Source organism: Nelumbo lutea, chromosome 3 (genome assembly GCF_056320005.1).
Source record: "Nelumbo lutea isolate HS-2025 chromosome 3, American lotus-T2T, whole genome shotgun sequence".
Lineage (NCBI taxonomy): Eukaryota > Viridiplantae > Streptophyta > Magnoliopsida > Proteales > Nelumbonaceae > Nelumbo > Nelumbo lutea.
Genome location: NC_142686.1, coordinates 61049234 through 61186991, shown reverse-complemented (window position 1 = coordinate 61186991; position 137758 = coordinate 61049234). Strand labels below are relative to the sequence as shown.

Here is a 137758-nt window from a genome sequence, read left to right as displayed (position 1 = left end):
GATAAAACTAATCTAATCTTCAGATAAGATAAGGGTTTATCCTTATCACTAGAAGAGAAGGCTGATCCAAATATGATTTGGATAAGCACCTCCTAATGGGATTAGGAGCTGATCTTTTAAGTTAACAAAAAGAAGGAGGGGGCGGCAGCCTTGAGAGAGACCAACAAGAAACACATCAGATCCTCTTTAGTGTTGAAATCAAGAAGAGAGAATTCTGCAGCCTGCGAATACTCTCTTGCCGCCTCCCTGCTCTTGTCGCCCTGTTTGCCAGTTCGATCTCCAGTTGTGGGAGAAGTCAAGATTGGATCTTGACATCAGTTCTTTGAGAAAGGATTGAAAAGGAAGCTGTGCTCACGTACCATTCTACTGATTCTTGCGAAGGACAGAGTTCTTGGGGAAGAACACTGTTGATTCTGCTCCATCCTGCACTGCGCCATCTTCAGTGGGAGCAGTCTTTGGATCCTTCCTTGGGCGTGAATACCTTCGTTGGGAGATATTACTTCTCCGTATCAGGTATTATTCTCTCCCATACCTTTTGGTTCAAATCTGGTTCAGTTTAAGGTTCAAGATTTATCCTTGAAAATATGATTTTCTAAATAGGGAATGTGATTCCCAGTTGAAGGAAGAGGAAAAATTTTTGAAATTCGCCCCTTATTCCGCAATCTTTGGGCGTCCATGTGATGGATCTCTCATCCTTTCAAGTGGAGCATTAATAGTTCGACATCTTTCTTTTGCAGATCAGTTGGCTGACATCCTCACCAAAGGGCTCCCTCAAACTCGGTTTTTGGAATTACGTAGCAAACTCAATGTCGTTCCCTTGCCACTGAGTTTGAGGGGATGTGTTAGTGCACTAGTCCAAGAGGACTCTTGTTGTTGTGAAGATAAGACTTAAGCTATGAAGAGAGATAGTGAGCTATGGTGCGGCATCTAGAGATCCAAGAGAAGAGAAAGAGAGAGATGATGCAAAGGGGTGGTGCGATGTCTACCTTGGATCTGGATACCTGAGTTAAGAGAGAGAGACAGTGAGCGGTGGTGCGGCATTTGGAAATTGGAAACTCGAGTCAACGGAAAGAGAGAGAGACAATTGAGGGATCGAAGTTCTGACTGATAGAGAGGAAGAGTGAAGATCACAAAATGAGAGAGAGAGAGAGAGAGACCCTAAATGAGCCTTTTTTTCTCTAATTCACAATGAGGGGCAATTTGGTCATGAGAATTGTATTTGTTCTGATGTGGACAACTTCTATTATTGAATATTAATAGTGCTTTAATGGAAGGTGTGTTTTGGAAATTAAAAACTCACTGACATGGTGAGTTTTAGACATTTTGAAAAGTTATGGTGAGTTTAAGAGAAATACTGAAAAATCATGGTGAGTTTTAAACAATTTCCCAAAATTTTAAAAAGGATTACTAAAGGATAAGCCCAATACAAAATGGAGAGTTCAATGGCTCTATCCATACGATATTACAAGCATCCCAATATAAGATTATCCTAACAAAATGAACCTCTAACTTCAACCACAAAACCAGTCATCTTCCCCAACCAAAACCTGGGAACATTAGAAGACAGAACTAAGGATCGGTTTGGAAGGAGTACAAATATAAAAATGTACAGTATAAATACATACAAAATACAAGGTTTTATGCTCTACATATTTGTATTTGTATTCCTTCCAAATGGATCCTAAGGCTGTGTTTGATTCTAGTGCAAAACGATGGTAGAGTAAATGATCTAGGCGCAAATTCTGATTTATTTTTGTTTCAAATTTTACCTTATTTTATTTGATTGCAATACAAATGAAATAAAATAAGACTTAAAACATAATGAAGTAAATCCCAAAACAAAATTAAACCAAAATCTTCATTATTTTCATTTGCACTTCAATGCATTTGTACTAGTGCAAATAAAAATGCATTGTAACCAAACACAATCTAACCCACAAACCCAAAAAGCACTATACACTCAGGCTAAGTTGAACTCTTTCCTCTTCTACCTCAGACACTTATAGCCCATATAAGGGCCTGTTCGGACCATTTTTTATGCATAGAAGCAATGTTTTAAAACCTGATCCAAAGCTGACCGTTATGGCCTTCCGAAGTTTGCACATGCATTGAGTGTGCAACCCGTGACCCAGTGACTAAGTTGAATAGGTCAATGGTTCAATCACCCAGGTCAAATGGGTCAATGGTTCAACTGCCCAGGTTGGGTGATTTTTTATCAAGTCAATAGGTTTTGAGCATATCCTAAGTTTTAGCCAAACTAAACCCGAAATCATGGCCGAATGAATGTTCAAACGGTTTGACTATCCATGTCAACAATGGGTTGAAAACACTCTTATCCTAGCTTTATGGGGTTGGCTACATGGATCTTATTTTCACCAATTTGTTCTATTTAAAACCATATCCACTATTACATTATTAGTGCTTAAATCATTTCTTACTACTTTTACCCATGTTCTTTTGGTCTACCCCAAGCTCTTCTAGCTGAAGGAATGGTTAGGATCCATCATATGGATGGCTGAACCATGCTAGATGGCTGAGTGAAATTTCAAAAACTTTCTAATCTTTCCAGGAATTGAATTCCCTGTGTTTCGAAAAATTACATTTTTTAGGATCAATCTTGCACTGAACCGGACTAGATTTGAAACCAACCAAAGAGAGAGATGTATACTTGATATGGATGCCACAAATGCAGATTTCAAGGTAGAAGTTCACACCCAAATTATTCTTAAAACCAGACTCCACTAAAACTAGCATAGTGTACTCCTGAAGCCAGTTCATCAACGCAATTCTCAGGAAAACTGTAACCCAACTACTTGGATCGAACTAGGGAGGTGATCATGAAATTTCTCTAAATTTTTCTTGCAAAAATCAGAAGAAAACTGATCTATATCAATTCCAAAATAGTTGTGGTCGAACTAGGGTTTCTTGGGAGAAAAAAAGAAAAAGATATAGCAAAATTGAGAGGTGTTCTTGGTCAGTTCACCCCCTTCTTTTATCTCTTTATGGAGCACTTCTCCTAACCAAATTAGGAGATTATCCAAATCTAATTTGGATTTGAACTCTATTAAGAGATAAGCCTTAGCCTCTTAAAATGATAGGTGCCCCATACCCTTTTCCAAAGCCAGATTTGTCCCATGTCACATGGCAACTTAACTAATCATATTAATTATGGGCCTTAGGCCCATCAGCTATAAGGCTCGTGATCCAAGAGTGTTGCATGGCCAACTTAGGCCTGATTTGTATGGCATGGGACCCCACAATGACCTCACATAAGTCCACATGGGTTTTGGACCATTCTCAATGAAAAGGCTTGGCCAAATTCACTATTAAACACAATGAACCCCTGAGCACATCACTATGGATTCAAAATGGACAAACATTTGCACTTAAATGATCATTGAATTCAGCCATCCTATGAAGGCCCAAGGATAATGAGCTTAAGTAAGATAAAGTCCATCAGGTAATCAGCCCTGCAATGTTCTCTTACAGGGAAGGACCTCTCCCCTGGCTACAAGGTGCAGTGCGACACTCTATGCTCTGATGGATCCTGGGAATTAAAACATTTTGCAAACATTTTTCATAAAACATAATACAATATATATATATATATATATATATATATATATATGTCATATAAATATATTTTGGAAAACCAAATCTCAAACACAACTGAAATCCATTGTCGATAGTTTAGGTTTCCATCAGAGAGAGTGTAAATCTTATCATTCACATTGTTTGAAAAAGGGGTTGATTCTATCACTATGATCACCCACTCAGATGAATTCTTAGACTGCCCCAACATACCTAGGTTTTAACCCTCAATGGATCTCACTGATTGGCATATCAAAAACAACCCAATCCAACACCCAGTGCAGTACCATAATCAAGTCTATGGATTATGTGTAACTTTCCAGTTTTGCCCATCAATCTCTAAGGTCTAGGGCATAACTGAAAAATGGTTCGGGTTTAGTGTTTCAACCAAACACACACTGCATGTGCTTTGGGTCTAACCCTACCAGATAAGACAAGTTGCCCCAACTTCTTTGGCAGCACATCAGGGTCAGCCTTGGCAGGATAAACTCTCAAAGTCTATCCAATGACAAAGAACATTCTAAACTAACACGAGTCTCATAAGTGTTCAATTTAAGGGGTAATTTCATAGAAACATACTAATATAAATATGGAACAATAATATACTTTTATTCATTTACAATAAATGTATCTATACAATAATCTAATTGGAACGAAGGGCATACACTGTCTAACAACTCCCACTTGCAACGTATTTCTCAAACACTTTCCGTGTTAGTGGCTTAGTAAATGGGTATGCCACATTCTCTGCTAATGCGATCTTCTGAATTTGGATGTCCCCTCTACCAACAATCTTCCGTAGATCTAGTGTTGTCAGACAACAATGGAATGGATGATATGGTAGGACCCCAAATTCTAGGATGAATTTCTTCATCCATACTACTTATTAGGCAGCCTCACTTACGATAATGTGCTTGACATCGATTGTGAACTATATTTCTTTCTACATAAGGTCCCAAAGTATCTAGACATAGACTTTCTAGTATTTGGGTTAGGTTGGATGTTGACATCAGTATGCCCGACCATCTGTAGTGAACTACCATCAAAGACAATGCAATAGTCTTTAGTCGTTCGTAGGTACTTTAGTATGTTTTTCACACCAGTCCCATGCACTTATCCTAGATAAGATTGGCATCTACATACCACACTAACAGCCTAAGCAATGTCTGACCGAGCATACAACATAGCATACATGATGTTCCCTACGGTTGAGGCATAGGGAACCTCTTTCATGTCCTCTATCTCCTTAGGAGTCTTATGTGACTTTCCTTCAAAAAGAGTGATGCCGTGCCTGAAAGGAACGAATCCCTTCTTGGAGTTCTACATTTTGTATCTGATGACAATCTTGTCAGCATAAGTAGATTGAGATAATCCAATTATCCTCTTGAATCTATCTTTGTAGAGTCGAAGTCCCAAGATATAAGAGGTTTCTACAAGATCTTTTATGGAGAGTTGCTACAAAAGCCATACCATCATTATATTCAACATTCCTACATCATTCCCAATGAGCAGAATGTTGTTTACGTATAGAATCATGAATGTAACCTTATCTTCCACTATCTTTCTGTAAACACAGGGTTCATTTGAATTCTACTAAAAATCAAATTGTTTGATTGTTGAGTCAAATCGGATGTTCCAACTTCTAGAAGCATGGCCACAAGCGAGAAGGTCTCCTCATAATTGATGTACCCTTTCACTACAAGATGAGCTTTATAGGTCTCAACCTTTCCATTAGGGCTCTTTTCCTCTTGCAAATCCACTAATAACAGATTACTTTCACCCTAGGGGTGGGTCTATGAGAGTCCAAACTCCGTCGGTTTCATCAAGTCCATCTCAACTTTCATGGCATATACCCACTTCAAAGAGTCTATGTCCAACATAACTTCTGTATAAGTTACAGGATCTTCCTCACTACTCGTAGCTTCCATCAAGTAACTTTCTTGATCATGGCCGTAACAAATTGAAGGTCTATAAACTCGGGTAGATCTTTTAAACTAGGTATTATTATATAGAATCAATTGGCCGTAACAACTTCCTGATGATGATTGTTCAGGATATAGTCATCTTCCAAAAAGTAGGCATTTTGACTAACAAACATTTTTTGTTCTCGTAGGTCATAGAAAAGATACCCTACAGAGTCCTTGAAGTAGCCTACAAATAGGCAACGACTGGTTTTGGATTACAATTTGTCCCACTTGTCCTTTTGATGTGTATTGGATAACCCCATATTTTCAAGTGTCTTACACTTGGTTTATTGCCAATCCATAGCTCATAAGGAGTTTAAGGAACCGACTTGGTTGGAACCCAGTTTAGCATGTAAATTGCGATCTCCAATGCATGTCCCCCAAAAGGATATGGATAACTCTAAATGGACGATGAGTGATCAGACCATATCTAATAGAGTTTGATTTTTACTCTCTAACACACCATTTAATTAAGATGTAGCAAGAGGAGATAGTTGTTATATAATCCCATTATCCTTTAAGTAGTCCATGAATTCATTGGAGAGATATTCACCTCCCCGATCTGATCAAAGAGTTTTGATCTTTCTCCCCAATTGTTTCTCGATTTCTGATCTAAATTCCATAAACTTTTCAACAAATTCAAACTTATGTCTCATTAAATACACGTAACCATACCAAGAATAATCATTAGTGAAAGTTATGAAATAACAATGTTGGTTTCATGTCGTAACATTCATAGGACCATATACATCTGTATGTATAAAGTCAAGTGTGCCTATAGATCTTTTATGCTTACCTGTAAATGGCCTTTTTGTCATCTTGCCTTGGAGGCAAGGCTCACAAGTTGGTAAATGTTCCACAATGAGAAAATCTAGAGGACCATCATTTACCAATCTTGTGATACATTCTATATTTATATGGCCAAGTTGATAATGCCACAGGCACGTGGGATTAACTGTATCACATGTTCTTTTCTTAGGGATGTGCTCCGACACAATTTCGGTTATATTTGTATCTAGAGAATGATGGAGGACATAAAGACCATTCTCAAGTTCTCCATGGGCAAGGAATTTGTTATTCAATTTAATTGTAAACTTATTACTAAAAAAAATAGAATAACCATCCTTGCATAACTTAGAAACTGAAATCAAATTTCTTCTAAGTAATGGTACATAAAGACAATCTTTCAATGTAACAACTCATTCTCTAAAATCCAAATTTACTATTCCTATAGTAGTAGCCACAACATTTGTAGTTGTCCCAAAGTAAACATCATCATCATTTAGCCTTCCGCTTTCCTTCAGCCCCTACAATGTGTTACATGCATGAATGGAAGCCCTAGAGTCAATACATATAGATGTAGAAGTGACCAACATATTGTTCTATGTGACAAGAGATTCGAAATTACCTTCTTTGTTCTTGTGGAATTCCAGATACTGAGGACAATTCCTCTTCTAGTGCCCAATCTACTTGCAGAAATGACATTCATCTGATGACTTGTCTCTCTTTTGCTTTTTCAGGTTGCCTCCCTTTCTCTAAGGCCTCTTCTTACCCTTCTTTTTCTTCTTGCCAGATTTGCCACATTCAACAAGCATGGCTACCAGCTTGTTCTTCTTAATCAATTCTTTAGCTCTTTTCAACATATTGTTAAGCTCCTACAAGCTAACTTTTAGCTTCTTCATGTTGTAACTCATGACAAACTGATTGAATGACGAGAATAGAGAGTTCAGGACGACACTAGTCTTGGTGTCATCGTCAAGTTGGGAGCCAAGAGCCTCCGATTTATTTATGTAACCTATCATCTGCATGACATGGTCATGAACTGGTTAGCTTTCGGAATTCATGTGGTCATCAACAGCTTAAGGGCATTCAGTCTAGTAGAATGATTTTACTCCTCATACATGGTCTTCGGACTATCCAGGATATCTTTGCAGATATCAATTTTGTCAAATTATCTCTGGATAGAATTGTCTAAAGAGGCTATGACATAACATCGAACAAGAGAATTTTTCTCTTCCCATTCTTGATATTCCTTCCTTCTTGCTTCAAAAACCCTATCACCCAGACGTTTCGGTGTTGGGTTTTTGGCAACCTTGTCCATTTTCTCGAACATGAGCACTATATTTAGGTTATGATACCAATCTAAATAGTTGGGTCCATTTAGTTTGTTGTCGTTTAACAATTTAGTGAATTGTCTATGTGTCATTTCTGATAAAAGGCATGAATAATTAGTCCACGACCATAATATTGTTTCATGTTATCTTTCATAGAATGGACTTTTATTTATGCTACATTTCCATTTGTTCATCATTGAGATTTCCCTCCTATCTCAATGACGAAGACATAACTCATATCCCTAGAAATGTGGGATATCACATAGGTGCATGGGGCCAACTATTTCAGCTGCATAACCTCACCACTTTTTGTGAATGATCACATATCCACCCACCCAATAAGCTTTCCCTTTGGCCTCCATTAGACAAGGTTCCTTTCCATTTTAGTTTAAACCTTTCTATCTGATAAGTGCAGACCTGTCATATCGTGTGCCCCAAGTTACCGTGGAAGACTCTTCCACATACACAAAATTGATCCAAATCAATTTAAAACTTGTAAAACCCATATCCATTTAGATTAGCACATAATCAGTCCATCAATGAACTAAATTATCTAGTAATTTTATCTTAGTATATGGGCCGAAATGGGCTAGCCTTTCTTTAATCTAACATAAAAGGGGTTTTCAAGTATGGGCCAAATTGGTCCATGCAATGGGCCATCAAACCCCTGGCCTAAAACTAATTTTGGGTCACTTAAACCGTGATCCAAGGGGCTGTGATCAATACCCAAAGAACCATAGGTTTGGTCCAAGAAGATTGGAACAAAACTAAGTAAAATCGGCCTAGGGTTTGGTGTCCAAAACATGCTTCAATTCACATAGGTAATGATGTGAAATTCTCAATTATGATTCACAATTGAAATATAAAATAAGCAACAAATAAACTAAAATAAATAGCTAAGGCTGATAGTGTGATGGTCCGAATCCAATCTGGACAAAACTACAACCCTACAAAAACTGCAATCTGCATATCGATCTCCATCTACAAGCTCTATCTTCTTTGCATGCTCCAGCGATTTCTCTGATGTAAAAAAAAAATAGAAAAATCCTAATTTCTATTAATTATATCAGAAAGAAAAACCTACTACATTCTTTCTAGAAAAGAAAATAATTAATTACAGACCACATAATCAAACTAATGAACTCGATGTACACAAAACTTGTCGTTAACAAGATTTTGATCTCCATCACACTTTCAGCCCAAGATTTCAAGAATCCATAATAGAACAACCCTACATTATATCAGAATATATTCACCAAAATTTCATATCATTCACCCACTCTGAGAACCGATTTCTTAGACTTTTCTGCTAACTGCTCAAACTAGCTAGACTAGTTCTTGTCGATTTGAGTTTTGGTTCAAATCTGATTTGGTTTAGTCCAAGGGCTGAACCTAGTGCTCTGATACCACTGAAGGAAGGGTTAGGATCCATCATATGGATGGTCGAACCATGTTAGGTGGCTGGGCAAAATTTCAAAAATTTTCTAATCCTTCCAAGAATCAAATTCTTTATGTTTCAAAAAACTGCATCTTTTAGAATCGATCTTACACTAAACCAAACCAAATTTGAAACCAACCAAAGAGGGGTGTATAACTAATACGGATGCCACAAACATAGACTCCAAGGTGGAAATTCATGCCCAAACCAGTCCTAAAATCAGCCCCCATTAAATATGGCGCAGTGTACTCCTAAAGCCGGTTCAGCAACACAATTTTTAGCAAAATTGCAATCCAACTGCTTGGATCAAATTGGGGAGGTGAGCACAAAATTCCTCTGAATTTTTATTACAAAAATCAGAAGAAAACTTATCTATATCAGTCCCAAAATAGCTATGGTCGAACTAGGGTTTCTTGGGAGACAAAAAGAAGAAGAGAGAGCAGAATTGAGAGGTGTTCTTGATCAGTTCACCCTCTTCTTTTATCTCTTTACGGAGCACTTCTCTTAATCAAATTAGGAGATTATCCAAATCTAATTTGGATTTGGACTCTATTAAGAGATAAGCCTTATCCTCTTAAGAGGATAGGTGCTCCATACTCATTTCCAAACCTAGATTTGTCCCATGTCACATAATAACTTATGATGTCATGTGACAACTTAATTAATCATATCAATTATGGGCCTTAGGCCCACCAGCTGTAAGGCTCACAACCCAGGAGTGTTGCATGGCCAACTTAGGCTTGATTTGTATGGCATAGGATCCCACAATAACCTTACATAACTCCACATCATTTCGGCTCAGTCTTTGTGAAAAAGCCTGGCCGAATTCATTGTTAAACGCAAAGAACCCCTAAGCACATCATTATGTGCTCAAAACGGGCCCAACATTTACACTTAAATGATCCTTGAATTCAGCCATCCTATAAAAGCCCAAATATAATGGACTTAAATAAGACAAAGCCCATTAGATAATCAGCCATGTAATGGCCTCTTACACTTAACCTCTTGGCCATAATGATTAAACACTGCTCAATAGGGAGTGACCTCTCCCCTGCTTGCAAGGTGCAGTGTCATACTCTCTGATCGGATGGATCCTGTGAATTAAAACATTTTGCAAATATTTTTCGTAAAACATAATATATATATATATAGATATATATAGATATATATATCATATAAATATGTTTTGCAAAACCAAATCTCAAATACAATTGAAATCCATTGCAGACAGTTTAGGTTTCCATCAAAGAGAATGTAAATCCTATCATTGACTTTGTCTGACAAAGGAGCCAGTTCTCTCACTATGATCACCCACTCAGATGAATTCTTAGACTGCTCCAACATACCTAAGTTTTGACCCTCAATGGATCTCACTGATTGGCATATTAAAGATAGTCCAATCCGACACCTAGTGCAGTATCATAATCAAGTCTAGGGGTTATGTGTAACTTTTCAATTTTGCCCATCAATCTGATTGGAGCTAAGGGCATACACTATCTAACACTAGCCCCTTCCCCTTGTAATAATCATTTCTTCTAATTAGAATTGTTGGTGGTCTTCTATGCATGTGACTAAATCATTTTAGTCTACCTCTCTCTCTCTCTCTCTCTCTCTCTCTCTCTCTCTCTCTCTCTCTCATTTTATCACTTATTAGAGATACTCCTAGGTTTCTACAGATGGCTTCATTCATGACCATATCCTTTTTAGTTTTTCCACTCATCCATTTTAGCATTCGCATTTTTGCCACACTCATTTTTGAACATGTTGTTTCTTGATTACCCAACACTCTGTTCTATACAATATGGCTAGCCTTACAATTGTTTTATAGATTTTTCCTTATACACCCCTCAATTTTGTCCAACCAACTCTAAATCTCTAGGTTACTTAATCAATATCTCTCTAGTTATGAATTATTGAACCAAGGTACTAAAAATGGTCACATTGAGTTATCTCTTGTTTCCCATATTAAGTGTATCCTAATTTACATTCTTATTATTATTATTAAATTTGCATGTCACATACTAATTTAGCCTTTCTTTTGAAGTCTCTTGTTTCTAAGGCATTTGTCGATAAACTTAATTTTGCATTTAATGCTTCATTAGCTTTATCAATTAAAACAATGCCATTCGCAAACAACATGCACCATGGAACTTCTTCCTGAATATGTTTAGTTAATTCATCTATGATCAGTGCAAATAAAGATAAGAGAACCATGGTAAAGATCCATCATAACTATAAAATTTGAGGCCTCTCCCACTGGTGTCCTAATATTGGTTGTTTCCCCCTCATACATATCCTTAATTAGGTCTATATACCTACTTTTAACCCCTTTCGTTTCCAAGATCCATCATATGATCTCTCTAGGAACTTTGCCATAGGCCTTTTTTAGATCAATGAACACCATATGAAGATCTTTCTTCTTCTCTTTGTACTTTTCTATTAGTCGTTTCAAAAGAAATATAATTTCCATGTTTGATCTCCTTAGAATAAAGTCAATTTGGTTCTTTGATACATTTGTTTCATGTCGTAATTTTAATTTGTTCAATTATCGACTTCCAGCAGTTCATGAGTTTATCTCTATATAATTATTATAACCTTGTATATCACCTTTGCTTTTAAATATATGCACCATACTACTATTTCTCCAATCATCAAGCATCCTCTTTTCTTTTACTATCTTATTAAATAAATAGCTTAGTTATCCACATCAAGCTTGGAATCCCATCAGGTCTTAACACCTCTTTCACTTTAGTAGGTCTAACTCTATTAGACCTTTCCCTTTCTCACCTTCTTTAGCACCTCTTTCACTTTAGTAGGTCTAACTCTATTAGAATCCCAGTGGGTCCTTGTCTCCAATTTGTCCCACAAAAGTGTCTTCACCTTCCCCACCATACGAGACCAAGCATCTACCCTGGGATGTGGATGAAACTCCATGTGAACTGATTAAGATTCAAAGTTGAAATCATTGTTCTTACATTTTTCTTTTGTGAAAATTCTAAAACTTTTAAATTTGTTACCAAAGTTATTTAGGCCTGGACCTTCTTAAGCACCACTACCAGTCTAGCACCTTGAGTGGTAGAAATTGGAACCAGTTCTTGAGTCTGCTCCTTGGGCCCCAGCCCAAAGGACACCACTAAGGATGTTACATTAAACAAAATATTTAAACTTGTTGAGCTACCTGGGTCCAGGCCCGATCCAAGTTCTAGAACCAAAAACACAGAGCCCCTCCACTTAAACAAATTGGTCCTAGAGAAGATTCCTCCGGTTCAAACTAATAGGCTCTTTCTGTGAAGAGTCAGGTGCACAGTTATCCTCTCTGAAGTCGTGCATATAGCTCAGAAAAAGCTAAATAAGTCACAGAGTTGTGAAAATCGTGGGGCTTTCAGTGTTTTAATTACAGGCGAAACTGAAATCTTCTCTACTTGCTTTCACTGGATTTAGCAGTCCACTGCTACCGACTGCATTCTGATTCTGAGCGACAATAATAGAAAAGATGTAGCAAAAATACAGTATAGTGATGAAACATGAACGATGTCAGATAGCCCCTGAAAACTCGAGTCCCAAGATTATATTTTCCCTATTGAATAACAGATTTTGTAAACTACAAATATGAATAACAGACTGCTTATTCTGTCCTCTCGTACTTTGAACAATAATAATTGTGAACTACTAATTTGAAATATTCCAGTCATGGAAGTCATTGTTGGAAATAAATTCAAGATGACTCCATCTTTAGAATAGAATTTGAAGGGGGTCTTCAGTTTTTAGTATGGAATATCTATTCCTGCAACTGATTTGGGAAAAAAGATGTAGCTTGCTTGTGAACTGCGGTGTGTGATGGTCAGCAGCAACTTTTTCATTGAATGGAATTAATAAGGGCTGAGACAGTCCAAGAGGTAGCAACAAGGAGTCTGACTGGGCAATAATCTTCTTCAATAGACCAAACAAAGGCTCAAGGATAGAACTTGTTCAAAGTTCAGAGGATGAATAGTATACATGAGTGGAAACTAAGTACCATAGTTCAATGATTGGCCTAAAGTCGACAATGGAATATTGTTTGTTTGGTCATTTCTATTTGCTTCTTCCTATGTCATGATGATACCGGTTTGCTTATTCCTGCCCAATATTTTAAGGCCCCCATTTAATTTATTTTATAAAATTCAAGGTAATTTTCCACAATGTTTTAAAAAATGATCTGGAACCGGAACCGTCCTGGCCACCGGTTTCCAGGTCAACGGTCCGGTTCGAATGGATGGATCATTCTGACAAAATAATTAAACTAAAAAATGGTCAAAAAATGTTGAACGGGTTGACAATTTGACCGCTTGGGTCAATGGGTAATTGACCGATTTAACGGTTTCTGGTCAAGGATCGAGTTTGAGATAAAATGGAACCAATTGCCTGAGCGGTTCCTGGGTCGACCAGCCCAACCGTTCAGTTCAACGATGATTCGAAAACCATGGATGAAATGGTAAAATCTTGGACTATCAAACGTGAGAATGTGGATTCGAGTCTAAGAGCTGCCATTTTGTGAAGAAAAAAAATATCGATTAGAACCATATCCAATCCACCCCTCCCAAGACCCAATATAGCTGAGACCAACATTGGGTAATAGCCTTTTCCACGATATACCTCTCATAATAATGTTATATATGATTAGTAAATGTTATTTTTCTAACTTATTATTTTGATCATTAATTCTCTTACTTCATTCTTATTTTATATCTTTCTATGTCAAAAGATTTGAATGGTATTGCATGATTAGAAAACTAATTAAGCAAGAAGATATATGATTAGTAAATGTTATTATTTTAGCTTATTTGATCACTAATTCTTTTATTTCATTCTTATTTTATACTTTTCTATGTCAAAACATTGTCATGATTGGAAAACTAATCATTAATTCGTTTGTAGCTTATTTGATCATTAATTGTCTTCGTTCTTTTTTATACCTTAATTTCTATGTCAAATGCTTTGCCATGATTGGCAAACTAATTAAGCATGAAGATATCATCTAATAATCTGAAACAAATTGGTGATGAACTAGAGAACAAATCCTGTGTCAAGTAGTGAGGTGCATTATGGAGGCTATGTTTTCTAGCGGGAAGAAAATTAGCTAATAGGCTGCTTTTATCTAGATTTTCCAAAGAAGAAAGACTATAATGAATTAATGATATATCTATTCCTATTTGATGGGAGATTATTTTTTGAGCATATCCAAATCCATGTTTGTATCAATAATTGAGCATCTTACATTTCAAGACATACAGTAAAAGTTAAGTTATACTTGTAGTACAACATAATGTAAGTGGTGGGGATCAAAAGATTCCATACAAATTTGTGTGTTAGAGAGAGAGAGTATAGATAAGGGTGAGCATGGTTCAGTTGAATTTGGTTCCAAGACAACCTAGAAGTGACCCCCTACAAGGTCGGTTCTAGCTTTGGTAGTTCTAGAGCCAGGCCCAGGGTCTACCCATGAAACTTGTTCATTCTTCAACTCCCCCACCTAAAAAAAATGGAGCATGTTCTTTAAAAAATTGATTTTCAATAATAATAATAATAATAATAATAATAATAGTTTAATAGTAGTAATAGTAATATAGTTCAAAACTTATCATTTTGATTTGAATTTTATAAATAATACCTTTTACATTACCTATTCACATTCAAATATTAAATTGAAGAAAAAGGTTCGACTATGATATGGAAAAGATACGATATGTAAAACAACTGACCAATAAACTGAAATCACAAGGTGTTATTTATCAAAATTCATGGACGGGTTTTGATTGGTCAAAACTCTTTCCATATCATAGATTTTCCCAAAGAAAAATTATCAAATCACTTGAGTGACTCAATTATCAAGTGAAACCATGGTCTTTGTAACTATGAGTGCTTGGATACAAAACTTCACAATCCACAAAATATTTTGGGATTTATTTCAAGGCAAGTTTGATTCTAAGGCCTAATACACTAAGGTCAATCAAGGCCAATTCTCTTGGTCAATGTGGGTAATAGTTTATTCCAAGAATTTAGAACTAGACGCTACTCAATAACAGATTTGAGTAGGGTTGGTTCAAGGCCAGTTCAAGATCAATTCCATTTGGTTCTAGTTATACCCGTCCACCCTTAGTATAGAAGTTTTGGTAAACATGTTCACATAGTAATACTTGTTAGGTTCATAACCAAATTAATTTTAGTGGCTTATCTCAAGAGATACCTAGGCATATTGAAACAATCCCCTAACCATGCATATTAGGCCTACATGACCAATTAAGTGAAAGATATTATAGCAGAACGATCAGAGAGTTTGAAAACCATGAAATTTATCAATGCTATACAATATCAACGCTGATAAGGGTTGTAGACAATATTGAACTTAGCACACAAGGACTTTTAAACCTTATTTGCAAGGTTATTGCTAGCAAGAAGATGATCACCTGATTGAGAGTCCTGTTTGAACTCGTCTTTACAGAAAATCCATCTAGGTACCATTAATGGAATACCACATCCCTGTATGTTTCTGCCCACTGGATTTCATGGTTGGTTCGTCTATTTGTTTTTGCTATTGTTTTTGTTTTTTCAGTTATTTCCTAAGCAAGTTCGAGCAAATTTGAAATTTGAAAGGAAATGTTTCTGTCAATCATAGACCCCTAGAGCTCTGAGCATTCGTTTGTATCTGGAATGGTTCTCCGTGCAGATTCCACCAAAAAATAGACCCATTATTAGAATGCATCCAAACTTGCCCCATCTTTCCCATGAGAATATTTTAGAGAATATTGGTGATATAGTCACATTTGGAGATAGGTTGCCAATTGAGGAAGGCCCCTTCAGTTAGAGTAACTGACTGTTATCAGGACAATTATTTGACTTATCTTAGGTTGCAAATGGGGCGGATTAAGCTCAATCTGCTCAACCCCATGAACAATCGAAGGGAAGGCTACTTGAATCCTAGAGCTGTCAATGGTTCGATTCTACCTGACCAACTGTTTCAAATCGATTCAGACCCGAATAAATTTTTTAATAAAATAGAAGGTTTCCTAATTTTCTTATAATTTTTTATATTTTATGTCTAATAAGTCACATTTGATAGATAATATATAAGATAATTTTAGCTAAAAAAACTCGACATGTTAACCTATAAATAATTGGCTATTTTAACTGTCATTTCTGTTAAGTTTATATAAAAAATATCAAATTTTAATGTATTATTTGCATATATAATTATATATACATATATTAGTATAATCGGGCCTATTGGGTCAGACCCGATTATCCCAATTAATAATCTATTTGGATCTAGAACACTCTGTCCCGATCCAGACCCAACCCATTGATAGCCCTATTCAACTGGTTATACTATAACTAGACCCAAGCTATGCCTCAACCCAAAAAGCCCAACCCAACATTAAAATATGTTTATCCTAGCCCCAACCTAGGTAACCCAATTTTCAGAATTTTGGTTTAGATTGGGCCGGGTTCGCCCAATAAATGCAGGACAAAAGCTCCAATATGATTTTTGTAAAGTAACATTTTTAGATCCAATCAAAACTGAAGTACTTGCTGTAAAAAACAAATAGCTCTTCGTTAGAACTTTTAGAACGTTGTAATAATCAAGTGTTTTAAAAGGGGCTGTGACGTTCTCAGAGTTTTTTTTTTTTTTTTTTCGGTAATAGACATTCTCAGAGATGAAATCAAAGAAGGTGCAAATAAAGATGCTAACTGCTGATAGTTCAGAGAATGAATTACACAGTAAGCTATCCAAATATTTGAAAGGTTGGCCCAAAAAGACAAAGGAATATTGTTTGTTTGATCTTTCGACAGGCTTCTTTCCGAACAAAAGTTTGGTTCCTTTGTTTTGCTCCCTTCAAGATGGTGACAGAACCCTACCCATTTATGCACTCTATAGTCTATAGACCGAGGGAACCCTAATTATCAAAAAACAAAACTAGGTTGATTCACGGGTTTCCAACTTGTCTGCTGTTTTTTTACTCTCTCCCCACCCCCTAGCCTATTCTCTCTAGAGAAACATGCACACATTATAAGGTAGCCAAAAAATTAAAAATAAAGTAAAAATAAAAAAAACAAACAAACAAGGATTTACAGACTGTTTTCTCATTCGTAGAAGTATAGACTTTCTTCTCTCTGAAATCTGTAATATTTTAGCTACATTTAACTAAAAGTTTTTCACCACCACTGTATCGAAGTAAATGCAATTGTGGTCTTGATCCACTATAAATGGGAATTACTAGCTGCTTGGGGCACTCATGGTTATGATGATGGTAGGATGTTGAATTGGGATACCCAATTCATTTAGGCTATGTTTGGTTTGAAGGAAAAAAAGTAGGGAAAGGAAAGAATAGGTAAGGAAATCTTTACAAACCTTGTATAGGTTATTTTACATTTTCCTTCAAACCAAACATAGCCTTAAGATTTGGATGGGCTACACATTTGTTGCTCTTTTGGAGAAACATGTAAAAGTAACGGGAAGTGGGATAATATTCCCGTTACTCCTTTTTTCCTTTTTTCAAACAAAAAAAAAATTGAAAAAAGCATTTTCAGCAGGTCCTCACTATTCTTTATCTGTGTTTCAAGTAGAAAGACTTTGAACAATGAAGAGAGCATCTCAATGGGTAGAAAAATAAATGAATGGAGAGACAAAAACCGATGCAGTGGAAGAAGACTCGAAGAATAGTGGTAGATAAGTTTTTCAGCAAGTCCTATATCCTCTATTCGTCAAAAGGAAGACACATTGATTGTCCTCTCTCTCTCTTTCTCTCTCAATACTAATATTTTGAATGGGTTTTAGACTTTGGCAGAAGGTTTTGAATAGGGTAAAACTTCATAAATAGTTGCTTGACCAACTGTTATAATCCCCTTTAATGCTACGGGCAACAATGTTGAACCCCTGAACCTCTTCCTCTCCCCTTCCCTTTTTTGCCCAGTGTCTCATTCTTTTAAAGACTCTTAGTGTATCATATTGCACAACTAGTTGAAATCTCTCCATTGTGCAACATTCTTACTAAAGCATAAAGATTTTTCAATAAAAGCTAATAGGTTTGATTAATACCATATAAAAAATCTTTGAGATTTCAGAAATCTTCAAAGACATCCAAAGTCTTCGTGATTAATTGTTATAGGCTAGGTTTAAAATATCGATACACCTGATATGCCGGTAGGGGTGTATCGGGCAAATCGATACTATTCTTTTTTTACTTTTTTTTTCTTCTAAAACCAGTTCGGGGGAGGGGGGGCAGTTTAGGACTCCTCCACCCCCTGAACCAGTCAGACGATTCAGACCCCCGACACACCCATTATAAGGGCATACCGGAGGGGTCCCAGAACGATAAGTATAGGGGCTTGTTTTGAGCAAGAGGGACAATAAACTATCAAGGATTACGGAATTGGTGTAATATTGTTTAATATGATTTGATTAATACCATATAAAAAATTTAAAGCCTTATGTGATTTTAGAGACATCAAAGGCATCCAAAGCCTCCATGCTCAATTACTAAGGTACATGGGTTTATTTTGAACAAGAGACATAATAACGATGGGAAGGCATACTCTCCGTTTGCCATTTTTTGTTCATGTTGCTGGGATCATCGGATGAAGATTTTGAACAATAGAGAGGGACTGACCTCTCAATGGATAGAAAAATAATTAGAGACACAAATACCTTAACAGTAGAGAACTTGAAGAATGTTGAAAGAGAAACGTTTCAATAGGTTCTATGTTCTCTCTATTCATCGGATGGAAGACATGACCAATTGTTTTCTCTCTTTGAACTTTGGGGTGTGAAAAGAAGGTTTTGAGCAGGGTAAAATTTCATTGACCTTTCGGGTAGGCTAGGATTAAAAGATAAATGTTTTTTTCATTTTTTGTTTGAAAAAGAAAAAGGAAAAAAGGGAGTAACGGGAGTCAAGGTTCAAACTTCAAAGTACTGACACATATCATCGGCCAATACATATCATCCCAGGACCCCTCCAATACACTCCTATAGTGGGTGTATCGGGGGTCTGACCGGTTCAGGGTGTGGGGGAGAACTAAACCACCCCCCTTGAATCTGTTTCAAAAAAAAAATAAAAACCAAACGTAAAAAAAGGATATCGATTCACCGATACACCCATACCGACGTATCGGGCATATCAATATTTTGAACCTTAACGGGAGTGTTAACCCACCTCCCGTTACTTTAACATTTCTCCCTAAAAGCGTAACGGGAGTATAACCGGCATTGTAAGTTGTAACAACAAATGTGTAGCCCATCCGAACTCATGTAACATGGGCATCTTTTTAGCACCAGCCCATGCATCCCATGAGTCTCTTCCTAGGTTTTTCTATAATGTTTTTTGAAGCCCTTTTATGATGGTTAGAGATGAATGAACTTAAAATTCCACTCTGTTATGTTGATGACTACAAGGATAAAATTCCACTCTTTGTTATTTCACAGGTTACGGGAAAGGAAAAAAAAAGACAAAACAAATGGCACGCATACAACCATAGGGATGGTTTGGTCATTACATTATGTATGACACTAAATGGGAAATCACTTACTTTATTATTGAAGAAAAAGAGTTTCTACAATATATGGACAACTCACAGACCTTAGAGATTGATCCAAACAAATTAGGACACAAAATTTTCAGATAATTATATTACCTGGCCAAGGATGCCCGAATGAATTCTGGATATGCTACAAAACTCACCTTACCTACGTTAGTTGATATGAACATTTCTAGGCGCAGTGTCCAATATAAAATTTACATTAAAATTTGAAGTATACAACATGATAACACACTTTTGGATAAATCAACATGATGACACCCTTGTATAGGAATGCGGGTATCATAACTCGCCAAGACCATAACTCAAATAGCCACTGGTCTTCGTTGTATTGTAACGACCAATCATTCCCCGTTGGCAAAATTCTAAAAATGTTGATTTACAATATTGAGAGAAACTAAAAATAGAAAGCGAGCTGGCTGAGAAGGAACATGAAGAGCGAATGAATAATCATGAAGCTTAATGTCTCGTTTTCCCAAAATAGTAAAAAATGGATCCATCAGCTACCCTAACTTCATCCCTACCACAAGACATGCCCACTGTGCAAGATGTGACTTTCACATGATAAGTAGTGAATTTTAAAATCCAATTAGGTTTCGAGAACCCAAAGAAATCAGCTGGTAAAATCACTAAATCACTTATGAGAAAACATGCTTCTCTCCAACAATCAATCTTGGATTTGAATTATGTCATATCACACTCAAACTCTCAGAAAGAAAAATACCTCGTAGTAAATCTTCACAAAATACAAAGAACAGTAGTGGTGCTCCTGCCCAATAGACCAAACCTCTCTTTCTCCTTTACAATCGAGATGAAGATGGCACAACCCTTGGTATTGCCTAATTCGATCCATTGAGTTGCAGTAGTGATTTGATGCCTCAATCATGGCTGGTAATGGAGGTTTCCTTCAGAAAGTAAAACCCCAAAAGGCTCCTCCAGGACTGATTTGAAAGGTGAAAAATGGTTGCACAAGTTGCAAGTTCGATCCTATGTAAAAGCTCTAGGTTTTGGACTGGTTAATGCTAGAAAAATGGTTGGACTCTAGTGCTTATTCCCATCTCCTATTGGGTTTAAATAGACTTCCCTTAAATCTTCTTTAATCCATAGAAATATCCTAAACAGATTAGGAAAGGTTAGGTTAAAGCAAGTTTCCTAGTACAATCTTATCTTGACTAATTAAACCAGTCAAGTTCCCAGCCATACTAGGAGACTAGTAATCTTGTGCAAATCAGTCCAAGAAAGTTTCTAATTTCTCAAGGAATAGAGAGAGAGAGAGAGAGAGAGAGAGAGAGAGAGAGAGAGAGAGTGTATTCTTGTATGGCATGGGACTCATTAGCCATCAGATTGAACCATTATAGGTCAACCTCCTATCTTGAAGAGATGTGAGAGTGAGCCCACCATGGCCGAATTCGATCTAATAAAGAGTGGAACGTCCATAATTAAATGGGCTTAAACAATTCGGTGGCCTATTAGTACTTAATACTAACTACTTGGATCTCAACCACCCTATGAGCCCATAACTAATATATGTCTATTAGGGAATTGAGCTTAACTAAACATTTGCGACATGATCTCTCAACCATAAATATCAATCATTGGAAAACAGTAAGACTAATTTCCTTGCCATATACAAATGTTCTCTTTGTCTAACAAAGTGGTTGATCCTATCATAATAGTCACTTGCCCAGATAACTCACATATCTACTCTAGCATACCAATGTGTTGACCCTCGAAGTATCATTAATTGGCATATTAAAAGTAGGTAAGTTTGATACTAACAAAACACCATTATCAAATCTTAGATCACATGCAGCGTTTTAGTTGTTCCACCTATCTCAAAGTCCAAGAACAATTTGAAACTGGTCTAGTTTAGTGTTTTAGGCCCATTCCAACACCTTGGGTCTCAACCCTAGTAGCTGATTACAACAAGCTGAACAGAAGAGAGCCTAATACCAGGTCTCAGGGGTATCAAAGAATGAATTCAACCCCTACCCCCAAATAACCTTTATTATATTATGTATACTTACAAGTAAGCCCTTATGAGCCTAAAAGATTTAAAAGTAAGCCCTTATGGGCCTAAAGGATAACAAGAAAGCCCATATAGGGCTGAAAAAGAAAAAACAAAAGAATAAAAGATACAATACAACAGGGGCTATATTAACAGAATACATCAATGCTCTCCACACTCCCCCTCAAACTGATGGGAAGTCATAAGCATTAATTTGGTCACAAGAAAGAGATGTCTTGCTTTTGTCATAGCCTTAGGTGTCGTTTGATAAGACTGAGTCTGGAATCTGAAAAGTATAAAAGCTATTATTTAGCTCTGAAGTCTGAAAAGAGGTATACATGCTTTTCTGTTTTTTAGATGCTCTAAACAAGTAAAGTTGTTTGAGATAGATCAATCCTTCAACATCTGAAAATGGTGGATTTTACCATTCATCTAGCCATTTAACGTATTGAGGTTGAACAAGTCAAAATAGCAAATGGCTGGTGGATGCAACTTCCACAAGGAACCACTGTCGGTAACATCAGTAGATGTCACCAGTTCTACAAAAATGAAGTGAGAGTTCCCAAAGGTATCAACACTGAGATGCATACTTTGCCCATGCTTCTTCAGCCCTAGGAAAATTCATGCCTTGGAAAAGCGACTGGTTGGAGGTAGAAGGTCTGAACAATTGCTCTCTAACATTTACAACTGGCCAGGATCTTGGTAGGAGAAAGTGTTCCTTGAGTTCTGCTATTAATGGAGAGTTTACGAAGTGAGAAATGGAAATCGTCGCTGGTAAAATTCATTGTTTTTTTACATTGTGAGAAATGGAAACCATCGCTGGTAGAGTTTCCAGCATGGAGAAGGAAGACAAAAATAAATAAAAAGTATGTTGTGTTTACCTGGAAACTATCCCTAGTAGACTTGTCAACATTGGAGGAGACTTGAAGCTTTAACTCGGGAAGTGAATTGGGGCTTGTATTTAGGTTAAAAGAAGCAACTTTTGTCATTTGAGAAATGATAGGAGGCATTTAGGATATTTTATCAGCTCTGAATTGCCTCTGACCGCATTAAGTAGCTAGGTGACCTCTTACGGTTTCAGATCTGAAAGTGACATTCAGATCCACTTTCAGACATGACCCCCAACGCCCATTACCTTTCAAAAGCAAGTGTTTTAGAGATAAGAAGCGGATTCAGCGCTATCAAACGCCACCTTAGTAAAAATGTCAGTAATCTGCGTATCCAAGGCCACATGAGGAAGAGAAATAGAATTAGCAAGGACCATGTCTTTGATAAAGTAACAATCCACCTCAATATATTTAGTCTTCCTGTGAAAAATTGGATTCAAGCCAATCTTGATAGCACTGGTGTTGTAACATAAATAGGAATACGGGTAGGAAGATGAACACCGAGATTATCAAAAAGGGATTGTAGCCAGGCAATCTCACTGCAAACAAATGACACATAGCTTTATACTCTGCTTTTGTAGATGACTTAGAAATTGTTTGTTATTCCTTACACTTCCAATAAATGAGGGAATCACCCATGAAGACACACCACCCCGTAATAAAGCGTCTGGTGTCAGGACAAGCTACCCAATCAAAATCAGCATATGCCCTCAATTGAACAAGAGAGGAGGAAGAACAGGCCTGGGGATAATGTTCCACAAACATACCTAAAAATCTAATGAACAACAGTCAGATGAGGTTGACGAGGGGCTGAAACAAACTAACCACCTAAACCGCATGGGAATTGTCGGCATTAGTCATAGCAACGTAAATAAGAGAACCCACAAGTTGTCGATAGAGACAGATTGGCCCATGGGATTTCCTAATAAGCCCTAGGGGTGCACACAAAAATCTGAGAAACCAACAAATCGACTGAAACCAAACCGAAAAAATGCAGTTAACCAAACCAACTGGTGTGTGTATTATATTTATAATTATCTATTTATACATATAAAAAACCGAACTGAAACAATCAACCGATTAACCAATTGATTTCGTTCATTGCAAAAAATAAAGGGACCAGTTCAGTTTCAAAGCCACCTTCAACTAAATGTGGTCCCAAGCCTCCTTTAAACTAATTTAGGGCCTGCTTCCCATTTAAATTGGCTCTATTTACGACCATTTCTCTTAAAAGATCTCACTCTACTTGAGATATACAATGAGCAGAAGGATGACACGATTTCCTTTGTGGCTTCCATGACTGTCATAGACAAATTTCTAACGAAAGAAAAATTGTCAGCTAAAGGAAATTCCCCAAATCCGGATTTGTGTCAAGTAATTGCAGAGACAACTCGTTCTAACAGACAAGGAGATTCAAAGGTAGTAGTGGGAATGGCTGAGAACTAAGAGCCATGGTTTATGGCAGTATAGAGGAAATGAAAGTTCTGTCAATAAAATTGGAGGCGTATCATTAGGTAAATAAATCAGCATACTGCTTGGCTGATTCACTTGCCAAGCAAGGAGCAACTGTGTACATTAAACTTTTCTTATATCTAACAAAATTTACAGTTACTCATTAAGAAAAGCAGCCCAAAGGATATATCAAGAGGACTGCATCCATCTACAGTTCTCTAAGTACTAGATAGGCGACTTTAGCCATGCAACTGACTCAAATGTAGATATAACGTTTTTGTTTTTCTTAATTTTTATTAAAATAAAAAAAAAAAAGAGGGGACAGATAAACTACCAAACAATCATTTTCCCCTTTCTTAAAATATCTGTATAAACTAGGTTTTTTCAGTCTCCAATTGTTTTTGAATTTTGATGATGTTCACATAAATAGTTCCACAATGCACATCACACACTCATCAGAGTTTTTGAAGCTTACTATCACATGGCAGAATTGGTGCCTTCTGGTATTAGAGATGAAGGTGGGAGACCCAGAACCAGCTTCCTGATCATCTAGATTCACCCATAGGAACAGGTGTAGCATCTTCCCTACCCTCTGCAGCATCATCAGTGGGAACATGTGAAGCATCTTGTTGATTCTCTAAAGCATCATAGGAGACAAATTGAACAGTAGAACCGTCATCTGACTGTTCATCAATGGGAACATGTGAAACATCTTGTTGATCCTCCGAAGCATCATATGAGACAAGTTGAACAGAAGTATCACCATCTCGTTCAACTACGAACCTAAACACTTACTTGACAAGCGCAAACTTGTGATCTGGTGTATGCCGCTGATTGAATCGACCTGGATGCTTGGAGCTTGTATTGTAACAGTCTCCACACAAGTCAAAACCTATTCGTTCCACACAATCTTTGCATCTATACCTCTCCCCAACTATAGGAATTACCTGCAATAAAAAAGTACAAAATTAAAGCACTAAATTCATTCTCACAAAAGAGATCCGCAGGAAGGCTTAGATTAGATTGCAAGTTTTCATCAAAGAGAAAGGTAAAAAAAAATAAAACACAAACATGTGTTTCCTTGAACTCCAAGGCAAAAAGACACAATGGAATGGATGAAGACTATGTCTTCTTGAATTCCAAGGAAAACAGTTGACCTAGCCTACGCCCTTTCCCGCTCACTAACCCAATGTGTTAATCCTGAATCAAATAGCCATCATGAGAGAAAGAAACAATGTTACCATGTCTGACCAATAGAAATTAAATGGATTTTCGGCTCTGACAACCCATGACAACAATGTTACCATGTTCCCTCTCACTAACCCAAGAATTTTAAGATCCATTTTCTCGCTCAGATTATTCTGGAAAGACCACCATAAGGCAAAAACAGACGACGTTAGAGATGTCATTGACAGATCCATTAGACAATGAATAAGATAATAAAAGCACATTTATGTGGCATTGCCCAAGTTTGGAAAGGCCACCTTAGACCCTAAAGTTTGGAACTACCTCTTTCGATGTTAAAAAGTCTATTAGTTAAAAATAAATCTTATTAACCTTGAAGTAAATTACTTCAAGGATTTTATCAAATTAGAGTCATTAAATTAACAATAATTAATTTAACAGTAAATAATTAACAATAATTGAGATCAAGTTGTTACTTAAACACTAACTTAATTAGCTTAACTAGTAGCAAACTAACAATACTTAATTTACTTAATTAACTTAGTAACTCAATTTGCTTAATTACATTAATTTATTGAATTTCTTTAATTATTTAATTTACTTGATTAATAGTAACTTAATTTACTTGTTTACTTTAATTAACCTTGATTATTTAATTACTCTATTTACTTAGCTTAATTTACTTAATCAATTAGTTAATTCACTTAATTACGTGGTTTTAAAATTGTCATTGACTCGAGCTATCAGACTGTTCAACCTAGAAACCAATCAATAAAAAACAAAAAGCCCGTGATGTTTTAAAAATTTTTTAAATAAAAGAATAACTAAAAACTCCTCAAAAATCATCAATTGGGACTTCAGTGGTTCAACCATTCAGGTCAGCAGTTTGCTAACCAAGTCAACATTTTTTGGAAAACTCCAAGCCAAGTAAAAAATAGAACCTAACAATTAATCGGTTTCTAGGTCGAATGGTTCAATTGCCCAAGTGACGACGATTTTAAAACCATGTAATTAAGTGAATTAACTAATTGATTAAGTAAATTAAGCTAAGGAAACAAAGAATTTAAATAATCAAAGCTAATTATGGTAAAAAAGTAAAGTTATTGTTAATTAAGTAAATTAAGTGATTGTTAGTTTACTACTAGTTTAGCTAATTAAGTTAGTGCTTAAGTAAAAATTTACTCTTAATTATTGTTAATTATTTACTATTAAATTAATTATTGCTAATTTACTAACTCTAATTTTATAAAATCCTTGAAGTAATTTACTTCAAGGTTAATAGAATTTATTTTTTAACTAATAAACCTTTTAACATCTAAAGTGGCATTTCAAACTTTAGTGTCTAAGTGACCTTTTCAAACTTGAGTAATGCCACGTAAGTATGCTTTTATTATTTTATTCATTGTCTAACAGATCTGTCAATGACGTCTCTAACGTCGCCTGTTTTTAGCCTTATGGTGCCCTTTCCAAAATAGACTGAGGGCAAAAATGGCCCTTAAAATCCTTTAGGGTCTAAAGTGTTTATTCAACAAAGATCCAGGTTGTCAAAGTCGAAAATACAAAATTAAATTAGTAGTAAGTTTAGGAACAAGAAGAGTTTTAGGAAGGTGAAACTATGACATAGCAAACGTAGATATAGATAAGTCATTAAACCAATGATTTCAAGTTTTTCATCCTTAGCAATAATGATAATTTTTTATTGGAGGCACCAAAATCGATTATTCAAAGATGATTGGGAGAGGAACAACAATATGATAATTCCCAGGAGACCAATGGCTAAAAACACAAGGGAAATGGTTGTAGAGACTAATTATTGTGTCTTTTCGTCAGAACACCTAAAGACTTGCCCTTAACTAATGTGGAGGTGGGGGTGGAAAAAACTACAGAACCTTTTAAGCCCTCCACATCAGTTAAGGGTGAGTCCTTAGGTGTTATGACGAAAAGACACAGTAATTAGTCCAGCGGGAGCCTAGGCATCACCTAGGCAATGGATTTTTTTTAAGTAAAAACATGTATCCTAGGGTAGTTCCCTAGGTTCCATAATCATATTTCCTTAATAAATATCCATAATTTTCATAAGAAAAGTATAAACTTCATGATAAAGTATAGAAAATCAACATATTCATGAAAATAAAAAGAAGAAAGAAAAGAAAATTCAAAAAATATAGGGGCTGAACCCCTATTTCTGTTATAGGAAAAGAAGAAAAGAAAAGGTGGAAGAAGAAGAAGAAGAAATGAGTATATAAACACACAAAATTAGTAAAGAAAAAGAAGAAATGTGTTGATTGGACAACATTTTATGTTCTTTCTTACTTATTGGTTCAGGTTTTAAAGTCTTTGAGTGTTCCATACAGCATTTAGCAATGTTTGTGTTGATTAAACCCTAACAAATAAGAAAATAATAAAAAGAAATTAGTATATAAACACACAAAAAGAATATTTTAGTTTGAAAATGTCTATTTTATAATTATAACCTAAAAAAATTAAGAATATAAAAGTTTTTTATAACACGCTATAGAAAACTGCTTGGCAATTAGGCGAGGCGAGCCTCCAAGGGCGCCTTGCCGCCTAGGCATCGCCTCGACAACCATGCACAAGAACATAGTCCTTACATTCATAGCATTGCACCAAGGACAAGTCCTACTTTGACTTATTTGCAAGGAATGCAACTTCAACTCTAGAATCATGTTTTCCATTACAGTAGACTAACTGATCAACCTTGTTTCTCCCCTTAGGAGTTCTCCTAAGGTTGCATCCAAGATAGGAACTACTAAAAATATTTGATCTAATCACTACATATTTAGGTCCCAAATGCATATTCTCTCCTCCCATCAAAGTGTACTTTCATAAATTTAATGCAACAATCAGATAAAAATTCTTCCAAGTGTAATAACTCGTATTCAGTACACAAGTTCACAACAACAGCATGATATTCTTGGATCCTTTTCTCCCCTTGACCATAGGAGAAGATCTCAATTTCAATTCGGTATTGACAAGATATATTAAATTGCTGTAGACTTTCACAAATAGTCAAACATCTCCCTGGCAGTCCAGAGACTTCTTATAGGAATAGCCACATCAGTATCAACTGAGCTAAGAATCCAAGAAGTAATTTTTGCACCATCTATCCTTCACTAAGGCAAATTCTTAGCATCTGAATCACCCAGTTTAGAAATTGACCCATCAATATACCCCACAGCCCCTTTCCTTAAACAAAAACTCCCATAGAGCATAGTTGCTCCCACAAGAGCTGAGCTGCTGCCCTATTAAGACTGATCTGATCTCTGAAACAACAACAGAAAGTGATAAACCACAAAAACTACCACAGAGCATAGTTGCTCCCATCAAATCTGATAGACAAAACATCCACTTTCTCTAATGCCATTGAAGCAATATAACACCTAGAAGAAGTAACCTAGAGTAAAGGGTTTCTTCAATATAAAAGTGGAAAGAACTGAGCTTCCGCCCTATTAAGACTGATCTGATCTCTGAAACAACAACAGAAAGTGATAAACCATCACTACACAAGGAAAAGTCCCTTCAAAAATATAGCTGAAAAGAGAGACATACTGATGACAGTAATAAATGAAAACTGATCTGCCAACAAGAAAAGAGGGAACAAAATCCATCAAACAAATCCAATCTCCAATCAAATTGCAGGGTAAATAGAGCTAACATGGGCAGCCTCAAATCTAAAGTTCCATGCAGATCTGATTATCCAACAGAGAGAAAAACAGAGAATCAGTTCTGTACCACGATTCTCCAGAACAATGATGAGAAACTATACTGATTGATAGACTTTAATCACAAACCCTTGATCAATTACTTTAATCCAAGGTTCCAACTGAAAGCAGAAATATAAGCCTGAAACCCTTGATCAATTACTTTAATCCAAGGTCCAAAACATCACATGAGAACAGGTAAGAGAGACCTGTTGTGATACCATGTTATAAGCAGTTTGAACAAGAGACAAATGTTTGAATGTGTGTGTGTGTGTCTAATTGATGCGCATGCCACAAAGAATAACTTATATATCATTAGGTAAACATATGAGAAAGGATCATTATGTCCTCTTACAAAGGTTAAAAAAAGAGTTGCACAAATACAATACAATGTATATGATACATAGTACAATTATACTCTCAAACCCCATAAATATGAAAAATAAAAAGATAAAATGAGAATCAGTCCTTGGCATCTCTAAAAAAAAATAAAAAATTAAAATATTCAGAAATTTCAGAAAATCAGATATCTGACCACTCATCTCTTACATCAAGTTGCATTTCTGGCTGGGCATTGCATATATTCAACTTCTGATAGTATTTGTTTTAACAATAACAGTAAATAATTTAGGCCTAGTATGTGCCAGATTAAGTGAATATATATCCAATCCATCAAAACCTAGTTTTGTAAAAAAAAAGGAACAAATCGATTTAGCAGTATTCCAAACATATCCTGTACATGTGGTCCTACACCAATGTTAGTTGTTTCTGACATGGGTACTTGGGCAAAATGAAGTGCATGTATCAAAGCCTAAAAATGCATACTTTCATTATGTAATATGAATTAAAGCAATGAACAAAATGAATTACCCCACACGAATCACAACCAACACCAGTGTGAACCTTTGGTTCATGCTCAGTGAACCAAGATAAGCTGTCTCTGATAGTTGACAAGAGCATTCTCGAACCCTGTTTCCCATCTTGCATTGTCCCTAAAAGCATAGATTTAGAAAATGCCACATAAGCATCATATAAGGATATGGAACTCTTAATAGAAGCAAACTCAAGAGGCAATGTGAAAAAGAACTAAGCAGCCTGAAGCTGACATTAAGAATAGTTCCTATCAACTTTTGTTATTGTTGATACATTCCAGATCAGAGCATAGCTGTCAAGGAAACACCTAGGTTCCATTTTCGATCCAAACTGACTGAATGAACACCCCCTAGAGATGAGATAAAAGAGAGAAGACAGAAGGGAGAAAACTTAATGGTGATCCCCACAGTATTTTTATTGTCTCTGTTTATGTTATTGCTTTATTACTTTCTGTTATGCAGCTTTTTTTTTTTATTTCTTGTTATAGGCGGCAGGGCATTACTCATTGTACCTCGTTTTATTACTTTTCTCTGTGTCCACTCTTCTCTCTCTATTCTGCACTCTTTCTCCCCTTTTTTTTCTCTTTTCCTGTGGTGAAATCTAACTGAACTAGGTCCGGTCATCAATCTTTACTGTCAACTTGGTATCAGAGCAAAGTTACTTCTGATTAGGGTTCTTCAAGGTTGCTGGAACTTCAGCACTTGTCTGGTTCTTCAAGGTTGCTGGAGATTTCTATTGCTACCCAGGGTGTTGTGTACTTGGAGACTGCCCAGTGACCAGGAGGAATCAGAGAAACCAGGCACAAAGTTTAGGCTTAAACTTAAGATTGGAAGTGGAGCTAAGGGTTTTCTGGGCTGATTTCCAGGTTTTGTTGAGAAGAACAGTGATTAGAGGTTGTTTAGACAGTTCTGAAAGGAGTGGCTGCTGTTTTTATTTTTCTCCAGACCTATTCTAGGATTTTCTATAAATCCTTGATCAGTTTTATGCTTTGATTCAATTTCTGTGATTGAATATTCTCTTGGAGAGCTGTTAGAGGATTGTTTTCTGTTTTCTGGAAGCTGTTCAGGCCTGCCTAGCATTCTTTAAGGACTATTATGAACCCTAGGAGCTGTGTTTGACATGGAGACAGCAGGGAATGAGATGAGATCACATGGAGAAGGTTTTATTGGGGCTGGAAGTGTGTCAGATAACTCATTTCAAATCATAACAATTAAATTTGATGGCATAAATTAATTGGAATAGGCTCTGTCACCCATGATGGCTATTGGAGGAAGAAGAAAGCTAGGTTATGTGACTGGAGACACCAAGAAAACCAGTCTCATGCCAAATGGGTTCAAGAAAACTATTTGGAATGACTTGGCTGTATAATTCTATGCAGCCACATATTAGTAGGAACTATTTATGGGTGAAGACAGCCAAGGCAATTTGGGAGAACATGAAGGAGACCTATTCTCAGCCTCTTAATGTTTTTAGGGCATATGAGTTGAAGAATGAAGTGAATTCTTTAAATAGGGGGAGAAACCAGTTTTTGTTTACTTCTATACCTTGAAATCATTGTGGTATGAAATTGATCACTTGGAACTGATTGAGTGGGAAAGTCAAAAGGATGCAACAACATAGAGGAAATTGGTTGAGACTAATAGGAAATTTGAGTTTCATGCTGGGTTGAATTCAGAATATGACATTGTAAGATATCAACTACATACTAGAGATAGTGCCACTCTATCTAGAGCCTACTCCTTGGAACACAGTAAGGAAAGTAGGAGGAAGGTGATATTACAGATTTTACATATAGAATCAGCCTTAGCAACTGTAAAGCCAAAGCGTGGTAGGGATAGGGAGAAAGACATGAAGGAGGAAAAAGAGGGATGTTGTTATGGACGCCTTCCTCGGGAAGACGTACCATCGCCGCCGGCAGCAACAGGCCCCGGGCCCACCGCCAGCAGCAGCAATGATTCAGTGATGCTCATCCTACCCAGTTCGGCAACAGCAGCCTTATCTAGATTAGATTAGCTCATTTTGCTTGTTCTTATCTTATTGTTCTTATCTCTTATCTTATCTTGTTAATAGCTTATCAGATTAGGATTAGCTCAGCTTATCTTATCTTGTTAGTAGCTTATCAGATTAGGATTAGCTTATCTTATCCTTAGCAAGATAAAACTGGAAGTCTCCCTATTCAGCAAGGAGACTCCCTTTGATTAGGACTCTTGTAATCTCCTATTTAAGGAGACCCCATTATTGAATGAGATATCAAATTATTCAGTCAAGAGTGAGTTAGGAGAGTTGGTGATCTCTTGGACAAATCACTGAAGGTGCCAAGATAGGCTCATCACGAGCAGGAAGGAACAAGGGAAAACAAGAGGTTTTCCCCGTGGGCCGACCCGTGACGAGATCCTATTCCCAGGCCCTCAACAACTTGGTATCAGAGCAAGGCGTCATGGGAGATCTGGAACAGCTACCTTCCAGGGTCCACGACCTCGAGCACCAACTCGTGGAGACCAGCTCCGAAGTTCGTGAGATCAAAGGTGAAGTGCGAGAACTGCGACGACTAATGGAGATGTTTCTTTCCAGCAGGGAAAGGAACTCTGACGGAGGGACAGCAGCTAACGACTGCCGGCCAGATCTGCCAGAGTCTTCCGGCGAACAGCAGTCCGTCGGCCATGGAGCAACCATCATCCCCAAGTACAGCAGGCTGGAGTTCCCATCGTACAACGGCAACGGAGACCCCCTAGGCTGGCTGTATCGCTGCGAGTAGTTCTTCCGGAATCAACGGACAAATGACCAGGACAAGGTAAGCCTAGCCGCCTTTCATTTAACAGAAGAAGCACAACTTTGGTTTTATCAGTTAGAGCAAGAAGAACCCGGGCTCAGTTGGCCCCAGTTTAAATCCTATTGCCTTCTTCGGTTCGGACCCCCATTGACCAGCAACCCACTGGGCGAGCTAAATAACCTTAAACAGACCGGAACAGTTGCTGAATACCAGCGACAGTTCCAAACCCTCCTCGCGAGGGCATCCTCCGTGCAACCAGACCAGCAAGTCGATATGTTCACAGCAGGGTTAGCAGAACCCCTGCGAGTGGATGTCGAGATGCAGAATCCCCCAAATTTGGTCACAGCCATGAACTTAGCCCGCGCATTTGAGCGCAAGCTGCAGCTCAGCCGCGGAATCTTTAATGTGGGTCGTCCACCGAACTCGTGGGTACCCCCAAGACCAGCAGCAACGACCCCCTCTTCTACTACCAGCCGGGAAATGAAGCCTCCCACGACCACCACCTCTAGAGCAGTGACAAGTACAGGCAGTAACATGGTCACTCCTCCCATCAAACGCTTGACCAGGGCAGAAATGGCAAAGCGCCGAGCAAGAGGTCAATGTTTCAACTGTGATGACCTCTACTCGGCAGGACATAGATGCAAGAGGCTTTTTTGCCTTCTCATAGATGAGCAAGAGGAGGAGGAAGAGGAACCCGTCACATTCGAACCAGAGATCTCTCTCCATGCGATCACCGGCATTAAAACCTCTCAGACCATGCAGTTACAGGCACAGATCGCAGGTCAGCCGGTGCGCATTCTCGTCGATTCAGGGAGCACACACAACTTCATAAGTGAACATGCAGCCCTGCAGTTAAAACTACCAATGGAACTCCGGCCGCGACTACAGGTAGCCGTTGCAAATGGTGAAAAAGTTCACAGTCCAGGGATTTGTAAGGACGTCCCAGTACAGGTCAATTCTGAACTAATTCTTGTTGATTTATTTGTACTCTCATTGGATGGGTTCGTTATTTTTCTTGGGGTCAAATGGTTAATTACCCTAGGCCCGATTTTGTGGGACTTCAGCGCACTCACCATGACCTTCCATCTGAATGGCAAGCAAGTTTCATGGCACAGTTGCAGGGTTAAAGAAAAGACACCGCAGGTTCATGCACTCCAGACAGAACCAGCAGCCATGGAAATACTTCTCGCCGAGTTTTCAGATCTGTTCCAGGAACCAAAGGGCCTTCCCCCTTCCCGAGCTTGCAACCATCGTATTCCTTTGGTGGCGGGTTCAGCACCAGTCGTTGTCAGGCCTTATCGCTACCCTCACTTACAGAAGGATGAGATAGAAAAACAATGTACAGCGATGCTGAACCAAGGGATCATACGCAAAAGTCACTCCCCCTTCTCTTCGCCGGTTCTGTTGGTGGCGAAGCAAGATGGAACGTGGAGGTTCTGTGTTGACTATAGAGAACTCAATGACCGGACGATCAAAGATAAGTTCCCTATTCCCGTTGTTGACGAACTGCTGGACGAGTTGCATGGTGCCCAGTATTTCTCTAAGTTGGACCTCAGGTCCGGATATTTCCAAGTTCACATGGCTCCCGGTGACGTGAAGAAAACTACTTTTCACACCCACCATGGCCACTTCGAATTTTTAGTCATGCCATTCGGACTCTCCAATGCACCATCTACATTTCAGTCACTAATGAACGAGGTATTCCAGCCCCATCTGCGCAAATTTGTTTTAGTTTTCTTTGATGATATCCTCGTTTACAGCAAATCATGGGTAGAGCATGTCCACCATCTGAGGACCGTTTTCGTACTCCTACGCCAACACAGCTTATTCCTGAAACGGTCCAAGTGCTCCTTCGGGGAGCGACAGGTTCTTTACCTCGGCCACATCATCCATGGGCAGGGTGTAACAGTTGATAGTTCCAAGATTCAGGCTATAACAAAATGGCCCAAACCTCAATCCGCCAAGGCCTTACACAGGTTCCTCGGTTTAACGGGTTACTACTGCAAATTTGTACAGAACTATGTAGTGTTGGCAGCCCGGTTAACCAACCTGTTGAAGAGAAACTCCTTCCGGTGGGACGACGCAGCTGATGAAGCTTTTCTGTCACTGTGAAATGCATTGTCTTCAACCCCTGTCCTGCAATTACCTAATTTCACCCTCGAATTTACAGTCGAGTGCGATGCTTCCGGAGTGGGTATCGGGGCCGTACTACAGCAGCAAGGGCACCTGATCTCCTTCTTCATCCGCAGATTGGCTGACCGGCATTTGAAGCTTCCAGCCTATGAGCGCAAACTAATCGGCCTTGCCCGAGCCATCCAGCACTGGAGGCCGTATTTGTGGGGGCGGTTGTTCATCGTCAAAACTGATCATTACAACCTCAAATACCTGTTAGAGCAACGTCTCACCACTTCCCCTCAGCAGCATTGGGTTAGCAAACTGATCGGGTTTGACTTTCGGGTGGAATATAAAGCGGGATCCTCTAATCGCGCAGCTGATGCCTTGTCTAGGCGAGAAGAAGACGTGATGGTTCTATGTAGCATTTCCCAACCTCGGATCTCTCTGTTTGACGACATTAAGAAGGCAGCACCACAGTCCCCAGAATGGTCGCTCTTACTGCAGAAGATCCAGACCGGCACGGCCGACCCCGATTGGTCACTTCACGACGGGTTGGTACTGTATAAGGGACGAGTCCATCTTCCAGCAGACTGCCCGTTGATTCCCACCATCATCACCAGCATCCATAACTCCACCCACGAGGGCATTCAAAAAACACTATACCACGTCCGGACTGATTTCCATTGGCGAGGTATGAAGACTTTTATTCGAGATTTTGTCCAGAATTGCTCCACATGGCAACAGCACAAATGGGAAAACCTACACCCGGCAGGCCTCCTTCAGCCCCTTTCCATCCCATCGCAGATCTGGGCCGACATCTCCATGGACTTCATTGAGGGACTTCCCAAGGTAGGGGCAAATCAGTTCTCTTTGTGGTAGTCGACCGCTTCTCTAAATACGCGCACTTCATTCCTCTATCACACCCGTACAGTGCCACTTCGGTTTCCCTCGCCTTCTTTACACATATCTTTCGCTTACATGGGTTGCCGGAATCCATCGTCAGCGATAGAGACCCGGTCTTCACTAGTGCCTTCTGGAAAGAGTTATTTCGACTACACGACACCACCCTGGCCTACTCATCAGCTTACCGGCCACAAACCGACGGTCAGACAGAAGTGGTTAACCGCACTATCGAGATGTATCTCCGTTGTCGTAGGCGATCAACCTCGACGGTGGTTGGAATGGCCTCCTTGGGCCGAGTACTGCTACAACACAGCCTACCATTCCTCCCTCGGCATGACTCCCTTTCGCATCATTTACGGCAGGGATCCTCCCCGCTTGCTGTCCTACGAGCCTGGATCTACTCGCTTGGACGCAATCGATCACTCCTTACAGGACCGCGACGCCCTCCTCGCCGACGTCCGCATTCGCTTACAGCAGGCCCAACTCCGCATGAAGCTCCACTATGATAAGCACCACTGGGAACTGTCGTTCGATCCAGGACAATTTGTTTGGTTGAAGCTCCAGCCCTACCGGCAGCGCTCCTTGCGCCACAAGGCTGCCCCGAAGCTGGCCCCTAAGTACTATGGGCCCTACAAGGTTCTGCGACGGATTGGCAGTGTGGCCTACCAGTTGGAATTGCCAGAGACTAGTCAAATTCATGATGTCTTCCACATCTCCTTGCTGAAACCATTTACGGGTGTTCCCCCGAACCAAGTTCCTTCCCTGCCACCCTTAAAAGATGGCAAACTGGTCCCCCAGCCTAAAACTGTCACCCGCTCTCGTTTTAATCGTGGAATCCTTGAAGTCTTGGTGGAATGGTGTGATCTACCACCAACAGAAGCCACATGGATCCCATTGGCAGAGTTCCAAGATACATATCCAGCTTTCGAGCTTGAGGACAAGCTCGTAGTCCAGGAGGGGAGTAATGTTATGGACGCCTTCCTCAGGAAGACGTACCATCACCGCCGGCAGCAATAGGCCCCGGGCCCACCGCCAGCAGCAGCAAGGATTCAATGATGCTCCTACCCAGTTCGGCAACAACAGCCTTATCTAGATTAGATTAGCTCATTTTGGAAAAGTGCATAAATCTGAGCACCCTAGGGACACTTGTAAGAAGTCGAAGCACACTAGGGACACTTGTTGGAAAAGTGCATCAATCTCTCCAGGAGGCTCAGAAACAGCCAGAAACTAAACCGCCCCCATAAAAAACCTAAAGGAATCCAAAAACAATCTGAGCGCCCAATACTAGGTCAAAAATAAAGAGTCCAACTTGACTAGTACTCTTCCCCGCACTCTAGTTCTTCCTAATTTTGATTCCAAAACACAAATCACCTTCTTGATGACTAAAACCCACCAAAAAAGTCCAAGAACTGGGCAATCTGAAGTAGATCGATCAACCCTTTATTTACTCATGAAATCAGCTGATCTAGGACTGCATGGATGAACTCCATGAAACCCTAACCTTGCTCTGATATGAAGTAGAAACCTGTTGAATCAAAAAATCTGTAGAGAAGAAAATAAAATAAGTGTTTCTTGTGGAAGAAAAAAAAAAAGAGAAGAGAAGAGGTTGGGAAAGAAAGAGAGAGCAATACCAGTTTTGGCCACTCTCTTCATTGGTACTTATACTTTAAGTAAAAAAAGAGTACAATGACTAATATGCCCTTATAGGGCAGTTAACACAAACAACTGAATAAAAAACTTAAAAGCATCACTCCAAAGGAAACCAACAAGTGTGTTGTGGCCCCCACTCATTGTATCCCTTGGATTATGGATTCTGGTAAATCAAATCACATTGGCTAAATCTTTGAATTGTTATATAACCTTCTTTACCACACATTGTATTTTCTAGACCTAAAGCCTCAAAAGGTGATTGGGAATGGCCATTAGGTGAATGGGATATACCTGCTTGAAGTGCTTGAGAAGAACTAGTTATCGTCACAAAGGTTGGCTTTGGAGTCAACTGTGTCATAGTCTTTTCATAAAATTAGGTTATGTCATTTTGGTTCATTTGGGTAATTTGTCCTTTTCTTCCATGCATCTTTTATTTCCTAACTTTTTTAAAAGTGTCTTTCTAGTCTATAATGTGAGGCATGTCAATTATCAAAGCATTATAGAAATACTAATCCTTCAAGTAATAAAAGATCCAAATTTCCTTTTGATATTTTGCACTCTATTGTATGGGGGTCGTACCATATACCTTCTATGGGAGGTTATAGATTCTTCCTTTTGTTTTTCGATGATTTTTCAAGATATACATGGATTTACTTGATGCATTCCCGTGATGAGGTCTAAAAGTTAATAAGACAATTTCATGAACTTGTTCTCACTTAGTTTAAAACTCGTTTAAAGGTATTCCGATCTGATAATGCTAAGGAGTACTTTCAGAAGGGTCTCTCTATCTACCTTGCTAGCTTTGGAGTTATCCATCAAAGCTCTGGCCCTTACACCCCTCAACAAAACAAGGTAACTGAAAGGAAAAATCAACATTGTTGAAATTGCCAGATGCATTTTGTTTGCCCCCTTTGCTCCTATAAAATACAAGGGAGATGTTGTTTCTATAGCAACTTATTTGGTTAATTGTTTACCTTCACGGGTCCTTGGATTCAAATATCCTTTTACTCTTCTTTTTTTATGAGGACGTATTCTATATTCCTCTCAAAGTGTTTGTTTGTACTTGCTATGTGCATATTCCCAATTCACAAACGCAAAAATTTGAACCTAGAAGGGTTATTTCTATTATGATCCTCTTAGTGGTACCCAATTTGTTTCCCTAGATGTCACATTTGTTGAGTCGTCTCCTTTTTATCTAGTTCCTTCACAGAGGAAGAAGTCTCCTCTTTTTGATATTCATCTTCGAGTTCCTATCCCTAGTGACATCTCTAATAAGTAACCAATTATACACAACTCTCTAGTTCCCTTTTCTCTAGTTCCTATTCCTTCCTCCTCTAATGTTACCTCTCCCCCCCCCCTACTATTTCTCCTTTGTTTACCACCTAGTTCATGAGGGTTTATCTTTGGCACACACATGTGTAAGTTGTTTCTCCACCATCACAAGGGCCTCGAGAACCCCCTATTTGCTAATGTTGTTCATTCATTCATCCTAATAAAATATTTTCTTAAAAAACAATTAAAATTATAAATTCATTATTTTTTGTGTGAGAACTATGAATTTAACACCTAACATGGCCTTCTTTGGGCTTGCTTCAAGGGGTGTGGCACAAAGGTGGCTTGTAGAATCAGGAATGTAATATGTTTTACATTACATTAGCTACTTGAAGTAATGCAATTGAGTGAAAATAGAGATTAGAGGTTTTACATGCTTGAAAATGCTTGATATGTTGGATTTTATTTTTAAATTCTCATTTGAATATGCTTTACATCTTATTTTTATGTATTTTAATATTTTTTTGATTTTTTGGCATTTTTCATGAATTTTCTGACTTTTTTTTTATTTGTTAGCTTTTTTTTTGTATTTTTGCACCTTTCTTCAAAAAGGTGTGCGCTTCGCCTTGCGCCTTGCGCTTTTGAAACACTGACTATACCAGATCTCGACCTTCCCATTGCCATATGAAAAGGTAAATGTAAATGTATTGCGCATTGTATCTCTAAGCACCTCTCTTATGGCTTGTTATCTCCCTCTTATTATTCCTTTTTAGCCTTTTTTCTCCTCTCATCTCATACCCAAAAATGTGTTAGAAGCAGTATGTAAACCAGAATGGAGGGATGCAATGAGAGTCAAAATGGAAGCACTTTAGAAGAGTAACACGTGGGAATTTGTTGATTTACCTAAAGGGAAAGAGCTAGAGGTTGTAAGTGCACATACAGTATTAGATACCACACTAATGGATCTATTGAGAGGTGTAAAGAAAGGCTGGTTTCTAAGGGTTATATTCGAGAGTATGGGATTGATTACCTGGAAACTTTTCCTCCCATTGCCAAAATGAATTCTGTTTGAGTTCTCTTATCCTTGGCAGCTTCTTTGTCTTTGCCTTCATATCAGTTTCATGTGAAAAAAGCGTTTTTGAATGGTGACCGTCATGAAGAAGTATATATGTCTCTCCCTCCTAGCATGTATGTTAAAGAGCTAGGAGGATTAAGGCATATAAAAATGCAGATTGAGTAGGTAGCATTGATGACAAGAGCCCTACATCTAAATATTGTACTCTCATTGCCGATAATTTAATTTCCTAGAGAAGTAAGAAGTGAAGTGTTGTGGCAAGATTTCCAGCATAAGCAAAATATAAAGCAATGCCTCATCGGATTTCAGAATTGCTATGTCCTAGATCATTGCTAGAAGAGATGGGAATCAGTTATGACAAACCAATGGTGTTGTATTGTGATAACGAAGTTTCTACCAATATAGCTCACAACCCCATTCAGCGTGACAAAACCAAACATATTGAAGTAGATAGACATTTTATACGGGAGAGAGTAGCATCTAGAGAAGTCTCTCTACCATTTGTTGCTTCAAAAGAACAATTGGTAGATGTTCTCGTTGAGTACCTAAAGCTAAGTTGCAACACTATATATGCAAGTTGGGCATGATCAATATCTATGCTTTAGCTACCAGGGGGGTGTTGAAATATTGAGCCAAACAGCTCCCTAGTTGTCGGTGTCCCTTTCTTTATTTTTTTATTTGTATTATTGTGAGCTTTAGTTGTTATGGACTAAGGCCCCTTTTACTGCTTTTATTTCTTTTGTTTATTTTATTATTGTTGGCAACCACCCTACTAGGAGAAAGTTACAATCTCTTCTTCCAAAATTCTCTTTGTCTATGTTTGGTTTTGAGGAAAAAGTAGGGAAAGGTAGGGAAACCTTTACAAACCTTGTATAGGGCTCCCTGACTTTCCCTTCCTTTTCCTACCTTTTCCTTCAAACCAAACATATCCTTTCTGTCTTCTCCCTCTTCTCTCTTCTTCTTCCTTGCTGTTTCAGATCTATTTTCTACTGTTTTCTTATGATTAAACATACTGTTTTACAGAATTGATTGTCAACTCCGCTCTACTAAGGGCATACATGTAATTCTCACTGTTTCTAAACCAAATGCAGCATGGACACCAACAGTGAGAAGCTACTGCCACTTCTTCTTGGAACTCTTTTCTTCTTATTTCTTCTCTCTTCAAGCTCTAGATACAAACACAAACAAACAAATAAAGCTTTAAAATGACTGTGGTTGATTAGTCATTAATCAACTAGTAAATCTAGTCTATGCTTAGTCATAATAGGCAACTACATCACAAGTATCAACTGACTGGTCAGTAAATGTAGTTGGTCTAGACCATAATTGACTAGTTGGTGCTTTGATAACATTGTTGTGAAGCATAGAAATCCGGGGCAGATTGATTCTACCCAGATTTTCATGGTATAAGAGCCAAATTAGTTCGAAAAATCAACTTTCATCTTCAAAAATAATTGCCAAGAAGTTAACAATTTAAAAGAAAAAAGAATGAGATTATTGCCAAGAAGTTTCTTGATTAATTTTAAGGCAATTCGGGGTCTGGTCCCTGGAATATCCTTTTCTCCAATAGTCAATCAAGGTACATTTAGATATTGGACTATATCGACAGCATATGAGGTAAGGTCTATAAAGGAATGGTTGATGAGGGATAAATGTGTACTTTTACGATTCTTTTATACAGAGGGAGTACTGTTGTATCATACCCTATATACATTAATCATTCTTGTACATATATTTATAACACTTTTGTATGGACGGAATTGTCCATTCACCATCATTATATATATGGATCATTCTCTAGGTGAGGTCACCACTTAGACACACCTAGTGTTTTAAAAGTGAAAGCCACAAAAAAAGCGCAAGGGCCATTTTGTGCCCAAGGCGCAAGGCAAGGCACGTGCCTTTTTGAAGCAGGGTGAAAATGCAAAAAAAAAAAAATCTAAAAAATGAAAAAATGCTAAAATTTTCAAAAATGCCAAAAAAATCAAAAATGCAAATTATTAAAATATTAAACACTATTAATTAAAAATAAGCATAAGTTTTAAAATAACCTATTATCTCAAATTAAAATTCAAAAACATAACATGTAAAACTCCTTAAAATGAAAACCTTATATATATATATATATATATATATATATAGCAAGAAGGTCCACATCACCTTGTTTCTCCATGCTCCATTACTCCCAACCCCGCATTCTCCTTGACTATCTCTCCTCTCCCCCTTCCAGCCACTCCCAATTTGCCATCTCAACACCCTCTCTCTTCATTCCTCTCCCTTCCCATTGGATTCTCTCTCTCCCCCCACAACTCACGTCTCTCACTTTCTATAACAACCTAACTTCTCTCTTTAATTAGCTCAACATATTTTTATCCTCTCCTTCACTTCTATCTCTAATTCCCCTCCATTCTCTCCACTATCCCATAAAAATAGGGCCATAATTTTTTAAAATTTGGTTTTCCAAATCAAACAATATTTATACCTATAGACGTGATTTCAAGCAAAGAGAGGGGAATAAGTGGAATTTAACATATCCTATATATTCATAGCATCTTCCATTGTTGTTAAATTATCTATTCCTAAATAATAATCTATTGTGAAATAATCCATTCGTTATGAAAATTATTACAAATTTCTGGAATTCTACCAAAAATTATGAAATAATTATTTCAGAAATACATCCATTACTTAACGAATATTAAATAATTAAATAATCTACCAAAATTTCTGGAATTCTACCAAATGTTGAATATTTAATTATTTAATATTCGTTAAGTAATGGATGTATTTCTGAAATAATTATTTCATAATTTTTGGTAGAATTCCAGAAATTTTGGTAGATTATTAAATTATTTAATATTTATTAAGTAATGGATTATTTCTGAAATAATTATTTCATAATTTTTGGTAGAATATTTTCCAGAAATTTTTAATAATTTTTATAACTAATGGATTATTCAACAATAATGGAAGATGCCATGAATATATAGCAAACATTGAATCCCCCTTATCCCCCTCTCTTTGCTTGAAATCACTTCTATAGATATAAATATTGTTTGATTTGGAAAACCAAATCTGCATATTAGGGTCATAAATTCTAAATCCCTATAAAAGAGAAAGGTTTCAAAACTATAAGTGTCTTCTAAAAATATCTCTTATTAGGATGAATGAATGAGCAACATTAGCAAATATGGGGTTATTATTTCTCTACAACTTTAAGTGTCTTTTTTGGTGGATGAATGGATATTTGGTGATTATTTCTCTATCTATATATTGCCACTATTTCAGTTGTTTGTCTTTTAGGGACTGTTTTGACTTATTTCTTGGCTTCGTCTTTTGGACCTGATTTCCTTGATGTGAACTGGTTGGAAGTTGATTGCAGATGGCTCAAGAGTTCTCTTCTTCATAATCTATCAACACTTCATCTGCCATGCAATCTATCACTAATCTTGGGGAGCACTCAAACTTACAGATGATAACTATTAAACTTGATAGAACTAATTTTCTCGAATGGTCCCAATCTGTGAAGGTCTATATTGGCAGTAGAGGTAAGCTCGGGTACTTGACTAGGAAGATGAAGAGGCCGACTGAAGATGATCCATTGTTGGATGTGTAGGAACAGGAGAATATGATTATTATATCATGGTTATGGAACTCAACACCCCAAATCAGTAGGGGTCTCATGATTCTCAAAACAGTTGCTTAAATCTGGGAGAAGATGAATTAAACTTATTCTCAGAGGAGAAACAGAGATAAGATTTTTCAACTTAGTCAGGATATAGCTAATCTTAAGCAAGGGGAGGCGAGCATACCTACATACTATGCTGCCTTACAAGCCCTAGGGGAAGAACTCGATTACCAAAGGACAATCCACTGGAAATTGATGAGGATGCCACACAATATGATATTCTTAAATGTTTTGATGGTTCAGACAAGTTCTGTTCAGAGATAGAGAGAAGAGAGGAGGAGAAAGGAGAAATCTGTCGAACTAGAGAGTCTTAACCCTCCTAGTCGACCATAACCTTCTATTATATTCATTAAGGGTACAAAGTCAAATATGCCCCTACTTAAGTATGGGACAAGAAATTAAAAATAAAACAGTATTGCCAAGTCACCATTTAAAGTAGAAAGAAAAAGACTAAGTTACCCCTACTCGGCCAACTCTAACATTAAAAAATAAAATTTGAGTGTTTAAATTCCTGTTAGGGATGAATCCAACTTTGAGATTGTTACAATGCAGTTGTTGGGATGCAGTGATATTCCTCCTATTGATGAAGTATACCCTATTATTCAACAGGAGGCTTCTAGAGATGAAGACTGAATTAGAACATCCTGCTCTCATTTCTACAAGTGGAAACAAATCCTCTACTAAAAAGCATGTGATGAGTAAGAAGGTGAAAGACCATTTTGTGTGGTATATTCCAAGTTGCATGGTCATCCTCTTGGTTCAAGAAGGGAAAACAACCCCAGAAACGGAGTACTCATAATGCAGTGACATCTTAGAAATCCCTTTCAATTGCTTCTTCTAAATAGCCAACTACTACTACTAGGAATTCTCCTCAGGTAAATCTCTACTCTGCTAGTGAAGAGTTAACTTTACTGAGTTGTCTCTTTGTCCATCTTGAAGCCAATAGCAATGTAGCCTCTCCTTTGGGAGGTATTTCTACCTCTTCATTTGTTCACTCAAGTAACCTTTCTTCCAGACATGCCCCAAATGCTTCCTAGGTCATTGATTAAGGAGCTTCAGACCATATGATTGGTACTTCCAACCTCTTTTCATCCCATCAACCCCTTTCAGGGAAAAGGTTAGCGTTGCAGATGGACCTCTCTCTTCTATCTTTGGGAAGAGAGAGATTCATTTGGATTCTAATCTTTACTTTTCCATCAGTCATATTACAAAAAATTCCAATTGTAGAGTAACTTAGTACCCTAATTCATGTCTTTAGGGAGAATGATCGGACATGGTCTTGAAGCTGTAAGTCTCTATTTTCTGGATTCTTTATTACATCTACCTACTTTGCAGTCATCTAGTTAAGAGTACTAATAGGTCTAGAATCTATTTGTTGCATTCTAGACTAGAACATCTTAATTTTCAACCATTGAAAGTCTTATTTCCTGAGTTTTTTGTGTTTGTGTATATGTCTAGTCTGTAGTGTGAAATTTGTCAATACTCTAAGCATTTTAGAACATCTTCTTATCCAAGTAATAAAAGAAGTTTATTTCCTTTTGATATTGTTCATTCTGATGTGTGTAGAACCTTCCCTATTTCTGATATGGGTAGCATTCAGTAATTTATCACTTTTGTAGATGTTTGTACAAGACATGTGTTGTATATTTTTAATCAAGACTTCAAGAGATGAGGTTCCTATTCTTGTTAAGAGCTTTGAGATGATTCTTACACAATAATATAAGGTCAATCAAGATTTTTAGATCAGATAATGGAAAGAGAATATTTAAAAAATTGAATGCTTTCTTAGAAGCAAGAGGAGTGTTTTCTAGAGAAGTTGGGCATAATCAATATATATAATAAGCTTAGTTCCCCTCAACAAGGTAGTATAGTCATTTCTTGTGTAAATCATAGTAATATTCTCCTCTCTCTAATTCTCTAATCTTTTTCTCTACTCTTCTCTATATTTATATTTTAGTCCTAAAATATTATTCAATATAATCAAACAAGTACGAGAAACACTTCTTAGCAAATTGAAGCATACCAATTGATGGATTCCCACTTCGACAAAGGACTTGCTTGTGCTGGACTGCCTCTCTTCTCAATGCATATTCTACAGAGAATTGTTTCTCCAAAATATTATGAAGCTCCAAACATACTTTTGGACATCCCTTTGGATGCAGACTTTGACAAATTTGGCATTTAAGTGTGCCATCCACATTAGTGGCTATACAAGATTCACAATAAACTGCAGAAATTTAAACATCACAACAAGAATATTTAAATTCAAAATAGTCAATCAAAATTTGATATTAGATATTAGAAGATTTGATAAGAAGTAATGTTATGCCATGGAGACACTTTGCAACTGGAAACATACCACTCATGTGCCTTATCAAACAGAAAGCAGCTGCACTTGAAAGAAACTTCAGTATGGAAGAGATTAATAGGCAGTAAAATTGATGAATGAAGATAAAGCACCGGGGCCAGATGAATTTAATAATGCTTTTTAAGCTAATGTCGCAAACTGTTAAAAAGGACATCTGAGGATGTTTAGCAGATTTTTTACTTGGGTTTGCTGGATAGAGGTTCTAATGCTACTTTTATTACATTAATCTTGAGAAAGAGAAAGGAAGGTAATCTGAAAGGCATTTGTCCTATCAGTCTTATCTCTAACCCCTATAAGATAACTGTCAATGTGTTCCCTAGAAAGGCTCAAAATTGTTATGCAAGAAGTGGTAGGCATTACTCAAATGGTGCTTATGAAAGGGAGACAATTTCTTGATATGTGTTCATTGGAAGTGAGTATGTTGAAGGAACACTTAAAAGTGGTGAATTGGGATTGATATGTAAAACATATGATCAAGTACAGTTGGAAAACTTCTATTAATTGTGGTAAAAGAAAGATAAAATGTACAAAGCTGTTTTTATAGGCATTACCCACACCCCTTTTAGTCCTTAAAATTCTCATTTGCTTCCCATTTATCCTTTCTTTACATTACAAACACCATTCTGGCTCTCTAGCATTGTTGACCCAAAACAATTGATTTCTGCTAGTTCCTTGTCTGGTGAGGGGGATAGTCATGCCAATGGCTGTTCTTTGAATCCAATTGAAGGTAGAACTTAGGTCCCTTGCAATGTTTTCTTCCTCTCTTACAAGTGGTCTATGCTTCCATGGCACTAAACCTGTTTGACTCATCTGCCCTATTGTAGTCAAGTCCCCCTCCACCATCAAGTTTTTGCATCCCCAAGTGTCCTAACCGGCTTTAGTCCTTGAAGTACATCCATTAGTTCATCTTCTATGGAGTTCTTTTGTCCAATCGGTCCTTGAGTAAATGACCAATACCTCCCCCTTATGATTGTGTACAGATGGATTGAGTTTCTTGAGAAAATGTTACAAGAATAATTAGTTTTGATGACAATGGAGAGGATGGTGTTTTCATGTTTAGCTTCATCATCCTTTTCTATTTTGGTGAACAATTCATCTATGGAATTCTTCCAAGCTTCCCAGGGAATTAGACAAGGGGATTTCCTATCACCATTATTGTATACGTTGGTAATGGAGGTTCAAGTGTGATGATGAAATAAGGATAACAACAAAACTTCATTGAAGGCTTTAAAGATTGGGGAAAATGGACTTCCTAAAGAACTTTGAAGTATTGCTGGGTTTGAAGATAAACTTTCAAAAAAGTGTTATGACTTGGAGCAGGAGACTTAGATGGAGCTTAACTTTAAGATTTGGCTGGTGCATTAGGCTGCCAAGTTGGAAATTCTGCTTTTACTTATTTAGATGTTCCAGGAACATTAGCCTGCTATGTGGCAACTAATATTGGGAAAGTTGGAGAAAACACAAGCCACATGGAAATCCAGGTACTTATCTTTGGATGGCAGGAGTCTTTCTGCCTATTTTCTTTTGTTGAGGGGAATAGATTTCTTGTATTTGGGGCAGTAGGATAGCTTAGTATTTCCTTTCTTTTATTAAGGGCATTCCTGTCCAGAATTTATCATAAACAGGGGTATTTTTGCAAACACCTTTTATTTACACTAATATAAGTAGTGGGCCGACTGGTTTAGAGGATTAGTGACTTCTAAACTATTCTCTAATCAGTTTTGACCTAGTTCTCTTCTCTGAGTCTTCTCCTTTCTCTTTCTCTTCCTCTTCGTTCTCTACTTTCTCCTTGTTTCTTTATTTTATTTCTGGTTGCTGCCTCATTATTGATTGACAGTGATTACCATGTTTTTCATGGTACCAGAGCAGGTGAAGTGATTAGGGATGCTTTTCTTCTTTCCTCCCTAATTGGTTGATTTCTTTTTCTCTTCTAAGTGTGCTGCAACTACTGTTGGTGATTGAAGTCAAACCCAGATAGATTTCTAGGTGATTTGTGATGGTTTATACCATCACAGCTGCTATGAAAAGTGACTGGTGATGTGTGCGACCCTCATTATTGATTGACAGTGATTACCATGTTTTTCATGGTACCAGAGCAGGTGAAGTGATTAGGGATGCTTTTCTTCTTTCCTCCCTAATTGGTTGATTTCTTTTTCTCTTCTAAGTGTGCTGCAACTACTGTTGGTGATTGAAGTCAAACCCAGATAGATTTCTAGGTGATTTGTGATGGTTTATACCATCACAGCTGCTATGAAAAGTGACTGGTGATGTGTGTGACCCTCTAGTGGACTCAAACCAAGAGGGAATCCATTGTTTCTAATGAAAAGCACAAAATCTGGACTGTGTACAAGTTGTGTTACCCTCTAGTGGACTCAAACCAAGAGGGAATCCATCATTTCTATGAAAAACACTGAATCTGGACTGTGTACAAGTTGTGAGGTGATTGAATAGTGATGCCAAGACAAGTATTTCAAATCATGAAGTGAAAGGTGCTGTTTTTTTATAATCGTGAGAGTGACAAGGTTGGTATTTTCATCCCCTATTTGCTTTCACAAGTTTTGTTAGGTCGAGATAACATTTGGAAGTGTGTGTAACTTTGATTGAGGTTAAGTGAGACACAATGGAATCCAAGGAAACTGTTATGATACCTACAAACTGTATGTTAACCACCATTAAGTTGAATGGAAGTGGAGACTATGCTATTTGGGCTAAATCTGTAGAAGTTCCTCTCACAGCCAATGGAAAACTCAAGTATCTTACTGATAAGAAGCCAGGGACTGAAAGCTCAAAACACTCAGAGTGGATACAAGAAGATGCACAAATTAAGACTTGGTTGTGGAATTCCATGGAGACCAAAATCATCAGCACAGTAGCACACTTATTTTTCTGGATACATCTAAACAGATTTGGGATCAAGTGAAGAGGATGTATTCAGGTAGCAATAATATCACCCGAATATATCAGTTGTTTCAATCATTTTTTAGTTTACAGAGAGGAGATAAGTCTCTTGAAGACTATTATTCTGACATGGTGAATCTTTGTGAAGAATTAAATATTTACCATCCTGTCACTGGTAATATTAAAGTTATGGAAAAGCAGAGGAAAGAGTAATATGCTGCTAAATTTCTCAGGCATCAAACCTGAATATGAATCGGTACGAGCCCAAATACTTGGGAGTCCAGAATTACCTGATTTAGAGGATGTGTTCTCTAGACTTAGGGCTAGGTTATCTGAATCTACTCCTTTATATGATCGTGCTGCCCTTGTTACTTCTGGAAGTGGTGGTCGAGGTGTACATGGTGGAGGACGTGGAAATGATGGACGTGGTGAAAGGATGAGAGATCCAACCCATGGACGCCCAAAGATTGCGGAATAAGGGGCGAATTTCAAAAATTTTCTCTCCCTTCAACTGAGAATCACATTCCCTATTTAGAAAATCATATTTTCAATGATAAATCTTGAACCTTAAACTAAACCAGATCTGAACCAAAAGGAATGGGAGAGAATAATACCTGATACGGAGAAGTAATATCTCCCAACGAAGGTATTCACGCCCAAAGAAGGATCCAAAGACTGCTCCCACTGAAGATGGCGCAGTGCAGGATGGAGCAGAATCAGCAGTGTTCTTCCCCAAGAACTCTGTCCTTCACAAGAATCAGTAGAATGGTACGTGAGCACAGCTTCCTTTTCAATCCTTTCTCAAAGAACTGATGTCAAGATCCAATCTTGACTTCTCCCACAGCTGGAGATCGAACTGGCAAACAGGGCGACAAGAGCAAGGAGGCGGCAAGAGAGTATTCGCAGGCTGCAGAATTCTCTCTTCTTGATTTCAGCACTAAAGAGGATCTGATGTGTTTCTTGGTCTCTCTTCTTCTCTAGGCTGTCGCCCCCTCCTTTTTTGTTAAATTAAAAGATCAGCTCCTAATCCCATTAGGAGGTGCTTATCCAAATCATATTTGAATCAGCCTTCTCTTCTAGTGATAAGGATAAACCCTTATCTTATTTGCAGATTAGATTAGCTTTATCCTAATCCCATTAGGAGGTTTCTAGATCTGAATCACATTCAAATCTGGACTCTCTGAGTGGATAGGATTAAGACCCTATCCTATCTGCTAATCCATCTCAAAATTCGCCCTTTTAATTAACTAAATAAATAGCCCAATTCAAAATGGGCTTTAGGCCCATCAAGCTTATGTGCTCACTTAACCTTCCTAACTGCTGCCCAGTTGGGCTTCCTTGTATGGCGTGGGACCCAAGCATTGATCTACACATCAGCCACATGGGTTCGACCCAACCTTTGTTACAAGGCCTGGTCAAATACACTGTTAAAGACAATGCACCCCCTGAAACCCTTCGAATGGGCTCTATGGGCCCAACACTTACCCTAAGTGGTCCCTGGGCCAAGCCACCTTGTAACACCCAGGGACTGTGGGCAGATGCAAGATTAGCCCATCAGGTATTATCCTCAATGGTCTTACACTTAATCTCTCTGCCCATAATGATCATACACTGTCCGACAAGAGAAGACCTCTCCCTCGGCTGCAAGGAACAGTGTTGCACTCTCCACTTATATGGATCCCGGGAATTAAAACATTTTGCAAACATTTTAAAAACCATAATATATATACTTTTATATCTCATATAAAATATACTTTGCAAAACAAATCTCAACGGTTGAAATTGGCTGTCGGTAGCCTTGGTTTCCAACAGTGAGAGTGCATCCCCGATCATTACCTTTGTCCAACAAAGGGGCTGATCCTGTCACTATGATCACCCACTCAGATGAATTCTCGGATTGTCCCAACATACCCAGGTTTTGACCCCCGCTAAGGATTTCACTGACTGGTACATCAAAGACAAACCGATCTGACACCTAGTGCAGTATCATAATCGAGTCTAGGGGTCAGGTGTAACTTTCCAGTTTTGCCCATCAATCTCCAAGGTCCAGGGCAATACTGGAAATCTGGTCCAGTTCAAAGATTCAATTAATCCCACACTGTATGTGCCTAGGGTCTCACCCTGGTAGCTGAGACAAGCCACCCCAACCGACTTGATGGCACCACAGTGTCAGCCTTGTCAGGATAGGTCTCCCCAGACCGACCCACTGGCTGTGAACATTCTAAACTGACACAAGTCTCAATAAGTGTCTAATTTAAGGGTATTACACAGAAACATACCAAGGGAACATGAATCAAATATGCACTTTTATTCATTTACAATAAACTCATAAAGTACATCAATTTTGATTGAAGCTAAGGGCATACAAAACTGTCTAACACGTGGCCCATTTGGACCATATGGTGGGAGAGATGATATTGGAGGTAGAGGTGGTTGTGGTTGTGGAAGGAATACAACTACTAGATTTTGCACTCATTATGGGTTAGAAGGTCACACCATTGGATATTGTAGACTTATATGGAGTTCGATGTTGTTCACACTACCATCGTGAGGGCCATAGAGTTGAGTATTGTCATTTGTTAAAGAAAATGGGGAGTTATGCAAATCAAACCACTTATCATGATGGAATGACTAATGCATCTTTACAGATTATCGCTATAGATAATCAACCAGAAGGAGAAACTATGACTATCTCAAAGGAAGAATATAATAGATTGGTTGCAACTACATCTTCATCCACTACTACTCTTGCTCAGTCATCAGGTATTGGCTCCATTTTCCTTCTTTCTACCACATCTGCATGGGTCATTGACTCAGGAGCTACCGACCACATAACAAGTACTCCATCTACTTTTACCTAGTTTCGTTCTTTACCTTGTTCTACACAACATGTTACCCTTGCCGATGGATGCACTAAATTGACCAAGGCACTAAATTGCTCTGTCACCTTATTTCCTTCCTATTGTGTGTTTCAGGACTTCAAGAGGAAGAAGCAGATTGGTGGAGGACATGAGTCTGGTGGTCTCTACTATCTAGAGGGTGGCTTAGAGAATACTGCTCTTCAATCATCATCTTATGATGTGTCACCTTTGCAGCTACACTGCTAACTGGGCCATCCTTCCTTGCTGAGTCTTTGCCTTTTGTTTCCTTCAATACCAGCCAACATTAGCTTCGAGTGTGATGCATGTCATCTTAGCAAGCATCACCGGGATACTTTTCCTTCTCATGCCATCAGTCATGTGTCTAGACCTTTTCAGTTAGTTCATTCAGATGTTTGGGATCCATGTCCTATTGTGTCATATTTGGGGTTTAAGTACTTTGTTACTTTTGTTGATGATTTCTCTCGAGTTACTTGGTTATTTTTGTTAAAGGAAAGGTCAGATTTTTGTATTCAAATCTTTCTTTATGGAAATAAAAACTCAGTTTGGCCTCAATATTTGTGTTGTTCAATCTGATAATGCAAAGGAATACATGTCTTCTCCCTTCACTAATTTCTATAATAAACATGGCATTCGACATCAAACTTCTTGTGTTAGTACACCTCAACAAAATGGTGTTGCTGAACGCAAGAACTGCCATTTCTTAGAAGTGACTCGAGCACTTCTCATTCAGATGAATGTTCACAAAACTTATTGGAGTGATATTGTGCTTAGTGCTTGTCTTATTAATCGGATGCCTTCATCAATTTCACATAATCAGGCCCCTCATTCTATTTTATTCCCTAATGTTCCTTTGTTTCCATTACCTACACGACTATTTGGATGTGTTTCCTTGGTTCATCTTTTTGAACATCAGCAAAATAAGCTTGAACCACGTGTAGTTAAGTGTGTTTTCTTGGGATACTCCAAAACTCAAAAAGGTTATAAATGCTATAGCCCATCTCTACGTTGTCACTTTGTTAGTGCAGATGTCACTTTTCATAAATCAACTCCATATTTTCCTCCCAATGATTGTTCTCATTCTTCAATATGTGATATTCCTCTTCCTGATCCTCTTTGTAATTCTTCTCCACAGGTTTCTCAATTTGTACATCCCAAGTCACCTATTCAACAAGTTTACAAGAAGAGGCCATTGGCCCAAGCTTCTACACTGCCTGCTTTGACGTCTACAGGTCTTGGTGGTCCCCCTACCACACCCGTTACTATAGAGAGTCCTCCCATTACTGAGACACCTTTGGATTTAGATATTCCCATTGCTTTCCCAAAGGATAAGCAATCATGTACTTCACACCCTATTTGCCATTTTGTTTCTTAAAAGTTCTTGTCCCCTTCAGCCCATGCATTTGTTACCTCTCTTTCTACTATTCCTCTAACTAAGTCCTTGCAAGAAGCCTTTTCTGATCCTGGTGGAGGACAACTATGGAAGAAGAAATGCTAGCACTACATAAAAATGGTACTTGGGACTTAGTTCCCCCTCCTTTTGGTAAGAAGCTTGTTGGATGTTGGTGGGTGTATGCACTGAAATTCCAACTAATGGTACAGTTGAAAGGCTTAAAGCTCGACTAGTTGCAAAGGAGTTTACTCAAATATATGGTGTTGATTTTGATGAAACCTTCTCACCGGTTGCTAAGATTACTTCAGTATGTGTTATCACTTCTTTAACTACTATTAACCATTGGCCTCTCTTTTAGCTAGATGTTAAAAATGCTTTCCTACATGGTGATCTGGTAGAAGAAGTTTACATGGAGTAACCACTTGGGTTTAATGCTCAAGGAGAGTATCAGGGAATGGTGTATAGCTTGAAGAAAGCCTTATATGGCCTTAAACAATCACCTCATGCTTGGTCTGGGAAATTTAGTGAGGCAGTTGTTGAATTTGGTCTCCTTAGGTGTTAGCCTGACCACTCTGTGTTTTGCAAGACCTCTAAAATTGGTATTATTATTCTTGTGATAGGCCCCCAATTAACCTTACGTATGCCAAGAAGAGGAAAGGTCAACAATCAGCTAAGGGGGAGAAATAATTGAACAATTAATCACATGGGGGCAATTATAGCTACAAGGAATAAGGAGAGTCTTGAGGCATTTATAGCTATGTCAATTAGGAATAAGAAGTGTTGGGCATTTATAACTTGGCCAGCTGGGCATTTATTGAGCGAGTCAGTTATGTTGTGAGAAGAGTATAAGAAGGGGATTTGGGGGATGGGGGAGGTAGGTTTTTGTTGAGTAAAGAATTCTGTGAATGCTTGGGAGAGTCGGCGGTCTCTCGAAGAACCAACCAACTGTTAATGTTCTTCTTTTCTTCTGAATGACTACCAGTTCCCTGTTGATATTCTAGTGGTGTGGATTCTGCTGTGAGTCTGCAAATTGTGTGTCAAGTTTCTAGGACTTATCAGTGGTATCAGAGCGTGTCTTTCCTCGGCCATGGTGACAGCTAAGGAAGTGGCATCGCAGGTGGAGGGTTTCGAAGAACGCTTGACTTCTCTGCATTCTGCATTCTGTTGCTTCAGCAACAGACCTTGTCAGCTCCTTTGTCTACAATTGACAATGCTCCTCCTGTATCCGCATCAAGTCGTGCGGCTGACAAAGGGAAGAGTGCAGCTTTCCCGACGTCTCCTTCAATGTCAGTCCCGGAACATACTTCTGATTCACTTCCTCGGAAGTTGGAGTTGCCTATTTTTTATGGGGAAAATCCAGACAGGTGGCTTTTTCGCACAGAGCGCTATTTTGAGATTAATGGCTTGCTTCCGGCGGAACATCTATGGGCAGCAGTGGTCTGTTTAGAGGGTGATGCAGTGGCGTGGTATTATTGGGAGGATGGTCGGCGACCTTTTCGTAGTTGGGCAAAATTCAAGGAACCTTGAACGTTTTCCATCAACTCAGGAGGGAAACTTGCAGGAGCAGCTTTTATCATTATGTCAATCCACTATTGTTAAGGAATATCGTCGCCAATTCGAGGGAAACTTGCACGACCCTTTCCTTAACGGTGCCATGAAGCGGGGTGACTGGTATAGAACTAAAGACTTGGTACTTAAGGGCTCTAATTAGATTGTCAATGAAATGAAGAAATCTGGTCTTCGAGGCCGTGGTGGAGCTGGTTTTCCATCTGGCCTGAAGTGGTCTTTCATGCCAAAAGTATCTGATGGTCGTCCTTCTTATCTTGTTGTCAATGCTGATGAGAGTGAGCCAGGAACATGTAAGGACAGAGAAGTTATGCGCCATGACCCACATAAACTACTAGAGGGTTGCCTGATTGCAGGGGTTGGCATGTGGGCCACTGCTGCTTATATCTACATAAGGGGAGAGTATGTAAATGAGCGGAAAAACCTTGAGAAGGCAAAGAGGGAAGCTTATCAAGCTGGACTTTTGGGAAAAAATGCATGTGGATCTGGATATGATTTTGATGTTCATATCCACTATGGAGTTGATGCTTACATTTGTGGAGAAGAGACGGCGTCGTTGGAAAGCCTTGAAGGAAAACAAGGAAAACCAAGGTTGAAGCCTCCTTTTCCAGCTAATGCAGGGCTATATGGATGTCCAACAACTATTACAAATGTTGAAACTATGGTTATTTTCCCCACCATTTTAAGGCGTGGTCCTGAATGGTTTGCTAGTTTTGGTAGGAAGAACAATTCTGGGACAAGGCTATTTTGTGTCTCAGGCCACGTGAATAAGCCTTGTACAGTTGAAGGGGAGATGAGTATTCCATTGAAGGAGCTGATAGAGAGGCACTATGGAGGAGTTAGAGGTGGATGGGATAATTTGCTTACAGTGATACCAAGGGGTTCTTCTATTCCACTGATTCCAAAGCACATATGTGATGATGTGTTGATGGATTATGATGCACTCAAGGCTGTCCAAACTGGTTTAGAGACAGTTGTTGTAATTGTGATGGACAAGTCAACTGATATTGTGGATGCAATTACTAGGCTCTCTTACTTCTATAAGCATGAAGTGGTGGGCAGTACACACCATGCAAGGAGGGGACAGGTTGGCTGTGGATGATCATGGAGAGGCGGAAGGTTGGAAGGGCGAAGCTGGAGGAAATAGACATGCTTCAAGAGGTGACAAAGCAAACACACCATTTGTGCATTGGGCGATGCTGCTGCTTGGCCTGTGCAGGGACATGTCAGTGCGCGGTGTGCGTCCATCCATTATGCCTGGAGTTACTGGTTTGGAAGTGCTTATTCATTGGCAGGGCCTGCGTGATTTTGAAGATTCTTGGGAGCCTTTTGACTTACTTCGAGACCAATTTCCTCATTTTAACCTTGAGGACAAGGTTAGACTTTGGGCGTAATGATAGGCCCCCAATTAACCTTACGTATGCCAGGAAGAGGAAAGGTCAACAATCGGCTAAGGGGGGGAAATAATTGAACAATTAATCACATGGGGGAAATTATAGCTGCAGGGAATAAGGAGAGTCTTGAGGCATTTATAGCTATGTCAGTTAGGAACAAGAAGAGTGTTGGGCATTTATTGAGGGAGTCAGTTATGCTGTGAGAAGAGTATAAGAAGGGGCTTTGGGGGATGAGGGAGGTAAGTTTTTGTTGAGTAAAGAATTCTGCGAATGCTTGGGAGAGCCGGCGGTCTCTCGAAGAACCAACCAACTGTTAATGTTCTTCTTTTCTTCTGAATGACTACCAGTTCCCTGTTGATATTCTAGTGGTGTGGATTGTGCTGTGAGTCTGCAAATTGCGTGTCAAGTTTCTGGGACTTATCATCTTGTTGTTTATGTAGATGATATTGTGATTACAGGAAGTGATTCACAAGGTATTAGTAAGCTGAAACTGTTTTTACAAGAGAAATTTCATACCGAAGGCCTAGGTAAACTGCATTATTTTCTTATAATAGAAGTCATGAGATCTAGCACAGAAATTTCATTGTCGCAACGCAAGTATACATTTGATTTACTTGAAGATCTTGGACAATATAGGAGACTGGTTGGGAAGCTGAATTATTTGACAATTACTCGTCCAGACATCTGTTTTGCCATTGAGGTGGTAAGTCAGTTCATGAGTTCTCCCCGTGTTCCTCACCTTGAAGGAGTATCTAGAATCATAAGATATCTCAAGGGTTCATTTGGTATGGTAATTGTTTATAGAGATAATGGTCACTTGATTATATCAGGCTTCACAAATGTAGACTGGGCTGGATCACCAATTGATAGGAGATCAACGACAGGGTATTGTAATTTCCTAGATGGAAACTCAATCTCCTGGAAAAGCAAAAAACAGAATGTTGTTGCGAAGTCAAGTGCTGAAGCTGAGTATAGGGCTGAATCAAGCAACTGGGGTGTTGTTGCTTAAAAGTCTTCTTCATGTGGTATACCTATTAAACTGCCCCTGCATTTACATGTGATAATCAAGCAGCAATCCATATTCCCTCAAACCATGTTTTTCAAGAGAGGACAAAACATATAGAGGTGGATTGCCATTTTGATAGAGAGAAGGTTCAAAGTGCTGATATCAACACCCCTTTTGTGAAAATTGAAGACCAATTTGGACCTGTCATTGGCCGGATGCACATGGTTGGGTCTATGTCTTGCCCACTATGAATTGGAGCCATGATAGTGCAATTATGGAAATCTACCCAATTCCCACTCAAAGCTCATGGGATGTGGAGTTGTTGCCCATACTATTGTTGGGTAAAGGTGGCACACCAAACTATGGGCTTAATGATATTGAGACGATTTCCATTGGGTCTGACTCGCTCGAATCACTTGCTCCCACACTAGATTCCAATGCAGGGGTGTTTTGATCAACCCAAGGTCCTTCCTAGGCCTATTTCAAGGGGTCCATGAGTGCTTTCTTTTGACCTCTACCCTTCTGTAGAATCTGTGGATTCTAACTCTATCATCTGATGACTCATCCTCCTTAATATCTATAAAAAATCTCTAGACGCGACAATAGGAATCTTCATCCACAGTGTGGGGGTTTCAAGTCAAAAATACGGGGAGTGCCCCACCAAAGTTCAAATTAACATGATGAGTCATGTAGAAAACCCAGTTTCTTTCTTCATTGGTATATAAGCAACATTGTTCAAGGAGGTCTATCATCTACATTGGGTCCACATAATCCATTCTTTATTATCCTACGTTGGGTCATACATCAGTGACTGTCAAAGGTTCGGGCTAATCCAATCGCTTGGAGGGATGGCAGTGAAATATGCCTCCTTATTTCCCCAACCCTTCGGGCATGATACCATTGTGGAAAGAACTCAATTTCAAAGGCAGCCAATGTATTTGATTGTTGACTGACTTTGGCCGGTTAAAGAGTCTGAGGTCCCCTGTAGTTAACAATCGGGCTACATCAGGCAGTGCTTCACAATTTAGTTCATGGAAGATATCAGTTAGACCGAGGAGGTTAAAATCATCAAGTTGAAAAGGGTCATTGACCGAGGATATTAGAATCATCAATTAGATTTTATGCTTGTAAGAGTCAAAATCTTCTTCTTGAAATCTTTCCTCTTCCCACCAAAGGCTATGGCCCTTGGGTCTAACTTAGGGGTTAGAAGGTTAATTGGTTTTTGCCCGGCCTTAATGAAATAGTCATTTAGGTTCAACATGTAAGGTGCGATTGGCATCGGTTCCCTTAACCAGGCTGCCTTCAACTTAGCCTTTGTTGGCTTGTGCTCTATTTCAAACCTTCCCTTGAGTTCTGGTATTGAGATTGGTTCAATAATGTCGTGTTGTTCTTTACCCAATCCTAGCCCTAACACATATCCCATGTATCTCAATGTTTGCACTCTCATGATATTAGAAGACCCTGCAGATGGAGATTTCCTTAGCCCGATTCCCAAGCCCATTGAAATGGTCAATGACCCTTTTCAACTTGATGATTCTAACCTCCTCGGTCTAACTGAACTCTTCCATGAACTAAATGGTGAAGCACTGCCTGATGTAACCCGATTGTTGACTACAAGGGACCTCAAACTCTTTAACCAGCCAAAGTCAGTCAACAGTCAAATACATTAGCTGCCTTTGAAATTGAGTCATTTCCACAATGGTATCATGCCCAAAGGGTTGGGGAAATAAGGAGGCATATGTCACTCCCATCCCTCCAAGCGATTGGGTTAGCCCGAACGTTTGACAGTCACTAATGTACAACCCAATGCAGGATAATGAAGAATGGATTTATGTGGACCCAATGCAGATGATAGACCTCCTTGAACAATGTTGCTTATATACCAATGAAGAAAGAAACTGATTTTCTACATGATTCATCATGTTAATTTGAACCTTGGTGGGGCACTCGTCGTATTTTTTCACTTGAAACCCCCACACCATGCATTAAGATTCCCATTATCACATCTAGAGATTTTTTATAGATATTAAGGAGGATGAGTCATCAAATGATAGAGTTAGAATCCACGGATTCTACAAAAGGACAGGTAAAACGAAAGCACTCATGGACACCCTGAGACGGGCCTAGGAAGGACATTGGGCTGAGCAAAACACCCTTGCATTGGAATCTAGTGTGGAAGCAAGTGAGTCGAGCGAGTCGGACCCAATGGAAATCATTTCAATGTCATCAAGCCCACGGTTTGGCTTGCCACCTTTACCCAAAAGTAGATGGTCAGTAACTCCACATCCCTCTCCATTTTATCATCTTGGGGGTGGGGCCCCATGAGCTTTGAGTGGGAATTGGGTAGAGTACAATAATTGCACTATCATGGCTCCAATTCATAGTGGGCAAGACATAGACCCAATCATGTGCATCCGACCGATGACAGGTCCAAACTTCAATAGGGAAATCAGTCCCAAGGTCATCTGGCCAACCATCAGACCCATTTGTGGTTCAAAAAAAAAGGTTCATGAACCTCCCCATATTGGAGGCTTCTTGTGTTGCATCAACTAGCATCGCATCACCTTGCATTGCATCATCATTTCAAAAATCAAATATTTTGCAAAAACCAAAAAATAGATCAAATATTTTTTAAAATCCAAAAACAATCAAGAATTTTGCAAAAATCAAAAACTTTCAAAAATCAGGAAAATTCCAAAATAGTTTTGAAAATTCTGAAAATTTCAAACTGCCTTTGCTTTCTAACCCTGAAAATGGTCCAAGTGATGAGCACGGGGATACTCCAGAAGGGCTAGCAAAATCATTCGAAAGGCACAAAGAAAGGTCCTAACCAACAGAGGATGAGACAAACTATTAACCTGGCATTGAGGATGGTCCAAAGATGGTTAAGATAGGCACTACCTTTAGTCCCATAGAGAGAGAATTTATGGTAACGTTGTTAAAGTAGTTTGAAAAAAAAATTGCTTGGTCTTACAAGGACATGCCCAGCCTTAGTACAAACATAGTTGTGCATAAACTACCCACATCACATGAGCAAAATGAGTAAAGTAGAACCTTAGGAGACTCAAGCCAAAATGGGCCCTAACAACATGGCTACCCCTACGGCCCATTTCCACTCCCAATCTTCCAACAACCACTTCGGATACCACATAATCAGCATCATTCCTATGCAACATCTTGAAAATCTAAATCAATCCCCTTCTCACCCTCAACTTCTAATAGGTTGCTTCCTTCTTCATTAATGCCTCCCTCCTCCCCGTCCTTGGTTTTGTTGTTCAACCCTTCTTCCACCTCCACCCTAGCCTCACTGACTTCCTTTACTCCCAACTACCTTTCCAAGACTTCCTCCTAGTGACAAGAAACAAAACCTCCACTCTCCTAACTCAGCTGCAAGCAAGGAGATAAAGGGCACGGTTCTTGTTTACCTTTACAGGTTCAGGCAACAGAATAATGGGAGTGACCTTGCCCTGTGAATCTTGAAGTGACTCCTTCGAACTCGATTTATCTTCGAATGTCCCCGAGCCACGCACATAAAATCAAACTTTAGAAGCATCAACATCCGACAAACCAGCAAATGAATCCTGTAAGCCGTCCCATGCCTTTCTCTAATTCTTCTCTCAATTCTCCCTTCTCAAATTCCCAACTTACTTTACCCAATATGCGAGTCCCACCCTTCTTAAAATTACTCAAAATCTTTCTAAACTTGTGGGTCCTACTCTTGATCTGTTCCAAATTCATACTCGAGAAGGTGCAATTAGATTTATCGAGAATGACCACCCTCTTAAAAGCTCCACCCACATGTCCCTCCTCCACTAAAGACCTCTCAGCTCCCATCTGAGAAATTACTTCTTTACCCCCCCCCCATCTCTCTAGATTCTCCCCTCTCCCCCTCCTAACTATCCAACTGCCCAACCCTTCGGTTTCCATCATCTTCTTCCTCCAAACTTCTATTCCCCTGCTCAAACGACTCCTTTATTTCCTCTGCAAAACAAACAAACTCCTGAGTTCAATTGGGCAACATCATTGTGTCCTCTTGAAGCTAGCGTAGCAGGAAGCATCCTTCTATCACCAACCTCAAGTCGTACCAAAGTTTAGCACTAGGCTCAATGGGATCAACTGTAAGTTCTCTACTCCAACCAGGCTTCTCGTGGCAACCAGACTCTTCAACTTGTACATTCAAGCATCAACTCTTCTGAAGCAACCGTAGGCGTTTCCGATGGCACAAAAACTATTAAACTTCCAAGCATGGAAGGGAATCCCAAAGACATTAATCCAAACAAGGCTTTTGCTCCCACTTCTCGAATTGCCCCCACAAGTGGATTCCATCTACCCAGCCGTAGATTAGGCATCCTAAGCTTAGTTGTTTCACTTTCCAAGACTTCATCTGCCTCTTCCTTACTACAGAAAATAAAAAGAAAAAAGCCTGCATTTAGTTTTCTCAGCTGAACGTCTTCTTTTAAGCTCCACTCTAATCTGACCCACCTTAGAACGTCTACCTCATCAGGTTCAGTGCTAACGAAACGACCTACCTCATCACCTTAGAACCTCTACCTCACTCAAATTCACAAAGATCTCTTTCACCCCCATGGTGTATCAAAACTTTGAAGAACTTTGGCAGAAGCTCTCTCTAGGTAATTCAGGCTTAGCAGGGATTTGAGAAACATTGTGAGATAGTACTTTCCCAACCCTATTCTCTCCACAGTGTTTGGTGTCAACTCTATTTTTTGGATTTTTTAGGGCTGTATGAGATTGTTTCTAGTCACCTTCAACTACTAAACTCTACAACTTCAGGTGCTTGCCTATCTTCAAGACTTGGAGCAGAGCTGACCAATAGAGATTTTTTCCATATGGAAAAGGTTGGGTAGGGGAAAGAAAGCTTTATAGTTTCGGGTATTTTTCCATGTTTTTAGAGAAATAAGATAGTTTTGAAGAAAATATTGACATGGAAGAAAATAGATTGATGATATTTGTGCTCATCAGGTGGACTAATCTTTATCTCTTCGTAAGTTTAAAGACTTGAATAAAGAGAATTCTGGGACTTAACTCAAACACCACCAGCAGAAAAAAACAAAAAAAAGCACCAGATAGTAACTATCTTTATCTTTTTCTTTTAATAAAACTTTTTCCTTCTGCTATCAAATGCAAAACCTTACCATGACCACAATTAAGAACTGCAGGTCGAAAGAGCAGTTGCTTGCATTTTGCACACATTACATCAGTGACAGAAATCTGCTTGCAAATTCTGTCATTAAGATCATTTCTGTTTTGTTCAACAGCTAGATTTTTTGTGGCTTCAAAATTCCCTGCAGAATCCTTTTTAGGAATAGCAGTGGCACCATCATGAAATGATCCATCATATTCTAAAGATTCTTCAATAGCAGAAGAATTCATTTTCCAAGTGGAACAAGAATCTGTTAACAATTTGATCTGAGAATCCACAGAGGTATGTGCACAACCATCGAATTGATTTAATTCTTCATATCTGATTAAAGGATCATCAAACTGAGGCGAGAAGATATCATTTTCTTGTTCTACTTCTGAAACATGCAAAAAGAACATATATGTTATAAAAACAGAATTAGTATTTGCTGAAATGTACAGAGAAATAATTAATACAATAGAAATAAGCTAAGATGAGCTTGACAAAGGTAGTGCTTGTAGCAATAAACTAGCAGTATAGAAGTCTGAAACAGATGAAATGTGATAAGATGCAATTCAATTACACTTCTACAATAACCTACTTACAAACCCTCCAATAATAAATTTTTGGCAATGTAACAACTACAAACTACCTTTTGTTTTGGCTTCAGATCTTTTGTATCTAGTGTAAATTTCATGATTGTCCACTAAAGAACATGGTATGCATTTTCTTCAATATTAACTGTCGGTAGACTGATGAGAGAAAATTGGATTTCTTTCATGGATGCAAATTTATATTCTTGTCAAAGTTCAGTCCAACATTTTGAAGCAAATATACTTCAGAAAGACTTTCCAGGAAAATAAAGAGAAGAGCTTTGTTAATATGCTAGCCATTCATTTTGTACACAGAAATCACCTATTAGAACACAGAACATCCCAAATGACCATTCAGAAAATTTATAAACTAGGGACACACACCCATACATAAGGAACACCAAAATAATTTAACTTGGGAAACTATTGCAATGGAGGAAATTTATAATCTACATCAGTAAGTCCAGACATAATGATAGAGATGAAAAGTGGATGTGACTATGACAAGAAACCACCACTCCTCCCATAGATTTTTAGGGCTTTGCACACATGTTGATACAAAACATGTGTCAATATGTCTTTTTGATTATGCAAATTATTTAAGACAAAACAAAATCAGATGGTCTTGAGAGCCCTTGAAGTTTGTTACATTCAGTGTTTTAAAAGGCGTGGGAGGCGTATGCCTGGAGGCGCACCTCCAGGCGAGGCACCCCTAAAACGCCCTGAGGCATATGCCTATGCCAGAGGCACTAAACCCTCTGAGGCGTACGCCTCAGGTGCAAGAGGCATATGCCTCTTGCGCTTTTTTCATGAGGCGTGCTAGAGGCGTATGCCTCATGCACATCTGATATAAAAAGACAAAAAAAAAAGAAAAAAGAAAAAAAGGAAAGGAAAGGAAAGGAAAAGAAAGAGAAAGGAATGAAAAAGAAAGAGAAGAAAAAGAGAGAAAAGGAAAGAAAAGGAAAGGAAAGGGAAGGGAAGAAAAGATAAGGGGGAAGAAAGTGGTTTGCCCCCCCCCCTTCAACTAATGCTATGTATCTTTATTCTTCTTCATATAAAAGATTTTTTTTAAATAAAGAAAAAAAATGAGATCCCATTTCCCCTTCATCCTCCTCCTAACCCCCCTCCTCTTAAGGAGGCTTACGCCTCTTTGTGTTCGGGAGGCTTATGCCTCTTGCATTCTGAACTATGCCTCACGCCTCTAGGTAGTGGAACGCCTCGCGTCACGCCTCCGTGTTTTAAAACATTGGTTACATTTTATCAGGGAGGCGAAAACCTTGATTTCCAGAGTGAACATCTCATTCAGGTTAGGTTTTTCTAAGAGTAAAGGAAAAAACCATGGCAGATTTTCATCCAACAACCAGATTGAGAAGAAGTGCCTATCAAATTGATTTTTTTGTGCTTCATGAACCTACACAATACAGGGCAGCCAGTCCCCCATACCCATAACCCCCCAAACCCTGGTGACAACAGGATTTGATCCCAAATCTCTGCTACAACCAGCAGGAATTGAAGAAGTTTAAGTTTGAGGAAACTACAGGAAAAGGAGTTCTGGCTCTGAAGATAGGGAGTTAACAAAAGCAGCCATGTTGTTACTGCTGTTAGTTGGCAATGTAGCAGTATGGGTCACTTATCAAGAAAAATGTAGCATATTGCGGATGCTTTTATTGGAAAGGAATACAGCCGCAAACAGCAGCAGTAATGGGCATTAGATTCAATGTTCCTATCTTATCTTATCTCTTAGCTAGATTCAGTGTTCCTATCTTATCTCTTAGCTAGATTTAGTGTTCCTATCTTATCTCTTAGCTAAATTCAGTGTTCCTATCTTATCTCTTAGCTAAATTCAGTGTTCCTATCTTATCTCTTAGCTAAATTCAGTGTTCCTATTAATTGGGCAGTAGCATTATTATTTCCTATGTCTTTTAGAATGTTTCTAAATGTTTTTTTAGATAGTTTCCTTTTAGAAAGTTTCCTAATGTTTTTTAGAAAGTTCTTTTTAAGAAAGTTTACTTAAGAAGGACTCTTGTAATTCTTATTTAAAGGAGCAGATGTTATTCAATAAAACTATCGATAATTTCAGTCTAGAAAGAGTAGAGGAGAGTTGGTGATCTCTTTAACAAATCACCATGAAGGCACTAAAGATAGGTTCCTCGAGAAAAGAGAGAATCAAGGGAAAAAAAAGAAGTTTTCCCTGTTAACCGACCTATGACGAGATCCTATTCGCAGGCCCTTAACATAGCAGTATGGATCATTTACCAAAAAAAAAAAAATTGTAGCTTGGTACAAAGGTTTTTTGGATGGTGTGACCTACACAAAGAAGCTTAGCTCAATTTGGGAAGAGTGCAAATACAAATATGTTCTATCAAAACCCTGTATACAGTATTTCTAAATCTTGTATTTGCACTCTTCCCAAACCAAGCCATGGTCTCAAGGAATACCACATCATGTGAAGGAATTATGTCAAGGAGAGAAAATGGAATGAAAAAGGATGGTTTATGGGACTGATTGAGTTCTTTGGGGAAAGGAACAACCAGCTGGTTTGCTTCCTGGAACATAGGAGAGCTTCAAGGTGGAGCTACAGAGGGTAATGAAATAGTGGTCCGAGAGCAAAGGAGAAGAATGTAATCAACAAGGAGAGGAGATTAGAAAGGAAGAAGTGGAAGAGAAAGGGGCAGTAAATGGGGAAGAAGTGTCCATGGTGACAACCCTAGTCAATCCAAAAATCCTAGTAAATGGCAGAAAAGAGATGGGAGCAGAGACTATTACAGCAAAGGAGGTTGAGGAATGCGCAGAGATCGGCAATCTTGTCAAGAAAGCTCCTTCTGAAAAGGAACCCAGTGTTAGCTCTGTTCAATCACTCAGGTGATAATGGAAGTTGAAGATGACTTAAATCGCCTGCAGGATCTCTATGGATAGCTAAACTGAACCTAGCATGCAATACAAGGATGAGGTATCACATAGATCAAGTTGTAGTGGGCAGCCTTTCCACTTGTGGTCAGAAGAAATGTTGAGAAGATTGCCATTTTGTGTGAGGGTATAATGGAGGAGATGATGGTGGAAAACCTTTAGTCAGCAACAGCAAAAGTAATTGTGAGGGCAAAACCTGAACAAATTCCAGGGAAGGTAGAAGTGCAGACTGAAGGATTTTACCTACACTAAAACAAGACTCTAATAGAACTGTGGACACTAGATGGGTTAATAGATCACATGGCATGATAGCAAGCATAGAATAATCATTTTATGTGCTTTCCACTAGGCGAAAATATCAAAATTATTTAATTACTCAAATGTGAGAAAATCTGTAAAATTAACTTGCAAATAAAAATGAAGTTCAGTAAATGAACTTGATGATCATCTCCTTTTTTCTTATCAATGACCAAATTTTATCTGCTACACTACCACCACTAGTACTTTCAGATAATGTGGTTGTACAATTTTTTGATGTCCTATTGTTGTTTGTGATTCATATAAATCATACATTTGAAATAATAAAGAATTAACTTCATCTTTCTATAAATCTAGTATCAGATTGCATATTTCTGTACCATTTATAAAAATGAGGATGGTGGCAATGCTTCGTCAAAAAGCCTGATTTTCACTTTCCATTTTTACCTTTAATGTTTTTTATTTTTCCAATTTTACTTAATTAACGGTTAACATTTGTAGTTGAATAAAGCAAATAAAATAATAATAAAACCACTATGGAACCTACTCCTTTCTTCCCTTGGGCCTTATCTAATCTTCTCCCGAAGCACTTACCTGACGAACCTCTTCACTGATTAGAGCCAACACGTGTCAAGTATGGGATGGTTTGCCCAAACCACAAATTCAAATTGAAGGGAGGAATGGATTTTTTTCAACCTCTTTGTTTTCATCATCAAACAATCAATTAGATGCTTAAATTAAATGAAGCTTTTTTGGTTTTCTCCCTGTTTTTTTCAAGTATTTTTCCCATTTCCCTCTATTTCGATTGTCTCCATTAACGTGATAAGTTGTATTTGATTGGGAAATGCTTTTAGGTTCATTATATTGGTTCATTTTAGGGTGTCTTTTCTCAATGATCATCGAGCCAACCCAGTAATCTAACACCCTACCAATGTAATACCGTAGGGGTTTTGGTAGGGCTGTAGGGGTTTGGAATGCATTTTGTTGGCAGGAGATCCAAACTCTTCTATATAAATCGGACGGATGTTCAATTTAAATCTGAATATAAACGAATCAGGATCAACCTATATCTAGACACTATTCGTTAGATATGCAAATAACGGCCCCACCATTGACGAGCAGATTGGCAAGAGGCAAAAGGCCAAACGTCATCATTCACACATGAAGCGAAGACAAAAATTCTAAAACCCCAGTTCTCTCCTTTAAACCCCTCTGTTTAGTGTATATCTTATCAATTCCCCCCTACTTCATAGTGGGAAGGAGGAAGTATAAATGGCATCTCTCTTATCCTACACACCTTTCTCCTTTAAACCCCAGTTCTCTCCTTTAAACTGAAGAAAAAGCATAAATTACAAAAACAAAGAAAAACCATAAATGACATAAAAAATAAAAAATTGTAGAATAAAATAAAAATTTATATCTACTACCATATATAAAAAATGAGAATGATTCAGTTAGTGCGGTCAAAAGACACTAATTTTCGTACTAATTCTAGCCCTTAGTTTTTTGGTCATTTAGATAAATAAAGATAGAAAATGTAGAAAATAACATAAATGAAAGAAAAAATAAAAATTGCAAAATAATTATGATAAAACACAAAAAATGAAGAAAATAATATAAATTACAAAAAAAACTAAGAAATACACAGAAAAATTACCAAAAAAAATGTAGAAAATCATAAAAATTAATGAAAAATAACAAAAATTAAAAAAAAAAAAAACAAAGAAAAACCATCAATTCTAGTAAAATGAAAATGAAATTTCATTCCATGGCCCCTAGACATGTTTGTCAATTAGGCCCAAGTCTTATAAGGGCATTTGACCACTGAGATTGTATGTTATCATGTGTATGGTTGTTAAGTAGGGCTTGCAACTCATGTCCTCAGTCATATGCAACACTGTGACACATTATGAATTGTTTGATTATTTTATTATTGGAAAAATGTGTGGAGGTGCTCAACATGCCTATAAGGTGTTGGCATATTGCATACATGTTACTTTAGTGGTTTGTTGATAAATTTTGCTTCCAACTAATTTCTTTATCTCCTCTTAGTTGAAAAGTAAGAAGAAAATGTTTTTAGGCTTAAATGTAAGTTATCTAATAGTCATCTTAGATAATGACTTCTGGTATTCAATGGTTACTTGAGTAAATTAACATAATAGCTTTGTTACTTCAAACCATTAATAGTATTTATTTTCATAGGTTTTAGGTTATCACAAAACAGGAGATCGGTTAAGAGTGGCATCACCTATTCTCCATAAACTTTGTGTTACATTGGGATGAACTGTATATGTATATAATGTTGTTGAATGTAGTTTTATCATTGACTTGGTGCATTAATGTTTCAATCTGATGCATTTGCAACCAACATTATAAGCATATTATAAAATTCAGATCTTGGCATTTTGTGAGGATAGTCTTTGTTATGTATTATATAATTGCCTTAGGACTTGAAGGGTATGTGAACTTTCATTTATGCCTAACTGCCTAAGATATAAAGGCATAGTCAAACATCATCGTCAATATCAAATACCCAGTGCACCGTACAAGCCATTCCACTAGTTCATAATATAAAATTCAAGTAAAATATCTGAACCTGTTTTTTTTAACCCAAGGATCTAATATTGTAGCTAAACAATACAAAGGAGAAATATTTTCCCAATATTTTTTAAACTTAAATCCCATTATTTCAAAAACATTTTTAAATTTTGGAACATTTCTACATTTTACAAAACAATCATTAATTATATACAATTGAATAATTAATGTACATGATGTAGGGTAATAAACACTAGAAAATAAATTAATTGAATCATAAAATGTTGTAAAAAAATTTATACAAATTGCAACTTCCTAATCATCATCAGTTAGAAAGCTATTAGGCATTTTATCATTATAAAATTTGTTAAAAATTTCCCTGTATGGGATGCAACTTTCTAACATACAAAATGTGGAATTCCACATAAGATGAACACCTAATATAAATATTTTATATATTTTTTCGATATTGATGACATAGATTTTTAGATTCTTGTTCTCTTGCACCAGAAGTTCTAATATACATATGTGGTGAAATAATATTTTAAAACTTCTTCTACAAATAAATTTAAAATATGACAAAAGCACACCTAATATGAAGCAATTTTCCATTTAAAAACGATTTTAATTGAGATTTTAAAATATTTATAATAGAATCATTATTACTAGCATTATCAAAACTAATAGAAAATATTTATTTTCAATACCATAAATATTTAAAGTATTTAAAATACTTCCAGATATTGTTAAGCCAATATATGGGCATTCAAGTCTTGTAAAACTTGAAATTCTTTTTTGCAAAATCCATGATTCATCAATAAAATGCCTAGTGACACAAATATAATTAATATTATATTTTGAAGCCCAGATATCAAAGTAAGAGAAACTTTGGAATTAAGATTTAAAAGAGTAGAAATTAATTTTTGTTTGTATGAATAAATTTTTTTTCAAGTATCCATTCTTATAGTATTTTTAGAAGCTTAATTAAATTGAGGATTTACAGTGTCATGGGAGATCTGGAGCAGCTGCCATCCAGGGTCCACAACCTCGAGCACCAACTCGTGGGGACCAGTTCAGAGGTACGTGAGATCAAAGACGAAGGGAGCTACAGCGTCTGATAGAGTTATTCCTTTCTAGCAAGGAAAGGAACACTGAAGGGGGGACAGCCACTAGCGGCCACTGACCAGATCTGCCAGTCTTCCGACGAACAGCAGTTCGCTAGCCAAGGGGCCGCAGTCATCCCCAAGTACAGCAGGTTAGAATTCTCGTCGTACAACGGCAACGGAGACCCCTTGGGCTGGTTGTACCGGTGCGAGCAGTTTTTTCGGAATCAACGGACAGACGACCAGGATAAGGTAAGCCTAGCCGCCTTTCACTTAATAGAGGAAGCACAACTTTGGTTCTATTGGTTAGAACAGGAAGAACCCGGGCTCAGTTGGCCACAGTTCAAGTCCTACTGCCTCCTTAGGTTCGGACCCCCACTGACAAGCAACCCCCTAGGCGAGCTGATTAACCTTAAACAAACCGGCACGGTGGCAGAATACCAACGCTAGTTCCAAACCATCCTCGCGAGGGCATCCTCAGTTCGACCGGACCAACAGGTGGACATGTTCACGGCAGGATTAACTGAACCCCTGCAGGTGGATGTAGAGATGTTGAATCCCCCAAATCTGGTTACAGCCATGAACTTAGCCCGCGCATTCGAGCGCAAGCTGCAACTCAGCCGCGGGACCTACAATATGGGTCGTCCGCCAAACTCATGGGCAACCCCGAAATCAGCGACAGCAACCCCTTCTTCTGCAACCAGCCGGGAACTAAGATCCCACACAACCAACGCCTCTAGATCAGAGACAAGTACAGGAAGCAACATGGTGGCTCCACCCATTAAGCGTTTGACTAGGGCAGAAATGGCAAAACGTCGAGCGAGAGGCCAATGTTTCAACTGTGATGACCTCTACTCGGCAGGACATAGGTGCAAGAGGCTTTTTTGCCTCCTAGTAGATGAGCAAGAGGAGGATGAAGAAGAACACGTCGTATTCGAGCCGGAGATCTCTCTCCATGCGATCACCGGTATAAAAACCTCTCAGACCATGTAGTTACAGGCACAGATTGCAGTTAATCCGGTGCGCATACTCGTTGATTCAAGGAGCACACACAACTTCATAAGTGAACATGCCGCCCTACAGTTAAAACTACCAATGGAACTCCGACCACGACTACAGGTAGCCATCGCAAACGGTGAAAGAGTTCACAGTCCGAGAATTTGCAAGAACGTCCAGATACAGGTCAACTCTGAACTATTTCCTGTTGATTTATCCATACTCTCCTTGGATGGGTTCGATAATGTTCTTGGGGTCAAATGGTTGATTACCCTAGGTCCGATTTTATGGGACTTCAGCACACTCACAATGGCATTCCACATAAATGGGAAGCAAGTCTCTTGGCACGGTTGCAGGGTTAAGGAGAAGACACCACAGGTCCATGCACTTCAGACAGAACGGGCGGCCATGGAAAGACTCCTCGCCGAGTTTTTAGACGTATTCCAGGAACCCAAGGGACTCCCTCCTCCCCGAGCATGCAACCATCGAATCCCTCTGGTGGCGGGTTCAGAACCATTCGTTGTCCGGACTAATTGCTACCCTCACCTACAGAAGGACGAGATAGAAAAACAATGTGCAAAGATGTTGAAATAAGGGAACATACGCAAGAGCCACTCCCCCTTCTCTTTGTCGGTTCTGTTGGTGGCAAAACAGGATGGGACTTGGAGGTTCTGTGTTGACTACAGAGAGCTCAATGGCCAGACAGTCAAGGATAAGTTCCCTATTCCCGTTGTGGACAAACTGCTGGACGAGCTGCATGGTGCTCAGTACTTCTCTAAGTTGGACCTCAAGTCCGGGTATTTCCAGGTGCGCATGGCTCCCGGTGACGTGAAGAAAATTGCCTTTCGAACCCACCACGGCCACTTTGAATTTTTAGTCATGCCATTCGGTCTCACCAACTCCCCATCCACATTCCAGTCATTGATGAACGAGGTATTTCAGCCCCATCTGCGCAAAGTTATTTTAGTATTCTTTGACGACATCCTCGTTTATAGCAAATCATGGGTAGCGAATGTGCACCATCTGCGAACCGTCTCCGAGCTCCTGCACCAACACAAACTCTTTCTAAAACGGTCCAAGTGCTCCTTCGGAAAGCAGCAGGTTCTTTATCTAGGCCACGTCATCCACGGGCAAGGTGTGACGGTTAACAACTTCAAAATTCAAGCTATCAAGGAATGGCCCAAGCCTCAATCCGCCAAAGCCTTACGCGGGTTCCTAGGATTAAGGGGTTACTATCGCAAATTTGTACAGAATTATGGATTGTTGGCTGCCCCGTTAACCAACTTGTTAAAGAAAATTTCCTTCCGTTGGGATGACGCAGCCGATACAGCTTTTCTGACACTGAGAGATGCCCTGTCTTCCACCCCAGTCCTGCAATTACCAAATTTCGCACTCGAATTTACAGTCGAGTGTGATGCCTCGGGAATGGGTATCGGGGCCGTGTTGCAACAGCAAGAGCACCCGATTGCCTTCTTCAGCCGCAGACTGGCCGACCGACATCTGAAACTTCCAGCCTATGAGTGCAAACTAATCGGCCTAGCTCGAGCCATCCAGCACTGGAGACCGTACTTGTGGGGGCGGACGTTCGTCGTCAAAACTGATCATTACAGCCTCAAATACTTGTTGGAGCAACGTCTCACCACTTCCCCTCAACAGCATTGGGTTAGCAAACTACTCGGGTTCGATTTCCGGGTGGAATACAAGGCGGGAACCTCAAATCGCGTAACTGATGCCTTGTCTAGGCGCGATGAAGACGCGATGGCTCTGTGTGGAATTTCCATACCCCGGATCTCTCTATTAGACGACATCAAGAAGGCAACGCCACAGTCTCCAAAATGGTCGCTCCTGGTTCAGAAGATCCAATCCAGCGCTGCCGACTCCAATTGGTCACTTCAGGATGGGTTGGAACTGTATAAAGGCCGGATACATCTTCCGCCAAACTCCCCGTTGATTCCCACCATCCTCGCCAGCATCCATAAATCCACCCATGTGGGCGTTCAAAAAACGCTGCACTGCGTCCGGGCTGATTTCCATTGGCGAGGTATGAAGACTTCTATTCGGGATTTTGTCCAACACTGCTCCACATGCCAACAGCATAAATGGGAAAACCTGCACCCAGCAGACCTCCTTCAGCCCCTTTCGATCCCGACACGGATCTGGGCCGATGTCTCCATGGACTTTATCGAGGGGCTACCCAAGGTAGGCAGCAAATCAGTCCTCTTCGTGGTAGTAGATCGCTTCTCTAAATATGCCCACTTCATTCCTCTATCACATCCGTACAGTGCCACTTCAGTTGCCCTCGCCTTCTTTACGCATGTTTTCCGCTTACATGGGTTACCAGAATCCATCGTCTGCGATAGGGACCCGGTTTTCACTAGTGCCTTCTAGGAGGAGTTATTTCGGCTACACGGCACCACCCTGGCCTTCTCCTCAGCATATCATCCACAGACCAACGGTTAGACGGAGGTGGTAAACCGCACGATCGAAATGTACCTCCGTTGCTTCGTAGAGGATCAACTGCGACGATGGGTGGACTAGCTTCCTTGGGCCGAGTACTATTACAACACAGCCTACCATTCTTCCCTCGGCATGACCCCTTTTCGCGTCGTTTATGGCCGGGACCCTCCTCGCTTGCTGACCTATGAGCCTGATTCTACTCGTTTGGAGGAAATTGATCACTCCTTACAACAACTCGACGCCCTCCTAGCCAACGTACACCTTCGCTTACAGCAAGCCCAGCTCCGCATGAAGCTCAACTATGACAAGCACCACCGGGAATTGTCGTTCGAACCAGGACAATTTGTTTGGTTAAAACTCCAGCCCTATCGGCAACGCTCCTTGTGCCACAAGGCCGCCCCGAAACTGGCCCCCAAGTTCTATGGGCCCTTCAAGGTTCTGCGCCGGATTGGCAGTGTGGCCTACCAGCTGGAATTGCCAGAGAACAGCCGGATTCATGATGTTTTCCACATTTCCTTGCTGAAACCATTTACGGGTGTTCCTCCGGACCAAGTCCCCTCCCTGCCACCCTTGAAAGAAGGCAAACTTGTTCCCCAGCCCAGGGCTCTCATCCGCTCTCGTATCAATCGAGGTATTCTTGAAGTTTTGGTGGAATGGGATAGCTTACCATCAGCCGAAGCCACCTGGATTCCCTTGGCAGAGTTCCAAGCCACGTATCCGGAGTTCGAGCTTGAGGACAAGCTCATAGTCCAGGAGGGGAGTAATGCTATGGATGCATTCCTCGGGAAGAAGTATCATCACCGCCGACAACAACAGGGACCTGACCACCGCCAGCAGCAACAGTGATTCAATGTTCTCATCCTACCCAGTTTGACAACAGCAGACTTATCCAGATTAGATTAGACCATCTTACTTGTTCTTATCTTATTGTTCCTATCTTATCTTATTAGTTGATTAGATTATCTTATCTTATCATATTAGGATTAACTTATCTTATCCTTATCAAGATAGAGCTGGAAGTTTCCCTATTCAGCAAGGAGACTCCGTAGGATTAGGACTCTCGTAATCTCCTATTTAAGGAGACACCATTATTGAATGAGAATATCGAATATTCTGTCAAGAAGAGAGTGAAGAGAGTTGGTCATCTCTTGGACAAATCACCATTAGGGCAGCCAAGATAGGTTCATCAAGAGCAGGGAGGAACAAGGGAAAACAGGAGGTTTTCCCCGTGGACCGACCCGTGACAAGATCCTATTCGTGGGGCCCTCAACAGGTTGACTGAGCAACAAGTAACAGTTGATCAATGCTACGAGATGAGGGTGTAGCAGCTGGTTGGGAGTCCAAAATTCAAAAGACCTTTGCATGATCAACAAATGGAAGTCTATTATACTGTTGGATAAATTAGAACAATCCAGTATTACTCCTGAGGCTGGTCTCTAGTGGGAAGAATGTAAAGATCGAAGATTCTCGATGAAGTCTTTTATAGGGCCTTGGTTAGAGATAATTGGGATTCAGATCATATAAAAGGTGTGTGTGGAAATCCCGTGCCTCCAAGAGTAGAAGCATTTGCTTGGTTGGTCACTCTCGACAGTATTTTAACCACTGATCACTTGAAAAACAGAGGATTTAGCTTGACAAGTTACTGCTATTTGTGCAACATGGATGAGGAGACAGTTTTTCATCTGTTCTCCTGCAAAGTGACAAATTTCATATGGAAGTTCTACTCTTCCCTTTTTGGAATAAGTTTCTTTCAGCCATCATCTCCAGCAGAAATTTTTTCTATGTTGCCAAGACTAAAGAGGAAGCAAGCAAGCCAGAATCATGTGGAGCTACATCCCATTTGCAGCCTGTTGGTCACTATGGAATAAGATGAACAGAAGACTATTTGAGAATTAATCGAAGATTATGAAAATTAATTGTAGCAGTTGTGGGAGAACTGGTAACAGATTGGGTTTTAGTCCTTCCAAATTTTGACCAAGTCAGCAGATCTGATTTTCTAGAAAATTTATGGAGTATTCTTGAATTACAACCGTGTAATGTAGAATCATTTTCAGTTTGACTAGTTGTAATTGATGTATTGACGTGTCATCTTGACAACCAATTGGTCTGTAATGTTTCCTTTTCTATTTTAATGAAAGTTTATTTTCTTTATTCTTCCAAAAAAAGAAGTATGTTCAGAAAAATTTTATGCAGCTAACTATATAGTATGCTTTGCAACCACATTTCTTACATTACAAATTTGTGCCAAGCAAAAGATAAGTTGCAAGCAATGTTCCATCAAAAAAATGGAAGTATAGCACATATTCAAGTATAAAGGAAAAGTAATGAAATCAATCATTTTAAAGTGATAGGCATTTTCAGCCAGCTATTTCTCTTGTTTTGAGGACTATAAAGCCCTTAGTAATGACGTTAAGGATGGTTGACTCTAATAAACCTCTCATGGGATTCATTTATAATGCAATGGATAAGGCAAAACAAGAAGTTGCTAAAAGTTTGAGCAATGAAGTAGCAAATATGAACCTATTTGGGAGATAATTGATAGAAGGTGGGATAATTAAATGTACTGCATTTGCATGCTGCAACTTATTTTCTTAATCCACATTTCCAATATGAGTCAGATTTTTTAAACCATCCAAACACCAAACTCGGCTTGCTAAGCTGCATATAGAAATTGATTCCAGAACCAAAGGAAAGGGAAAGGTTGATCACAAATAAATGCATTTTGGAAAGTATCTTGGAATTATTGGAAGGAAATGGCAATCCAATTGTGAGTAAAATTGGAGCTCTTTTAACCAGGTAATTAATTTAAGCATTTAAAAATTTTAAAGATCAATACTATATTAATGATTTATAAATTATAACTTACGATTCTGTAAAATTCCAAGTTACCATCATTAAAAACTAAGCTTACCTAACACTTGTTTTTCCCTTCTCCTGTAGGCAACAGGATACATCTTCAGGAGCAAAAAGTGAAGTAGATGACAGATGCTAGGAAAATGATTATATGGGCACCTACATATTGGACAATGGGACTTCTGCAAATTGTTCATGGCTCTATGAACGCACCAGAAACAAGCAATGTGGCCACATGCTGTGACAAGATGAATATAAAATTAGTAAAGTAATAACACCATTTCAAGTTGAAAACTTTGAAATACCTTCTTACCAAGTGCAATTGGCTTGTATAAAAGATCCCTGTCAATATCAAACAGAAATTGCCATTAGACAGGTTGAGCATTAACCAAAAGAAAATCCCAACAACTACATGGGAATACAAATGTCAGCAATGAAGAAAAAAAACGTAGGTAACCACTTATTTATTCTTTTCTTTTTTGAAAAGAAGAAAGAAAATAGATATTTACATGGGTTTTTTTATAAAAATGACAAATAAATAACACGATAAACAAAGGGTTCCACTTATTAGAATTTGAATATAAGTACAAGGATCCATGAAGACAACTCCTCAAACTAACAACATAACATGTAAACATGAATTCTTTTTTTACTTTATCTAATTCGTAAGACCAAAAACTACCTTACATGCAAATGAACATGGAAAATCTACAATACAGAGACCACAAAGAAACCCCAGGCTAAACCTAGTAAATGTCTCATACACCCAAAAGAACTGAAGCAAAAAAGCCAAGCCCTAGTACATCTTTTTTATTAGTGTTGGTTAACATATTTGAACAAATTATCATATAAAAAAATGCACTTATTAAATAATTAAGTTTTTATTATTTTGGGTAAATCCTGTTAGGAGTATCAAATAGAACATCCTCTTAATTACATCGCTGCAATAAGAAAACTTTTTGATTCTGAATTGGGGAAATAAATGAACAAAAGAAACCAACATATCCAAAACTCCAAATTTTACAGAAATGAGAAATACAACCAAGAAACTTTACAACATCACGTTTCTTTTACAGATAGGATAATACAACTACTTCTTGGATTACAAGTTCCATCTTTCATTTCTTCTTTGCACAGTAAACAATAGTCAACTGGATTAATTAATCTGATCATAGACAACATCACTCTTCCAGATCTTGAATTAGGGGAGACATAGTCAATCCTTTTAAACAATCGCTGTAGACAATTTGTATCCCTTCATCAGTCATCATATCTATATTTAAAAGGAGCAATAGTCAGCCAATTTAAAGAACAATGCTGTAGTTGCCTTAATCCCTATATTTTTCAAAGTATCTTTAGTAGGGGGACCATTATCAGCAAGGTTAATGAACTCAACTGTAGATGGTAGATAGTTACCTTAATCCCTATAATTACCTCTTTTGCAAACAATTTTTTTATCAAGACTAAACTAGGGAGAGGAGACAATAATAAGAAAATTTTAATATGAGAGAAGTCACATCAAAAGAAGATATTTGCATAAAATCTTCCACCTATAAATAGGTATGTAGAATATAAGTTGTTTATTTTCAGGAGAAACCTTCATGACTAGAGATTTGGTATTTGGAAGGGTTGCTCAACCTCCTCCATTGAACATAAATTCTGAGGATAGTAGAGCTTGGATGTGGGAAAAGTCTGGCTCCATCTCAGTCAATTCTATGATCAACAATTTTACTTCCTCTGTTTTCTCCTACAAAACTGTTTGGGCCCACAAAGTTCCATCTAAAGTAGCTCTTTTCTACTTTGGATAGCTGCTCTTCACAAATGTCTAACTAAAGACAATCATACCCTTTCCTTCCCTCTTCTAGCTGATCTTTCTGCAATTTTGACATGGAGACAGCTGATTGAGGGGTTGGACAGCTAGCAGTCTAATGAAATGGAGACAGCTGATCTTTCCTCAGCAGCCTGCAGGTGAACTGGGTGTTCCTGATATTTACCTTTTAAGTTTAGCCAGCTAGCACATTGATGGGTTGGACAGAAAAGGCAAGATAATTTGGCAATTGATCCCAGATGCTGTCTTTTGGCCTATCCGGATGGAAAGAAACCACAGAATGTTCAAAAGAACTCACCATCTGGTGGTAGCAGGAATCTCCATTTGAGATGGAAAGTGAGAATAGACCACCAGTTGAGCCTGGTGGGAGAAACTCAAGTGACCTTTGTGGAGGGGAGGCAGATTTCGGACGGGGTGTTAGTGGCTAGTGAATGTACGATTTAAGGTTGAGGAGTGGGAGACCAGGATTGGTGTGTAAGCTTGATGCTGAAAAAGCATATGTTCATGTGGAGTGGGACTTTCTAGAGGAAATCCAAAGATTGATAGGTTTTGGGGAAAAGTGGAGGAGCTGGATGTTTTTGTGCATCTCATCTGTCTCCTTCTCTTTAGTTCTTAACAGAGTTTCTTTGGAGTTTTTCCAAACTTCTAGGGATTTGCAGCAAGGGGATCCAATTTCCCCTTTGCTGTTTGTTTTAGTTATGGAAGCGCTGAACTTGCTATTGGAGAATGGTGCACAATTGGCTAATTTCCTTGTATTCAGTTGGGAGAGGCTACAGATCACGCCTCACCAAGGGCTGTTGTAAGAGCTTAAAGCTTTCTATTAAGTTATGAAGTAATAAATTTTTTCTTTATTCATCAAAAAAAAAATTGCTATTGGAGAAGGGTGCACAATTGGCGACTGTTTTTTATTGCAAAATTGGACAGTTACCTTTCCTCTATTTGGGCTAAACAACGGGGAGCAAGGTGTCTGTAGCTGAGAGCTGGAGGCCAATTGTGAATAAGATGGGAAAAAGATTGGAGCGGTGGAAGGCTAAATATCTTTCTTTGGGGAGGCAAGATTACCCTCATTAGAAGTGTTCTCTCGAGTTTGCCAACTTCACTGAAAATTCCAGCTAAGGTGGCTAGGAAAATTGAGAAATTGCAGAGGGATTTTCTATAGGTGGGGGTGCAGGTCCTAAGAAATCTCACCTAGTAAAACAGGAAAAAGTGTGTAGGCCTAAAGAAGTAGGTGGGTTGGGTATTAGGAAGCTAAGGTTGTTTAACAAAGCCTTACTGGGCAAATGGCTATGGAGGTTTGAGTCAGAGAGGGAAAGGGACTCTCTTTTGAAAAGGGTGGTAGTTGGAAAGTATGGGGTGGTGAGGTTTGGGTGGTAATTGAGAGAGGTTTCAGAGTCTTAAGCGTCTGGAAAGAAATTATGTGCTTCCACCAGAATTTAGAAACTCAGTGAGTTTCAATGTGGGAGATGGGTCCAGGGTAAGATTTTGGGAGGATGATTGGTGTGGGGTAGGGAGATTATGTGAGCTGTGTCCAAGATATACAGGTTGACAGAACATCAAATTCCGGTTAGCAAACTTCATCTGGAACTTCTGCTCATCCCTATTTGGTGCAGTTACTTTCCAGCCAAGGTCTTCAGCGGAGCTGTTTTCTTCTCGGCCAAAGATTAGTGGAAGCAGGAAAGGAAGAATACTCTGGAGTTGTACCTTTTGTTGTGTCGGGTCATTTGGAACATGAGGAACAGGAGACTGTTTGAAGACAAATCCAAAAATATCAAGGCGTTGGTGGCCTCAGTAGGACATTTTGTCTTGTATTGGGTTCTGGTGCTCCCTGAGTTTGATCTGATTAGTAGATCAGATTTTTTTCTTTTTTGATCAGTACTGATTAGTAGATCAGATTTGGGGGAGAATTTTTGGAATGTACTTGAAATCCAAAATTATAACAGCCATTAGTATGGTTTTATTGGTTTTTAATTGTTGTGTTTGTTGAGGTGCCATCTTGTCACGTCCTTTTTGTAATCTTTTTTCCGTTGATAAAATTTTTGTTATTACTATTCAAAAACTGTATGCAATGTATTTTCAGAGAGAGAGGCCTATAGACATGGTTTAAAATGTCCACAAATTTCCTAATATTTCCATGACATATTTCCATGTACCAAACCAAAATTTTACTGGAGATGAACACTATCAGCAAGGGATGCAAACGGATCGGATCGGATCGGATTGGATTCAAATCAGGGTATAATTGAATCTGATCTGACACTGTTCATGTCGGATCCAATCCAATCGGATCTGATAGGACTCTATCTGAATTCAAATCCTATCGGATCTTCGGATCTGATTTGATCCAACTTGTTTTCTTTAAAAATTAATTAAATTATTAAAAGAAAAAATAAAATATACCAATTTAAATAAAGAAATAACAAAAAATACAAGTATTTATTTAATTATTTTCATCATATATATACATGTTTTTTATAAAAAAAATAAATAATATAACAAATTTATAAAAATACAATATAAATAATATTTATAAATAAATAAATAACATATATATATGTATTATATATATATTTATAAATATATAGCACATCAGAACGGATCTTCTCGGATCGGATAAGGGTGGATCCGAATCCGATCTGATGGATCCAATCCAATCCGAAGATCCGACCAGGGGTTATCCGAATTTGACCAAATAGGATTGAATCTGATCATGATCCGATCCATTTGCACCCTTACTATCAGCACCATGCTACAAGAGAGTATTATAACTTAAATTTGGTGACATGATTACCACTTTGAGCCAGCTTGATATTCTTTTCAAACATGAAATTAAATAGTAGATTTTGTCTATGTAATAGATTATTTGGCTGATCTATTAGAATCATTTGCATTTTCTCTGAGTCTTGAACTCATTCTCTCCTATAGTCTTGACTCCTTTTTCTTTTGAAAATAAATAAAGAAGAAAATTTATTAAAGAAAACGACAAAGATTACAAAAGGTGACTACTAGGTATCACCCGAAGACCCCGTAGTCAAACCAGCCCAACCCAAATCCAAAAAAGCCCTCAAACAAAACAAAACAAAAAACAAAAAAAAAAAAAAAAAAACAAACTCAAAACCTCCCACATGCACAACCCAAAACATAACCAAAGACCCAATCTAAGACTTATCTCCCATCTTTCCAAAGCCAATCAAGCAGACAACCCATCAAACCCCTTATCATGTAGTCTTGACTCTTAATGCTTACAAGACAACTTCACAACGTATTATTTTGATTTGCAACAAGATAATGATTTAAAAAAGCTGTGTCTATGCTTCTTTTGCCATTTCATAAAATAACATTCTATATTTTTGCATTTTTTGAAGAAAGGTAAGGTAAGAATTTTATTAATCAAGGAGTACAAACAGCCCCCAAGGATAAAGACCCTGGCCGGGAAAAAGAGCTACAATACAACAACATTAGACTTCCCACAGGCTCCTAGAATTACCCTTAGCAGCTGAAATCCAGGACACTGACTTTCCAAAGGACAAAGAGATCATATCCCCCACATCCAAAGTTTTCTGATGGAACACTCTTCTATTTCTTTCAGCCCACACAATGCTAACTACAGCCACAGGAATAGAATCCCAGATACAGGAAGCTAACTTTGGGAGGCCTTGCAGATTCCAACCCCACAGCAGATCCAGAGCTGGGAATGACCCAAGCAATCCCCACTGAATTTAGATAGTGCCACCAGAAGTGGGAAACAAAACTGCAGTGGAGAAAGAGGTGATCAGTATCTTCAAGACATTCCTTCTGATCAGATTTGCCTTAGTAAGACACATATTTAGAGTTGCTGCCCACACTTGAGCATTAACTTATGAGGGGGAGTGGGTTCCAAATCATGGAAGCAGAAACTGAGCCAAAGCTGCACTATCAACTTGTTCGCAAAAGATTTAACAGCAAAGAGGCCATCTATAAGTTAATAGAAGAACTTGTACAGGCACACCGTCTGAAAAGGAAAATGAACATAGACACGACCAATGAATGTTAGAGGAAAGTGGAAAAAGTGAGAGTCCACTAAATAGATGAAAATAAATAAAAACAAAAATACAATACAGAACTCACAATAGGATCTCGTCTAGAAGGACTGGGGACTTAGAATTTCCTCAAGATTGTGAGCTTCTAAAAATCCTGGATGCAGTATACAACTATACATTGTTCCACCCTTGATGACTATTGAATCTGGAATCCAAACACTTCTAGCATTTTCACTTATACTTCCCTTTTCAAGTTACTTTTGTCCCCTCTCTTGACCCTATGTGTTTTGATGATAACAAACACATTGAGAGTATTAATGGTTTGTGCTAAGTGTACAGTAGTTTTCATTGAGCTGAAAATTATCAAAAAATGCTAGATAAAAAAAAAGCAATAAATGAATGAAAATATTGAGCAGCTGTCAATCATGATGAATCTCTCCAAAAGAAGACATTGGCTACCATGAGCTAAAAGAAGATGAAGCTTTAAGTCTAAGAGATCTACATTGTGTCATGTCATATTATGTCTAATACTTGATATGAATCACAAGCTTGAGATGCACATTAAGAGCATATCATGACCAAACTCTGGTTCTTAGGCATTCCTGAACTTAAAAAAAAAATGTTTAATCCAATGATTCAAAAGGCACACCTCACAGGCGAGGCACATTTTAAGGTATGCACCTCACCTAGGTCATAGGTGCAGCCCTTTCAAAGGGTGGCTCGTAAAATCAGGAATGTAATATGCTTTACATCACATTAGCTACTTGAAGTAATGCAATTGAGGAAAAAAATATATTATGGGCTTTACATGCTTGAAAATGTTTTATATGTTTGATTTTATTTTTAAATTCTCATTTGAATCTTTTTATTGGAAACTATAACTTCATTAATATAACTTAAGAATAACTTTCTAGATTTAAGTACAACTGTCAACCCCTAAGTAGGTGTTGACCCCCAGTAATCTTTCTTACAAAACTGCCCAGAACATTCTCTCCCTCACAGTCCCTTGTTTAGCAACGTATCAGCTAAACCATTAGCTAATCTCTTTGTCCATTTGAAGCATGCACCGATCTCTCTTGTTATGTTGAGGATTTCCCTTATGGACTGTCTATAAATCCAAGCTCCCAACTTGCTAGATTGCAGCCACTCAATCAACAATTTAGAGTCTCCCTCTATCTCAATTTGGTGTAACCCCAATTGTTTTGCATATCTTACACCTTGAAGTAAGGCCATCACCTCCACTCTCAATGAGTTCCCCACTCCTATTGGTCCTGAAAACAAAGCCACAATACTGCCATTTTCATCTCTGAATACTCCTCCCTGAAGGGCCCGGGTACCTCTTGGACTCCCATCAAAGTTCAATTTCACTCTTTGTTGTGTGGGTGCGGACCACAATTCCTGCACAATAGGTTTCATGGAAGTTGTAGATGCCACCACTTCCCAATTCCTGAAAATGTCTTGAGCTGAGAAGTCTTTAAACAAATCCAAAGTTTTCAACCATTGAATAGTCATAATAATTATCTTTTCTACAATTGCCTCCTTGGATTTCTCCACTCCTTTAAAGATTCTATTGTTCCTTTCTTCCCAAACTGACCATAAGACAGCTTCTCTTGTGGCTCTCTACATTAATCTTCCATGTCTTTTCGGTTGCCTGAAAAAGCTTGGGTGAAAAAGGCTTGCCACATCTGGGGGAGGTGTCCACCTACAACCAGAGATAGAAGAGAACCAAGTCCAAATAAAGTACACAAATGGACAAGAAATTAATAGGTGTGTGAACATCTCACCAGATCCCAAGAAAAGGCTACAAACATGGGGTGATCGGCATACATTTGGCCTCTTTCTTTGCAACATATCTAGAGTATTGATTTTTTGGATAACCACCTCCTAACAAAAAGCCCGAATTTTTGGGGGTAAAGGCTGACACCAAATCTCCTTTACATGTTATGTTTATGTATTTTAATTTTAGATAATAGGTTTGGTTTTTGTAGAGAAGATGGGCCGAATGGCCCATAGGCTGTTTATCCTTTCTTATTGTTCATGTTCCTTTCTGTAATGGGCCTTATTCTGGGCCCATCCTTTCTGTCATGTTCTTTTTAATTTATTGCCCAATTAAGGGTCTCCTTGTAATTAGTCAAATTTAACTTAATAAAATAGTGTTAGGGTGTTAGAGAGAGAGGAAGGTTCGAAACTCTCATACTCTAAACCCTTATTGTCCATCTCCTTGTTCGCCTTCTACTCCATAGAAGAAGTATTTTCTGCTGTTTTTCGATTTCTTTTGATTTCTGCATCTATTCTAAACAGTCCCACACTCTCAAGGACTGTTTTTCTTCTTGCTATCAGAGCAGGCCTGAACTTGGCTTGGGCTCTCATGTGGGTGTAGTCCAGCCGACTACATGAGAGTGTTCTAGGGCTGGATGCTTCAGCTTGTGTCGCCTGATTCTTGGAGGTCATTGGAGGGTGCCCAAGACTCAAATCTCTTGGAGAGTGGTTCGGTGACCAGGAAGAATCAGAGAAAAAGAACAGTTCGGTTTCTGATTTGGAGCTTAAATCAGAGATTGTAAGTTGTGCTCAGTTATTTCTGGGTTATTTTTTCTGTTTTTGGACTGTTGAAGTGTCCGAAGTTTCTTTGAAAACTGTACAGCTATTTGGCTGTTTTTAATCTGGTTTAACCCAGAGATTTCTGGGTTGTTTTCATTCCTTTTCTGGACTGTCAAACCGCCAAAACATCTTTGGATTCAGTGCTGCAACTTGTTGCTTCTAATTGGTTGTTTTTGGGCCCTGTACGGACTGTTCCCGAGGTGTTTCTCACCTTTGACAGTGGGGTTTTCTCTGCTGCCCACACTGTGTTTGTAAAAAGGCCTCTTCATCAATATAGACTGGTCTTTGCTCTTTTTGGGGTACTTTTTGGTGAGTACCTAGAATTTCTGATTAGAAAATGAGCTTCGACTGGGTGCACAGTGCTTGGAGGTTTTCTAATTACTTATTGAAGGTCAAATCAAGTTGTTTAGTGTCTCGTGTAGACAACAAGGTGCTGCTTCAGACTTGGTTCTCACAGCTTTCGGTTGTGGTTTGGCTTTATGTATTGCTGTTTTGAGGCTGGTTTAACACAGTCCTTGCTCCATCCTCATTCAGTACACTTGTAGAAGTTGGCTGAAATCCTATTTGAAGTGTTTACATGATGGACTCCTCAGAGATTGAAAACAAGAATGTTGCTGAATTTGGACAAGTTCAGGGGACTCCAGTTGATTCTTTATTGACTATGACCACAGTCAAGCTGGATGGAACTAATTATCTGTGTAAAGAGACTGGGCCGAATGGGCCCTAACAGCTGCTTGTGTGATATCCTTTATTTTTATCTTTTATTTTATGTTGATGGGCCTCACTTAATGGGTCTGTTATTTGTTCTTGTTTTATTTTCTTTATGTAATTGCCAAGCTGGCCGCCCACTTAAGGGTGTACTTGTCATCATTAATTTTTAGAGATTAATAAAATAGGGTTAGAGGAGAAGGGTGAATTATTCGACTTCTTTTCTTACCTCTTCTCTTCGACATACACAGCTCTTGCACTATTATTCAGATCTGATTTGCACTGTTAATTACTGATATTAAACCTGATATTAGAAGACTGATTCACATTTTGGTATCAGAGTAGGTACAGTTCTTCTTTCTTCCTTTTTCTCCGTTCCCATACACTCTAAAATCAAGAGAGTGCATGGAAAGATAGGTTCTCTATAGTATAGAGAATCACTTGCCTAGTTGGTAGAAGGGTTTGGAGATTTAAGTTCTAGCCGAATTTTGCTAAGAAGTGATGTTGTTTTGCTACTGCCTGAAACCCTAGCCAACTAGAGATTTTCGAGGTTACCAGGAAAGGTGAAGCTTGGGTGTGGCGCTCTGTGCTTGGAAGGTGTCTTGTGACTGCTAAAGGAAGGCGGTTTAGGTTAGGAAGAGTTTGGGTCAGTCTGGTTGGTGCGGCACCATCTTCTCTCTTCCTCCCATCTGCTGGACGGAGCAAAACCCTAGTTTTTCAAGCACCCTATTTCTGGTTTGACTTCAAGTAAGTTTGCATAGTTAAAAATTCATTTGTTTGATTTCCGTTTGATTAATGGAGACATACTGAAGTGAGTTCAAGCAGGTGTCAGTTTCTGGACTTGCTCCAGTAGATTCCGTTTTGACTGGTTTTGCCACGATTACGCTAGATGGAACGAACTATCTTGCCTGGGAACAATCTACAAAAATTTATGTTTGTAGTAGAGGAAAACTCGGGCATCTCACAAGCAGTAAGGTGAAACCCGAAGAGACAGATCCTAAATTTAAGAGATGGATGCAAGAGAACTATACAGTTATAGGATGGTTAGTTAACTTTATGCAACCTCATATAAACGAGCACTATCTTTGGATGTCTTCTGCTAAGGAGATATGGGACAGTGTAACTGAGACTTATTCACAGAAATTGAATGTAGCCCGAGTGTACAAATTGAAAAGTGATGTGAAGAACTTGAGACAGGGGGAGAAGATTGTAGCAATCTACTACTCTATACTAAAATCCCTATGGCAGGAAATTGATGTTATGGAAACTGTGGTATGGGAGGGTAAAAAGGATGCTGAAATGTAAAGAAAGCCGGTGGAGAGAAATAGGGTGTTTGAGTTTCTCACTGGACTCAACCCTGAGTTTGATATTATCAGACAGAATATTTTGGTCAGAGATGAAGTTACTCTATCATAGGCACATGCCATGATAAGTAGTGAGGAAAGTAGACGACAAGTTCAGTTGCAGAGTCCACCTACAGAACACTTTGCACATGCGGGAATGAAATCTAAGGGGCCTACTGAAAAGGGGGAGCAGGTGTGTGAATATTGCAAGAAGCCACGGCATACCAAGGACACCTACTGGAAACTTCACCCGGACTACTCCCTGAGAGGTTTAAGAACAATCCTAAGAAGGGCAGTCAAGCATGACAACTCAAGACTGCTAATGCTGCTACAGTACCTAAAGGGGGGAAGTAAGGAGAGTGAGAAAACATCAACCACTGAGCAGTTGGCTACAATGAAATTAGACTTTGAGAAGTATGGGAGGCTCCTAAATCACTTAGAAGCTAGAGTTTCTTCAGCCCACCCTTCCAACAGTACATCCTCTTCATCAGCTTTTGCTCACTCAGGTACATATGCCTCAGCAAATCATGCTTCAGTTTCAGGTAATCATAAACTCCCTTGGATTATAGATTCCAGTGCATTAGACCATATGGCCAGCCTATCTAACCTTTTTTGTTCATATCATCTCCTCTCTGGGAAAGAGAAAATATCCCTTGCCGATGGGTCACTTGCCCCCATCTCTGGTAAAGAAGATATAAAGACCTCTGACACCCTATTCTTATCTTCTGTTCTCCATGTTCCTAAGCTTAACACAAACCTTTTATCTGTTAGTAGCCTAACAAAGTCCACGAACTGCAGCATAACCTTCTTTCCCACTCATTGTATTTTTCAGGACCTGTAGTCTCAGAGGACGAATGGGAGTGGTCATGAGGCGAACGGTATATACCTGCTGGACACACCAGATCAAGCCTTGGGACCACCTCATGGAGTTGCTTTAGAGTCAGTTGTGCCAGAGTCTGTTAACAAAATTTTGTTATGTAATTTTCGGTTTGGTCATTTGTCTTTTTCTGCTTTAAGTCATCTGCTCTTAGATATATTTAAATGAGTGACTTTATCTAGTCTTCATTGTGAGTCATGTGAGATAGCAAAGCATTGTAGACATTCCTATCCAATCAGTAATAAAAGATCTCTTTCTCCTTTCCATATTGTTCACTCTGATGTGTGGGGGCCATATCACATGCCAACCATGGGGGGCTACAGGTATTTTATCCTTTTTATTGATGATTATTCTCGTTATACTTGGATTTATCTCATGAAATCCCGGGACGAAGTACCAATTATTGTGAAAAATTTTCATAAACTCATCCTCACCCAGTTTAATACCCGTATCAAAATATTCCACTCTGACAATGCTAAGGAGTATTTTGAGAAAATCCTCACCACCTATCTTGAAATTTTTTTGGGTTATTCATCAAAGTTCTTGTTCCTACACTCCACAACAAAACGTGGTGGCAGAAAGAAAGAACAGACATGCGGTTGAGGTTGCCAGATCCCTTTTATTTGCATCCCATGTTCTTGTAAGGTTTTGGGGAGATGTTCATATTGCTACCTACCTAATCAACCGTATGCCCTCCAGGTTCCTTGGCTTTAAAACCCCCTTTAGTCTTCTCTTCCCGGATGAGCATCTCTTTTCTCTCCCTCTCTGTGTATTTGGGAGTACTTGTTATGTGCATATTCATAGTCACCAAAGGCATAAATTTGAACATAAGGCTCATAAGTGTGTGTTTCTGGGATATGCCTCTACACAAAAGGGTTATTGTTGTTTTGATCCAGTTCGTGGCACCCGCTTTGTATCTCGGGATGTCACCTTTGCAGAGTTGACTCCTTTCTTTAGTATTCCTCCCAAGGGGAAGACATGATGAACCCTTTGCTATGTCTCCAGTTGTTCCTCTTCCCATCCCTTGTGAGTCTGATCATGGGGTGTCCACCTCTTCCACTGGACCCACCCCTGATCCTCCTCTTGCTACTACTCCTACTCTCCAAAGGTGTTACCAAAGGCAGAGATTCAGACATATGCAGGTTGTTTCCACTCCTTCAGAAGAGCATCTTGCCACTCCCATAGTTCCTAAGGAAATAGGTCAGCCCTCTATCGACCAACCTTCGACCATCCCTGACCTTGACCTTCCTATTGCTCTTCACAAGGGCAGGAACTTGTGGGGTGTAAATGGGTGTTTACCATTAAATAGCACTCTGATGGCTCGGTTGAGAAGTATAAGGCTACGTTGGTTGCCAAGGGTTACACCCAAATGTATGGCATTGACTATCTTGAGACCTTTGCTCCTGTAGCTAAGATGACTTCAGTTAGGGTCTTGCTTTCTCTAGCAGCTACCTTTGATTGGCCCCTACACCAGTTTGATGTTAAAAATGCTTTCTTGAATGGAGATCTGCATGAAAAAGTCTATATGTCTCTACCTCCAGGGGTGTATGGGAAACAAATGAAAGGCAAGGTGTGTAAACTATACAAATCCATTTATGGTCTCAAACAATCTCCTCGGGCTTGGTTTGAGAGATTCCGGGCTGCTCTTGTCTCCTTTGGCTACATTCAAACACAATCTGATCATGCATTGTTCTTGAAGAGAAATAACACTCTGGTGACCTTCTTGATTGTTTATGTTGAAGATATTGTGGTCACAGGTAATGACATTGAAGAGGCCAGAAAACTAAAAGGATTTCTCAATTCTAAATTTGAAATCAAAGACTTGGGAGGCCTTCGGTATTTCTTGGGCATTGAAGTTGCTCGGTCTAAGGACGGTATTTTCATATCTCAACGCAAATATGTCCTTGATCTTCTTACTGAAACTGGTAAACTTGGAGCTAAACCCATCTCCACTCCCATTGATCGTAATCATAAACTTTCTGCCACAGATGGTGAACCTTTGTCTGATAAGGGAGTGTTTCAGATACTGCTTGGGAAGTTGTTGTATCTTTGCATGACTCGGCCAGATATTTCCTATGCAGTAAGTGTTATTAGTCAATTTATGCATTCGCCTAGAAATATTCATCTAGCTGCTGTGGAAAGGGTTCTGTGCTACTTGAAAGGTACTCCAGGGAAAGGTATTCTATTTGCTAAACATGGTCACATGAAGTTGGAAGCCTTTACTGCTACAGATTGAGCAGGATGTATGGATAACAGAAGGTCCACATCTGGTTATTGTGCTCTGGTTGTTGGGAATATTGTGTCTTGGAGAAGTAAGAAACAATCAATAGTTGCTAGATCCTCAACTGAAGAAGAATACAGGGCAATGGCTCATGGTGTGTCAGAACTACTATGGCTACGATCCCTTCTAGAGGAATTGGAGGTGGACTACGAGAAACCAATGATGCTCTATTGTGACAACCAAGCTGCTATCGACATTGCACGTAATCCTGTTCAACATGACAGAACTAAGCACATTGAGGTTGATAGGCATTTCATAAGGGAAAGAGTCTCTTCAAGAGAAGTTTGTTTGCCATTTATCACATCAGAAGAGCAACTGGCTGACATCTTGACCAAGGGAGTTCCCAAAGGGAAATTGACACACTATATAAGCAAGTTGGGCATGATTGACATCTATGCTCAGCTTGAGGGGCAGTGTAAAGAGACTAGGCCGAATGGGCCCTAATAGCTGCTTGTGTGATATCCTTTATTTTTATCTTTTATTTTATGTTGATGGGCCTCACTAAATGGGCATGTTATTTGTTCTTGTTTTATTTTCTTTATGTACTTGCCAAGTTGGCCGCCCACTTAAGGGCATACTTGTCATCATTAATTTTTAGAGATTAATAAAATAGGGTTAGAGGAGAATGGTGAATTATTCGACTTCTTCTTCTCTTACCTCTTCTCTTCGACATACACAGCTCTTGCACTATTATTCAAATCTGATTTGCACTGTTAATTACTAATATTAAACCTGATATTAGAAGACTGATTCACATCTATCTGGCATGGTCACAATCGGTAAAGATTAATATATGTAGTAGAGGAAAGTGGGACTTTATCTCCAAAAGCAAGAAGGCTCCCCCAGAGGATGATTCATCCTATGAGAAATGGATGCAAGAGAATTACACTGTTATTGGGTGACTTGTGAACTCAATGCAGGCACAGATTAGCCAACACTATCTATATGAATTCAACAAAGGAAATCTGGGACAGTGTTGCAGAAACCTATTCTCAAAAACTAAATGTGGCTAGAGCCTATAAATTGAGAAGTGATGTGAAGAATTTAAGGCAGAGGGATAAACCTTTAGTTGTATACTTCTCAACCCTGAAGTCTCTGTGGCAAGAAATAGACCTAATAGAATATGTAACTTGGGACACCACCAATGATGCAGAGACCTATAGGAAACTGGTTGAAAGAAACAGGGTGTTTGAGTTCTTAACCGGACTAAACCCAGAATATGATATCACAAAACAAAATATTTTGTCCAAGGAGAGTGTTTCATTGTCACAAGCATATGCTTTGGTGAGCAGTGAAGAGAGTAGAAGGATTGTCCAAGTTCACGGGGCTGGTATTAGTGATCACATTGCGAATACAGGGGTTAAACCCAAAGGAGTTGCAGGGACTTCTAGTGGCTCTGGGAAGAAAGAAGTTGTATGTGAGTAATGCAAGAAGCCAAAGCACACCAAAGACAAGTGCTGGAAATTACATCCTAATCTTGTGCCCATTCGGTTTCAAAAAAAGCATGATAGTAAAAGGACAGGGAGTGCAAATGTGGCTACTGGTCCAGATAGTGACAAGTACTACACTGAAGAGATGTCTGCTTGTGCACAGTTGGCAGCCATAAAAGCAGAATATGAAAAGTTTGGGAAGATGATCAGTCATCTAGAGGGTGTGACTTCTTCCAACCCTTCAGGAAATTCAGTTTCTTCTGCATTTGCTCATTTAGGTATAAGGCTTCTGCCAATCATGCAACCACTTCAGGTAATCTTAAGATCCCTTGGATTATTGATTCAAGTGCTTCTGATCATATGACCAACATTTCTACCTTGTTTGTTTCATATGATTTGCTTCCTGATCTGATGGTTCTCTTGCCCTTATTTCTGGCAAGGGAACCATCAAGGCTACAGATTCCTTGTTCCTACCTTCTACCATTCATGTACCTAGATTAAATATAAATTTGTTATCTGTAAGTAGTCTAACCAAGTCATTAAACTGTTGTGTAACCTTCTTTCCTTCCTACTGTGTTTTTCAGGATCTAGAGTCTCAGAAGGTGATTGGGAGTGGCCATGAGGCGAATGGAATATACCCGCTTGATACTCCGAGACAATGCCCTGATCATCCTAGGAATGTAGTTTTCGGGTCTGTTTCTTCAAAGTTTATTAGTCGAATTATGTTGTGTCATCTTGTGAGTTGTTAATGCATTGTAGAAACAATTATCCCTTGAGCAATAAAATATCTTTTTTTCCTTTTTAATATTGTGCACTCTGATGTGTGGGGGCCTTACCACTTACCCTATATGGGTGACTACAAATATTTTATCTTGCTTATTGATGACTTTTCTCGGTTCACTTGGATATTCCTGATGAAATCCTGTGATGAAGCTCTAAGACTTGTAAGACAATTCCATGAATTTGTTCTAACCCAATTTGATACCAGGATTAATTAGACAATGCAAAAGAATATTTTGAGAACTTATCCTGCTATCTCTCTGACATGGGGGTTATTCATCAAAGTTCTATGCTATGACCCCAGAACATAATGGAGTTACTGAAAGAAAAAATAGGCATATTGTTAAAGTTGCAAGAAGTATTTTGTTTGCCTCACATGTTCCTACAAGGTTTTGGGGTGATGTTGTTCTCATTGCTACCTACCTTATAAACCCTATGCCATCTAGGGTTTTAGGGTTTAAGTCTCCCTTCAATCTCCTTCATCTGGACAAGAACATTTTTCCTATTCATCTTCGTGTCTTTGGCTGCACCTGTTATGTACATGTTCCAAGTGTCCAAAGGCATAAATTTGAACCAAAAGCCCACAAATGTATCTTCCTTCCTTATTCCCCCACACAGAAGGGTTACTGTTGTTTTGATCCAAAGACTGGCACTCGGTATGTCTCAATGGATGTCACCTTTGATCAGCTTTCTCCCTTTTATGGTTCCTCTCTGGAAGGACATTGTCCACAAGGGGAGGATTTGTCACAGGTGAGTCTGCTTCTCCTTCAAACGAATCAAGGAAGGATCAGTCGTTCCATTCTCCCTGTCCCAGTGTTCATCCTCCTTTACCTCCTCATCCTATCCTCAATCGCAAGGTGTATCAAAGGCAAAGATCCATAAATGAGCAGCTTGTTTCCCTTACAACACATGAGCCTCGTGCACTTTCAGTCACAGATGAAACAACAGGTACTGTTTCAGCCCCCTTGGAGCCATCTTTCATTGACCTTGATATTCCCATTGTTGTTAGGAAAGGAAAACAAAAGTGTGCACATTGCATTTCCAAACACCTTTCTTACAGTCTGCTCTCCCCTTCATACTTTGCCTACCTCCCTTCTGTTGCCTCTGACCCTATTCCCAGATCTGCGTTAGAAGCTCTCAATATTCCATAATGGAGGGATGCTATGAGATCTGAAATTGATGCCCTACACAAGAATGACACTTGGGAAGTGGTTGATTTGCTTGAAGGGAATGATCCAGTTGGTTGCAAGTGGGTCTTTACCATCAAATATCAGGTTAATGGCACCATTGAGTGGTACAAGGCCAGGCTGATTGCAAAAGGCTATACACAGACATATGGGATTGATTATCTGGAGACCTTTGCACCTGTAGCCAAGATGACATCTGTGAGGGTTCTCCTATCTCTAGCTACTCACTCTGACTGGCCCCTTTATCAATTGGATGTAAATAATGCATTTCGGAATGGTGAATTACATGAGAAGGTTTATATGTCTCTTCCTCCAAGGATGTATGGAACAGATATGAAAGGAAAGGTATACAAGCTGAAGAAATCTCTTAATGGACTAAAACAGTCCCCTAGAGCATGGTTTGAGAGATTTAGAACAGCACTTGTTAACTTTGGCTATGTACAGACACAGTCTGATCATACTATTTTTGTGAAGAGGAGTGGACCTCTGGCAGTATACCTCATTGTGTATGTAGATGATATTGTTGTGACTGGTAATGATGATTCAGGAATTCATGATCTCAAATCTTTCCTCCATACAGAGTTTGAGATTAAAGATTTGAGGGAATTGAGATACTTCATTGGCATAGAAGTTGCTAGATCCAAGGATGGGATTCTTATTTCCCAAAGGAAGTATGTTCTTGACTTGCTCTCTAAAACTGGGAAGATGGGTGCTAGACCAGTTGCTACTCCTATTGATATGAGTCATAAACTCTCTGCTTTAGATGGAACATTGTTAGAAGACAAATGAGTCTTCCAGAGACTTCTTGGGAAACTTTTGTACCTATGCATGACTCGGTCAGATATTGCATATGCTGTCAGTTGCATTAGCCAATTCATGCATGCTCCCCGAGACACTCATATGGCAGCAGCAGAGCGAATCCTGTGTTATTTGAAGGGCTCCCCAAGAAAGGGAATTCTGTTTACCAAGCATGGTCATATGAAACTTGAAGCCTATACTGATGCTGACTGGGCTAGAAACATTGATGACAGAAGATCTACTTCTGGGTATTGTAGCTCGGTGGTTGGTAATGTTGTTTCTTGGAGAAGCAAGAAACAATCGGTTGTTACTCGATCTTCGACAGAAGCAAAATACAAGGCCATGGCACATGGAGTTTCAAAACTATTGTGGCTAAAATCATTGATGGAGGAACTAGGGGTTGAGCATGACAAGCCAATGATGTTGTACTGTGATAATCAGGCCGTCGTCAACATTGCTCACAACCCAGTGCAACATGATAGAACTAAACATATTGAAGTCGATAGACACTTTATTCGAGAAAGGGTCTCTTCAGGTGAAGTATGTCTTCCTTTCATCATATCTGAATGACAGTTAGCAGATTTTCTCACCAAGGGCATTCCCAAGGCAAAACTTCAGCATGATATTGGCAATCTTGGCATGATTGACATCTATGCTCAACTTGAGGGGGAGTGTAGAGAAGATGGGCCGAATGGCCCATAGGCTGTTTATCCTTTTTTACTGTTTATGTTCCTTTCTGTAATGGGCCTTATTCTGGGCCCATCCTTTCTATGTTATGTTCTTTGTAATTTCTTGCCCAACTAAGGGTCTCCTTGTAATTATTCAAATTTAACTTAATAAAATAGTGTTAGGGTGTTAGAGAGAGAGGAAGGTTCGAAACTCTCATACTCCATAGAAGAAGTATTTTCTACAGTTTTTTGATTTCTTTTGATTCCTGCATCTATTCTAAACAGTCTCACACTCTCAAGGACTGTTTTTCTTCTGTTTTATTTTTAAATTCTCCTTTGAAATGAAGTTATGCAAGGTTCTAAGGTTTCGAACAGTGAGTAACCGACTACCCTTGGCAATCAAGGCCTATGTCTATGGGAGCATTGTTCATGATTTAACTGACAACCGAGGCATGAAATATGTTGTCACTATTGACTATTCATGAGTCGACTATAGATTCTTGATGATTCAACGGCCACCTTAGACAACCGAGAATTGGCATAAGTTGTTAGTTGACAAATAAGTAGGGTTGATCAACTACCAAAGCAAAAAATTCCCATCTGTGAGTGATAGTCGACCAATAAAAGTTATCAATCAACTAATTACAATAAAGATGGATTGTTAGAAGGCATAACGGCTATTTCCAATTTTGGTATGCCTTTATTCATTGGGAGATTGATCCAAAACATTACTAAGATTGATTTGAAGCCTTCCCAATGTGTCTCTCTAACAATCATATGCTCTCAACCAAGGTTCAAAGTATCGATAGAATGCGCCCCGTATGGGGCATATCTAGGGGTGGCAACGAGCCGAGCTCTTCATAAGCTACTCGAGCTCAGCTCGTGAAAAGTTCGGCTCAACTCGGTTTCAATCAAACTTTGAGCCTAATTTATAGGCTCAATTAATAAACGAGCCAAGCTCGAGCCTAATAGAGCTCGGCTCGTGAGCATCACGAGCCGAGAATGAATTCTACTTTTTTATCTCTAATCCCAAAGAAGAATAATGCCAACCAACCAGGGGATTTCAAGCCAATAAGTCTAGTCACTAGTATTTATAAGGTGATAGCAAAGGTGTTGTCTCTAAGGATTAAAAAGGTGATCTCCCCAATCGTTTCTCAAGCTCAAGGGGCCTTTGTGCAGAATAGACAAATTATTAATCAGATCTTAATTGCCAGTGAATGCGTGGAGGCTTAAAAGAAACTAAAGAGAAAGGGAGTGGCTATAAAACTGGATCTGGAAAAAGCATATGACTTAGTGGATTGGAACTCCTTGATTGAAATTATGAGGAAATGTGGATTTGGAAATTTGTGGTGTAAATGGATCATGGGATGCCTACAAACTAGTCACTTTTCAATAATAGTTAATGGGACAGTGTATGATTTCTTTGAAGAATTTCATGGACTTAGGCAAGGTGACCCTCTTTCTCCTTTTCTATTTACTCTGATTGCTGAAGCCCTAAGCAAATGGTGTGCAATTATTTAGGGGATGCTCAGTTGGAAGGGATAATGTGCTAGTCACTCATTTACAATTTGTAGACGATATTCTTACCTTTTGTGATGGAGAAACAAGGAGGGAGTGGAAAATCTGATGTTGGTTGTGAAACTCTTTGAGAGGATGTCTAATTTGAGGATTAATTGGTCAAAGAGTTCATTGATTGGAATTAATAATGAAGAGGATCAAGTGAGAGATCTGATAAATTCCCTAGGCTGCGAGAAAGGCGAGTGCCAATGAAATATTTGGGTTTACCCCTTGGAGATAACCCTAGATCTGCTAGCTTCTGATCTCTGATAGTGGAAAGGATTGAGAAACAGTTGGCGGCATGGAAAAGGAACCATATCTCATTGGGGGGGAGAATAACCCTAATTAAATCCACTTTAGCAAATCTCCCAATGTACTACATGTCAGTGTTTAGGATGCCACAAGGGATAGTGAGGAAAATTGAAAAAATCATGAAGGATTTTCTCTAGGAGCCTAGGGAAAAGAAGAAGGATCATTTGGTTGTAAGGAAATTGAAAGAGGAAGGAGGTTTGAGAATAGGGAATGTTAGACTCAAAAATCAGGCTTTGCTTAGCAAATGGCTTTGGAGGTTTCCAAAAGAAAATGAGAAATTATGGCACAGAGTGGTTGTAAGCATTCATGGCATGTCAAGCAACGGATAGGATGCTAGATGTCTCCGTAGGGCTAACTTGGCTGCTCCTTAGAAGGTCATCCATGATGTTCTCCCTACACTCCTAAGTTTTATCAAGTATGACTTGTCTACTAGTAGCAAAATCAGATTTTGGGAAGATGTGTGGATCGGGGATATTCCTTTGGGTAAGAAATTTCCTTCTCTTTGTGACCTGTCCAGGTTTAAAAGTAAGCCTATTTCTGAGTTCCTAAGTCAACCATCTCACCTTCTAGGGTTGAATTGGAACTTTGTATTTAACAAGAACCTTAGAGAGTTTGAACTTCTTGCAGTGTCCGAGCTGTTAGGATTGTTGAGTTCAGTTTGTTTGGGGAAAGATGGGTCAGATTCTAGAATTTGGGGTCCTAATGCCGAAGGGTCCTTTTCTTGTAAATCCTTTCTTCATTCGATGGTTGCCACATAATCTTCTTCTCATTTTCCGGTCAAAGAAATTTGGTGCCCTCCTATCCCCCCCTAAAGTCGGTGCTTTTTGTTAGGAAGTTTCTCATGGTTGTATTAACACCTTTGATGTACTTCAAAGGAAAAGGCCAAACTGGTGCTTGTCCCCTAACTGGTGTGTCCTGTGTAAATTGAATGGTGAGACTATTTTCCACCTTAGATTCTAGAATTTGGGGTCCTAATGCCGAAGGGTCCTTCTCTTGTAAATCCTTTCTTCATTCAATGGTTGCCACACAATCTTCTTCTCATTTTCCAGTCAAAGAAATTTGGTGCCCTACTATCCCCCCTAAAGTCAGTGCTTGTTGTAAGGAAGTTTCTCATGGTTGTATTAACACCTTTGATGTACTTCAAAGGAAAAGGCCAAACTAGTGCTTGTCCCCTAACTGGTGTGTCCTGTGTAAATTGAATGGTGAGACTGTTTTCCACCTTCTTACATCTTGCCCTTTTGTCAGTTTTATTTGGAATTGGTTTACTTCCCTTTTTGGGTGTAGGTGGTCCTCTCCTGACAGGGTGTAAGGCTTATTTAACCCTAGTGGTATCAGTGGTATGACAAGGAAGGGAAGGATTCTTTGGAGATGCACTAGAGCAGCAATACTTTGGACCATCTAGGAGGAAAGAAACGATAGGATATTTGAAAGTAAAGAAAAATGCAAAGAAGCTTTATTTGAAACAATAACATTGAGGGTAGCTCATTGGGTGAAAAGTTTAAAGTTGTTTTCAGCTTTCAAGGTTGAAGATTTTTTCAGGGTTTGGGGACTTATTGCTGCTTCATCATCTATGAGATGACAATTTGTTGAGACTTGGTCCCCTCCAATAGAGGGTTGGAAGAAGCTAAATTTTGATGGGAGTTGTGTGGGTAATCCAGGCCCTTCAGGTATTGGGGGGCCATTAGAGACAAAAATGGTTCCATCATTGCCCTTTACTCCGATCCTATGGAGGTAGGTGATGTGACAAGGGCAAAGTTTCTAGCTGCAGTATATGGGGTTGAGAAGGTTAAAGAGTTGGGGATCAATGGACTGTTCATCGAGGGAGATTCAAAAACTGTGATAAAATGGTTGCAAAAAGGGGAAGGGGTGACATGGCAGTTCAAGAATGAATTTAGAAGATTTAAATGGATGTCAAGTAACTTATCAATTCAGGTGAGATGGGTAAGGAGGTCTGCACCCAGTTTGGCAGATAGCTTAGCAAAGCAAGGGGTTCACAGAACAGATATGTTTTGGGCACACTTGTAATTCTGTATTGGGTCAGCTTACTATGCCGATTTCTTTTGTAACTTATTGTTGTATCCTAAAGTATTTTAATCAATAAAAGTTTCAAAGTTATTGATCAAAAAAAAATATATATATATATATATATAATAAAATTATAGAAAATAATATATAATAATAATATTATAATTCTTAATTTTTTAAATATCAAATAAAAAATATTTTTTATATATAATTTTTTATTTTTATAAAATATTTTTTCTCAAATCAAGCTCAAACTTATGAGTTTTTTACTCGAGCTGAGCTCAAGCTCGAGCTCGAGCCTTATACAATCTTGGTGAGCCAACCTCGAACCTCTGACTATACGGCTCGACTCGAATCCACCCCTAGGCATATCATATCGTATATTTAGGGGTCCAATACACCTATTTATAGGTGCTTTCCGGAACCCTTTTTTTAATTAATAATATATATAAATGTATATAAAATTGAAATTTAAAAAAAAAAACTAAAAAACATTAAAGGTGCATGGTTTAAAGTACCAATACACAAAGGTCTATTGATACTTTGAACCTTGCTCTCAACATCTATAAAATGATGTTTGTGGACTAAAAGAAAACAAGAACTTCAATTGTGAATATTCAACTAAGTAAAGAGAGCATGTTGTGAGCAAGAGCCCTTGCAAAAGAAGAATTCTCTGTGCTAAATCATTTAGGGTGTTCTAAGAAGTAAGCATTGATGCTGGTAAAAATAGCACCATGAAAGTCTATCTAGGTATAATCTATCAAAACAAAATAAGAAAAAGAAAGCCTATCCAAGTATAGCAAGCACCAGGAAGACCTACTAGTTTGTAAACGCTTGACTGGCCCTTGGAAAGTCTGATTGGTTTGATTAGTGAAAATCTCAAGAGAAACCTAACACCTAAGTAAAGGACGTTGGCCAGGGTTGGCCAAACCTCTATAAAAATCTCTATGTGCTTTACCCTTTGTAAACGGCTGGCACTCGGAAAGTCTGGTTGGTTTGATTAGTGGAAATCTCAAGAGAAACCTAACACCTAAGTAGAGGACATAGGCCAGGGTTGGCCAAACCTCTATAAAAATCTCTATGTGCTTTACTTTTCTTGCTTATTATTATTTATTTGATTGCATTATAATCTGCTACATTCACATAGCACACACAGCCTTCACATTTATTGTTCTTGCATTCATATCTTATAGAAGGCTATAGGTAAAAGGGGGAAAAGGTTTTCAAGTATCCAATTCACCCCCCCCCCCCTCTTGGTTAGCTATCTGAGGCAACACCATCTAGGTACTTCACTTTTCTGGCCAAAGAAGATTGGAATAACCCAATTCCAACTAAAATAAGGGCATTTTGCTGGGAAGTGTTTCATGACAGGGAATTTATTCCTATGAATTGATTCAGGGAAAATAAACAGATTAGACTCTATCTCCACACATGTGCTCTCCTTGCTTGGCTAGTGAAAAGACCACTTACCATCTGCCAATCTCCTATCCTTTTATTGCTACCATTTGGGAATGTTTTCTATCATTGTATGGGTGTAGGTAGAACCCATCTCAGGATTTGGAAAGTATTTTCTCTCCATCCTATTCCCAATCAAGGAAGAGAGGAGGAAGGATTCTATGGAGATGTACAAGGGAAGCCATTAGACAGTTGAAGGAAAGGAATGGCAAATTTTTAGGGGGAGGAAATGTAATAGAAGTAACATTATTGATAATATAGAAATCAAGGTAGCAGATTGGGTGAAACTTTAAAAATTGTTTGAGATATTCTCCATGGGCGAGCCAACAAGTCATTAGTTTTGGATAGCCAATTCTACTACAAGATAGACTAGCACATCATAGCGCAATGGAGATCACATGAAGATTTCCATATTAAATTAAACTTTGGTGACACCATGACAGTAGTACAGGCAGCCCAGGTCCTTCTGGAAGAAGAAAATCAAAATTGAAATAAAAATGGATATTTAATCAGAGGAAGTGAAAGAAAGTGGATAGAAGAATCAAAACACAAGGGAGAAGAAGAATGGAAGAAAAAGGTGAAGGAGAAGAGTTGTTCATGAGGGGAAAAATAAATAAAAGGACCTTTTTAAGTGGTTTGAAGTTCAATCCAAAAGGGATGAGGTCCGTGAGGTAAGGAAAAGCATTGATGATTATCATCATATTGAGATGTGGGTAGATGGTAGACACCCTTCAGATGGTAAGAAGTTGAAGGTGATATAAAAGGTGGAGAAAATGGCATCTGATAATGGAACGTTCAGAGAATGACAATTTGAAGATCAAGGCCTGTAATTTTTGTATCATTAGCAGAGTTGGTTCTCTGTCATCTTTAAAACATTTTCTTGTTCATGTTGGTTTAGCAGATAAGATGTAACTTCGTTAGCATGTTGTGCTTGTGAATCCAGGCAAAGGTAAAGAAGGTTTTCTGTAGCTTTTCTCTTGCTGTTCCGGTTGTTGTGTACGGTATTTTAGGTTACATTTTACTACAATGATGGGCGGCATAAGCTATCCTGTTGAGGCTTTTCCACTCTTCCCTAATTAGAAGTCACTGGCTGCGCCTTTGCACACATACCTTTCTATCAACATGTTCTTTTCTACTATTAAATGATGTATTTTTTACAGTTCGTTGGCATAAATAAAAAGAAATGATCGCAAGCACTATCTTGAGTACAAGAAGCCTTTTCACTATTTCCACCAGCTAAAATAACAACACAAAGTAATGGAACAATGAATGATCTATTCTGACTCAAGAAGAATTAAAGTGGGAAGAACGAACTCAGAATATAATCATTGCCAGACACTGGGAAGTGGGAACATATAAGGCCCTAAATCGTTTCCTAATTTGAACTACAAATCAAAAAATAATAAGAGAACATGTTGGACAACTGAAATCAGAAGGAAGAATAATCAACTTCGGATTATAATCCAACCAGTATCCAAATTCAAGCAGAGCAACAAAGAAATCCAAATCCAAATTCCCAAGGGAAAGCAAACACAACAAACTAATTCACTTCATCCCATACCCGCACGTTGTGATACAATAAATCTTAAATACATGAAGAAAACAAACTATCCAAAATTCATTTCTCTTCCTCTTCTCTTGTTTTTTCGGTGCATCATCCATTAGTACTTTAGAGTTTAGAAAAGGAAACCTGCAATGAACTTACTGACTACAAAACAAATATGTAGAGATATACAGAGAGAAGATGAATCAAAACTGAGTTGTTGAATATAAAAGAACTCACAGGCAGATACAACAAATAAAAGCTTCGTCGATTTCCTCTTCTTCACCGTCACAATCGCTGCCTTCAGCATCCATGGGAACTCCAAAGGACACCATAGAAGAACCATTGGGTGTTTCCTTTTTGTTCATGCAGAACCTTCTTAAAACCCTCGCAAAAATAACGAGAAAAGCAGAGATCGAAAGAAGAGATATCTCAGGGAGAATAAAATGGTCAAAATTTTTGGCCGCTGGCTGGTGGTGAGAGTTGTGCGGAGAAGAGACTCTGAAGATATCGGAACCCGGATCTGCTGACACAAAAAGGCGTGGTTAACAAGACTGACAACACTAATGGCATTATTACAATACTGTAATATAATTTTTCATTTTTTTTATGTTTTTTATTATCACTTCTCTATAAGTTTATATCGTAAATAGGTAGTCGAATGAGCTTGTACGGTGGCTGAAATGTCTCCCGTGTCCGGTTTAATAACGTGTAATTAAATTCAACTCCACCCTTGTACACGTAACGTTACCTATACTTTGACCAAAATGCCCCTCATTTAAATACACGGTTGTTTCCTCGCTCGAGATTTCTTCTTCTCAAAACCACCTCTGTTGGTTTCCTTCCAGTTGAGTCGTTGCTACGGGAACTAGTTCCGTTTTCATGGTCCCCGGTAGTTCTTCGTCCCTGAGTTTTCAACCCCACGGTGGAACTCCCTTATTAAGCGACATTATGTCTCCCTAACCGAGTGATGAGGGAAGCTGAGGAGAATTTGGTGGATCTACAATGACATTTACATTCGCCAAGGTGAAAATATACAGAGATAATAAGTGGTCGAGTCATCGAAAAAAGAAAGGTGAGTTCATCGGAGAAAGAAAATTAAAAGGAATGTGCTTTGTCAGCAGAATCTGTAGCCACACGTAAGAAAGAAATTAGAGGATTAGTTCTTGATCAAGAGAAATGAAGCTGAGCCTGAGAGAGCTTCAAATTCAATATCGAAATCAAATGATGAGTTGAAGATGAAGCATGTCAGTCTTCTATCCCAACGTGAAATCATGTAGTTGCCTTTCAAAAAGAGCCGAAACGGGTTTGGAAAATTGTTCTCTTAGAGTAAGAACGACATTCATGTAGATAGTCAGTGAGGAAAAAGAAATAGTTTTTACTTGTTGTTGTAAAATCACACGGTATTGGTTTCTCAATGGTGAAGTGTTCCATTAATCAGCGACTATTAATACTATTGTATGAAGTTAATCCAACATCTATTAATTTCAAAAACAAAAAGCAGGATTTCTCTCCTTGAAGTTGTACCAGAAGAGCATAAGGTTGTCTAAACTAACATCAAGGATCGGCCCTAGGACCACCACAAAGTCGTAAGGTGAAGTCTCTCGATGCAATGGTGCGAAGCGGGGGTGGTTCAGACATATGGATCGGTCTGATAGAGCAAAACAGAGGTTTAAAGAACCTTGGTTTCTCTTCTTCGAGCAAGACTGTCGAGAGTTTATTAGGTTGGATGGACTGGGAATGTCCTTTAGGCAAGGTTTCTAGCTGCCACTGCAAGCTACTTCAATTCTCCTGTCATAGGCATGATAGAGACCAGTAAACAAAGATGCAACCATGGAAGTAAGGTTCATCTTAAAACATTAAATGACCTTTTTCGCAAGCACCATCTAATCTGGACTTGAAAACATGGAACTATGTGCAGATTGCTTTCCAAAGTATGTTCATCCATATGATAGAACACCGATAACTAACTTATCCAAAACTGACTCTGTTAGATCTAGATCGTGACAAGGGTTCCTCTTGATAAGCTTATCATGATAAAACTTATCCCTGTATAGATTATCACAGTAGTTTTCTTGTTTATCTATAACTCTACTTGTAAACTACTGTTTATCTATAACTCAGTTTTATCTCAGTGATTCTCTTGTTCAAACTTGGTATCAGAGCCATCTCGACTGGTTCAAATAACAATAGCACTGACTCCATGTTCTCAAATGCACAAGGCGGCGAACTCAGTTCTTCGGCTACTACAAGTCCTATACCCTCCATACAGAACGTGATGCACCACCCTTCGTCATCACCATCTAGTGGAGTTTGTCAAAGGCGAAAAGAAACCACCACCAGAAGAGGTTCCTAATCCCACTGGTTCAGGGAGCATGCGGAACCCAGAGTTCGACAATTGGATGAATCTTGATCAGCTTGTTCTCAGCTGGCTGATCTCATCCCTCACCGAAAGCGTAATGGGACACATCATGGGTCTGACATCCTCAGGCCAAAGTCTGGAGTGCTTTGGCTCAGAGTTACTTAACACACTCTCAACCAAAGGTACTTCAACTGAAGAGGCAACTCCAAAATCTCAAGAAGGGGTCACAGTCTATCTCAACTTACGTTCAACGTGCCAAATCAATTGCAGACAGCCATTACACTATTTCAAAACCGATTTCGAAGTCGAAACTTGTTCTCTACATCTTAGCTAGTTTGGGTAGCGAGTACAAATCAATAGTGACTGCTCTCACCAATCGTCCAGACGCAGCAGATCTCAGCATCTCAGAGGTACTCGACTCTTTACTCAATCATGAATCTTGGCTTGAACATCAGGCCCGATTTGCTGAATCTCCTAATGCCAATCTTGTCAGACTTAGAGGCAAGGGAAATAACAACTCTTAGCAAAATAAGCAACAGAAGCAACTGTTTTACACCATGTCTAATGGAGGCGGTCGTGGATGCGGAAACGTTGAGTAGAATCATCATCATCAATTCTTTCAGAATAATTTTCCTAATCAACAACAACAATTTAATGGAGGTGGTCGTGGAAGTAATAAATCTAGAATCATTTGTCAAATCTGCAACAAGATAGGATATAGTTCCCTTCAATGCCGCCGTGCACATTATATTTTCAGTCTTCAGAATGACTCTTACAATGAACCAGCAGCTTTTCATGGAGGGATTAGTTCTCCCCAAATGCAATTTGTAAATCCAAATAATGGTAGTGCTCCCTCGTTTGGTCCAACATGGTATCACATGACACCAGAATTCGATAATTTACAAAATCGATCTGTGTATGTGGGATCAGATCAAGTCAAAATTGGTAATGGGCAAGGTTTGTGCATATATCATATTGGTTCATTGTCTCTTTTATTTGATCAGCATGCTTTTACATTAAAGAATATCTACCATGTTCCAACTATTTGCAAGAATTTATTATTCGGCTTGCTCCAAGTCATGACTTCCCGATTTCCAGGCATGGCTTGGAGCACCATTTTTTATAAAAAAAATGGTTCCAAACAAATACACGTTTTCTGGAGCACCGCTTTTTCCAACATGACGCTGATGTGATGTCGTTTTCTGGAGCAACAGCATCGATGCCAAACAGACGTTGTACCTCATAGTTATAAAGCCGGACATTCTCTACAGTGTCAACATTCTAAGTCATTTTGTCTCCAAGCCTTACTTCTCACTGGAATGCTGCCCTTTGGGTTGTTCGTTACATCAAATCCTCCCCGAGCATCTGCATTATTCTACCTTCCACATCTAGTTTACAGTTGGAGAGACCAGAGAGACTCAGATTGGGCTTCTTGTCCTACTACACACCACTCTCTCTCCAGCTACTGCATTTTTTTGGGTTATAGCCCCGTCAGGTGAAAACAACCCATCGTTTCTTGTTCATCAGCTGAGGCCAAATACTAGGCCATGACCTACACTGTCTATGAATTGCAATGGTTGCAATATCTTCTCTTTGATTTGGGCATTTCCCCCCAATACCGCTACCATGTTTTGTGATAAGTAGTCCGCTATGCAAATTGCAGCCAATCCCATTTATCATGAAAGAACTAAACACATTGAACTTGATTGCCATCTCATGCGAGAAAAGATAAGGCACGCAAGGCTTTATGGGATGACTCAAGCGAGAGTGAAGAGAAAACCTGTGAACATGGAATAAATTTGTCTCTCATGGCACAACACGAAGAAGTAAATCTAAACCAAGAGGCTGAATATGAAAATTTCATATGATGATTTATTAAATGCATTTGAGGAACCACTTAGAGAAAGCATTAAGACTTCATACAAGAATAGATATTTAAGGGCTAAAAATGAAATTTTCTCTAAGCATTGGAAGCTTGAAAAACAAAATATAATTTTTGCACCATCAAACCTTGAATTGAAAAATAAAAATGAGAGCTTGAAAAGACAAAATATTTTACTATCATCCTCAAACAATGAGATTAATTTCTTAAAAAATAACAGATAATTTGCAAAATATTGTGAATAAGTTTACTCAAGGTAAGCAAAACTTTGATAAAAATGTTTGGAAATCAAAGAATGGTTTTGACTTTTGATAAAGAAGGATTAGGCTACAAAAATTCATCTAAGCAATCTAATATAAAGAATCATCTTGTCAAAGCATCAACATCTTCTATCATTCTTTCAATTACATGTCCTATTGTGGTAGGAAAGGGCATATAAACTTTCATTACATGTTTATGAACAGAAACATCTGTCAAGAGAGAGCTTTTCCCACCTTTTGATGATGTCAAAAAGGGGAGAAGAATAGATCAAAATAAATTCCCACATTTTTGTGAGAATGGTTTGGCTATGCATGGGGGAGAAGGATAGCAAACCTCGTCATGGTTTAATTCTTTAATACATATAGGTTTGATTTTTTTTAAACAAAAAGGAAAGAGGAGAAGAGCTTATCTAGAGAAAAAGGAATGAAAAATACTGCTCAAGAGAGATTTCAAAACTGAGAAAAAAGTAGGAAAATGAATCAAAAAACCTTTCGATCAAATTCAATCCTATTTAGAGTCTATAAATCAGCTAAAGAAAATGGATTAAGGACTCAAAAGGATGAATAGTGAGGAGATGATTCTAGAGTTATAAGGAGTCATCTCCCAAGTAAAAACTTCGAGCAAAATTCTCCAGGGAGTTATTTTCCAAGGGTTGAAGAGATGACTTAAGGCTGTTTTAGTTTGAAGGAAAAGGTAGGGAAAGGAAGGGAAATCTTTACAAATCTTGTAGTAGATTTTCCTGTCTTTTCCTTTCTTTCCCTACCTTTTCTTTCAAACCAAACACAGCCCAAGGGAAATGCTCTGTTTTTATAACCGTTTAAACCCGCATTAAATGCTTTGATTTAAAAAACATTAAATGCTCTAACCTTTTGATAATCGCTAATGATTAATAATTAGCCACACAAGCGGATTTGAACCGAAATACAACTTCTTCTTGAACTAAAATATATGATTGTTAAAAGAAGAAAATATAGGAGGAATTTTTTTAAACTCTTAGCTAAATAAACTTTGATTCTTTACTAAGTTCTTTAAGCCCAAGTTCTAGAATATAAGTTGAAGAGTTTTGTATTGTATTTTCATATCAAATCTAACAAGGGATTCAAGCTACTCTCTTGTGTAAATACATCTTTGTGTTTGAAAAGGTTGGAATGGTGTGCTATTTCAAGGATAGAAGCTGTGTTTGTAACCACTACTGTGAATAGTGTTTTAGAACTCTCATCGTGACATCCTTGTGGAGAGAATATAGACTTGGTTGATCGAACTTGTATAAATCCTTTGCAATTCGTTATCTTTTCTATTCTGAATTCTAATACCTTTATTCTCAACTTTATTTAATATACACCACTTGAAGAGTTCCCATCTGCTGCTCGCAGAGCATGCCTTGCCACATCCTCACAGTGCATCACAGCCTTGCGTTGGGAATATCTTCTCATGAATGATAATATCATGTGCAGTAGATGTTCTCAATGCACGACTGCAATGCACTATGAGGTTGGTGTGATGCACACTCTGTGAGGAGCAGATCTCATCTCCCACTTCAACACCAATGCAGCACTATAGGTATTTAGGCTAAGGTAATATTTACAATTGCGTTCATTGAACATTTATAAATAGCTTCGAGGTTTAACATTGGAGTTTTGAAAACTGAATTTTAAAAGTGGTAAAAACCCAATTCACCCCTATTAGGTTAAAAGGGACAACCAGCTGTGCTCAACAAATGAATACTTAAAAAGGGAAAGGGAACAAAAGCTATCACTGAGGTCATAGTCCACTAGGAAGGAACTCAAAATAGATTCTGCGTCAAAAAGATGGGATGATCTTGTGTGAAAGTTTGTAGACTTTAGCCAAGAGAACAAGGCCAGTCTTAGGATTAGCTAAATACAATAACTTCTTAGCAGGCTGTGGAACTAATAATAACACTCACACCAGCCATAAAATACGTGGGGGCCACAACCATTCATCCTCTCAACGAGCCCCTTGTATTTTGTCATTGGTGTGGGGCATTATCATTAGTTCCACAGCTTGCTACACAGCTAAAGAGTTCAACTAATGCAAATTAGTCTCAAAGGAGGGGGATTAATATAAACCACCAATAATGTTTGCCTATTTAAGGCTACGTTTGGAAATGATGTAAAACACCATTGGTGTAAAAGTACACCGATGACATTTTACATCAAACCATTAATAAAGTAACCGTATGAATTTCAAAAATTGTGCTGAAAAAAGCGAGTTTTACGTTGGTTTTATCGATGTAATAATTACATTTATAATTGATATAAAACTCTGCTTTAATGAACCTTTACATCGGTTTACGACGTAAAACCCTACTCCACCCAAATGTATGCAAAATTGAATCAGAATGGAGTTTTACATCGATCATGATTACACACTCCTTCCAAATATCAACAAAATTGTACATCGGTTCCAAAAGCAGCCTAAGAGAAATATCTATCTCGCCCATCAACTATTCAATGCCAGTACATGATCCAATGAATGGGTTACTTGATCGTTAGTATTTCAATCATAAGCAATCGTATCCAAACCATTGAAATTGTCAATTTGACAAGTTAGTTGCAACAACCTATAGAATGTAACCAACTCCGATCATCCAATTCGGGAAGAGTGCAAATACAATATTTAGAAATATAAAATAGAAGGTTTTGCACTGATCATATTTCCATTTGCACTATTTACAAACTCAGCGTGTAAAGAACGATTCATTTATCCTAATTTCCCTTCTTTGGTTTCCTTTCACACAAACAGGCTACCATCACTTTATGGGCGGTGATTGTTCACTGTTTTTCAAGGAAATCCCCGATTCTCTTATAGAAGAAATCCATGGATACCGTGATTTCATTACTTAGTCTCCATGACTTCAGCATTGATTTAATTCCATAGATTTGGATTTTGGAGAACAATGCAACTTACCCACTGGGTCATTAAGCAATTTCTGCCTTTCCTTTCCGTTGCACATTTGCACTAAACCTATCTTCGTTCAAACTAGCCTAAAGAGATCGGTAACAGTTCTTGGTTTGATTCACTTTGGCTCATCTGTATGCACCTTTGGGTTTTGATTGATCTAAACTCTTCAGATAGCATATCTTTCCCACATCACAGATTTCCATGAATCTTTCCTCACACTGACCAATGAGATGATTCCACATAAAAGGGAAGTCCACAACATCAGATTAAGAGGAAAATTAAACCCTAAACAAGAAATAATCCTCCATCAAGGTTAGATCATTAAGGTGGACATCAAAGTAGAAGAGCAAGTAGGGCGGGCTAAACCATGTTCATATCAACCCAGGCCGAACCCTAAGATTTGGACCTAAAACCTGAACCCAGTCCGAGCCCAAGGTTAATGGGCCCACCGAAGTTGCACTCCTACATCAAGGTCAATTTGGGCGCCCCCAACTTCGGTGAGACTTCCAATCTTGTTCACAATTAAACTTCCTTGTTAATAATTGTTGTGGACCATCCCTTTATTCGGGATCATCTCATTGGTTGACCTGAGAATGCACTCCTACAGAATTACAGATATATAAGCCCAACAGCCCGTAACAACTAACGAACAGTTCCTGTCTAAAAACGAATAGCAATTTGCTCTTTCTCATAATCATGTTCGGATTCCTGTGAAAGGAAAAAAACATAAATGTTTCTTTAAATCACAAAGAATCTTAGTTATTAAGGTGGTTGTCACTTGAGTTCCTTAATAATCTGGAGATCACCCTGACGGCAATCTTGGTAAATTAGGCTATGTTTGGTCTGAAGGAGAAGGTAGGTAAACCTATACAAGGTTTGTAACTTTGTACAGGTTATCCTTCAAATCAAACACAGCCTTAAGGGTTTGAGAGAGCTTGTGCCTGTAAAGACCAAACCTAAATAAACACAAAGAAGAATGAAAATCGTTTTCCGATGATTTCTTTGCAGAGAAACTCGGAGTAATATTGCCTACACCAGAAATTTTTTCCTAGAGAGCAAGCAAAGCTTGAGCCAATGTTGTTGGACAACAAAAGCGGGGCAATCTGTAAAAACGTAGAAGGGCTTTTGGCTTATCAAATGTAGAAGGCTATTTGGCTAAGTGTGCAATTTTTCCTTTCTTAATTTTTCCTATATTTCTGTTCAAATAATATTAGCACCCACACTTTGCTGCTGCACATACACCTCTTGACCCCAAGTACCGTCCCACAAAAGTATAGAAACCCCCACCCAATTTATTAAGTTTAATTTAAAAGGCTAAAAGAAGAATGAGAGAGAGAGAGAGGAGGGAGGCATAAAAAGAAGGTAAAAAGTAAAAAAAAAAAAAAAAGACACGATTTCACAATTTTGGGATCCCCTAGATTAGGGCAACGCTAGCTGTTTCTGAGGGAGAGATCCAAACACCCAACTTATTTCCAAAGCTTGACGGATTTGTCGTGGCTTGCTGAAGCAACCATCCCTGTTACCGGTGACTGTGCCAAAGCAGCAATAACACCTTCATGTGCTGGAATTGTCATGCTCTTGTTCTCAGCCATGTTCCACAACTCCAGTGACTGCATCACAACCCCACCCATTACAAAAAGTAGAATGAATAACACTCAAAATAATGTCATTGATGGGTATACCCTGTGAGATCACTTGCTGTTTTGCAGTTCACTCTCCTCCCAAGTAGGGCATGCAATGAAGCAAGCAGATTCACAGAATATGATATGCTCCATCCGTACCCATATTTTATGGGTTTGGACAATGAAAAATCTATTCATAATTAGCTGGAAACGAAATCAATATTCATCAAAACAAAATTTAGACCCAACCTGGGTCTCACCAAGTGTTTCCCATCGGCTAACCCCCGTTGTATAGCCCTTCGGAGCAAAAAAAATGTGTTTCCCTTTAGAACCCTACCAGGGTAAACACAAATTGGTAGCCTCTGAACCCTCTCTTATCAAGCAAGAGATTGCTCGTTGAAATATGAACTCATCAGGTTGGATTCGAGTCACTAGGGCTTTTTTTTGTATTGAGTCACTAGGGCTTACAGAAGGAATTAGTGCAGGTGCAGACTCATTGCGCAACAAACCAGCAAATCTCCAAACTTTCTTGTCCCCTCATCTTCAAACTCTGGGTTTGGTTGGAATTTGGGGTTGAGGGCTGTTAGAGACACAGACTTGAACAGCATTTCAACTCCTTGGTCTTCTTGAAAATGTTTTCTTGTACCCTGAAAAGGATGACACTAGAATCTGGACCCCACCCTCGGGATCTTTTTCTTGCACCTCTTTCTTTGAAGTCCTTACCCAGCCCACCAGACCCATTGACCCTTCTTTCCCTGTTAAAGAGATTTGGTGTAAGCCAATTCCTCCTAGGATTGGGAGTTTCTGTTGGGAAACTTCTCTGGAAAGAATCAATGCAAGTGATTTGTTCCAAAAGAAGAGATCCAAGACATGCTTATCCCCTCACTGGCGTGTTCTCTGTAAAGCTGATGGGGAGACTGGTTTTCACCTTTTGGTCTCTTGCCAGTTTGCAAGAACTATTTGGGAATGAGCATTGTCCCTTTTTGGATGCAGCTGGACCCCCACTGAACTTTCAGAGTTTATTTTCTTCTTCCTTTCTCAGGTGGCAGGGGCAACAGGACTATGTGGAGATGCTTAAGGGCTGTGGTGTGCTGGTCATTGTGGGAAGAAAGGAGTTTAAGGATTTTCTCAGAAAAGGAGAAAAGGGCTGAAAACTTGATAGATTTGATTCATGTGAGGGTGGTACAGTGGTTGAAATCTTCAGAGTTGTTAATAGACTTTACAGTGGATGATCTGCTGAGAAAATGGGGAGAGATTGCCAAGTGTACCCAGGTCAAAATAGGCCAGAGTGTGTCCTGGATTCCCCCTCCCTCTGGCTTTGTAAAACTGAACTTTGATGGTAGTGGTAGTAGAGGGAACCCGGTGCTGTCAGGAATTGGGGGTGTGTTTAGGGACGAGAATGGGACTGTTTCTGCCTTGTTCTCAGGCCCAATTGGGACAGGTGATTCTCTCAGAGCTAAAATCTATGATGTTGTGGAAGGTGTCCAAAGAGCCAAGGAAATGAACATTAGAATACTTGTAATTGAAGGGGACTCAGAGGTGGTGGTAGGGTGGCTGAAAGATGACAGTGATGGGTTTGGGCTTACAACAATGAAAAGAAAAAGTACAGGTGGATGGTTAAGGACACGGATGACAAACTCAGCTGGGTGAAGAGATGTGCTAACTCCTTTGCTGATAGGTTAGTAAAGAAGGGGGTGGGTAGGGAATCTATCTTCTGGGCTCAGTTGTAATTTCAGTTTTTGTGGGGCTCTAGCCTCAGTTGGGAGTTAAGAAAGTTTAGCTCCCCCTCCTTGCACCTTATTGTTCAGATTGATTGATTAATGAAATTGTTGTTATTGATCAAAAAAATATATTGGGGAGTATTGTAAATATTACAGTAAAAGTCCAGTATATTCAAGTTGTAAAAGGTTAAGAGCATAGGCCTACAAAACCCCTAGACCCCCAAGCTCCATACACTCAGCTGACCAGACTGGAGCCCAGACCAAGTTGCCCTGGTCCAACCAAGGTTTAAGGTATCGATACTTTTTAGCCCACACTTTGAATTTTTAGTTTTTTTTTTCAAAATTTCAGTTTTACAGATATTTTAAGATTGTTTAATAATTAAAAACATCAGTTTCCTGAAAACACCTTTAAATTGGTGTATCGGAAACCCCAATGATTAAAAACAGCAGTTTCGGTCATACCCCCAAAACTGCATTGGGTAAAAAACTGGCCAAAATCGCTGACCCAGATGGTCGAATCGGAGAACCGGTGACCCAGTCCTGGATTTAGAAAACTGGCCAGTTTTTTGAAAATTTTTAGAACACAAATGCGAACTTCTAAAATCCATAAGTTTGCGCTCGGAGGTCTGATTGGGGTGGTCTTTTTTTATTTTAGATTATTTTTCGAAATCTACATGTTTCCAAGGGCCAAAGGCACCTTGCCCCTATATTTTTTTATAAGAAAACGCTTTTTTGCCTCAAATCCTAATTTTTACTATAAAAATTGAAACTAAAATAAAAAATATATGTTATAGAAGAAATATAATTATATATTTTGAATATATGCACATAATTAATATTATTATGTATATAATTGTATATCATGTAATTGTGCATATTACATACTATATATTATATAAATCATATACATTACATTATAATATAAAAATATGTTGTAACAGAATATAATTATATAATTTGAATATATTATAATTAATCAATACATATATACGGGGGGGCTAGGTTTTGCATGCCCCATCCCAAACCCCAAACTCAAATGCCCCACCTCGAACCCCACCAGGGCTACAAATCTTAACCAGTAACCCCAACTCGGTCATTCTTACTTGCATATTTGCAATTTTTTTATTTTTTAAACATACCTAGAACAATTTTATATTATGTAACATAACATAGTATAATATAACATATATTAACATAAATTGTGTGTGTTTGGGGTTGGGTTTGGGGCTGGGTGGACAAATACCATCCTTGCCCAATCCCCGATCCCTAGAGTTTCAGGCTTCCCCGAAACACACCCTGAACCCAAATCAGTGGTCAAAAAGCCCAGATGGGTCAAATTGTCATCTCTAATATTACATCATCCCGGTTCGACTCTGGTTAAACCTCTGACTCATGAACCTCTCCCTTTTCGGGCCGATGCTTACTCCGGTTCTCTGAACATTAAGAAACCCAACGATACACCCAATACATGGCATATCATATCAATACTTTGAACATAGGGTCCAACCCGAGACAGTAGGCCAAGTCACTTGGTCAAAGCTATCTACACCAACTAGCATCAATAACGTTCTAGAAGGGAGAAAATAATATAAATAGGGGCCCCATACCCAAATGGGGACCCAAGAACAATTTCTGGGGAGGGATCCACTCTCCCTCTCCCCCTCACATATCATATTGATACTTTGAACCTTGGGTCCAACCCAAGGCAATAGGCCAAGTCACTTGGTCAAAGCTATGTAAACCAACCTAGCATCCTGAGCATTCTAGAAGGGAGAAATAATATAAATAGGGGCCCAATGCCCAAATGGGGACCCAAAGACCCCTTTCTAGGGAGGGATCCAGTTTCTCTCTCTCTCTCTCTCTCTCTCAGACTTAGAGCTCCGCCTTTCCTGATTGCCATTCCTCGAACATTCAGAGCTCAGCCATCCATGCAATATCCACCATGCTTACACAAGTATTTGGGGGAATGGTAAGCAAGTTGAGGGACAGATGGGTCATTCTAATTCATCTTTCTTTAATTTTGGGTGACCAGATGCATTTAACATGCCTGAAATGTACAATAGGGACTGGACTTGGATTTCATGTAGGGACCAGAGAGAGTGAGGACCATAAGATGAAACATTCCCACATCAACTGCAAGATAGAACTCTCATGTACTTGAAATCCATTCAACATGCAAAAGACATGTCCACCCAAGTGCACATATCTTTGGAGTTTGGAATGTCTTCTGGGGTGTAACCCATGAAAAACTGTAGGAATGCAGCATGAAGAGAGATGTTCCTTGAGCACAGTGGATCTACAGTAGAATCTGATCCACTTAATGTCATACCCCCAGCCCCAAGGGACTCCAGCACTGGGTGCTACATGGCACGACAATTACAATTGTTCAGCATGTAGGAATGCAGCATGTCTCCACAGAAGTGCAACATAAATGCCGTTGCAATATACCACTGTGCTAATAATATTCAAATCGAATCTCATATAGCAAAGACATAAATTTCATAGTGGTAAGTACACCATACCTGATAACCCCCAATCACCAAGAGAGAATGATAAGTTGGATGAAAAACACAGGAATGGAACTTGTTTGCATTGGAATTAAGCTCATGCAAGCACTCCCCTGTATTTACTGACCACACCCTTACGGAATCTTGGCTGACAGATGCCAAAAGATCTCCATTTGCATCCCAGCAAACAGAATGTACTTCCTTGGAATGCCCCTGAGAACAAAACCAAGTGGTAAATAAAAATCAACTACAAATAGAGATGTAATGACCACTCCAAAATAAATAGACAGTGCATCACTAAAGCACAGTTTTCAAAACCGGACCGGACCGGACGGTCGGACTGGAAAAACCAGGAACCAGTCGGGTGACTGGTTTCATTTTTCCCCAAAAGCAGGATTTCTCAAAAAAACGTTGATTTTAGTCAGCAAACCGCTGACCCGGAGTTTCATTTTTCCCCAAAACCAGGATTTCTCAAAAAAACTCAAAAAAAACATTGATTTTAGTCAGAAAACTGCTGACCCGGGCGGTTAACCGTTCGAACCGCTCGAACAATTTTGACCTTTTTTATTTTTTTAATTCTTTTTTTTGTCAGAGCGGGCCAACCGTTCGACCCGGTAACCAGACCCCTGACCGGTTCGGTCTCCAGGTCAGTTTTAAAAACCATGAACTAAAGAGTGGCATTTTTCAACCTTTTAGAAGCTAACAAAATGTAGTAGTGCTTTTAGACTACCTGAAATGCATTTATCTGCCTGTCAGTCTCAACATCAAAGATAGACACAATGTTATCTGCTGCAGCTGCCAATAGTTGCCCAATTCTTGGTTGAAATCTCACTTGTGCTGTACCTCCCTACTCCAATAAACAACAGTTAGACTTAGAAGCAAAAAAACAAAAAGAACCAAGTCACACACGCAGGTGAAGGTTCAGGGACAAACCTTGGAGACACGAGTGCATAAATATTGACTGATATTCCAAAAGCGAATTTCATTATTGCCATCGCAAGAGCAGAAAAGATCAGTCTTCTTAGGGTGGAAATCTAGTGACATCACATGTGAACTGTGTCCAGTGTAAGCATGTAAACAGTAGCTTGGCTGCAAAAATAAATTGAATCTGTGAAGATTATATCTAGATATAAACTAGTCTTCTATTTAGATGGACAAAGGATGGTAAAGGCTGTGAAAAATCTGTGTCAAAGCAATGGAACCAATATGGTAAGAATAAAATTCTATCAACCTCCTACTAATTCTTAGATTTTAGCACAAAAATGGTAATGAAATTGAAAAAGAAAAGGTTATTTTAGATTCAAGAGTTCTAATTTTAATGAAAAGGGCAATTAGGTGAACAAGACTCCTGCCAATTGAGCATGCACTAATGTATCTTCAAGATGGTCTTGTACATCATGGTATTGTACAGTCTGTCAGAACAGAAAGAAAGTACACCAATATGGTTGTGTTTTGGAACAATAAATTCTTCAGCCTCATGGTGTTCTATAGCAAATGCTCAAAACTGGACAATAAGAGAATGACTAGAAGCTGCACGTACAAAAATCAACTTATTTGAGAGATAACAAGGAGAAGGCATGGATTACAGACAGGTTCTTTCTCAGATTTACAAACCATTGGCAGAGTAAAAGAAGAGGAAGATGGAAGAGAAACCAATAGCTACAAAATAAATACAGAAACAGAAAAGCAATCAATTTAGATGAGAAAGTGTTACATAAAAGAAAGAAGTTGAAATCCTTACTTCTGCTGCATTCCATAGGCGCACAGTTCGATCGAATGAGCATGTTGCTAGGTGAGTTGAATTCGGTCTAAAACGAATATCTGTAATTATAAGTGTATGTTCTTCTGGAGTGCTCTCTGTCTGCAGTGTATCCGTGTTCCAAAGAACAGCCTACTGACATGAAAGACAAATAAGTATCCACTTATTTTTTGTTTAGTGTTTTCCACACCTTATATATGATAAGGAAAGTAGTATAATCAACAGATCAAAAGAAAGAAGAGAACATGACTTAGTTTGATATGAAGTCCTACAGTCACAACAGGTAAACAAAACTGCAGGTGGTCCCAGAGAAGAAAGATAATGCCTTCCACAGTTATCACTCATTAAATAGGCAAAGGAGCAGTACCTTCTTCTCATGGCCAGCACTAGCCAATAGTTTCCCATCTGATGAGAAATGACAACAGACAACTTTACTGTTGCTTGTACAAATACAACCAACTTCACTGAAAGTAAAACCTGCAATAGTGAATCTGAATATGGTTAAGTTACAGTTAACCCAAACAATCATGTTAATAGTGGATGGATAAAAAATAAATACCCTTGGACTCTGTATTGTGGTCAGTAGGACTTCGTTTTATTGTGCTAAATAAGTCCCTCCCATCTCCATCATCATGCGAGAGAAATGATTCCACATTATCATCCAAGGAACCAACATCTCCAAAATGTTCCATATCTTCCTGTCATATGTAAGGATGTTATAAGAAGCAAGACAGAAAGTGAATAGACTGAATTCTAAGATATGCAGCATACAGGTAACTGTATGAACATTGCAGATATAAACTGACAAGACACTAACTCTGATAATACCCAAGAGGTCAAAACACTTGATTTATAAACTAATCATACCTCAAAGCTCAAATTGTTTACCATATGAAAAAACAACATTAAATTCTTGTTTTTAAGCTGGTAAATAAGTCAACATTGTGAAGGTATATAGATACAATATAATAAGCAATATAGACTAGGAAGCAACTTAGATGAGTTTATCAAAATGCCCCCATGCTCATAACATGTCTGAATTCTGACAGAACTGCTTGTAATGCATATCTAACAAAAAGTAAAATAATACTTCTGAACTTGGTGCAAGTGTTTAAAAAAATTACTTCTAAACTTGGTGTAAGTGTTACATGTATGAAGTAAACGAGAAATTTTATGAAGTATACCAGCTGATTTGAAGAAGATGCAAGACCAGCTGTCCCATCTGGACCATACATTATCAAGCTTTTCTGCATATTGTTAACATGCTGTAATCCACTGGTCATAGCCACTGCATCGCCAGGTGTGTGAGTTGATGGGGTTGAGGGCTGTGAGTTGGGAGAAGGGCCAACTGTGTTTCCCGTGCCAGTACTATTAGCAGCCCCAGAAGAAGTAGGCTGTTTCCTTTTTCTATTATTCTGTTATACGATAAAAAACTACTACATTAATGAGATTAACCAAACAAAGAATATCTTTTAAATGATATTAACTAGAAGGGCCTTTTGCACCTATGACTTTCACAGCAATTAGGTTTTTACATAACTGGTGCACAGACAAATCATCTGATAGCTAAACAGGATCGTGCAAAGCAAAACAAAGATACATAGACTATACCAATCAACAGAAACATGATGAGAAGTGCAAAAGGCATAGATGAAAATTGCTTCAAGGAAAGGATTTGTATCATCACCTAGAATGTTAACTGCAACTATAAAATCCTTATTAGGTTTAGATGTGAGTAACACAACCTGTTGTAATTGTTGCTGTTGGAGCTGGTCCTGCTGTTGTTGAGAGGACTGTTGCATCTGAGGCATCTTCATCTGTTTAAAGTAACCACTGACTCAGAAAATGTCATAGAAAAAGCACCTTAAAACCAATTACCTTCTCAAATTCAATGGTTCTACAAATTTGTAGTTTTTAGTGATGAAAATTCAAGCTATGAGTATTCAGGACAAAAAGAAAGCATTTTGAAGACAATATATTCTTATTATTTTTGCCTAATATATCCAAACATTTCCACATGTTTTATGGTAAGTATTTGTTTGACCCCCCCCCCTTTTCTTCTCCACCCTCCAACCCTCCAAGCGCATACTAGTAGATGGTTAACAAATACATGGTTTTTACTGATAGTTTTTACCAATTCAGTTTTCAAGCAACTTGTTGCGAAGGATAGAGAGGAGTTAGAGACAGAGAATAAGGAAAATAGCAAGAGGAATGTCCTACTGTTTAGTAAGATTTTGTCTACTCTAAAAAAAGTTAAAAAGAAGCATAGTAAGCTTGAAAGAGGAATGTCTGCAGCTCCAAGAGAGAGGAGCAGAAGAGGTATAGAAAAAAAATAAAAATGGATATGGTATCAATCAAAGTTTTTTCAGGTAATTGAGGATCATATGATTATGAGTAGTTGTTAGAATAGAGGTGGAAGTGGCCTTAGCAGATCAATCTTGGAACTTCTAGGTTGGGCTTACTTGGAGTATTTATTTGTTACGAACGTACATATATACATACATATATATACAATATATATATATACATATATACATACATATATATGTATATATAGATAGATAGATATAGATATAGATATATATGACATGCTACACTAAACTTATTCTAAATCTCCATAAATGCTGACCTTCATCAGATACTCTGCTTGATCCTGGGAGGGTACTCTAACATTTGGTGAAGTTGATTGAATAGGAGAACCTATAGATCCATCAGTTCCTGCAGGTTGACCCTCTTTTGTGTTTAAGTTTCCCCTAGGCAAAACCCTTAATCTCCGGGGATCCATGTCTCCATAGCTAGGGGAACTACCAATGTTGCCTTGTGCCTGAGCCTGGGCTAGGAGCTGCTGTTGTTGTTGTGGGGTCAAAAGTTGAAACTGGCTTGGGGCCTGTAGAAAAGGTTTCTGTACTTGTGTTCCTAAAGCTGGTCGTAATTGGTCAATACCCTGCATGATTTGTTAATAACCAGTCAGAATGTTGAATATTCAAACTAAAAACATCAATGCTTGGCATCCTCAGAGGAAGCCAGGAGGAAGGGAGGCTCCAATAACTTACTGTTAGAGGCCAACCCTTTAAAGGAAGCCCACTCACACCTTGACTCAATCCTGAAAAGAGAGGAGAAACTACACGTATCAGTTTCTGCCAAAGGTTAATAACCACAAGTTGACCCAAAGTTGTAACCATTCTCTGATTCATTCATTATAATCAATCCTTTGCTGATAAAAATAAGTCCAAGTTGGCTCCAGAATCCACCGATGGACTTCAGAGTTTAATTGGTCTAAGATTGTGCCAAAAATTAACCACAGTTTGAGTTCCTGTAATTTAAAAGACAAGTTTTGGAAGAAATCTTTTATCAGGGTGTTGACATTGCATTTTTACTTCAACAATACTAATTGAAAAATCTAGTATCAGATCAACAAAGCAAGTGAACAAAATCTCAAACTGGTTCAGTTTTTACCCAGTTTGGTTCTTTGGTTCTCATATTTATTTATAAATATATATAATTTATAAATACTAGAAAAACACATAATAATTATATTATAAATATATATATGGCAGTCAGTTCAGTACTTCAGTTAATTGCCAGTTCTTCATATTGGTTGATCGAAACTAAACTGGTACTTTCAGTTTTTCAAAAATGCCGAACCAAAACCGAACTGACCAGTTCAGTTAACTGAAACTTTTGGTTTGGTTTTGTCAGTTCAGTTAACTGAAACTTTTGGTTTGGTTTTGTCAGTTCAGTTCGGTATTTCGGGATTTTGTTTTTGGTTTTTTATGAGCACCGCTACTTTGCTTAGTGACCTACAATACGAGTAAATATCAAGGCAAAAATTGCTTGGAGTTGTTGAGTTGTGTACCTTATGCCATATGTTGGGTAAGTCCATAAGGAAAGAAATAGGAGGATTTTTGAAGAAAAAGAGAGAAGAGATCAAATAGTATTAGTTGCAGTAAAAGAATTATTGAGTGGATTATCATTTTATCAGAATTTGAACTTTTGAAGGAGTCTCCAAAGAAAAGCTTGGAAGTGGTTTTTGGTCTTTACTAGAGTTAAGAGTTGAGAAACTGTTTTTGAGGTATTCTTCTTTAACTTGTATTGTTTTTCTATTTGCTGGGGAGCTCTTGGTTTTTGATGATCTCTCATCACCGTTCTGGATGTACTTTTGAAATTTTACCAATAAAAGATTCCTTTTTTTTTATAAATGATTGAAATTTATTCATGATAATCAGAATGATATTACAATACAGCCTGCCCAAAGGAGAGGCACGAGCTGGTACCTCTCCACAACAACAACAAAGTACTACCTCAGACTAGGAAAAGAAAGTTTACAGCGCAGCCCAGAATAAATGTTCCCTTGATACCCCCTTGTCTAGTTAACCTATCGCTATGGTATTAGCTGTTCTACCCACCCAATGATAATTAACAGTCATGTTACCAAAAAATAAAATATAACAATTAAAAAATAGAAAAGTAAAATTTGTCAAAGAAAGAAATTCCAACTTAGACCCATGAATTAAGGCCATAGTATATAAACATATTATAAAATATAGCATAGATGACGGAACATGTTGTACTAGGTAAAGATCATATAGAACTCATTGCGTTGGGGAATTGTGATCCCAGACTAGATATTTCTGCCTAAACGCCTTGTGTTAACAAACAAGGTACCCACTTAAGCAACAAAAATGACATGGTGAGCACCTTATTATATACCATTCATATTGTTACATCTTACAAATATGTGTGATTACATTCTATTATATACTATACATCATTTATTCGTTGTTTAAAAGTTTTACTATCAAAATTTAAAAGATCAAAGAGTTTTTTTTTTTATCAATAACACCAGCTTCATTAAATTAAGAGAAAAGAGGGAGTATGTATACAAGAGGGGAGATAAAATATCTTAGCTCCCCAAATACAGAATACAAAGAGAATACAGAGAGAAAAAATTAAAAACTAGCCCAAAATACAGACTCCCTATTCACCCCTTGCTTGGCCAATCCATCCGCAATGAGTTGGTACTCCTCTTCACCCAGCTGTATTGGATCTCAATGTCCCTACACATCCATAAGAACTGCTTCTTTTCATTGTTAAAGTTCCACAAACCACTGTCATCTTTCTTCAACCAGTTAACCACCGCCTTTGAATCACCTTCCAGGATCAATCGGCTGACATTTAATTCCTTTGCTCTTCGAATTCCTTCAAGCGCTGCAAGGATCTCAGCCCAAAGAGAGTCACTTCTCCAATAGGGCTAGAAAATAGAGCAATAACAACCCCTTCCTAGTTCCTGAAAACTCCTCCATCAAAGTTCAACTTAATGAAACCCAAGGGGGGAGGGGACCGAGAGGGACAAAGAGTCCTCTTGCATCTAGCAATGGAAGCAATCTCTTTCCAGTTTCTTAGCAAGTCATCCGCAGGAAAGTCTGAAAACAACTCCAAAGATTTCAGCCAATGGGCAGCCCTTAAAAGGATTAGGTCTAACAGTTCTTCCAGGGTTCTTTCCTTGTCTAAAAAAATACGTGAACAATGACCAACACACTACTGCCCTAATACTCCTCCACATAGTCTTCCCCCGCTTCTTAGGCCATCTAAAAAAAGAATGAGAGAACATCCTTTGGACACTCTCCGGAGGAAACCAAGAACACCCAAAGCAGGAGAAAACCCACTCCCAAACAGTTTTAGCAACCTTATAAGAGACCATGAGGTGGTAGTCGTATTCCCCATTGGCTTTACAAAGAGAACATCTATTAGGAAGTAGACAATAGTTTGGTCTCTTTCTTTGAAGCAAGTCAAATGTATTAATTCTTTCCAAAAAAATTTCCCAACAAAAAAAGCCAACCCGAGGAGGAATAGGCCTGCTCCAAATTTCTTTAGCCGGAAAGGACAACCCAAAGGGGACAGGAGGCTGAGTTAAGGTTTCAAAAAACAAGGCACAAGAAAAAGTACCAGAGCTAGGAGTCCAAAATCTGGTGTCTTCCTTAGCAGGATTTAGGAAAACATTCTCAAGGGAGGCAAGTAAAAATACCAAGCTATCCAAGTCTGTATCCCTAATTGCCCTACGCAGGCCCAGGTTCCACCCAAAGCCAGAAGTGGAGTCTGAAGGAACCAAGAAAGAAGAGATAGGTTACCACTTACCAGAGTTTAGACCATACCTTATCCAAGGGGAGAAGACAGGAAGCAGATTGTGAATGGATTTCCAAGGAGAAGCAGTTGTAGCCCTTGCCATGATTCCAGGATCCCAACCATTGTCTTCCATCCCATGTATGCTAGCCACTAAAAACCTCCACAACCATTTCCCCGGCAGAGCCATATTTCTTTTCCTTAAGTTACCAATCCCAAGACCTAGTTTTTTACACCTAGTAACCACCTCCCAACTCACCCTATGATCTCTCTTCTCCTCTCCAGACTCCACAAAAAATTCCGTATTAATTTTTCCAAAAGATTGGAGACCTTTGAGGGTATCTTAAACACTAACAAATACTAGACAGGTAGGTTGACGAGGGTAGACCTAATAAGAGTGACTCTCCCGCCTAGAGAAAGATAATTTCTCTTCCAAGCCGCCAGCCTCTTCTCAAATCTCTCCACTACCGAATTCCAGAAGCTTACATTCTTCGGATTGTCTCCTAAAGGGAGGCCCAAGTATGTCAAGGACCAGTCCGAGATTGCACATCCTAGCTCACCTGCATATCCCCTTAGGTCCCTTACATCCACATTCACTCCCACCACACAGCTCTTATCAAAGTTCACCTTGAGGTTAGAAATCTATTCAAAGAAATGTATTGCCAACTTTAGAATTCGGATCCAATTGTGTCATCTGCAAACTGTAGATGTGTTAAAGGAACCTCCTCCCTTCTTACTCTCCACCCTCTTATCAGATTCCTTGAGTCTGCTCTATGGATCAATCTCCCAAAAACATCAGCAATCAGGGTGAAAAGAAAAGGGCAAAGAGGATCTCCTTGTCTTAGGCCTCTCAACGCAGGAAAGAAGTCAACCACAGTGCCGTTTAGCAGGTTAGAGTAATGACAGGGGTCCTGACATAGCCCCAAATCCACTTACACCATCTACCTCCAAAATCAAAGCTCCTCAAAACCTCCAACAAGAAAGACCAATCAACCAAGTCATAAACCTTCTCTAAGTCCAATTTACAGACCACACCCTTCTTCTTTGACTTCCTAAAACTCTCCAAGCTCTCATTTGCGATGAGAATCTAATCGGTGATCTGTCTTCCCTCCACAAATGCACCTTGGTTGGGTGCAATAATAGAGGGAAGCACCTTCTTTATCCTAAGAGACAACACTTTAGCAATAATTTTGTACAAGCTAGTAACCAGACTGATAGGTCTAAAATCCTTTGGTTGAGAAGTCTCCTTCTTCTTTGGGACCAAAGCAATGAAAGTTGAGTTTAGACCCATATTTTTTATTCCCCTTCTATGGAACTCCTCAAAAACTTATATAAGATCATTCTCCAGTATATCCCAACAATCTTGGTAAAAGGCCATTGTGAAACCATCTGGACCCGGAGCTTTTGTCCTATCCATTGAGAATACTACTTCCTTTATCTCCTCCAGATCAAAACTCCTTTCTAACCTCTCTCTTCTCTGCACTTAGAGTCAGCCAATCCAATCCCTCCAACCACACTCTCCCATTCAGAGGTCTTCTAAAAATAGATTTGCAGTAGTTAACTAGAGCCTCTGCAATTTCTACTTGGTGGGACAACACTGCTCCTTCAACTTCCAAACTAGAGATGAAATTCCTCTTTCTCCTCCCATTTTCCACTGAATGGAAGAACCTAGTGTTTTTGTCTCCCTCCTTGAGCCACTTACACCTGGATTTCTGCCTCCAGCTGATTTCCTCCTTAACCAGGATGTCCTCGATTTGCTTTCTCAACTTCCTTTCTTCCTCTCCAAAGGAGCCTCTCTTCCTTCATGTCCAAATCCTCAATCTGCTCCATCAACACTTGTTTTCTCTCTTCAATTCTTCCAAGCTCTAGCCTACTCCACTCCTTTAATTGTGATTTTAAGTATTGGAGTTTCTTGTGGAACCTCATTCCCTCCCATTCAACTGTCGGATTAGCTTGCTCCCACCACTCTCTAACCTTCTCAATAAAACCCGGATGAGTCAACCACATCTTTTCAAACCTAAATGGGGTAGGACCATCTCCTCTCATTTCCTCCTTGACCAACACTAAAGGCCAATGGTCTGAAGTAAGTCTTGGGAGAGCTCTAGAAGTTAGATTACCCCAATGTTCCTCCCAATCTGTTGAGAACAAAAATCTGTCCAACTTAGAGCAAATTGGCCTAGATTGAAGGTTGGACCAAGTGAAGATTATTTAGGAGAGGAATTTCTTTAAGTTCAAAGGAGTCCACAAATTGGTTGAACTTCCTCATACTTGTTGTCACTCTCTGTCCGGGTTGTTATTTCCTCTGTAAATCTCACTATATTAAAATCCCCACCCACACACCAAGGACCTTCCCAAAGGCCTCTAATATCACTCAATTCTTCCTAAAGTTTCTCCCTCTGCCTATAGTCATTGGCGCCATACACGTTTGTTAGTACCCATTCATACCCATCATCCACCTATCTGAACTTTAGGGAGACGAAATGATCTCCGATTAGCTCCTCCACTCCTATGAGTAATTCTTCTTTCCACAAGATCACAATCCCTCCTGAGGAACCCCACGAGAGAGCAGCCACCCACTTTATTCCCTTGGATCTCCACACACTCCTAGCCCATCTGCAATCAAAGTCCATTCTTTTGGACTCCTGAAGCATTACCACATCCAGATTAAACTTCTTAATTACCTCTTTAATAGTTTTTCTCTTCCTTGTGCTGCCCAAACCCCTCTTTTTTTAAATAACAGCTCCATCCTTGTTCTTTTTTCTCTTTTACTTTCCATATTGAAATTTTCACATAAAGTTGTAGCATTTTTTCGTTGCTAAATGATATGAAATTGTTCTATTATACACTAATTATATTAGTATTATTTTTGAAGATATTCAATTAATATATTTAAATGTTTTATCTTTTAAATATGATGATTTGTGTTGCTATGTTTTGAGAGGAAATTTTATGTTCTTAATAAAGAGAATTGGTACTTTTCAATTAATATGCATGCTGAATGGAATATAAAAACAGGAGTTAGCCAAAAGTTGTCTCTTTATTTTATAAAATTCTTATCACCTAAGCAACTACATGCCTCAATGTCCCCCAGAATCGACTAAACACCTTGACAACTATGGTTGGCCTCTATCATTGTTGCCCTTCCCTTCCCACATTATTTTGGGTTAGAATGTGTTTTTCAGATATACATTTTCAATAAATTACGTTGATCTCATTAATAATCCAAAAGAATATTCATATTAAATCATATGGTACAATTAATTTCAGCATCAGATGCAATATAGGAAGCATCCCCTCAACATGCCTGGGATTACCACTGGGTGCTAGATTCATATTGAAGCCCATTTGGGAGTGGACAATTGAACAATGAGACCAGCCTCTTGAGAAATCAGATAATTATCAAAATGAGATTAACTAACTCTGCTTTAGCAAATTTTCCCATTGATTTCTTTCCCTATTTTCTAGTCCTAATTGAAATGGGCTATAGGCTTGATACTAGAAAAGTTCTAGAGTTTTTTTCTTTTTCTTTCCATGGTTTAAAGGATTAATTGAACTTCACTTGGTGGACTAGAGAAGGATTGCTCTATGAAAATGAAAGGAACCTAGCCCAAGACAACTAAGGAAGGTTAATTGATCTCTTCTTGGAAAATGATGATGGAGATTCAGCAACAATCCCCACAGAAAAAATAAAAAAGTATGGCACTGGGCAACTAGGGTGGGATCCAAGTGAAGTCCCAAATTTCCTATGGTTGTCCAATGTGGAAGGGTATTGGAAAGCCTAATCCTTTCTTCATTCAGGCATCAAATACAGATTAGGAGACAGTGCCAGGGTCCAGTTTGGTACAGTTCCTGCAATAACCTTCCATTTTTTTATAGTAAAATAGAAATTCTCATTACAAAAAGAGGATACAAGAGGAAGGTGATAAGACACCACCTAAGAGAAAGAAACAACCCTCAAACAAACAGCCACCACCTACCACCAAGGTTTTACAGAAACAAACTTGAACAAAACCACCAAAAACTCAAGAAACAAAACTGCCCGAAACCAAGAACAGCTCCCTCGGAGATCTTTCCAGCCCCTAATGCTTATGCCACTAATAGAGAAAGGTTAATTAAAACTTATTATGGGTGGGTCCTAATGGAGCAATTTGGCACCCTAGATTTTGGAGAAATAATTGGAGATGAATGACTTCACAGCATTCATGCTAAAATTTCAAGGAAAATCCACCCCAGAAAAAAAAGAAGAAAAAAAAAAGATCTTTCCAGCCCTTAATGTCAATGCCCACTGACAGAGAAGGGATAATCAAACATCATTATAAGATAGGTCCCACTGAAGCAATTTAGAACAAGGAATGCTGCCAGCTGCCCCACCCTCACCAAAAGAAAAAAAAAAAACAAGGCTTACCAAAAAGATTCTAGGGTTGCTCTTGGAACCAATCCAGATGTTTATACTTCCTCTCAAGCTCAAATGGAACCCAGACACCTACTATACTTGTCAAGGTGTCTAGGTGTATTCTGGGTGGCAGTAAGGCACCTAGTCACCCAAGTCACCTAGGTTGCCTAGGGCAATAAGAATTTTATAAAAATAAATAATATTTTGCTAGTTCCCTAGTCTTATATACCATTTAGCAAACATATTGATTAAAAAACAAAAAATAGTTTAATAAATCAATATTTTCAAAAACAATTCTAATATAATATGTATATAATAGAGCAATTTCATAACAATTAGCAAGTAAGGAAGGATATAATTTTATTTGGTAAGAATTTAAAATATAAAATAAAAGAGAAAGGGAACAAGAATGGAGCTGCTATTTTATTTAATGTGTGTGAGAGAGAGAGAAAGAGAGAATAGAAAAAGAAAAACCAAAAATGAAAGAAATCTCTTTATAATTCTATTATTTCTTTATTTATTTATTTCTTTTTCTCTTCTTAAAACTCTTTTATCTTTTAAATTTCAATAGTAAAACTATAAACAAAGTATAAATGATATATACTGTATATAATAGAATGTATTAACACATATGTTAATAAGATGTAGCAATATGGATATTATAATAAGTCTCCCACCTTGTTTATTTTTGTCACCTAGGTGGGTACCTTATTGCCTATGCAGGTGCCTAGTCACCTAGGCAACGCCTTGACAACTATGGCAACTACAAAGATGGCCTTCATGGTTCTAAGCAAGCATATTTCCAAATTTCCTCTGTGTTTTATAGCAAGAAACAGATGAAACAACAGACCACCATTTTCTTCATTGCAATTTGCAAGTTAAGGTTCATACTATGGGCCTATATTATGGAAATTTTTAATGTTAGGTATAATATCGCACGAATTTTACGATTTATGATACAATTTACAATCTGAATCATGAATTTGAATTGTTCCAATTGAATAAGATTTTTGCTTGTTTCTACAATTTGATTCATGAATCTTACAATTTAGACGATCCATGTGATCCAAATCATTAAGAATTAATTATCCACTATCATTTACTTATTTCTATTTAGTTTTGTCAAGGGAGAGTCTGGAAACGTTTTAAAGCTCTAACTTCTAATAATTTATTTAGGTTATTTAAGACCAGATGTTGAGTTTATTTTCCGTCATATGTAGGTTAAAGAACCACTGTATGTGGGTTATTTGATTTTCAAGTCAAACTTGATTATATCATCTTAAAGAGCACAGACCTTCTGGTTACCTATGAGTGGGATCCATTTCTAGATCCCCAATAAAAATGCACCTTCAAGCGTGTAAATACAAACTGTCGCATGAATTCAAAACACAGTTTGTATGTATATGCTCAAAGGTGCATTCCTATTGGGGATCCAATAACGGATCCTGCTAATGATTCATGATTTATATAATGATACATACATGCATACATATATATTTATATAATGATTCATGATTTGATTTTATTCAACTTTCTCTACTACAAAGTACAATTTTCAGAACATAAGTTATGTGATAAATTCAGAACATAAGTTATGTGGCCCTCCCAAGAAAATTAAGGAAGCTTTCCATAGTTGCCATATTAGGAAGTAAAGGAGAAAATTTGTCATAAACTTTGACCAGCAAGCTACCCTCTAAAATATAATTCATCCATATCAAAATGATATAATCAAACCAAATAGGTAAAAGTTATTTTCCAATGTGAAAATCCCTATCCTAGTAAAAATTCCTCATTATGAAGGAAGAAGTAATTGAGTAAAAAATACCTGAATTAGCTAGTCCAGATTTTGATTGCATTATTCCATGTCCATACATTGATGAAGGATCCATAGGCAGAGATCTTTGAGCCACACCCAAGTTAACTTCACCTTTAATGTCCTATAATGCCAAAATGTAACCAAGAAAAAACAATGTAATTAATTCAAAAGCTGCAGGAATAGATGCATAAAACCTAAAAATGGGAAAGCAGTAAAAGGAAGAAAATATAGTTCAAGTAGTTACAGTGGTCTGTTGAGTCCGTGCCTGCATTTGCTGCAATGCAGCAGACACTCCTCCAGAATTACCTTGGACCAAGGGGCTGTGCCAGCAATAAGAGCAAAAGAAATGAGCATGCTACTAACTCAAGGTCACAGGCACATACATAAGAAGATATACACAAGAAAAGGTCTATGACTGAAGCCATTACCCTGCATGATTAGTTGCCGATTTCAAAAGGGCCATCCTGCTAGCATCAATAAATTGTGGGGATGTCTCTGAATCCATCGAGTGGGGATGTTTCATACGTTCTTCATACATTTTTGCAGCCAAAACAGTGGCCGTAGACTGACCCAGCATTCCTTCAGAGTTCATAGAATTTAATGGACCACCAAGAGTAGGACCATCCCTTCGTTGTAATTGAGCATGCCTTTGCTGCATGAGTTGCAACTGCTGCATTTGGAGCTGTTGTTGATGCTCTCTTGCCTTCATTTGTTGTGCCTATGCATCGTTCAGAAATTCTGGGAAGGTTCAGCTAACCATTCCCCTAAAATACTCCAATCAAAAGAAATGCCTAATTGAAAGAAGAGATAAAATCATTGCTATATTTAAAAAGCACCTCTATATATGCTGCAGCAACCTCGGAATGTTTCTCATTCGTCCTCGCAATAAAGATATCCCAAAAGACAGACCACCATTCAAATAGAAATCCTCCAGGTGCATCAATTGCTGCATATCGAACTCCAATCCATGAGCTAGATAAAGGGCTGACTTCAAATACTTTAATTATCCTCCTTAGATGCTCCAATTCAATCACAGGAAGAACTATCAAATATGCATAATGGTCCGTAAAGCATCAGAAAAAATTATTACCCACTGGATCTGCAGCAACCTTTCCTTCAGCCATGAAAGCCTTTGCAGAAGCATGCAGATTTCTTTTTAATAAATAATCGTAAATATAAACATCAAGCCTGGCAGGTAAATAAAAAGACGATAAAAAATTGGTAAGCTTTAACTGTAAAAAAAAAATTGACTTTCAAGAGGAAAACAGATAAATTAGAACAGTGCAATACATCTTATCCGCTTCCCAGTTGCTCTGAGCCATGGTTGGATTCCACCACTGGCAAAAGAAACATAAAATAGAAACTGAAGAACCGATGAGAAGAGCTAAAACAATGGCAAATAGCTCCTGTAGTCAACAACAACTTCGCGTCATTGATCTCGGGAGGAAGAATTCAACCCACTTCAATCCGGAGAAGAAGACTGAGCAAAATCAAAACAGGAATTTCGCAAAAAGATGAACAAAGAGACTTGCTTTCAGCAAAAACTAACCTCAGATCCCACTATCTACACGGATCAAAGCCTACATTACTGATCCTGGCTTCCATCCAAACTTGATCTCCATATTCAAACCCTATTTCAAACTCTAGGAACTAAGCGAACACCAAATTAATCAAAACAAGCAAACAACTCAAACATAAAGTTGTGATCTTCAAAACAAATTCCAAAAATGAATGCCTTTCGAGCAACAATCGTGATCCAAACTCATACCCAGACTGCTCAGACAGTTTAAACTCTCGAATTTATACTCAATAAAAATCAGAAATTTCACAGCTTAACTAAAGTGAAAATTCATTCAACGTAGACAATGATTTAGGGTTTCTGATCAGAGGTGAGAACAGCTCAAGTAGCAGCAGGACCTTTAACCGGCAAACAAAAGCACAAAAAAAAAAAAAAAAAAAATCTTTTGACATTCACCGCCTAGATAGATGTCAAAAATCAAAAATCAAACCGAGTTCCTTGATTCTTTCTCCACTGAACTCGATATCAAATATCCGACGAGCTTGTGGTTCGGGTTCCGCGTCTGTTTTGTACTTGTACGCCAGGTGTCTCCGCTTTGGTTTTTAGTTCGGGAAGTAGATTGTAGCTTCGGATAGGGAGATGATCGATGTTTAATAGGTCCGGAGCCGTAGCTTTTACGTATGTTAAACATCGAATGGGTTTTCGAGAAGAGAAACGGTCGTTTGCTTTGTCTGAGCAGGAGAGTGGAAATTAACGTGTTCGATGTTTAACGGTGGGATCGCCTAATAATTAATTAGTAGGAAATTGGCGGGTGAATATTGCTCTTTTGGCCGTCATTGGTTTTCTACGTTGGATTTCAGTTTTCTCTTTTGAAGTTAAATTGACTTTTATGCCCTTACAGTGTGAAGCACTGGATGCGTGAACCCGCGAATGGAAGAATGACACGTCGATCAGGCCAACATTAACGTCCGTTTGAGCGTTAACCTTCTATGGTTGATTCAATCGGATACTTCACGCGGATACGAACCCGTCTACCACAAAAGGGCCTCATTTCTTCCATTCTGTTTCCCTGGGAGCTTCTTCCACCGAACCCTACCCATACATCAAACCCTTCCTCCATCAGCGGCGATAGAGCTCCGGCGGTTTATCAATGGCGACAAAAAAACCTCCAGCGGCGACATATTCTTCTTCTCCTCTTCTCTTCTTCTTCTTCAACAAGTAACTCTGATGGTAGTACCGACGATCATTTTTCTTCTTCTTCGTCTTAGGTCCGATTTGAACAGGTACAGGTGATAGGACCCGTACTGAAACACATTAATAGATGAGCGTGAGTGAGGATTATATACCAGAAACAAAAAGACTGAATATCTAAGCATCATATGGCATATATACCTGTTCATGTGTCGGGCCGGACCGGGCTTGGGCCGGGCTTTCACTTGTCATTAAGGGAAATATGTTAGGCCCGAGTCCGAGCCCGACCCGACCAATGGGCTTATAACTTGGGCCCGAGCCTGGCCCTAATAAAAAGCCCAAAGCCCAAGACCGAAGCGTGACCTAATAAAAAATAATAATTTTTCCTATTCAAATTATAATTAAAAATTCAAGTAGTTTTTTTTTCCTATTTAAATGAACAATGGGCCTATAAGATGGTTTTTTCCTCTTTCTTTTATATTTTAAAACACAGATTTACATTCTTAAATCAAAAAATTTATTCAAATGGACATAATCACATTACTCACTTTAAGTCTAATATTAGGTCGGGCCGAGCCGGGCTATTTTGACAAAACCCGAGCCCAGCTCGAATTTATTGTTAACTAGGCTTTTTGGCCCGAATTTAAGCCAATGGGCCTAGAACCACGTTCAAGCCCGTCCGGGGGTCAGGCTAGGCCGGGCTGACCCATCAGGCCACCCGACCATTGAACAGGTCTAATGGCATATGGTAGATGCAGCAATTGCTTATCCGTAGGAAATTTTAGGGTTTAACAGCATCAAAAAATAGAGCATTAAGAGATTAGGGATTTGTTGATTTGTTGAATTTTTCAAAATGATTGGTTGCATTCATCTATCCAAATGTTCTGTAGGCTTATCTCAACAACAAGACCTTAATTTCCAAATTGAGATTTCCTATGGACAGGAACAGCAAACTGAGATTTCCTACAGACAGGAACAACAAACAACAAAAATGAAAAAGATCTTACCATAGAGTTTTATCTATAAGCTTGCATCAGAACAACAAAACCAAAGATGAAATTAAACAAAAAAGAAGAGAAGAGTTAAAAGGCTGGGCATCACCGCCTACCATCGGAGAAGACGATAAAAAGAGGAGAAGTTGAAAACATGCTATAATAAAATTGAAATTAAAAAATTTACAACGGAATTGAAAAAATTACAAATAAAAGATATAAATAAAATTGAAAATCCCAAAATTTATAATAATTTCAAAATTCACAATAATAAAAAATTCTTAAAGTCTCACTTTCTTCTTCTTTTGGTGATACATTGAATGATGTGTCATGTCCTCATTTACATTGCAATATATCTTCTGCATCCAATCAATCTTTTGGCCAAATACACACCTCCAATGTTTCATTTTTCGTCCAACTGAAGGAAGGGGAAATCCATCATATGGATGGCCGAACCGTGCTTGATGGTATGACAAAATTTCAAAAATTTATTTTTACCCTTACAGAAATCGTATTCATAGTTTTAGAAAAACTGCATTTTTCAATTATCATTCTTGTATCGAACTAGACGAGATCTGAAACCAAAAGAAATGGAAAAGAATACCTGATATGGAATCCACACGTGTAGTTCTCAAAATGGTAGTTCACGCCCAAAGAGGGTACCAAAACCAATTTCCTCTGAAGTCGGTTCAGCAATGCAGTCCTTCAGCAAGCACTGCAATCCAACAGCTTGGGTCAAGCAAGGGATGTGAGCATGATGCAAATCTGATTTTTCTAACAAAAATAAAAAACCAAGACTGATCAAGATGAGTCACCAGATGGAAAACGAACAAGGGTTTGGGTGGCAAGAGCAAAGGGAGAAAACTAAGAGCAGAAAGGTGATCTATGGAGAAGTTCGCCCTCCTCTATTTATAAGTCTTAAAGATCAACTCTCCTAATCTAATTAGGAACTTCCTAATCAAAATCATTATTTGGATCTAGACTTTTTAAGTGGATAAGAGTTATGCTCTTATTATATTGTTGATCTAAGCCCAATACCCATACCCATATTCACCCATGTCACGTGATTGTTTTAATCATGGGCCTTAGGCCTAAGGCCCATATTTGCTAAATTAAACTGTCATGGGACGCCCTAATTAATCCAATTAATCATGGGCCTTAGGCCCATTTAACAAGTGGTTCATGTCCCCTTTTAGTTGCTGGCCAAATTGGCTTTCTTTGTATGGCGTGAGACCCCAACAATGACATCACATAATCCCATATGGGTTCGGCCTAGCTTTTGTGACAAAGCTTGGCCGAATTCACTACTAAGCACAATGAACCCTTGAGTCCATTAGTATGGGCTCTTAATAGGCCCAACATTTACACTAAATGATCATTGAGTCAAGCCATTTCTATGAAGGCCCAAGGACAATGGTCTTAAATTATATTAGCCCATCAGGTATAACACTAAATGATCATTGAGTCAAGCAATTTCTATGAAGGCCCAAGGACAATGGTCTTAAATTAGATTAGCCCATCAGGTATAACAACTCTAAATGGTCTTATTCTTAATCTCTCACCCTTTAATAATCAAACACTACCCAACAGGGAAGGACTTCTCCCATGGCTGCAAAGTGTAGTGTTGCACTCTCTGCTTGGATAGATCCTAGGAATTAAACATTTTCTTAAGACATAATATATATATATATATATATATATATATATATTGCAAACAAATCTCAAACAAGTTTGAAATCGACTGCTGACAGTTTTGGTTTCCATAAAAAAGAGTGCAGTCCTGATCATTCACTTTGTCCAATAAATAGGCTGATCATGTCACTATGATCACCCACTTGAATGAATTCTCAGACTGCCCCAACATACTTAGGTTTTGACCCAAAAAGGATATCACTGATTGGCACATCAAAAGATCACCCACTCGAGTGAATTCCATTCTAACACCCAGTGAAGTACCATAATTGAGTCTTGGGTTATGTGTAACTTTCTAGTTTTGCCCACCAGTCTCCAAAGTCTAGGGCATAACTAGAAAATGGTCTGCGTTCAGTGTTTCAAACAAACACACACTACATATGCTTCAGGTCTAACCCTGGTAACTGAGACAAACTGCCCCAACCTACTTGGCAACACATTAGTGTCAACCTTGGTAGGATAAACTTCCCCAAATCTATCCAACGGTTGAAAACATTATAAACTAATACGAGTCTCACAAGTGTCCAGTTTAAGGGTAATTACATAAAACACAACAAATATAACATAAATCAATTATATACTTTTATTCATTTACAATAAATGTATACGCACATCAATCTAATTGGAGCTAAAGCCATACACTATCTAACACCAACTTCTCCTCTCATTCAAAACCTTGTTTCCTACACTAAGGGTCTGTCCACACTGGAAAGTTTTATCTCAACCCACATACAAGGTAAAAGAAATATTGAGCATTAATCTACATGCAACAACCTTGATAGAGGAACAAAACTTGGCATTATTGCAAAGGGCCACGGAGGGAAGGATCAATTGGAACATTGGGTTTTCCATCTAAGAAGGGTGTAATCAACCCCATTTATCCGCAAGAAGTAAGACAAAGCATGGTTCCAACATGTTTATACAAGTCGGTGCCATATGTCCCAATACGATACCTAAGGCAACTAAGCTCCTTACAGTTCATTCCAACAATTGATGACATCAAAAAGGACATTATTGACTTTATTAAATATTGCAAGAACATGGAGATGAGGTTCAGAGAGCACTAGGCTTTCAGTAAAAGGGAATTATTGACCATGTTGCCAACCTCCAAGCCGATGTGCGATCATACATACACGGATTGGGTGTACAATTAAAGTTTCTCGTCAGCTCTGGTGCCACCGCCCAAACTCCCCACCATGGTAAAGCATCAATCCAATGGTATTATATTAAAAGAATCTATCAAATGACCTTTAGATTGTCCATATTTGAAAGCACTACTAGAACTTCATGAGCAAAACAGGATAAATGAGGAGCATGAGGTAAGGATTGAGAGGCATAATGATTTTATAAATAAGTAAATAAGAGAGCACATCAAGCAAAAACGACAAATGAAAATATAAGAATTGGATTTAAGGAAGGAAATTATGGAACTAAAAGAAAGATTGGAAAATCAAAGGAAAAAGTTGAGTGAAGCCCAGGTAAACCATCTTGAAACAATGGAGAAATTAGCAGAGACACTTCAAGAGAAATAAATGTTGGAAGTCGAAACTAGGGAAACACACCACTAGCTTCATCAAGCTAGGAATGAAGCTACTAGTGCCAACAGTCATATCTTAGGAGTTAGTTAACCACATAGAAGCATATACAATGCAAGTGGCAAATTGAATGGTGACACTCGAAGCCACCTTGATTATTATGGCATTGACATCCCTCCCAACTGATCATGACTCTAGTATTTCATTTTATTTTTGAAGAAAAAATGGATGTAGTGAATAATAATGAAGAAACTTCCTTTTTTTTTGTGGCCATTATTGTCTCACTCAAATACCATTCCACTAGGTTGCATCAAACTTCTAGCAAACTTTATGTCAAAACAAATATCCAATTTTAAAATTCAAATTGAGCATATTCAATTACCATAAATTAAATTTGCCAAAAGCATCAAATTCATCCAATCAACAAAATCAAAAGTTACCAAACAAAACATCAAGTAGCAAAATCATAAAATCAAGATTATCAAATTCATTAAATCAACTCATCAAATATCAAATTTACCAAACCAGCTCATCAAATAGCAAAAATCAAAATCAAAGCATTGAAATCGAAACTAAGTTTATCAAATTTATCGAAATTTTCAAATCAACTCATCAAATATCAAAAATCAAAATCAAAGCATCAAAAATCGAAATTATGTTTATCAAAATTATCAAATTCATCAAATCAACACATTAAATAAAATTATCAAATTCTTCAAATCAATTCACCAAATATCAAAAATCAAAATCAAAGCATAAAAATTTGAAATTAAGTTTATAATTCATCAAATCAACCCATCCAATAGAATCAAAATGATCAAATTCATTAGAAATCAAAATAAAAAATCGAAATCAATTTTACCAAATTTATCAAATCATCTCATCAAGTGTTGAAAATCGAATTCTTTGTCTTCTATCATGCAATTAGTAAGTAATTTTTTGACCTACTCCAAGCCAACACGAGGACCAATAGAATTGTAACATGGTCCTTCGCTCCCACCATGGTGTCTGAAGGCACGACCTTAGAGGGCTCAAGGCAATAGGACACGACCAATGTGGAAACTGTTACACCAACTACCATCTCATATAGTGATTTTCTCCATATTTAAGAAAAGCTTTCAGAAATGTCTGCTTGGGTGGATTTACTCTCGTAAAGAAATGCTACCTGATGAGGGCGGATTTGGCCCTCCAGTGAAATTGTGACACCTGGCACCTCATGCAAACCAAGTACAGCCTCATAGCTCGGGGAGCTCGGTATAGCTAGGGGCAGCTCGGCATAGACAGTTGTCCACTCTGCAGGCAGCCTGGCATCTTACGAAGAGCTCGCCACTTAGGGGTAGATTGGCACTTACAGGTAGCTCGCCACAGGCAGCTGGCCACTCCGCAAGCAGCCTGGCGTCTTACGAAGAGCTCGCCACTTAGGGGCAGCTCGGCTTATTGCAAGAAGATCTCCTACCTGACAACCGTACCTGACAGATCCGAAGGCCTGCACCCATGTCTCTCGCTAGGCAGCGCCGTGCCTGCCAGTCCTGAGAGCTATCCCTTGACTGGCAGAGTCGTACTCTGCAGCAGTCGCCTGCACCCGCCACCTCAGCTCTGGCAGTAACGACTGCGGAGAGAGACAGAGGCTGTTACGCCTAATTTACAGGATACCACTATATAAGGACTCCGACCCCCAAAGACAAGGAAGAGAGAATGAGAAAATGGAGGTAATCCCTGCTCTCTAGCTCTCTCATTCCTCTAATATCATCTTCAAGCTCTCGACAATCAGAGTGCTAACATAGGCATTGGAGAGTCCCCGCCGGGTAAATACCCCCGGGCCCCCTGGCTCAGTTCTCGTTGGTTCATCAGCTCTCGCCGCCTAAAAAGAGGAGGAAAAGATGGAGTTCTCGCAGGTCCCTCAGCTCCCGCCGCCTACAAAGGAGAGGAGATCACCTCATGTAGAGAGCAGTTGGGTTGCGCTACACCAGGGAGCTCCACTATCCTCTGAGTTACAGGCCGCCTAGGAGCAGGTCTAATGACGAGTCCACCAAGGTAGCTCTTCACCAGGGAGCTCGTCACCAGGTAGCCCTTCACCAGGGAGCTCGCCACCAGGTAGCTCACCACTAGGGAGTTCACCACCAAGTAGCTCATCACCAGGCAGTTCACCACCAGGGAGGTCCATCATCCTCTGAGTCATAGGCCACTTGGGAGCAGGTCAAATGACGAGGTACTTAGCCAAAAAATTGGTACATCACAAAAAAATTGGTACATGACTAGAAACGGTTACATCAATTGGCGCCGTCTGTGGGAACACGCTACAAAAAGCTAAGTTCTCATCCTATAAAAGCTAAGTTCTCATCTTACAAAAGCTAAGTCCTCTTCTCCCAGAAAGCTAAGTCCTCGCTTTTTAAAATTGCAGCTCCCGCTCTATAGTTCACATTTTTTATGAACTAA

At 38.7% G+C, this 137758-nt stretch overlaps 2 protein-coding genes across 5 annotated transcripts; both read right to left on the bottom strand.

Annotated features, from left to right (window-relative positions):
• Positions 1–24283: 24283 nt before the first annotated feature.
• LOC148865253 (E3 ubiquitin-protein ligase PRT1-like) lies at positions 24284–101646 on the bottom strand. 2 transcript variants are annotated; one of them, XM_088978282.1, is made up of 8 exons: positions 101269–101590; positions 81555–81744; positions 75936–75964; positions 75681–75860; positions 61931–62314; positions 45297–45500; positions 29798–29919; positions 24284–24967 (listed from the first exon to the last, which is right to left on the bottom strand). In XM_088978282.1, the coding sequence occupies exons 4-8, from the start codon at positions 75817–75819 to the stop codon at positions 24812–24814; spliced, it is 1005 nt and encodes a 334-aa protein (XP_088834408.1). In that variant the 5' UTR covers positions 75820–75860; positions 75936–75964; positions 81555–81744; positions 101269–101590; the 3' UTR covers positions 24284–24811. The 2 variants fall into 2 exon arrangements, with proteins under 2 accessions (XP_088834408.1, XP_088834407.1); XM_088978281.1 differs by lacking the exon at positions 81555–81744 and having other exon boundaries at positions 101269–101646.
• A 7959-nt stretch (positions 101647–109605) lies between these two features.
• LOC148865252 (transcriptional corepressor LEUNIG_HOMOLOG-like) lies at positions 109606–131277 on the bottom strand. 3 transcript variants are annotated; one of them, XM_088977097.1, is made up of 18 exons: positions 129943–131277; positions 129684–129799; positions 129484–129581; positions 129230–129339; positions 128822–129111; positions 128638–128713; positions 128403–128514; positions 119118–119167; positions 118694–119008; positions 117810–117881; positions 117249–117479; positions 116624–116762; positions 116432–116541; positions 116047–116196; positions 115239–115394; positions 115036–115152; positions 114321–114518; positions 109606–110065 (listed from the first exon to the last, which is right to left on the bottom strand). In XM_088977097.1, the coding sequence occupies exons 2-18, from the start codon at positions 129713–129715 to the stop codon at positions 109922–109924; spliced, it is 2400 nt and encodes a 799-aa protein (XP_088833223.1). In that variant the 5' UTR covers positions 129716–129799; positions 129943–131277; the 3' UTR covers positions 109606–109921. The 3 variants fall into 3 exon arrangements, with proteins under 3 accessions (XP_088833223.1, XP_088833224.1, XP_088833225.1); XM_088977098.1 differs by having other exon boundaries at positions 129684–129853; positions 129943–130533; XM_088977099.1 differs by having other exon boundaries at positions 128822–129131; positions 129943–130353.
• Between the last annotated feature and the right edge of the window lie 6481 nt (positions 131278–137758).

What these genes read in the sequence shown, in the direction of transcription:
- LOC148865253 (XM_088978281.1), bottom strand. Translation starts at nt 101,396, where the DNA reads ATGAACAAAAAGGAAACACCCAATGGTTCTTCTATGGTGTCCTTTGGA. An exon ending in AAGGGAAAAACAAGTGTTAG is followed by an intron (nt 62,315 to 75,680) that starts GTAAGCTTAGTT and finishes TGCATGTTTCAG; the next exon opens with AAGTAGAACAAGAAAATGAT. An exon ending in TTGGTTGTGATTCGTGTGGG is followed by an intron (nt 24,968 to 29,797) that starts GTAATTCATTTT and finishes TTTTTATTGCAG; the next exon opens with GTAATTCCTATAGTTGGGGA.
- LOC148865252 (XM_088977097.1), bottom strand. Translation starts at nt 129,715, where the DNA reads ATGGCTCAGAGCAACTGGGAAGCGGATAAGAT. An exon ending in TCGGCAACTAATCATGCAGG is followed by an intron (nt 128,714 to 128,821) that starts GTAATGGCTTCA and finishes TTGCTGGCACAG; the next exon opens with CCCCTTGGTCCAAGGTAATT. An exon ending in TATGCACTCGTGTCTCCAAG is followed by an intron (nt 115,153 to 115,238) that starts GTTTGTCCCTGA and finishes TTATTGGAGTAG; the next exon opens with GGAGGTACAGCACAAGTGAG.